The 139,506-nt window shown below is 41.5% G+C and overlaps 7 protein-coding genes, 3 long non-coding RNA genes, 15 other non-coding genes and 1 pseudogene across 27 annotated transcripts; 3 read left to right on the top strand and 23 right to left on the bottom strand.

The window, feature by feature from the left end:
• Window positions 1–6,214: 6,214 nt before the first annotated feature.
• htr1d (5-hydroxytryptamine (serotonin) receptor 1D, G protein-coupled) lies at window positions 6,215–7,342 on the bottom strand. The gene has a single exon (XM_063007878.1). The coding sequence runs from the start codon at window positions 7,340–7,342 to the stop codon at window positions 6,215–6,217; it is 1,128 nt and encodes a 375-aa protein (XP_062863948.1).
• Window positions 7,343–45,874: 38,532 nt separating this feature from the next.
• LOC134325157 (uncharacterized) lies at window positions 45,875–51,244 on the bottom strand. Of its 2 annotated transcripts, XR_010014262.1 has the most exons (14): window positions 51,036–51,244; window positions 50,786–50,837; window positions 50,530–50,585; window positions 50,393–50,442; window positions 50,087–50,131; window positions 49,735–49,786; window positions 49,337–49,381; window positions 48,985–49,036; window positions 48,593–48,637; window positions 48,242–48,293; window positions 47,833–47,872; window positions 47,129–47,173; window positions 46,385–46,433; window positions 45,875–46,206 (listed from the first exon to the last, which is right to left on the bottom strand). It is a non-coding gene; the product is annotated as an uncharacterized LOC134325157 (long non-coding RNA). The 2 variants fall into 2 exon arrangements; XR_010014261.1 differs by lacking the exon at window positions 51,036–51,244 and having other exon boundaries at window positions 50,786–51,001.
• Window positions 46,272–46,346, bottom strand: LOC134325877 (small nucleolar RNA SNORD50). Its single transcript, XR_010014390.1, has one exon. It is a non-coding gene; the product is annotated as a small nucleolar RNA SNORD50 (small nucleolar RNA).
• LOC134325881 (small nucleolar RNA SNORD50) lies at window positions 46,991–47,060 on the bottom strand. Its single transcript, XR_010014394.1, has one exon. It is a non-coding gene; the product is annotated as a small nucleolar RNA SNORD50 (small nucleolar RNA).
• On the bottom strand, window positions 47,599–47,670 carry LOC134325876 (small nucleolar RNA SNORD50). The gene has a single exon (XR_010014389.1). It is a non-coding gene; the product is annotated as a small nucleolar RNA SNORD50 (small nucleolar RNA).
• LOC134325871 (small nucleolar RNA Z195/SNORD33/SNORD32 family) lies at window positions 48,106–48,187 on the bottom strand. Its single transcript, XR_010014385.1, has one exon. It is a non-coding gene; the product is annotated as a small nucleolar RNA Z195/SNORD33/SNORD32 family (small nucleolar RNA).
• On the bottom strand, window positions 48,470–48,541 carry LOC134325875 (small nucleolar RNA SNORD50). The gene has a single exon (XR_010014388.1). It is a non-coding gene; the product is annotated as a small nucleolar RNA SNORD50 (small nucleolar RNA).
• Window positions 48,849–48,930, bottom strand: LOC134325870 (small nucleolar RNA Z195/SNORD33/SNORD32 family). The gene has a single exon (XR_010014384.1). It is a non-coding gene; the product is annotated as a small nucleolar RNA Z195/SNORD33/SNORD32 family (small nucleolar RNA).
• On the bottom strand, window positions 49,214–49,285 carry LOC134325879 (small nucleolar RNA SNORD50). Its single transcript, XR_010014392.1, has one exon. It is a non-coding gene; the product is annotated as a small nucleolar RNA SNORD50 (small nucleolar RNA).
• On the bottom strand, window positions 49,599–49,680 carry LOC134325869 (small nucleolar RNA Z195/SNORD33/SNORD32 family). Its single transcript, XR_010014383.1, has one exon. It is a non-coding gene; the product is annotated as a small nucleolar RNA Z195/SNORD33/SNORD32 family (small nucleolar RNA).
• LOC134325878 (small nucleolar RNA SNORD50) lies at window positions 49,964–50,035 on the bottom strand. The gene has a single exon (XR_010014391.1). It is a non-coding gene; the product is annotated as a small nucleolar RNA SNORD50 (small nucleolar RNA).
• Window positions 50,252–50,334, bottom strand: LOC134325867 (small nucleolar RNA Z195/SNORD33/SNORD32 family). Its single transcript, XR_010014381.1, has one exon. It is a non-coding gene; the product is annotated as a small nucleolar RNA Z195/SNORD33/SNORD32 family (small nucleolar RNA).
• Window positions 50,661–50,743, bottom strand: LOC134325872 (small nucleolar RNA Z195/SNORD33/SNORD32 family). Its single transcript, XR_010014386.1, has one exon. It is a non-coding gene; the product is annotated as a small nucleolar RNA Z195/SNORD33/SNORD32 family (small nucleolar RNA).
• LOC134325880 (small nucleolar RNA SNORD50) lies at window positions 50,913–50,984 on the bottom strand. Its single transcript, XR_010014393.1, has one exon. It is a non-coding gene; the product is annotated as a small nucleolar RNA SNORD50 (small nucleolar RNA).
• Window positions 51,245–52,095: 851 nt separating the features above from the next.
• rpl13a (ribosomal protein L13a) lies at window positions 52,096–56,817 on the bottom strand (the record flags this gene model as incomplete). The annotated part of the gene is made up of 7 exons (XM_063007877.1): window positions 52,096–52,351; window positions 53,571–53,630; window positions 53,893–53,978; window positions 54,180–54,281; window positions 54,903–54,968; window positions 55,175–55,247; window positions 56,734–56,817. Coding segments are annotated over 7 exons (681 nt in total), but the record flags the coding sequence as incomplete, so codon positions are not given.
• Window positions 52,426–52,510, bottom strand: LOC134325868 (small nucleolar RNA Z195/SNORD33/SNORD32 family). Its single transcript, XR_010014382.1, has one exon. It is a non-coding gene; the product is annotated as a small nucleolar RNA Z195/SNORD33/SNORD32 family (small nucleolar RNA).
• Window positions 54,067–54,141, bottom strand: LOC134325873 (small nucleolar RNA SNORD50). The gene has a single exon (XR_010014387.1). It is a non-coding gene; the product is annotated as a small nucleolar RNA SNORD50 (small nucleolar RNA).
• On the bottom strand, window positions 55,043–55,125 carry LOC134325866 (small nucleolar RNA Z195/SNORD33/SNORD32 family). Its single transcript, XR_010014380.1, has one exon. It is a non-coding gene; the product is annotated as a small nucleolar RNA Z195/SNORD33/SNORD32 family (small nucleolar RNA).
• Window positions 56,818–58,487: 1,670 nt separating the features above from the next.
• Window positions 58,488–60,467, bottom strand: LOC134325190 (ATPase inhibitor B, mitochondrial-like). The gene is made up of 3 exons (XM_063007278.1): window positions 60,329–60,467; window positions 58,851–58,963; window positions 58,488–58,736 (listed from the first exon to the last, which is right to left on the bottom strand). The coding sequence occupies exons 1-3, from the start codon at window positions 60,392–60,394 to the stop codon at window positions 58,595–58,597; spliced, it is 321 nt and encodes a 106-aa protein (XP_062863348.1). The 5' UTR covers window positions 60,395–60,467; the 3' UTR covers window positions 58,488–58,594.
• An 831-nt stretch (window positions 60,468–61,298) lies between these two features.
• On the bottom strand, window positions 61,299–69,573 carry zmpste24 (zinc metallopeptidase, STE24 homolog). The gene is made up of 10 exons (XM_063007228.1): window positions 69,391–69,573; window positions 67,706–67,852; window positions 67,302–67,388; window positions 66,777–66,893; window positions 66,242–66,394; window positions 66,007–66,148; window positions 65,043–65,224; window positions 64,132–64,236; window positions 63,865–64,008; window positions 61,299–63,124 (listed from the first exon to the last, which is right to left on the bottom strand). Exons 1-10 carry the CDS (start codon window positions 69,496–69,498, stop codon window positions 62,897–62,899), a joined length of 1,413 nt encoding a protein of 470 aa, XP_062863298.1. The 5' UTR covers window positions 69,499–69,573; the 3' UTR covers window positions 61,299–62,896.
• A 1,468-nt stretch (window positions 69,574–71,041) lies between these two features.
• Window positions 71,042–83,946, top strand: kif11 (kinesin family member 11). Its single transcript, XM_063007363.1, has 23 exons — window positions 71,042–71,107; window positions 72,842–72,971; window positions 73,062–73,194; window positions 73,396–73,493; window positions 73,582–73,660; window positions 73,734–73,919; window positions 74,180–74,304; window positions 74,413–74,503; window positions 75,612–75,854; window positions 75,953–76,048; window positions 76,350–76,438; window positions 76,621–76,708; window positions 77,911–78,099; window positions 78,209–78,416; window positions 78,728–78,900; window positions 79,401–79,526; window positions 79,833–79,991; window positions 80,232–80,371; window positions 80,463–80,742; window positions 82,070–82,292; window positions 82,527–82,690; window positions 82,914–83,024; window positions 83,486–83,946. The coding sequence occupies exons 2-23, from the start codon at window positions 72,901–72,903 to the stop codon at window positions 83,603–83,605; spliced, it is 3,192 nt and encodes a 1,063-aa protein (XP_062863433.1). The 5' UTR covers window positions 71,042–71,107; window positions 72,842–72,900; the 3' UTR covers window positions 83,606–83,946.
• A 1,146-nt stretch (window positions 83,947–85,092) lies between these two features.
• Window positions 85,093–94,981, top strand: slc22a15 (solute carrier family 22 member 15). The gene is made up of 12 exons (XM_063007456.1): window positions 85,093–85,227; window positions 87,977–88,120; window positions 88,913–89,045; window positions 90,055–90,219; window positions 90,493–90,622; window positions 90,891–91,112; window positions 91,658–91,798; window positions 92,628–92,713; window positions 92,953–93,061; window positions 93,208–93,280; window positions 94,247–94,405; window positions 94,499–94,981. The coding sequence occupies exons 1-12, from the start codon at window positions 85,141–85,143 to the stop codon at window positions 94,553–94,555; spliced, it is 1,506 nt and encodes a 501-aa protein (XP_062863526.1). The 5' UTR covers window positions 85,093–85,140; the 3' UTR covers window positions 94,556–94,981.
• On the bottom strand, window positions 85,782–91,928 carry LOC134325309 (uncharacterized). Of its 2 annotated transcripts, none has more exons than XR_010014283.1 (4): window positions 91,691–91,928; window positions 90,503–90,616; window positions 88,919–89,066; window positions 85,782–86,221 (listed from the first exon to the last, which is right to left on the bottom strand). It is a non-coding gene; the product is annotated as an uncharacterized LOC134325309 (long non-coding RNA). The 2 variants fall into 2 exon arrangements; XR_010014284.1 differs by having other exon boundaries at window positions 91,725–91,928.
• A 3,416-nt stretch (window positions 94,982–98,397) lies between the features above and the next one.
• On the top strand, window positions 98,398–104,578 carry LOC134325630 (up-regulator of cell proliferation-like; annotated as a pseudogene).
• Window positions 104,579–109,439: 4,861 nt separating this feature from the next.
• Window positions 109,440–110,705, bottom strand: LOC134325311 (uncharacterized). The gene is made up of 3 exons (XR_010014285.1): window positions 110,615–110,705; window positions 110,339–110,386; window positions 109,440–109,467 (listed from the first exon to the last, which is right to left on the bottom strand). It is a non-coding gene; the product is annotated as an uncharacterized LOC134325311 (long non-coding RNA).
• A 6,013-nt stretch (window positions 110,706–116,718) lies between these two features.
• Window positions 116,719–125,564, bottom strand: LOC134325132 (cytochrome P450 26B1). Its single transcript, XM_063007208.1, has 6 exons — window positions 125,358–125,564; window positions 121,484–121,708; window positions 120,381–120,656; window positions 119,187–119,342; window positions 117,832–118,242; window positions 116,719–117,096 (listed from the first exon to the last, which is right to left on the bottom strand). The coding sequence occupies exons 1-6, from the start codon at window positions 125,562–125,564 to the stop codon at window positions 116,719–116,721; spliced, it is 1,653 nt and encodes a 550-aa protein (XP_062863278.1).
• Between the last annotated feature and the right edge of the window lie 13,942 nt (window positions 125,565–139,506).

Raw genomic sequence — 139,506 nt, 5'->3', positions numbered from 1 at the left:
CTTTAGTACCTAAGCCGGATTCGAACCTAGGGCGGAAAAATATGCGCTTTGCCCACTGCGCTACTCAAACACCGGAGTAATGAACAGGTTGTTATGCTGCTCTGCCTGCGCACACACGCCGTTACTAAGACTAAAAGTATAAACTAATTACAATAATAACCAAACGCTTTCTAATTCCCATGGTAGCAGCAGTTTCCTTCTGTTTCATACACATCGCCCTGTCTCAGTCTAATCAGCAGCATTTCTCTCCCATTGATAAAAATACAGAACAAAGTGCGTCCCGTATCAGTTCAATACGGAACGCGGCGTTTAGTTTCCAAATAAGGAACGATTCCATATTTTACGGGACGGTTGGCAACCCTAGTTATACTGTATAATACTGTTAAAACAATTACTGGTCTTTCTGAACGGGTGGAACAGGATTCTTGGCTCCGTCTTGAATAAATGTTGACTACTCTTCATTCCATTCCTGTTACTCCCAAGTATAAGGGTCTGCGACTTCAATTTGAGGTGCCAACTTCACTTTCAGTTCCTGCTGAACCCTCTGTTCCGGTTCACTGGTGCAACACGCAAGTGGACAAAGAAAAACCAATCTCTGATGGGCACAAGGAATTTTAAAATGTTAAGCCCTTCCAAGCCCTCATCAGAAAAAGCATCTAAGTTCCTGGGTAAGCAACTCAACCCAAAAACAATTTGTGGGAACGGTAACGTGCCTGGTCTTTCTTGATGTCCAGCCGGTCCCCTGGCCTAACCAGCATCATAAACTAAGCCTAACCAGACAGGTTAAAAACCAGCTAGTTAAAACCAGCTTGTTGTGGGCCGCTCAGGTGGCGCAGCAGTAAAAAACACATGCTGGAACCAGAGCTGGGATCTCGAGTACATCGTATTGAATCTCAGCTCTGCCTGCCGGCTAAGGCTGAGCAGCCACATGAACAACAGTCGGCCTGTTGTTCAGATATGGGCGGGACTAAGCCGGATGGGGTCTCTCTCTCATGACTGGTGCAATTACAACCTCTGCTGGCTGATTGATGGCACCTGCACAGAGATGAGAAAAGAGTGCTGTCAGGTTGTGTCTCTCCGTACACAACGCTAAGCTGCACTGCACTCTTTAATGTGTAGGTGATAAGATGCACACGGCTGCTGCCCACGTGTCGGAGGGGGCGTGGGTTAGCGTCATTCTCCTCAATCAGAGCGGGGATCGGCATTGGTAGAGAGGAAGCGTGACGCAATCGGGCAATTGGACGCGCTAAATGGAGAAAATGCATAAATAAAATATAGAAAACAGAATTAATTTTTAATCAGGATTTATCACTTTTACAGAATGAATCCCGACTGAATGTTTAGCCTGTCAGTTTGGTACATTAACAGGTTAATTAAGTGAACCGAGTCGTGTAAGTCCTGTCACAATAACGAATCCCTTGAGGGACTCTACAGCCTCTCAGCTTTCAAAATGAAGATTTAACTGTAATTTCCTTCATTTTTAAATTCTCAGTGAAGAGAGTCGGAGAACGAGACACACTCTCATATCCTTCCAGACTTTTAGGCTTTCATGCCCCGTTCTTGCAATAACGTATAGAACGTAAATCCGTAGCAATTTCCTTTCTGTAGAGCCGAGCTAATATGTTTCATGCGTGTGTCTGTAGATTAGTGGGCTTTTCAAATACGTTTCAAATCCCTACCTACGTATAGGCGTATAGACGGGGCTACGGGGGCGAAGCGTTCCCACTGATCCGGCTCGACGTAGCTGTGGATGAAAGAGCAATTCTTCAATAGCTTGTCTCACCCCAAAGGTATAAAGAAGTAAATGAATGACCATCGCAAGCAAGGAGATTCTGGAGGTCCATCTGACACCAATCGAGAGTTAATATACACTGATCAGCCATAACATTACATCTATTATTTAGGTGGTGGATCATTCTCAGCACTGCAGTGACACTGACATGGTGGTGGTGTGTTAGTGTGTGTTGTGCTGGTATGAGTGGATCAGACACAGCAGCGCTGCTGGAGTTTTTAAATACCGTGTCCACTCACTGTCCACTCTATTAGACACTCCTACCTAGTTGGTCCACCTTATAGATGTAAAGTCAGAGACGATCGCTCATCAGTGGTCACAGGATGCTGCCCACGGGGCGCTGTTGGCTGTATATTTTTGGTTGGTGGACTATTCTCAGCCCAGCAGTGACAGTGAGGTGTTTAAAAACTCCAGCAGCGCTGCTGTGTCTGATCCACTCATACCAGCACAACACACACTAACACACCACCACCATGTAAGTGTCACTGCAGTGCTGAGAATCATCCACCACCTAAATAATACCTGCTCTGTGGGGGTCCTGACCATTGAAGAACAGGGTGAAAGGGGGCTAACAAAGCATGCAGAGAAACAGATGAACCGACACGTGAGCAGTACCTGACTGCATCTTTTCACCTGCACGAGACTAGTTCATATACAGATCAGCTTTGTGTATGGAGAGCCACACCCTGAACAATGCATTATCCCTCAATCAGCCAGCAGAGATCATAATTGCATCAGTTATAAACGTTCATATAGCCGCCCGGCCCAGCCGGATGGCGGAGCTGAGATTCGCCAGTTTTAGTCTTGAGGTTTATTTCTTAATGTCCTTCTCAAACCTCTAGTCTACAGAAATCATTCATCCATATAAACTCGATTGAATAAAGCAGTTGCCACTGATGTGATATGGTTTGATTATTAAAGCGTAGAGTCTCCAGCACTGGAACAACTTTTTTCTGTTGTGTAATCTTTAAATATCAATTCTTATATGCACTTGTTTTGAGTACGGTCACAACCCCGGATCTTATATTAATGCAAATAAGCGGTGGCATTATCCACCGTGAAGGAACCGGAGGGATCCGCCAGCCAGTCGAGGAACAGCTACAGCATTAATATGTCAGTACTCAGAGTCTCTGAATTCTCGAAGCTCCAGACAGACGGCACGGCACAATGAATATAAATATAAATGTACATATTTCATCACATTTTAAAAGTTTCTGTTGGTATAAATACATTTAAGAGCAGCAGAAGAAGAGTCGAAGTTTCTCCCGACACAGTAGATGAAGTTTTACGTCTATATGATTTGAGCTTATATAATACTGTACACACAGCGTCGTTTGAATCACTGAATTATTCATACCTGCGACTACATAACATGAATTTTAATGCAAGAAAAGGAAGTCACGGTCTTGATCGGCCTCCTCCACCAGAGCAAACCTTTACAGCAGCATCAGCATCAGTCCTGGATTTCTTTAGCTCCTCATGTTCATTGTGAACTGAAGGATGCTGGATTCGCAATACTAGCGCAATACTGCACAAAAAATGAGTTTAAAACTATTCTGGCATGTAAAATGTGTTCATGAATAAATGATCACAGCCTCAAGCTGCACAACAGGGGGACAAACACGTCACTCGTGCAAAACCCGCAGCATCTGTTAAGGTTAGGACAGAAAACGGCCTAAACCTAAAGACTTTAGAAGAGTCGTTCATCACTCGCTCATAACGTCAGTTCTTCTAATTCCACGCAGACGGGCGTGGGCAGAGGCGGCGATGCAGTGGGAGAGTTTTTATCACTTAGATGAGCTCTGACATGATAAAAAAGTATAAAAGAAAAAGAGTGGGATGAGACGCCAGCCGGGGTAGTTTTTGACAGTTTAGGGGGCGGGTGACATTAATTGAAGAAGAAAATAAAGAGAGAAAAAAAGGAAAATGCTTCACACCTTCATCTAAGATATAAATAATAAAAATATAATAAAGGAGGCAAGAAAGATAGATAATAAGGCATTAAAGCATAAAAAAACTAATATAAAAGACGGAAATTTAAATAAGTAAGGAAAAGTAAGGAAAAGACAATGAGAGTAAAAAGAATAAGCCAAAAAAAGGGGAGCTTAAATATGAAATGTTAAAAAAAAAAGAAAATGAAAGAAAAATAAAAGATACAGAAAATTAGAAAAACAGAATCAGATGAGAAAATAAAATCTAAAAAATTAAATAAAAAAAATTAAATAAAAAAGTAATAAACAAATAAATTAAAAAATCTGATTAGAATTCTTGATTGTGTTCGAATAATTATATTCTATATTAATATAATAATATATTATAACTATAATATTAAATATAAATATTCTGTATTATAATATTAAATATAAACATTCTATATTATAATATTAAATTTAAATATTCTATATTATAATATTAAATATATATATTCTATATAATAAATATTCTATATTATATTATAATTATAATATTACATCTAAATATTCTATATTATAATATATTATAACTAAGATTAAATATATATGTTCTGTGTTATAATATTATATATAAACATTCTATATTAAAATATTATAATTATTATATATATATATATATACATATATTCTATATTATAATATATTATAATTATAAGATTACATATAAATATTCTATATTATAATATAATAATTAAATATAAATATTACATATAAAAACACAACCTTTTAGCTGCTCAACAAACCTTCTGCCCATCAAAGCGATTCATAATTTAATAAATGCACGATGCACCGTATCGTCTCTATGTCTCCGTTTATTCCCAGTTAGGGTTGGACTGCATCCAAGGGCCAGTAAAGTTCACAACAGCCTCCTCTGTTCTGTCAGGGCGTTCCATGAGGTTTTGGAGTGCACTTTTGGAATTTGTGCTCGTTTAGTTTTAAATATCTGGTTTTAAAAGTCTGGTTGAGGTCAGAACCACTAAAGTTTCTTTGTATAAAACTTCACTTTGTGAAGAGGTCAATAAATACCTGGACGTTGTTATTATTTTATTTATTTAATAGAATCGATATCACACAGCGTTTAGCAGTGGGTGTAGGAGGGGTGCGGACGTGCTTCTGACCACAATGTGTGTAGATGGATTTTTGGAAACTGTAATTCACTGAATCTAAATCGAAGGTATTGGTTAGGTATTGATTATTGATCGATACATCCTGCGATTCCTGAACAGAAATGATCACAACACACGTATAAAGTCAATGCCATGTTTACAGACTCTCCAGCTTCTTATTTTCACAGGCCGTACAGTCAGTACATTTTCCCTCATGAGGGTATTTAAACGTTTGGCTCCGAGGGTAAATGCAGGGCAGGACAGGAAGCAGAAACTATAACTCATGCACACCTACATCTACTGGACTTTAGAGTCAGATCGGCATGGCACAAGGGTTCATTTTTATACACAGACGTTGTGTTGAGTCTGATACACCAAAGTCTTCAATAACAACAGTTCACAAGGTCCATTCAGTGGGGACGTCAGTGTTTTTTGGAAGACCTGCTTGATTCTTTAGAAGAACCGTTTTTAAATGGAGTTGTAACAGTTTTAATATATTTTCTCAGGAGAGTCTTTATGGGAGATCTTGTAGCTGTAGATGAGCTGGCTGATGGTAGAACCAGGTAAACAAAACCAGAATCATATCTGAGGTCGTGTAGATCAGGGTTTTTCAACCTGGCAAAAAATGGGTCGCAGAGAATAATAATAATAATGAAATAAACAGATTTTAACAGGCACGTAAACAGGCTTGGGGAGGCTTTACGTTACACCTTGTAAAAAAACAGATTAAGTATATTTCATTTTGTGTTGCCTGATACTGGCATTGTTCGTGTGGCCTGGTACAAATCATGGGGCGTGACATGGCTAATGACAGAACCCTAGAAGTCCATATTTGCTAGAGCTGAACCAGTTCAAATACTGACAGGCAGGGGACAATTACTGAACTACTGGTCCTGCTAAGCTTCTCACTGGAAATTTTTCCAGATTTTGTCCATTAGATCCAAAATCCTTTAAATGGAGGTCCGTTAAACTGAGGTTCCTCTGTACTTTGGTATCACGCTCCATCATGCTCTCTGGTATCTTCACCTCCAAGTCCTGTTTCCTTCTGTTCATCCAGAATGAGGGTGTTTCTCCTGGATGGATGAGTGGTTTGAATGTATCAAGGCTGTAGTGATGAGCAAGTTGATGTACTGTAGCTTAGTGAAACCAGAACTTTCAGCCAAGAAAAAAAGGTAGCAGCAGCTTCAGGAGGCTTCCAGAATGATCCTGGAATTTTTTTCCTCTTCTTGCATGCTGTCCAGTAGCTTCTCAACATCATTCAGCTCCTGTGCAACCAAGATGCCCCAGCTGGTTAGATAAGCAGCTGAGCAAACAAAAAAAAATCCCAGAAAAAAATTGTGTCATCAGCAGCATCTCTTGAGCTTGACGAGTTTTTGGAAGGCCTGCCTGAATTCGTCGTTGAAGACGGTGTAAATGACCGGGTTTATGAGCGAGTTCAGATACCCGAGCCAGGTGAAGAAATCGAAGAGCGCCGGATGGAACCAGCAGCCTTTACAGATGGCCATGACCAGCGTCCCCACGAAGAACGGCAGCCAGCAGATAATGAACGCTCCGAGGATGATCCCCAGAGTCTTCGTGGCTTTCTTCTCCCTCGCCGCACAGAGCCGCTTCCGTTCGAGCATGCTGTCCGCCAGCTTGACCTTCACGCTGTTCGTAAAGAGCGGCGACCCTCCACCTTCAGCGTGGAGATGCTGAAGATGCCCCTCATGGATGGACGAGGAGTTGAGCGAGCAGAGCGACGACCCGGCCGACGTCTGGATGAGCTGAGCCGTGGTGAAGCGCTTGGCCGAGGGCGTCGGCGGCTTGAAGATGCGGCTGCGCGCGGCCACGTAGATGCGCCCGTACAGGATGACGAGGAGCACGGTGGGGACGTAGAAGGCGCCGAAGGTGGAGTAGAGCGTGTACGAGATCTGATCTGTATTGACCATGCATTCAGTCAACTCCTCGTGCGCCTTGGCTTGCCTCCAGAAGAGCGGCGGGAGGGAGATGGAGATGGAGATGACCCACACGACGGCGATCATCAGGGCCGCCCGCCGCGTCGTCCGCTTCTTGGAGTACTGCAGGGCGTCGGTGATGGCCCAGTAGCGGTCCAGCGCGATGACGCACAGGTGCAGGATGGACGCCGTGCAGAAGGTGATGTCCGACGAGAGCCAGATGTCACAGACCACCTGACCCAGGGTCCAGGTCTTGCTCACCGTGTATAGGATGCTGATGGGCATTACCAGGATGGAAACCAGCAGGTCGGTCAGGGCCAGCGAGCCGATCAGGAAGTTTGCCGGCGTGTGCAGCTTGTGCGTCAGGACGATGGTGGCGATCACAAAGCCGTTGGACAGCACGGTGGCCAGCGTGACCAGGGCCAGTAGGACCGAGAGCGAGATCTGGAGACCCAGGAGCGTCGCGTCGTCCCACGGCCGCGAGTCGGACGCGTTAGGGAGCAAACGCTCTGCGGTTTCGTTCCACTGATCCGTCATGTTGCGGTGATGCCGCTCATAGTGACGTGCAGTGATCAAACCGGCGAGAACGATGCAGTTTGTATGAGGAGCGTGATGAAGACGACAGGGTTATCATATATAATAACATTAAATAATTAAAGTGACACATTTTCTTGCAATAAAAAGTGTTTAAATTATATATAAAAAATTTTTTAAAATTAAAATCTATCACTAAGCTAAATGACAATAAATTCTCTATAAGAAAAAAATAATTCAGATTTTATTTAGACTATTAAAAATAATGGAAAAAATAAGAATCAAATAAAAAATGGGATTTCAAATACATAAAAATTGGACTAAAATATCTCAAAAAAAAAAAAAAAAAAAAAAAAACAATTACAAATATATTCTGTATAACACTTATTTACATAATAAATAATGCTTTTTATTCCAAAAATTTTTTTTTCTGTTGCACTGAAATTCACTGGACGTTTCGGTTCTGGTTCCGTTCAAGTATCTTCCAGGTCGATCCACGTTTACGCTCCACAAATATCAGAAATAAACCCGCCGCTGTTGTTTAGATTAACGGTTAAAAGCTGCTCCAAAGATCCAGCACGGCATCGGGACCGGTTCGCTCTCTGATGCCAGTCTTTAATCCTGATGGAGAGTCCTGGAGCCAGACTGGTTTCGCTCAGAGAGATACTGGAAGCCACATCGCACAGACCTTAACAAAGAGGGAATAAAAATATAGAAATGAGTTCAGTAATACAGAAGGTGCACAGTGTTACCTAGTGTTACGTGAACTTAGTTTTTAGGATGGAGACACATCCGTGCACCCTTAGTGCCACTTCAAAAGCCTATAAATAAAAGGGTCGGTCCAGGAAGGGCATCCGGTGTGAAAACGGTCCTGAATCAAATATGCAGACGAATGTTCCTCTGTGGAAGGAATCGTTCATTCTCAGTACCATTAGAGAGGCTGCAGCTCCCGTAATGACGGATCCGCTCAGTTAAACTGCATGAAAACTCTGATCTGATGAAACTGGCTCCATCATTTTTAGATCTTATCTGAAGCTCAGAGACGTTTGGTTTGAGAGATTGTGGTCGGTTTTGCTCATTTTCTGCTCAGCGTGAGACTTTTTTACTTCTAGTTATTAATTCTTAAGAACTTTCTTTTATTAGTTCTATATTATTAGTTCTATATTTTACCTGGTGGTTTTATTAGCATGCTTTGATCTCAGACAGACAGACAGACAGATACATAGATACATAGATAGACAGACATGAATGACAGAATGACAGAATGTGTGTGATCCACTCATACCAGCACAACACACACTAACACACCAACACCATGTCAGTACTGAGAATGATCCACCACCTAAATAATACCTGCTCTGTGGTGGTCCTGTGGGGGTCCTGACCATTGAAGAACAGGGTGAAAGCAGGTTAAAAAAGTATGTAGAGAAACAGATGGACTACAGTCAGTAATTGTAGAACTACAAAGTGCTTCTATATGGTAAGTGGAGCTGATAAAATGGACAGTGAGTGTAGAAACAAGGAGGTGGTTTTAATGTTATGGCTGATCAGTGTAAGTGATATAAGCGACTGACAGAGACAGTTTGGAACCTGCTGAGCTGTCTGAATGCGCTTTATCCACCCTTTGTTTCGGTACAATTGATTCCAGCGTCCCTCGTGAAAGCTTCTCTCGGCGCCCACTCGCACTAAATTTACACGCCGTTCAGCGCTGCTCCAACTCAGAGGTGGGCAGAGGTACGGTGTGTGCCTGCGCAGACCTTCCAAGATTATATAAATATAAATATATATAAATATATAAATATATATATACAGTATGTACGTGCTCACTCCTTATGATTACATCTAAATAAATCACATTTTTAATTAGTATTAAGGATAATAAATATCTCTTCCTGCTTATAAATCAATTGTTGTGGTTTTTCTCCTGGTAGGCAGTTGTAGCCTTGTAATCAGAAGGTTGCTAGTTCAAGCCCCATCACTGCCAGGTTGCTGCTTAACCCTCAATAGCTCAGAATGTACATTGTCACACTACTGTCTGTTTTACCACCTTTTTATGCTGGTCAGGGTCGTGGTGCCAACTCCACACAGAAAGGAACCTGGCTGGCCAGCCTGGGAATCAAACCCAGGCCCTTCTCGCTGAGAGTTACCAGTGCTACCCACCGAGCCATCGCCCCGTCCTCTTGTCAATTGGATGTGGCAGTAAAGGAAAGCAGAAGCACATTTTTGGATGACACGGTGCCTCAGTGGGTACAGCGAGAAGGGCCTGGGTTCGATTCCCAGGTGGAACGGTCCGGGTCCTTTCTGTGTGGAGTTTGCATGTTCTCCCCGTGTCTGTAAGCAGTAACTGTAAGCAGTGTGTAAAACGCTCACTCACTGTCTTAACCACTTTTCCAATCAGGGTCACGGGGGGTGCTGGAGCCTATCCCAGCCTCTTCATGGGCGCAAGGCACACAGTAACACCCTGGACGGGGCGCCAGTCCATTGCAGGGCAGACACACACACACCCATTCACCTATAGGGCAATTCAGTGTCTCCAATTAACCTGACTGCATGTTTTTGGACTGTGGGAGGAAACCGGAGCTCCCGGAGGAAACCCACACAGACACGGGGAGAACATGCAAACTCCGCACAGAAAGGACCCGGACCGTCGAACCCAGGACCTTCGTGCTGTGAGGCGACAGTGCTACCCACTGAGCCACCGTGCCGCCTGTGTGTAAAACGTGACATTAAAATCCTAATAAATAAATAAATGAAGTAAATTATCAAACGCTCCAGAGCCGCGTCCCCGCCGTCGCCTCCCGCCTGCCGTTTCTATCATCCGGAGGTGGAAAGTTCACCAAACTGTAAATTGTGTTGGTACCAGGTCGCCACACGAGATTCCACACGGCGCTCTCAGACTAATTTAGACTCGTCTGGCAATCAACATCTCAATCTCCGCTCGTCCCGCTGGGATTCCGTGTGGATTAGTTGTGGAGGGTCCTGCGCCGGCCTCTGGAATCCGTCCACGCCGGGCTAATCGAAAGCACGTCTATACGGACATCCCCTCAGGTCATGCTGGACGGCATATTTATACTCTGAAGAAATTATTCTATAATTGGTTCTATTAGTGACGTTGAAGACGTGGACAGAAGAAATAAAGAATTATGAAATACTGGCAGTCGAATGGTGGTAGAAGTTCTAGAGCAAGAAGGTCCTGGATTTGATTTTCAGGTGTCCCAGATTTTTGCATGTTCTCCTCAAGTCCAAGGACATTGTGTGTGTTTGCCCTGTGATGGACTGGCAACCTGTCCGGTGTGTTTACTACCTTTCGCTCAATGAATCAGATCCACCATGACCCTGATCAGGATAAAGTGGTAATAAAACAAACAATGAATCTGTCCTAAAACCTGCTGCCTACCTGATCAGCTGCCTCAGTAGAGAGGATTCTAAAGAGCATTTATTTATCCACCATGTTTGCAGTTTTTGTGAGAAAACTGAATTCTGTGCCGCACTCAATGCTGGGATTGCCTTCAGCACTGAGGAGGCGTCGGACGCTCCCTCGTTATTCAGTCAGATCATCACTCAGAATTAAGGCGCCTCAGTAGGAGCATTTTAAGGGAGCTAAGAATTTTGACACGCCCTCTTCTCGGTGATTTAATAAATGACCGTAAAGTGCATTCATGTACCTTATTAGCTCCAGTATGATGAAGAAGCGTGAAGACGGAGGGTTTTGGACGTGCTGAGCTGATACCAGCCGACAGATCACGTGCTCTGAGCTGCTGACCTTTCTGGAGTGTAAAACCGACCCGGCTTTAGGGCGAACGGCACAGCCGAAAAGTCTCAAATACGGAGAAGCTTATATAAATGCATCAGTCAAACTTATATAACAGAAATATGATGGACGTCCCGGAACTCGGATCAGAACTTTTCTTATTTTTTCCTCAGCAAAGCCAAGAAAAGATTTGAAAGTTTAGAAATTATTAATACAAAAAATGATTTATTTATGTGGGCCGTATGTGTGCACGTATTTAAAGCATTTTTCACGCTTGTCAGGCAGTGGTGGACGAACATTTTAAAGAGTCGGACAGGTCAAAGATCGGGGCATTTATTTTCTTTTTCCTTCTTTTACACTCCCTCGTCCTTTGCTGCTGGAGACCCTGATCACATCTGAGGAGGGTATATTCGTCCGTACTTCATTGGATTGGCTCGTGAGGCCAGTCTTGCGCACGGAGAGTCACTCGCCGAATTCAACGTTGCTCCACTACTACACAGGTGCCTCGGGCTTCTAACCAGGGTTCTTATACAGCATCAAAGACCCCGCCCACTTTTTAAAAAAAAGTACAGTCTTTTTCCACCCGGCGGACTAGTGGCCAATCGTGCCCACTAGAGGTCGCCCAGCTGACTCGGGATTTACAAGTTAGGCTTTCTGACAGAGACGATCAGCCTCTCTGATTTGCTCAAAAGCACAACCCAGACATGACACTACCACCACCATATTTCACACGTCTGTGCTGTTAGCTTCACCTCACTCGTCCTGCTCAGAATTCAGCTAAAAATGATTTTCTGTAATATGAATCTGTAAAATGAAGCTCGTCATGAACCTGTCAGATTTTAACCCTGAAAATCAGGGAACGGATTTTCCATAATAAAAGCTCCTGAGCTGCTGACAGTTCGCTGAAGGTGCAATTTGGTTTTGTAAATTACAGCTCACCTACGGACCGAACCTCTATATCACACTAACTATACGTGACGGGGGCGGTGGGATGCATGGATTTCACCTCCAACTGGCTTTTCGGGACCGGTGCCTGTCAACAGGTGGGTCGTGATCCAAAAGTGGGTACAGACATGGTTTGACAAGTTTAATCCCAACATCAATTATTTAGCCATTTAGTGGACACTTTTACTCAAGCAATTGAGGGTTACGGGCCTCGCTCAAGGCCCAACAGTGGCAACCTGGCAGGGTGCGGCTTGCACCAGTGACCTCTTGATTGCAGGTCCAGCCAAAATATACTGAAAGTATTTGGACACATGACCATAAGCTTGTCGGACTGACCTCTGATTGTAGTTTATCTGTGGGAATTTGTGACCACGCAGCTGTGGTCTGTTGACTGATTTACGACGTTCACCAGAGGGATTTAATGACTGAATAATAAATGATGTATAATGAGTTGAGTCAGTCTATATTATATATTATATATAAAACACGACTAATCCCCGGGTTGCAGCGTGACGTTAATATTAAACGTGTTTCTTTGCTTTGAAGTTTCTCAGAGACTCACAGAGAAAAGAAAAAAGCGCCGGTCATCAACTCCACGTCTCCAGGCTTCAAACACCAACAGAATAATAACAGACGGAGTTATTCTGTGTTCAACCGCCGATCGCCCCGTGTTCACGCCGGTATTGTATTGTCCGGTTAATTGACACCTGAATAATCGAGGTTCCACTGTGAACACCTTGGTCAGGGAAAAGCGGGCGGAGTGTTTGCATTAACAGAGCTGATAGTAAATGAGAGTCGATTAACGATGATAATTTATGCCCGGCTGCGTCCGAGTGTCTCACACGGCTCCTGACCCCCGTCTACACTCACTAACACCATTATTCTGAAAACCTCACACACACACACACACACACACACACACACACAAAATGGACTTAAAAAATCATCACACGTTTTTGATTCTGCTCATTTACTCCGGGGACCTGAGATCTAGTGGAACTTCTCGTGATTGATTAATCGTGACTGGTGAACGTGCCGGGTGCCACACAGCAGCGTGAAGTCCTCTGGTTCCTGCACGTGAGGTGTTCCAGGCATCCTCCGGGTGTTCCAGACGTCTTCAGGGGGTTCCGTTTCCCTTCCACCCCCTAAAACACTCTGAATTGCGTTTGTGCAGTGCTTTGCCTGGCATATTGTCCCGGGTGTATTGGCATCACACGATGCTTCAAAAACTGCTCGATTCTGGTGAGTTAACAAAAACAGGAATCGAAGAATTTAGACATGCCTTCTTCCCAGGAGCGCAGGACGACGTGAAACGTGTCTGTGTAGAGAGATCACGAGGTAAATGTGCTTCAGCCCGACCTCAAAACCGCCACACGTTTAAATATTTAAAAAGCATTTCCTGGTCCATTAGTGCCACTGAATGCCAGGTACGGGTGACCCGTTACTCACGCCATCAGTGCCACGCGGTTGCGTTTTTCACTTGAGGTTAATGGAATCGCCGAGCGCCACGACTGGTCGATTTTTCAATAGATTCATCAGTGACCCGACCGACACCTTCAGCTTCACTGTGAAAATGATGGATTGATTCATTGTCATTCGTTCAGTGTCTGTTTTACCACTGGTCAGGGTCACAGTGGGACTGGTTCATTGGACGAGTGGCGACCTGTCCGGAGTGTTTCCTGCCTGTCAATAACGAGGCAAACACACTTACACACACACACACACACTTCGGGCAACTTCATTTGCATTTACATGTTCAGCATTAAGTGGACACTTTAATCCAGAGCGACTTACACTACTGTGACAGTATACTGTCTAAGCAATTAAAAATTAGGGCTTTGCTCAAGGGCCCAACAGTGCCTGGCAGTGGCTTGAACCAGCAACCTTTCGATTACTACTCCAGTAACCCTAAGGATGTGTTTTAGGAAACCACAGCTCCCAGAAAAAACCCCACACAGTCCCCAGCAATAATAATAATAATAATAATAATCATAATAATAATCATAATCATAATCATAATAATACAGATTTCGATGCCCAGACAGATGCCAGGCTTTTTCTCCCAGCAGATTCAGAATTTCCTTCTGGCTGAACTGGTTTGTCGGGGCGTCAGATAAAGATAAATGGATGTGGTGAACCACCATCCTCAGGGCTAAAATAGTTGGCGTTTAGATGGTAGTAAAATGAAATAACATGGGTGACGCTGTCCACAGTCAAGCAAGCTTAATCACAGACTTGAGCTGCCTCTAAAAGCTTGACTGACGTTGGTAGACAGATCCGCCCGTGTGGTTTAGTGATTCTTCAATTACATCTAAAAGCGTAATGAGTTTTATCCCAGACCTTGGCTGAAAATAAAACACACCCTTGCATGGTTGTGGTCAAACTAGCCCTATGTATATGGGCACAGAGAAGTCACCAGCTCTAGTCAAAGGATTTAAACGTATACATGCTTTTTTACACAAAAAATTGTGTTTTAATCGCTTAGTTCCTGATTCTGATCGAAGAAAGCTGCAGACTATCATGTGCCATTTCTTTTCACCTGCAACGCAGCAGCGGCGAGGAACCAATAGTGTCTGTGTGGGCGCCCGACCGGCAGCACAACTTAGGTTCGAACTCGGAGCTCGTGATGAATTGAACGCATCTTAAAATTGTAATATTTATAGTAAATCTGACCTGTATGACTCCACTGACCACAAACTGCTAAAAAATAATAAGGAGGTTTGGCAAACAGATAAATGAATACAATGCAAGCAATTAAAGGGTTAACGGCCTTGTTTAGGGGCCCAACAGAGGCAACTTGGTGGGAGTGGGGCTTGAACCAACAACCTTATGACTAATTTACCCCACTGAGCTACCACTTGTGGTGAACAGGGTGAATTCTGCTTCTCTTAAACCATTATAAATGTCTCACTGTATTAAAATCCTATTGGTCGTCCTAAATTGAGACTTAATTACTTAATCTCTTTAAAATCGAGAACTCACCACGTACAATCCTTTCTCTAGTCGATCAAATTCCTCCTGCTAATCGTGAGCGAGTTAGAAGCCGGATCAGTGCCGCATTATGCCCTTAAAACAATGAGAAAGATGAAGATTAATATGATGATGATGATGTAAAGAGCTGGAGATTAGAGACTCTGTGAGTCTGTATCGGCTCACGGTTCGACCCGAGCGTAGCAGAGGCATTTCGTTCGAGTCGCTCCGGTCGAGGATTTCAATCTGACTCCTTCATGGTGGGACATTATAGCCAGGACACCGGAGAGAGGCGGTCGACATCAGAAAAGTAAAATCATGAGTCGATGAGGACAAACGAACGGCGGGATTAAATCAGAGGATTGCGAGTGTCGCTGAAAATCTTTGATTAAACCTGAATGGGATTATTAAAGCGCTTTAATTCCTCCGAATAGCAGGCGGAGGCACAGACGGATCGAAAAAGTGATCAAGCAAGAAGTAAATATACAGAACAAACACCAGGGCGTCGACCGTATCTCGGCCTGCGTGATGATTTGTACAGGATTTAAACGACGGCAGAAATAAACATGATGTAATAAACTGAAGGCAGTGAGACCAAAGTAAAGGTAAAAACCACCAGAGCAACTGAGTTCAGGAACGTTTAAAATAAAGAAGCAGGAAAAAATAAAAACGCTTCATAAACGCTGACGTATCAGTAAGTGTAGAAAGACGTTCTGTCCTGTACTGAGGTCAGGATGTAGCAGAATGAAGGCTGGACCATGTGACAGGGGTCAGTCAACACAGAACACTGGCACCCACATGTGCACAGCTGGACCAGCTAAATCCCACCAACATGCTTCTTTTAATTACCCAAGGTTAAAGGGAATGTATCAGGCAACCCAGATATACTGGCCAATACTATATGGACACTTTGGTAAAGCTTGTTGGACATCATTCCGAAACAAAGGTCTGTTAAACAAGGGTCAGACTTGCACCCATATATTTAAGACAAGACAAGACAAGATAAGATGGTGATTGAATAGTGCCAAACAGAACAGTAACCAGTATAACAGTAAAGAAAAAATAATAATATAATAATATAATTTAACTACAATTACAGAAATTCTCTTCTCCCCTGGGAAGGCTTTCCATAAGATTTTGGAGTGTGCCTGTTGGACGTTGTGCCCATTTAGTCAAAAGTGCGTTTGTGAGGTCAGACAATCAACCTTAATCCTTAATTCATCCCAAAGGTGGTCAGTGGGGTTGGAGTCAGGGTTGTGTGTTATCATTTTATACTGTACATTCATTTACTGTTTTAACATTATTTTATCCATTATTTTATCCTGTTCAGGGTCGCTGTGGGTCCAGTTCACTGGGTGAAAGTTAGGAAACACGCTGTTACAATCGACAGTCTATCACAGGCTACACACACCTGACTGCAGGTCTTTGTACTGTGGGAGGAAACCGGAGCACCCGGAGGAAACCCACATAGACACGGGGAGAACATGCAAACTGTACACAGAAAGGACCGGTCCACCTGGGAATCAAACCCAGGACCTTCTAGCTGTGATGAGCTGTGATGAGGCAGTGCTACCCTCCGAGCCATCCTGTGTTATCATTTCAATCTGATTTCTTCACTGTGGCACCTTGAGTTTTATTGTTCATAAAATAAGACCAAGCATCATAAATAATGGAACAGCTGTTCTTAATAAACAGTATAAAATACTGATCTATAACTGTATTACTGCTGACAATTAAAATAACAATTAAAATAACGATCACAAAATACATATCAAGTGTAGAATTTTGTTATGATTCTTATGTTGCTATTAATAAATGCATTATTTTATGCTATATATATATATATAACTTGTGCTTGACTCTATTGCCATGCATTTGATAAATGAAATATTTAATCCTGATCTACAGATGTGTGTGTGTGTGTGTGTGTGTGTGTGTGTGTGTGTGTGTGTGTGTGTGTGTGATTTGTTTTACTCACCATTATTATTATTATAAGAATCATCAGTTCAGGTCAAACAAATACAAAAATAATGAGAATAAAAACGCCAGACTTCCAAAATCAGTCGGTGCGTCCCAGTCCATCCGGAGCTTCTGCACTCAGTAAAACTTGCGACCCAGAGCATTAAACACTAAATGCAATATTATTATATTTATAAAAGAGTTTGGAAGAATAAAAAGTGCGCGTTTCTGTTCTCAGTCCCGGTGCGCGCGCGCTGTGCGGTAACGGATCCGCGCCGTGTCGCGCGCATCCACCGGCGCTCCCGTGCAAGTGCAGAGTAAGTAGTTCAAGGTTTTACCGTTCTCATCCTCCAAACCACCCCCCAACACACACACACACACACACGCACACACTCACACACCCGCAAGTTTTGCATGCGCCTTCATTTCATTTCATGATCATTTTCAGCATTTAGCAGACGCTTTTATCCAAAGCGACTTACACGATGAGCTGAACACAATGAGCAATTGAGGGTTAAGGGCCTTGCTCAGGAACCCAACAGTGGCAACTTGGTGGTGGTGGTGGGGCTTGAACCGGCAACCTTCTGTTTACTAGTCCAGTACCTTAACCACTGAGCTATCATTGCCCTTAACATTCGCACACACACTTAAAGCCTAATTATCCAGCCAATCATGTTGCAGCATAGCAACACCTGTGACCCTTGACGTTAATCCTCTATTGTTCCACAGTGATTGGGATATACTTTACACTTTTATCCAAAGCAACTTACAATTGTAATTGAATACAACAATTAAAGGCCTCACTCAGGGGCCCAACAGAAGCTAGTTGGCTGTGGTGGGGCTTGAACTGGCAACTTTCTGATTAGTAGTCCAGTACCTCAACCACTAGGATGTATAGCATCCATTACAACCAATCATTACAACTCGCCCACATTCCTGGCACACGACTTATTCCTTTGCCATTAGCGATCCAGCCGTGGCCACACCCATATAGTCTGAGGAATCAGGCTTAATGTATTTTTTGGCACCACCTTGAAACTTTGGCTTGTGCGGGTCGTGTTTCGGCCTTCCTGACCTCAGTAATGCCTCCGAACAGTGGACACTGAGGGGTGATCAGTGATCATTACATTTACCTAAACTGATGCTCATCACATGATTGTGAGATGGAAAAAAAACTGCAGGATATGAAATGAAATGCAAGAGCTAAAAATCATCCCACTGGTGTTGGGAGAAGTAAAACAGTGTGAAGGGCAGCGATGCGTCTGATGTGTAATTACACCCCGGGTAGTGAGTTTTATCCTCATAAGTGTGGTGACAACACTGTACAGAATAAACTCTGACATATTACTCAAGCAAAATGATTCTTTGGTTGATCTTCTAGGCTTTTGTTTGTTACTGTGATCAGGGTTGCCAGATATGAGCTACATCAGTCCCACAAGAAGCAGCACATTAGACGAGTTTCAAAATTACGAGTCTCATATTATTACAAATTGTGTAATACATATATATAATCATGATAAGTACCCAACGTCACTGACACATATTGTAATCCAGTACATATAGATCACTTCTTCTTCTTCCTCGGCCTTTTGTCCCGTTCGGTTACGGGGTCGGCTCTCGGCGGATCATGATCCGCATTGATTAGGCACAATTTTTATGCCGGATGCCCTTCCTGTCACAACCCTCCCTATTTTATCCGGGCTTGGGACCGGCACTACAATGCACTGGTTTGTGCATCTAGCGGCCGGGTACATATAGGACAATTCAGTGTTTCCAATTAGCCTGGTGGCATGTTTTTGGACTGTGGGAGGAAACCCACGCGGACATGGGGAGAACATGCAAACTCCACACAGAAAGGACCCGGACCACCCCACCTGGGGATCAAACCCAGGACCTTTTTGCTGTGAGGCGACAGTGCTACCCACTAAGCCACCGTGCTGCCCCCAGTACATACAGATCACATGGGTTACATACAGATTTTTTACATACATACAGTATTTTAGAGTTGTTATATTTTTATATCTTCTATCTTATATATCAATAAAGTAAGACACCTTATATTACTGCTAGTTTCTGTTTAATGTATAGTAACAAGCTGAAATCTTAATACCAAGGAAGTCGATCAGCAGTAATCAGTAATCGTCTGGCAACCGCTCTCAGTACCACTCTGCACTGATTTACACCTGGTTTTGGGAGGTGGAGGAAATTAGACGCCTAATTAGCTGCCGCTTGTTGCCCTAAGCTGAGTAATTTACAGGAAATATGTGATGAAGTGCACTTTAAATCTGCATCCTTCACCCGGGTTCTTATGGTCTGCTCAGTTAGAACATGGTGGGCCTAATGACATTGGTGACAATCTGGTCCTACTGTGGTTTACAAAGTGCTATGTAAAGCATCCACGAGTGTTTATTTAATCGTATTATTTTTCTCTGCGGCCCTTGAGTGAAAAACCCAGATCTAGTGTGTAGAGCTGTGGGCTACCAACCAGAAGGTTGTGGCTTTGAATCCCGGCTTTGAGCATGACCCTTTACACATTCGGCTCCAGGGGTGCCGTACAATATCTGACCCGGTGCTCTGACCCCAGCTTTTAAACAACCTGGGATACACCGAACAAGAGTTTCATCGTACTTTACATGTGTAGATGTATATATGGGCAGTTGTAGCCTCGCGGTTAACGTACAGGACTAGTAAGCAGAAGGTCGCTGGTTCAAACCCCACTACTGAAAGGTTGCCACTGTTGGGTCCTTGAGCAAGGCCCTCAACCCTCAATTGCTTAGACTGTAATGCACTTGAGATAAAAGCGTCTGCTAAATGCCGAAAATCTAAAGGTAAATATGACGGAAGTTCCATCTGCCCTAGATAATTAAGTGCAGAACCTGATTTGGGACACAGCCAAAATCTCATGGCTCATTGTAAGAATCTTGGTTGTTCTGCTGTTATGGCACAGATGAATGTGGGGTGTGTATTAAAATCAATTACGTACCGATTGTGCTTTTTACTAGGTATTATATAAATAAAGCAAACGTAGATATTAAAGAACAGAAGTCAGAATAAAATATCCGTGTTAACACATTCGATCCAATTACAAACCCACCCGAAAGATCAAAGTTCCCAGCATCGACCACCCGAGCGCACCGAATTAATCAATTTTCTCACCCCGTCCTGTCGCTCTGCTCTTTTTTTTTAAACACTAAGCCATTGGCCGAGAGCGAGCTTATTTATCAGGCCTGTATCCCGTTTCTGAACTGTTTCTATTACAATAAAAAGGCGCCTCGTCCCCCTGGGTGCTGAAACCAGAATTTCCCGGGCGTTCGTTTTTTTAATGAGGTTGTGCTTCAGGTCTCGATCTATAAACAACAAGGTCACGGTAAAAAAAATACAGAGCGGTTTATGCATGTGCTGTGCACTCAGGTTCGCCTCGAACGACCACTCAGCGTATTTTATATATTATATTATATTATAGGGAAATTAAAGTAAAAGTTTGTAGAGGTTTGAAGGCTGCAGTTTGCAACACCGATCAGAGAGTCTGGAGCGTTCATGGTTTATCAGAATCAGAACAGTAGGACGTTCTCAGCTGTCAATCAAGCAGCTCGTGAACATGCAGCTTTTGTAAGACTGTAAGTCTGCTACCCTTCCCCTTCCTGGGCGGCACGGTGGGTACTTACCGTCTCCTCACAGCAAGAAGCATGTTTTCCCCGTGTCTGTGTGGGTTTCCTCCGGGAGCTCCGGTTTCCTTTCACAGTACAAAGACATGCATTAAAGATACATTATTGTCAAGATACATGGACATGTCAAGATACATGGACATAATTGTCCATGACTGTTTCTGATATTAAATGCTCGGCCATCTACAGTACATAACATACAGACACGACAGTGAAATTAGCACTGTCAGTTAAATGCGCTGGTGCTGGTGTGTGTGTGTGGGTTTTTCCAAAGAAAAATCTGTTTATTGGGTAGAAGTGGACACATCTGACCTGGTTATTTTTGTTCAGGGGTCCAGGCTGTGCTCTTTACACCAAGTTATGCATCTTTTGATTGGTCACTGATTCAAATGATTTCAATGATGTATTAAAGGTCCTCATTCAATTCTGTGGTATTCTGGGGCATTTACTGACCACCCTGTGTAGTGGCATCCATCCCGACCAATGAGCTGCCACCTGCCTTTGTAGACTTAGTTGCCACAGGTTTACTGCATCCTGGTCAGGATCGTGGTGGGTGTGGTTCCACCAGGAAACACTGGACACCAGTCCATCGTAGGGCTTTGGCCACCCCCTTCCGCCCTCAAGTCTACGTAGACGCCCTATACATGATGCATGCCGTGTATGTGGTTAGGGATGCAGCCCTAAACTGTCTGTTCTACCACTGTCAGGGTGGTAGGTGGACAGGACACCAGTCCATCACAGGGCAAACACACATACACACACAGCGTTAAACCTGACTGCATGCCTTTATATTGTGTGAGGAACATATATTTGACAAGGGGAGAACATGCAAACTCCACACAGGAAGAACCCGGACCGCTCCACCTGGGAATCAAACCCAGGACCTTCCCACAGTGCTACCCACTGAGCTTGCTTTATTTTAAGTACTAAGCGTATTTTAATATACATTTTTCAATGATCAGTCCAGTTCCATCATCTTCATTATAAAGATTAATTCTAACTGGTTTAGAATTTCTTCGGATTGATTGAGTCCGGCGTGACTTTAGGACTCCCTCACCTCATTACCGATCTTAATTGATTTCCTTTGTGTCTATGTAATGGACTCCATGATGTATTAACTGGCCTTTCTGGATATATTTCCCCATAGATTACGCACGGTTGAGGTGTGATGAGTCCATTTCCACGAGCTTCGCCGGGTATTGGCTGTATCGATGGTCTCGGCTGGGTTTAATGTAAAGTTCGTTCTCATTTCACCTCTCTGGAAGAATCTCAGTTACCCTGGACGCCTATAATATAATTAAATACACACTATAATTAATTCATCCTGCCGTGCTGTGCTGTTTGGATACATGGCTCATACTTTCATCCACCGTAACCCATCGTGGATTCATTCATGGCTGCTTTGCTACCTCAGGGTCTGCAAAGATTGCAGTAATTGAGAAGAAAATTGACATTTAGCGCCTGACAGGCCATTCCAGACTATTTATCTTCACGTTTATCAGTGCAGTAGGTAGTGTGGGTGTGGCATACCGTCATTTATCTAAAGCAACAGGGTTCTACACTGTACGTTGGCCTGAAAAATGCAAGATCAATTCCTGGCAGCCCTTGATGCTTATAGTAAGAATACTGGCACATTGTATAGTAAGATGCACAGCATACATATTTTTATCTTAAAATCTAAGGGTAGAGCAGCTTTAACCCTTGTACACCAGCTATTGCCAACTGTTTAGAAGCTGCTGCTGGACACAAATACACCATACATACACAGATACACCATACTGCTTTTATTTTACTACTTATTTGACTTTTATGGCTCTCGAACCGCCACCGATACATGTGGGACTCCTGTGGGACTCCTGTGGGCAGCGTGATTTCACAGCCTCCGCGTTCTAATCTAAACAGAGCTTGAGAAGCTCACCGAGTGCAAAATGAAAATGCACAAGACATGAGTATTTAGCGAAGCCCAAGACGAGCTGTGAAATGTTCAGCGACGTGAAACCAGGGACCGGATTTAGCGGGTTGACTGTCGCCGTCTTTAAAAGATGAAGTAAGTGATTCAGATTTTCTGAACGCAGGGGAACGGGAGCAGGTAACAGGAAGACACGGAACGAGGCGTCGGGTCGCTATTGATGGATCGTGTTAGTGTACAGCGCTTGCTGTGGAGGTGTGGGAGTGCTGCTGCTACATAAGAGCTCTCACGCCGGGTCTCGGGTGGGAGGCACTTACGGCTTCACATATAAGACCGACGTGGAATAATAATGCAAACTTATTTAAATTAAATCCAGGAACCAGCTGCACTGTAGCAGCATACGTTGTCGGTTGAATGCGCTGGTGTTTGGCTTGTTCTTGGCACATCTGCCATGGTTGTTTTTGCTCAGGGGTCCAGGCTGTGCGTTCTTTACACCAAGTTATGCATCTTTTGATTGGTCATTAATGCAAATGATGTGCTGAAGGTCCTCATTTAATTCGGTGGTACTTTTGGGGCATTTATTGACCACCCTGTGATGTGGCATCCATCCGGACCAATGAGCTGCCACTTGAGCTGTGACCATTATGTCCGGCTCACTAAGGAACCTGCTGCACTCTTATGTCTGTGTGGGTTTAAAACCTGTGTGGGCTTTTCTTGGTGCCATTTTTATTCCAGACCCTTGTCGCAGGGAACACTCGCGCCCTTGTTCTTTGTTTACCGCGCTCGAGACGTGTACGTGAAAGCCGCGCTCTCGTTTATTTCTTCTGGATTCACCTGGATAGCATTTCCTTCAGAACCCGATTAGGAATTCATCTCAGGTGGAGCTGGAGCGCCGACGTGAGCGGAATTTCAAGCGGCTCGGGCGCTGCGGCACCGGAGTTCCTCTGAGAACGTCGCTTGGAGTTGATAAGAATGTAGGAATAATGCGTCACAAATCGTTCTCATCAGGCGTCTTTGGAATTAATTACACGGGGTTCTGAGGTCCTGGGTTCGACTCTTGCTTGGTCACATTTTTTGCTTGTTCGATAAAACTGATTAGACTAATAACAAGGGTACTGCTGTCACCTCACAGAAGAAATAGGTCTGGGTTCATTTCCTCGGCCGGGCAAGCAGGGTCCGTTCTGTTTGGAGTTTGCATGTTCTCCCTGTGTCTGTCAGATAAAACAGCCATGCTAAAACCCAAATGCCTGAGAAAGTAAATAGGTCTTCAGGTTGGATTTTAAACCATCAGTTGCAGGGACATCTTAATAAAAAGTGCCAAGCTGTTCCATAGTTTAGGGGGGGGCGAAAGAGAACGCCCGGTCACCTTTGGACCTCGGAGGAGAGGGTCACATGGGGACAGATAAGTTTAGACATATAAGATGAGGCTTCACCGTGGAGAGCCTTAAATAATAGAAAAACATGACAAGAAAGTGAAACTGTGATTTGGGCCAACCGGGCGTCTACACAGACTTGATTGGCTGTGTCTGAGGGAGGACGGGGGTGGCCAAAGCCATAAGACAAATTAGCGCCCAGTGTTTCTCGGTGGAACCACACCCGCCACGATCCTGAGCGTGAGTCTGCTCTGTGATGTACTGGTGACCCGTCCGCCCAGTGCATCAGAAAAACATCAGAACTATAATAACATGATTAAAACACTATAATAACACTAGATTCAGTCTGATTACTAAACCAAGTTCATCTCAAACCCCACACAGCAGTGTGGATGATTTTATAGCCGCTATTAACGTTGAATCAGGAGCTCCTGACTCTAACACACTGTGTGAAGCGATGCGTACGGGCTCTGTCAGCGGTGATTAATCCGAGGGCATCGCGAGCACCCACATCCAGAGTCTGAAGGAGGAAACTGAAGAGGAATTTATTTAACAATTATTTCCCTAATGTGTAGAAGCGAGCTCGGGAATCCTCACGTCAGACCAAATCCAAGCTTCTGCCATTTTTATAAACGCTGGAAGTTAAACAGTCAGGAAAGAAAAACAGGACTCGTATCCTGTGGTCCACCTACAGTCATTAAAGCATCACCGACTGGACTGATTTGAACTAGTGCTGAAACACAGTACATATTTAATCATTTACACTTCATTAATACCTCAACTGCACACTTCCTTACTTAAAGTTTGACTCTCAACTGTCTATTTTATGTCCTTATTCTATGTGTATACACCAATCAGGCATAACATTATGACCACCTTCCTAATCTTGTGTTGGCCCCCCTTTTGCTGTGACACCTTTCTATCAGAACCAGCATGAACTTCTTCAGCGATCTGAGCTACAGTAGCTCGTCTGTTGGATCGGACCACACGTGCATCAATGAGCCTTGGCCGCCCATGACCCTGTCGCCGGTTTACCACTGTTCCTGATAGATACTGACCACTGCAGACCGGGAACACCCCACAAGAGCTGCAGTTTTGGAGATCCTCTGACCCAGTCGTCTAGCCATCGCAATCTGGCCCTCAGATCCTCACGCTCGTCCATTTTTCCTGCTTCTAACATCAACTTTGAGGATAAAATGTTCACTCGCTGCCTAATATATCCCACTCACAACCCTCCTTTGGCACGACCCTCGTGCGAGAAATCCAGTAACGTTTCAAAATTCCTTCTGTATGTTGTGCGAAATACGCAGCCTGGACGTCACTCATCAGTTCATGTGTTAAAAATAGTCAATACAGGAATGTTTACCAGTTGGATGAAGATCTGACCACGTTTGTAGGGTCTGAAGTTCACATAAAGTGCTAACACTAAAACACACACACACACACACACACACACACACACACATACATACACACACACACACACACATACACACCATCAGCATTAATGAGGCTCTTCACTGAACAGAGCTTCTGCTTTTCATTCTGGTATCTGGATCTGAAGGCTGGCAGGAGCCTGTGGGTGAATCTCTGCTTCAGTTCGTGTGTGTGTGTGTGTGTGTGTATGTGTGTGTGTGTGTGTGTGTATGTGTGTGTGTGTGTGTGTTGGGTATTGAAGACCCATGTTTCAGAGCTCTCAGGGATGCTGTTTCATTCCCAGTAGAAACGCTGCCATTGCTGCTGTGCTACATCATTTTCTCATGTTATAAACTATTAATTTAGTCTATTATTTAATATAGTTTAATTAATTTTACTGAACTGAGTTTGTCCTCAATCGCTTAGTTACTTTTCATCAATAATCCTAAAGGTTTAAAGGTTTGGATGTTTTAATTGGAAGAATCACTTCGATCCACTTGCAAATCCTCGAACTCATGAGACTGAAATGAAACCAGTTCCTTCATTAAAGCGTCTGTGGCTTCAAAATCGAATTTCCTTTACGGCCGACAGCATCCACCATAAACCCGCCAGTTTAAAGAGACCAAAGTCTTTTAATGAGCAAGACAGAGACGAGAACAAGATCGGTTCTGGTCAAGACACCAAAAAAACCCAATCGATTTAATAACAAATCAAAACCAAGACATAATGGTCAAAAAACGATTGTTTAAAAAAGCCAAAATTAAGATGTGGCCAAGACTTTCAGTGGTCAGAACCAAGACCAGATGATTTTAATGGTCAAGACAAAGACAGGTCGACACATTTAAAGGCCAGAACGACTTTAAAGCCCAAGACTTGAGAAAATTTTGCAGATATTTTTATCCTAAGGTTGAATGGATGGATGGATGGATGGATGGTTGGATGGCTGGCTGGCTGGATGGATGGATGGATGGCTGGATGGATGGATGGATGGATGGATGGATGGTTGGATGGCTGGCTGGCTGGCTGGCTGGATGGATGGACGGCTGGCTGGATGGATGGATGGTTGGTTGGTTGGTTGGTTGGATGGTTGGATGGTTGGATGGAAGGATGGATGGATGGATGGTTGGTTAGTTGGTTGGTTGGATGGAAGGATGGATGGATGGATGGTTGGTTGGTTGGTTGGTTGGATGGAAGGATGGATGGTTGGTTGGATGGAAGGATGGATGGATGGATGGTTGGTTGGAAGGATGGATGGAAGGTTGGTTGGATGGAAGGATGGATGGATGGTTGGTTGGTTAGTTGGTTGGTTGGATGGAAGGATGGATGGATGGTTGGTTGGATGAAAGGATGGATGGATGGTTGGTTGGTTGGTTGGAAGGATGGATGGAAGGTTGGTTGGATGGAAGGATGGATGGATGGATGGATGGATGGTTGGTTGGTTAGTTGGTTGGTTGGATGGATGGAAGGATGGATGGATGGATGGTTGGTTGGTTGGTTGGATGGTTGGTTGGCTGAATGGTTGGTTGGTTGGATGGAAGGATGGATGGATGGTTGGTTGGTTGGTTGGATGGTTGGATGGAAGGATGGTTGGTTAGTTGGTTGGTTGGATGGAAGGATGGATGGATGGTTGGTTGGTTGGTTGGTTGGATGGATGGATGGTTGGTTGGTTGGATGGAAGGATGGATGGATGGATGGTTGGTTGGTTGGTTGGTTGGATGGATGGTTGGTTGGTTGGTTGGTTGGATGGAAGGATGGATGGATGGTTGGTTGGTTGGATGGTTGGATGGAAGGATGGATGGATGGTTGGTTAGTTGGTTGGTTGGATGGAAGGATGGATGGATGGTTGGTTGGTTGGTTGGTTGGATGGTTGGTTGGCTGGCAGGCAGATGCTTTTATCCAATGCGACTTACAGACTGAATACCGTGCAAGCAACTGAAGGTTAGGAGTTTTGCTCAGGAGACCAACCGTGGCAACCTGGTTGTAGCAGGAATTCAACTGGCAGCCTTCTGATAACTATTTTGATTAGTCCTACCAAACTAGGGGTGTGTGGCTCTGGTTCTGGAGGTCTGGACAGTCTGGTGCTCTCTAGGACCAGAGCTGCCCACCCCAATTCTAGAGCTTGGGGGTTCTAGGTGATAGAAACTTGTGCTGATCAGGGATGTTGGGTTTCTGTCGTTCTGCCTCTCTTGTCCAATCGCTCAGATTTGATGGTGGTGAAGGAGGTGGGGGGTGGACGTCCTGTGAAAGCCCTCATGACTGTGTTACCTGCTTGCTCTCCCTCTTAGTTGTGTTTTACCCCGAGATGGTTCTGACGGAAACCTGTTTACCCACCCGAGGTTGAAGCCTGCAAGTCAAGACTGCCGTGCCAACCACGCTGCTCCTGCTAGATGTGACGGAAACCTGGCGTGTTTACAGCAAACCACACCATGTCAAGAACTGACCATGCTTACATTATTATTTTAATGTTGTGTATGTATGATTTGTATAAGTCTAATTCATTGAAATTACCCTCCAGGCCACCCAAGGAGGACGGGGGTCCCTGCTGAGTCTGGTTCCTCTCAAGGTTCCTTCTTGTATTTTTAAGGGAGCTATTCCTCGCCACTGTCGCCCTCGGCTGCTCAACAGGAGGTTTTTGGTCTGTCGGTCCTGGATTCTGTAAAGTTGGTTTAAGGTGCTGTCTATAGTAAAAAGCGCTATAGAAATAAATAGTTCAGCGTCTTAACCACTGAGCCACGACTGCCCTCCGAACACAGACCAACAAAATACTAACAATGGAAGAGCAGACATCGTTCACAGCTTTGTTTAAGGTCAGTACACATAAAACCATTCAACACTCGTGTCCTGCGGATACAGGATCGTCGTTCAGGAAGAGGCAACTTCTATCAAGATAAATATTTTATCGTATTGATCAAGAGATCAGTAAGAATAATATTTTATTCATTAGATCGAGCCTTTCCTCTAAAGACAAGTGGACCCAAACCACCCAGCCAGATGCCCTCACGACGCCCCGGCACAATCTGCATTCATTTGTTTTCACATAAAACTCATCCTGTCTGAATATCACTCTGTTCTGATGGAACCGAGAACCCTCTCACTTTTACATCGGGGGGTGATGAGGTGAGAGTCAGACGCATCGTCTCGGTCAGAGATGAAAAACATAATGAGATCCGCCGGCCGTCCCGGGCGTAGATTATATCGGCTCCTCACCGCGACTTTCATTTCCATCGGCGGGGATTAATCTCTGGCGGTAATCTGCTCGCGCCTGCATACGGACGTCTCAGGTCATGAGGAGCATCGATTGGAACATAAGTTGGTTTTCATGTCAGTACCAGTAATGCTGGAATCTGGATCTCAATTCCAGTTCTGGTCCTGGATTCTTTGGTCAGATGCACTGTGGTATGACTGGTTTTATGCTATTGAGGACAGAATCAACAACTGGATCAATCAACACCTGGATGAATCAACAACTCGATGGATCAACACCTGGATGGATGGATGGATGAATCAACACCTAGATTGATGGATGGATGAATCAACAACTGAATCAATCAACACCTGGATGGATGGATGGATGAATCAACACCTGGATGGATGGATGGATGAATCAACACCTGGATGGATGGATGGATGAATCAACACCTGGATGGATGGATGGATGGATGGATGAATCAAACCTGGATGGATTAATCAACACCTGGATGGATAGATGAATGGATGAATCAACACCTGGATGGATGGATGGATGGATGGATGAAACAACACTTGGATGGATGGATAAATGGATGGATGAATCAACACCTGGATGGATGGATGGATGAATCAACACCTGGATGGATTAATCAACACCTGGATGGATAGATGAATGGATGAATCAACACCTAGATGGATTAATCAACACCTGGATGAATCAACACCAGGATGGATAGATGAATGGATGAATCAACACCTGGATGGATAGATGAATGGATGAATCAACACCTAGATGGATTAATCAACACCTGGATGAATCAACACCAGGATGGATAGATGAATGGATGAATCAACACCTGGATAGATGGATGGATGAATCAACACCTGGATGGATGGATAAATGGATGGATGAATCAACACCTGGATGGATGGATGGATGGATGAATCAACACCTGGATGGATGGATGGATGAATCAACACCTGGATGGATTAATCAACACCTGGATGGATAGATGAATGGATGAATCAACACCTAGATGGATTAATCAACACCTGGATGAATCAACACCAGGATGGATAGATGAATGGATGAATCAACACCTGGATAGATGGATGGATGAATCAACACCTGGACGGATTAATCAAAACCTGGATGGATAGATGAATGGATGAATCAACACCTGGATGGATTAATCAACACCTGGATGAATCAACACCAGGATGGATAGATGGATGGATGAATCAACACCTGGATGGATGAATCAAAACCTGGATGGATGAATTAACACCTGGATGGATGGATGGATGAATCAACACCTGGATGGATGGATCAGCACCTGGATGGATGGATGGAAAGATGAATCAACACCTGGATGGATGGATGGATGGATGAAACAACACCTGGATGGATTAATCAACACCTGGATGGATGAATCAACACCTGGATGGATGGATGGATGGATGAATCAACACCTGGATGGATGAATCAACACCTGGATGGATGGATGAATCAACACCTGGATGGATGGATGGATGGATGAATCAACACCTGGATGGATTAATCAAAACCTGGATGGATAGATGAATGGATGAATCAACACCTAGATGGATTAATCAACACCTGGATGAATCAACACCAGGATGGATAGATGAATGGATGAATCAACACCTGGATAGATGGATGGATGAATCAACACCTGGACGGATGAATCAAAACCTGGATGGATAGATGAATGGATGAATCAACACCTGGATGGATTAATCAACACCTGGATGAATCAACACCAGGATGGATAGATGGATGGATGAATCAACACCTGGATGGATGAATCAAAACCTGGATGGATGAATTAACACCTGGATGGATGGATGGATGAATCAACACCTGGATGGATGGATCAGCACCTGGATGGATGGATGGAAAGATGAATCAACACCTGGATGGATGGATGGATGGATGGATGAAACAACACCTGGATGGATGAATCAACACCTGGATGGATGAATCAACACCTGGATGGATGGATGGATGGATGAATCAACACCTGGATGGATGAATCAACACCTGGATGGATGGATGAATCAACACCTGGATGGATGGATGGATGGATGGATGAATCAACACCTGGATGGATTAATCAACACCTGGATGGATAGATGAATGGATGAATCAACACCTGGATGGATTAATCAACACCTGGATGAATCAACACCAGGATGGATAGATGAATGGATGAATCAACACCTGGATAGATGGATGGATGAATCAACACCTGGATGGATGAATCAAAACCTGGATGGATGAATTAACACCTGGATGGATGGATGGATGAATCAGCACCTGGATGGATGGATGGAAAGATGAATCAACACCTGGATGGATGGATGGATGGATGAAACAACACCTGGATGGATTAATCAACACCTGGATGGATGGATGGATGGATGAATCAACACCTGGATGGATGGATGGATGGATGGATGAAACAACACCTGGATGGATTAATCAACACCAGGATGGATAGATGAATGGATGAATCAACACCTGGATAGATGGATGGATGAATCAACACCTGGATGGATGGATCAACACCTGGATGGATGGATGGATGGAAAGATGATGAATCAACATCTGGATGGATGGATGGATGGATGAACACCTGGATGGATGTTGTGTGAAATCAATGACATAAAATAAATGATATGCTTCTAATATTGCTGCAATCATTTAGGGAGGGTCACAAACCCGAACCCATTGAGAAACTCCAGTGGTCAGTACAGAGCCCTGACATTAACCTCACTGATCAGTCTTCTCATCCAACATCAGCGCCTAACCTCATAAACACCACACAGACCGGGCACTGCCATACGGCCATAAAACGTTGGTCTCTCAAAAATCTACCTAAGTAACGAGGGAATTCTGAGCAACGTCAAACATCCTCCTTTAATACAAAAAAGGTCGCTTATGAGTCCAGCTCAGATCACATCAGATCTACGGACCGTCGTTCACGTCGCATCATTAGGCCGCTATTCCACCATTATGTCCAGTTTAATGAGCCGCGGTACCAAGTGTGTTCCAGTTTAATGAGCTGCTGAAGCATTGATTTTACATAACGGTGCCCACGTGTGAAGGTGAAGTGTCGAGCGAACTCTCAGAGTTAAAAGACTTGAGGATCTCAGATCAGAAAATAACGTCGTTTCTTACATTTATTTTAACTTCTGTTTCACTGCAGACAGAACGAACACAAGATGCTCCAAACTGTAGATCCTCTACCCATATCTGCTCCACAAAGACTCAGAGTCAAAACAGGTTCCTGTTATACTGTATACATTATCTCCTCCGAGATGTGATTAATGCCCTGACAGTGACCCGAGACGTGGGCTTGTCTACAGACACCGGAAGTGTTCAGGATCTCTGCATTTCCACCATTAATGAGCTTAACGACCGAGACTAATACCACTCATTTATCATTTCCAAAAAATCTCTCGCTGGTGCGAGTGGGTAAGAATGAGCTGACGAGTCACTCCAGCTCCGGCCTGTGTGGAGGATCCTCATGAATTTTACATGAGACTGAAGAAATAAAAAGAAATAAACAGAAGACGAGAAGCAGACGAGACTTCGGGTCGAGAGCTGATGTGTTTACGATCGATGGCTGCATCAGTACCAGAGATACACGGGGAAGCCCGAACAGAGCGGAAGATAATAAAGCGTAAAGGACAGAACACACAGCGGAGAGTCAGTAGGTAAAGTACTGGCTGTTGTTAGAAGGTCAGAGGTTCGAGTCCCACCAACACCGAGCAACATTTGCCCGTAATGGGTCTATGATATCAGCGGCAGGCACCCAGCGTGACCCTGACCAGGATGAAGATTCCAGATGATGAGTGACTCATATTTTTCTCTGTTCTGTTTTAGTTTCATCTTCCAGGAATAAACAGCCGCCGCCGCCGCCGCCGGGACCTTCGGTGTCAGGACAAACCCGACAAACCAAAACAGGAAATTAAAAAAACGAAGATTCTGATACTGCAAACAAGCCAGAAATAAACTGATAAATGTTATTGAAGATGCAGCCAGGGATCAAATATCAGCTTCTGATAGAAATGAAGGAGAAGAGGGAATAGAACACATCCCAATATATAGAATATCATTCACTGTGAAAATGTGCTGCATGTACAACCCCAAATCAGAAAAAGTTGAGACAGCAGAGTCCTCAGAAACCATGAACATAAAACCTGAACGTTTTTCTTTTCTTGTTCTGTATCAGGGTGAATAATCACAGACACACAAACCCGTGAGTGTATTTATAGAAGCTTCTGGAGGAGCTGAAAGTGCAGGTGAAGATGATGTGATGGCATTTCCCGAGCAGATCTGATACAGCTGAAGATAAAGTGTGTGGAGTTTGGTGTCAGCTGGACTGAATGCAGCGGTGAGGCGGGTCGAGACCTCGACGTTACACCAGCTTTCAGTGTGAAGACTTTAAATACCGAGAGATTTTATAGAAGAGAAACGATACAGACCTGGAACCGGTGTGACTGATAATAACCTCTATATTACAGAGAATAATAATAAAGATGGGTGAGAAAAAATAGAGTTTATAAGAAGAAGGGCAGAGTCGTGCACTGACATTTTCTTCTTTAAATTTGTTCTTGTGTATAAAGCCTAACACTTTAAAAAATGCAATTCATAATAAATTCACTGCTAATAAACGTTTATATACACACAGTAGGTAAAAGGGCTTCTTAACTTGTTTTGGTTCCCTTTCCGCTGCTTTCCAATGCAGAATTGTTAAAAAACTGCATAATAATATTAATAATAAAAATAATTATAAATAAATATAATAAGAATAATGATAATAACATTGACAAAAGTATTAATACAATTATAATAATATTAATAAAAAAAATTAACAAAAATATTAACAATAATTAAATAATAATAATAATAATAATACAAATAAATAATTATACTACTAATAATAATAAATAATAATAATATGCATAATAATCATATTAATAATAATAATAGTAAAAATGTTAATAAAAATATTAATAAAAAATAATGAAGAATAATTAATAATAAATATTTAATAATAATATGAATAATAATGATAATAATAATATGAATAATAAGAAGTTTTAATAACATTTGTATATTAATTTAAAAAATAATAATAAAATAATGATACTACTACCACTACTACTAATAATAATAGTATGAATAATAATAATAATAATGATAACTGTAAAAATATTAATAAAATAATGATAAAATATCATTAATAATAATATTAAAATAATAATAATAAATAATAACACGAATAATAATAGTAACAATACTACTGCTACTTCTAATATACAGAGTATTTCAACCCACAAACGTCTGACTGATGGCTCAAAGCTCTACCTACTAGGCTTCCACTGTCCCTATATTACACAAAATGTGAACTAAGCGACTGTATAAGACATCCTTACCTGATAAAACTACGGCACGTTCATTTTTATTTAAAATCTTCATCAGTGAAGGATTTTACCTGCTTTATAAAACGTCTCCTGCTGCAGCGTTTGCAAAACAGCAAATCTGCTCGAGAAGCAGCCTGAGAAACGCTGATATATTTGGTGAACGCAGAAGTTTTAGGGAAGAACTTCCAGATTTATATTTCAGTCTGTGGGAATTTGTGCCTTTTGAGTCATTCAGAGCATACTATGTATTTACACAAACTGGTAAAATGATGGTAAATGTACAAAAATGTGCTACTTTACAGGACAGTTTGTGAGAGAAAAGCCTCAGATTATTCAGTTTGATAAACATGCAGTAACAAAGGCTTTCGGAATAGACTGATGGGGGTTTAGTCCCTTTTTTTCCCCACAGTACCGTGGATCTCTATCTCTTTACCTGTAATTATCTGTCTTCTGTGAGGCGAGTTTCTATTTCTGTGAGACTCTGTCCTGAATAAAACACAACCACGTCTTTTAACTGACTGAATAGAAACGCTGGGAGTATTTTCCCCGACTAAGCACTTTCAAACTTCAGCATCAGCGAAAGTTTAGAAGAGGAAATTAGATCTAAATTACTGGCACTGTGAGAGGGACTGTGTAGTGCTCAGCTGTCCAACAGTGCGTGCAGTGATATCACTTATTAAATGACTTTATTGGAGGACGGGGGGAGGATGGGATTAATCTTACAGACTCGAGAAAACACAAATAGATCCACTTGCTTTATTACTTGCTTTATCCACCTGTGCTTTATTGATTTTCCTTATTACACGAAGGGTCTGGGTTTGATTCCTTGCTCAAGGGCCCAACAGTGGCAAACTTGCAGTGGTGGGGCTTGAACCAGTAACCTTTCAATTACTAGTCCAGAAGTTTAACCGCTAAGCTACAATAATTCTGTCTGTGTATATATGTACAATACACCTGTCTGTGTGTTGATATGCATATACAGTATATGTAGTGTAGATATACAGTATATATACATATAGAGTATATCTGCCTATATACAGTAGGCAGGCAGCATTATACACAAACCTTTAATTCAGATACGGATGTGCATCTGAACACTTCCCAAGAAGGCGATGTTTTTTTTGTGTGACGAACACACTGACCGCTCCGCTGCCCCGCCCTCGACGTGTCCATCCATGAAATGTAACATAAAGAACACAGGAGGCGAGAGGTAGTGATCTGAGACTGCAGCCTGACCTCTAACACCCTGTACGTTACATGTTCTTTATAGCTGCGCTCCCTGTAACTCGCCTCCCTCAGGAGGGTCGTAGATGAGGAGACTAGATGAGAGAGCAGTGGGGCGAGGAAGAGGGCATTTAAAATAAAAACCTCACTGCTACCTCGGAGCTGTGGCTCATCCCTCCGCGAGCTCCCGCCGGCTGTAAAAAAAATCCAATCTGGAGAATTGGGACCCCGTGTAGAGAGTTCGGAGGTCTTGTTTACTTCGCTTTCTTCCGCTCCTCAGGACGGTCGGCGGGCGCTGTTAAAATTCGGGCCGCGCCCTCTTTCTTCTCAGGACAGAACGTGCCGTGAGGGCACGGGGCCACAGACAGCTTCATTTAAAAAGGGGAAGAAAGCGAGAGAGCGGAGTTTTGATGAGCATGTACATGACTCGGCAGCATCATGCCAATCCTAATCAAAATGGAATGGGTTTGAATCTTAAATCGAAATTAATTAAATCTAATGGGGGTTAAGCAGGTACCTGTGGGACTGGTGTACTGATAAATCTCTTATATTTACATTTACAACATTAGCAGACGCTTAAAAATCCAAAGCGACTTACAGTTATGGTAAAGGACCTGCTCAGGGGTCCAACAGTGGCAACTTTCTGATTACCAGTCCATTACTGCAACTGTTTCATGCTACTTTTAGCTCCGTGCACATACAGACGGGACACGAATGGAAAGAAAACCAGCGCCTGTACTAAAGACCGCGTGGGAGAAATGACTGTATAGCCTCGCGGTGCGTAGACACTTCATTACAAAGACGAGCGATGCACATTCGACAGTCGGGTGATGCGAATGCAGCTGATTTATGGAAATGAGAGCGAGACTTCGCTTCATTCGGAACAAGTGTGCAAGTGTGTAAATCAGGAGTAACAGGAAAGGACTGAACGGTACAGTGGAGCTGCTCCGTATAACAGGGCGTCTTTGGAATGAGTCATGAGTTACATGATTACACGGGGAGAACATGCAAACTCCACACAGAAAGGAATCTAATATAACAAGGCCCTTAACCCACAATTGCTTAGACAATATATACAGTTCTGTACTGTCACTTTGCATATAAGCGTCATCTGAATATATATACATACACACACGTATATATACTGTATATATACACACACACACACACGTACGTATATACACACACACACATGTATATATACAGTATATATACACACACACACATATATATACTGTATATATATATATATATATATATACAGTGTATCACAAAAGTGAGTACACCCCTCACATTTCTGCAAATATTTCATTATATCTTTTCATGGGACAACACTATAGACATGAAACTTGGATATAATTTAGAGTAGTCAGTGTACAGCTTGTATAGCAGTGTAGATTTACTGTCTTCTGAAAATAACTCAACACACAGCCATTAATGTCTAAATAGCTGCAACATAAGTGAGTACACCCCACAGTGAACATGTCCAAATTGTGCCCAAATGTGTCGTTGTCCCTCCCTGGTGTCATGTGTCAAGGTCCCAGGTGTAAATGGGGAGCAGGGCTGTTAAATTTGGTGTTTTGGGTACAATTCTCTCATACTGACCACTGGATATTCAACATGGCACCTCATGGCAAAGAACTCTCTGAGGATGTGAGAAATAGAATTGTTGCTCTCCACAAAGATGGCCTGGGCTATAAGAAGATTGCTAACACCCTGAAACTGAGCTACAGCATGGTGGCCAAGGTCATACAGCGGTTTTCCAGGACAGGTTCCACTCGGAACAGGCTTCGCCAGGGTCGACCAAAGAAGTTGAGTCCACGTGTTCGGCGTCATATCCAGAGGTTGGCTTTAAAAAATAGACACATGAGTGCTGCCAGCATTGCTGCAGAGGTTGAAGACGTGGGAGGTCAGCCTGTCAGTGCTCAGACCATACACCGCACACTGCATCAACTCGGTCTGCATGGTCGTCATCCCAGAAGGAAGCTGACGCACAAGAAAGCCCGCAAACAGTTTGCTGAAGACAAGCAGTCCAAGAACATGGATTACTGGAATGCCCTGTGGTCTGACGAGACCAAGATAAACTTGTTTGGCTCAGATGGTGTCCAGCATGTGTGGCGGCGCCCTGGTGAGAAGTACCAAGACAACTGTATCTTGCCTACAGTCAAGCATGGTGGTGGTAGCATCATGGTCTTGGGCTGCATGAGTGTTGCTGGCACTGGGGAGCTGCAGTTCATTGAGGGAAACATGAATTCCAACATGTACTGTGACATTCTGAAACAGAGCATGATCCCCTCCCTTCGAAAACTGGGCCTCATGGCAGTTTTCCAACAGGATAACGACCCCAAACACAACCTCCAAGATGACAACTGACTTGCTGAGGAAGCTGAAGGTAAAGGTGATGGACTAAACCCAATTGAGCACCTGTGGCGCATCCTCAAGTGGAAGGTGGAGGAGTTCAAGGTGTCTAACATCCACCAGCTCCGTGATGTCATCATGGAGGAGTGGAAGAGGATTCCAGTAGCAACCTGTGCAGCTCTGGTGAATTCCATGCCCAGGAGGGTTAAGGCAGTGCTGGATAATAATGGTGGTCACACAAAATATTGACACTTTGGGCACAATTTGGACATGTTCACTGTGGGGTGTACTCACTTATGTTGCAGCCATTTAGACATTAATGGCTGTGTGTTGAGTTATTTTCAGAAGACAGTAAATCTACACTGCTATACAAGTTGTACACTGACTACTCTAACTTATATCCAAGTTTTATTTCTATAGTGTTGTCCCATGAAAAGATATAATAAAATATTTGCAGAAATGTGAGGGGTGTACTCACTTTTGTGATACACTGTATATATATACATATACATACAGTGTATCACAAAAGTGAGTACACCCCTCACATTTCAGTTTTCGAAGGGAGGGGATCATGCTCTGTTTCAGAATGTCACAGTACATGTTGGAATTCATGTTTCCCTCAATGAACTGTAGCTCCCCAGTGCCAGCAACACTCATGCAGCCCAAGACCATGATGCTACCACCACCATGCTTGACTGTAGGCAAGATACAGTTGTCTTGGTACTTCTCACCAGGGCACCGCCACACATGCTGGACACCATCTGAGCCAAACAAGTTTATTTTGGTCTCGTCAGACCACAGGGCATTCCAGTAATCCATGTTCTTGGACTGCTTGTCTTCAGCAAACTGTTTGCGGGCTTTCTTGTGCGTCAGCTTCCTTCTGGGATGACGACCATGCAGACCGAGTTGATGCAGTGTGCGGCGTATGGTCTGAGCACTGACAGGCTGACCTCCCACGTCTTCAACCTCTGCAGCAATGCTGGCAGCACTCATGTGTCTATTTTTTAAAGCCAACCTCTGGATATGATGCCGAACACGTGGACTCAACTTCTTTGGTCGACCCTGGCGAAGCCTGTTCCGAGTGGAACCTGTCCTGGAAAACCGCTGTATGACCTTGGCCACCATGCTGTAGCTCAGTTTCAGGGTGTTAGCAATCTTCTTATAGCCCAGGCCATCTTTGTGGAGAGCAACAATTCTATTTCTCACATCCTCAGAGAGTTCTTTGCCATGAGGTGCCATGTTGAATATCCAGTGGCCAGTATGAGAGAATTGTACCCAAAACACCAAATTTAACAGCCCTGCTCCCCATTTACACCTGGGACCTTGACACATGACACCAGGGAGGGACAACGACACATTTGGGCACAATTTGGACATATTCACTGTGGGGTGTACTCACTTATGTTGCCAGCTATTTAGACATTAATGGCTGTGTGTTGAGTTATTTTCAGAAGACAGTAAATCTACACTGCTATACAAGTTGTACACTGACTACTCTAAGTTATATCCAAGTTTCATGTCTATAGTGTTGTCCCATGAAAAGATATAATGAAATATTTGCAGAAATGTGAGGGGTGTACTCACTTTTGTGATACACTGTACATACACACACATACATATATATATATACCTACATATTTGTGCTTTTTTAAACCTGCCCTACAGTCGTGTTTACTCCGTTTGGCAGAAAATGACAGAAGCGTCTAAGGTCACGGTGCTAATCGTGAGCTAGCGGGGGTGAATTAGCTCAGGGAAAAAAGCTCAATTTAAAGCTTGAAGCCAGTGAGCGATGAAATTAAGTGGACTATTGATTGCTTTCAGTTTCTCAACTGACCGCACCAGATGAGTGCAGACACGGTGGCTAAAACTCAGAGCTCAGCTTTTAAGCATTTAGCAGCGACTCAAACACAAACTCTGACTGTACATTCGAGTCGCAGGCTTGCTCATAAATCTGCTCCACGTAACGTCTCAAGATTTAATTGGCGCTTTGAAAACAAGTCGGCGCTGATAGCAAGCTGGCATTCGTCCATTTGGTCTCGGAACAACAACCGAGAGAAAGTTTCTCCTGCTTTAGCCTGTAAGTCAGCATTAGTTGGTACCACGCTCTGCTGGATCTGATTTAAAATGGCAGTGTAATGACCACTGAGTCAGCGGTCAGGTTGCCAACACTTGGACAGCTGCAGGATCGTGTACAGCATGAACTGGCCAGTACAAACTTCACTCTGTTAACTGTGATTAGTTTCATTTAGATTTCTGTAATTCACACCTTATAAATGTACATTTTTTTGCTATTTTATTTCTGTATTTTCTCAAATTTTCTTCCAATTTAGTCGTAGCCAAGTAGTCTTCTACTGCTGGGGAGAGTATACTGGTCAGACACATGCTCCACTGACCCTTTTTTATCCGCCCGTACTTCAGTGGATTCGCACGTGAGACCAGTCTTGCGCATGGAGAGTCACACACTGATCTCCACGTTCCTCCACTTCTGTACAGGCGCCTCGGGCTACTAACCAGGGTCCTTACACAGCACCGAAGACATTTTCCACCTAGCAGACTAGTGGATTTTGTCCACCATATCTGTACCATGCATTTGTCGTAGAACAATAAGGTCAGATGATAAGAGAAAACAAAGATTGAAGAACAGCGGATCTGCTCCGCATATCAGACTTGGTGCAGTTTTTACGCCGGATGCCCTTACCTTCCTGATCCGGGCTTGGAACCAGCACTGAGGGCGCACTGACAAGTGCATCTTCCAATGCCTGGGCTGTTTCTGCCACCTCCCTTCTGACTTCAGCTCATCGTTTTTACATTACGACGTCCGACCGGTCGATAGCACCGCTGACATTCGAACCCCGGATCCGCAGATCTCAGCAGTAGCGAGCTGGCATACTTTACCGAGCCACTCGAACGCCGTCGCTGATCCTACCATCACATTCCACCTCGCTCTCACACAGTCTTTTTATCTTGGTCTGGTGCTTCTCAGGCTTGGTGTTAAGCCTCAGCAGCTACAAAGACACTGATGGTTTTCCTTCCACAGCCCTGATCTGTAATTAGAGGGACCTTGTGCACCAACAAGGGTCCCCAGTCCTGTAACAAGGGCCAGGGGACTTGAGGTGGGATTTCTGTTCATAGATCCAGGCCTGAACTTCCATACCAGCTGATTAGCCACAGCCAACTAACTTTCTTCTAGTTTATAGAACGCTACAATACACCAGGGTTCTGGGTTTGGAAATCTGGGTTCATACTTTGCTTCCAGGCTGAGAGGAGTTTTCTTTGTTTGTGCTGGTTTCCCTCCAGGTACTTTGATTACCTCTCAAAAACATTCAAAAGGTTGGATTGGCTAATTAAGACTGTCTTTATGTGTAAGTGAAATCTTGCCACGTTTCCTATAGGATATGAATGCACAGTTGCTAATCAAACCAAACAGAAGAGAAGCTTTCAATGGGCGCAAGGCACACAGTAACACCCTGGATGGGGCGCCAGTCCATCGCAGGGCAGACACACACACACACACCTATTCACCTATAGGGCAATTCAGTGTCTTCAATTAACCTGACTGCATGTTTTTGGACTATGGGAGGAAACCGGAGCTCCCAGAGGAAACCCACGCAGACAGAAAGGACCCGTACCACCCCACCTGGGGATCAAACCCAGGACCTTCTTGCTGTGAGACGACAGTGCTACCCACCGAGCCACCGTGCCGCCCCCAAGGTTATTCTATAGAGCGTATTAACTTTTGATTTTTATGATCCCTCTCGCTCTAGCAGCAGACTTTTTAAGAATCCTATGTGACTCCTCTGGGTAGAAGCGGGAGCCGATATTAGATTCTGTCTAGACTCAAAGATTGGTGTTACAGCTCCGGGTTTCTGAGCCCTGTAAGCCCACTGTCCTGCAGTTTTAAAAGTTTTAAGATTCCCCTGCGTCCAACACACCATTTAGCACAAAAACCAGCCTTCCATGAGTTTTTTTGCAGGCTGTAGTTAAAAACAAACCCTGGTTTAAACCAGCTTGCGCTTAAGATGCAGATCATTCGAGCGTGGGTTAGTGCCGACTCCCAGATGCCAGGCTCCTCAGCTGAAGCAGCCAACGAGTTCCCGACTCAAAGTTTCTCACTTGTCTTTTGATAGTTGTTTTTTAACACCGCCTGTGGCGTCCAAAAACAACAAAACAGCCAAAAAAAAGTCGAAACTCACCCCGGGTCCATGGGGAGGCTGGAGAACGAAACAACACCGCCATGAAAAGACGTCCGTTTAGGCGGATCATCCAGCTGTCAGCCGGCGTGCTTCTCAGTTAACAGAGGAAAAGAGAAGTGAGAATGTGGGTGCACAGGTAATAACTGTCAGGTGTGTCTACCAATTAACACTCTGATTGGCTCTTACATCTCCTCCTCTTGTTACCTTTCAAGCCTAACCAAGCAGTATACACTTTAACTATCTGATACAGACTGTTATTTGTTATTTTATTAGCTTATTTACCATAAAATGTGTGAGTATACAATTACTGAATGTAGCTTTTTCACCCCCCCGTCATACCCCAATTATCATTTGACATACGACCCAACTGACTCTGCAACGATGCCTAACACGGTAGCCACATGGTATTGGTGTTGTTCTAGAATAGTACGACAGCTGTAGCATAACAGTTATGGTATTGGACTAGTTATCAGAAGGTTGCCAGTTCAAGACCCACCTCTGCCAGGCTACCACTGTAAGTGCAGCAACTTGATAGCTTATACTTTAAAAGCCCTGACGTTGACCCGATCCAGGACATCTGGGATGAATTAGAATGCCTGCAAGCCACTCTTCCACAACTTCCCGACAGAAATGAATTGCTAACAGATTCCAAAATCTGGTGGAAACCCTTTATAGAAGAGTGGAGACTGTTATAGCTGCAGATGCATTAATGATTTAAATGTGTGATATATCTAACCTAGTGGGTAGAGCTATGGGCTATCAATCGGAAGATTGTCGGTTTGAATCCAGGCTGTGCTGTGCAGCCACTGTTGGACCCTTGAGCAAGGCCCTTAACCCTGTCTGCTTCAGTGGCTGTACAATGACTGACTTGCTCAGGGATCCAACAGTGACCTTAATAACACTGTGCATTAGTCACCACTGAACGTATATAACGCAGCATATCATTCACGATTGAGCTCCTTGTTGCAGTAGGTAAGGAAGCTCCAAACAGAGACGACTGAAGCAGCTCGGTGCTTTTATTTATACAGGTCTAGACTTTGGGTTCCCTACTATAAAAAACATTACAGCCCGTCTATTCTGTCACAACTCCAACCTGAATGATCTTTTCCAAGCTTCCACACAGTTGCTGCCTGTGGCCTGGCTGCCGGTAGAGCCGTAACTGAAGTCCAAGTATTCACTTTATTCTTTCTTCTCTTTGTTTTTTGTTTTTACTAAAGAAACAAGAGGACGACACTGTCCGAAAAATGACAACATACAGTACACATCTTGGAGTGATGGATTTTTTTTTTAAGAAGGTTTATTAGTTTTAACAGTCGAGACTAGACTCTAGATCTAGACGATCTGAAGAAGTTGAAGTGAAATGTTGCTTGTGGTCGCAAGGGAACAAATTATACTCGGCTTGAACACACCAAACCGCACCCTAATTTACTGTATGAATAACTTTCATACTTTATGAAGTATGAATAATTAGTGCACTTTTCTCTATATACTTCAAATTTCTGTAGTTTTTACTAAACAGCCAAGAAATCACTTGTGTTTGCTGTTTAAAACCAAGCATGCAAGCTCAGATAATCCAAAGCTGACTGTGAATTCATCATGCGAGTGCGGAGCGCATTTTTTTCCACTGTAGAAATCAAAGAAATCTGTAAAGCAGGTGAAAGAGCAAACAGTAAGCCTACTTCTACTTCTGAAACGATTCCTTACAGAAACTTACTAAAGCTTGAGACTTAAGCATTTTACTTAAGCATTTTATTTTTTATAAAGCCTGTGGGCGCACCAGTGCTCGATTTTGGCGCTGCTTATACCCAAGTTTAAAGCCGCCACCCACAAGGGGGTGTTCGCGTACACGCCCTAAGAGGCTGCTTAATTTAACGACATGTCCACTCCTGTGAATATATCGTACCAACCAGAACAAAAACAAACAGTATAAAGAGTCAGAGGTGTGAACATCATGTGTAATGAGGCTCTGGAACTTCCACTATAAAATGACATATCATTGTGATGTATTGTTCCTTTGATAGCTGTAAGAAATCCAGATACTGAATAAAGTCCAAACTGTGGTGCTACCAACACCATCCTTCACAGTTTGCATGGTGTATTGGTGACAAACTTCCTTAGAATCCTCGTACAATTACGCCCGAGTTTGTTTTAGACCCAACAAAACAGATTCTACACACACTCGCTACCAAAAGTCATACACACGATTACAAGATCAATTTCCAAACACTTGAGTAGATAGTGTGGAGTTACGCACTGTTAAACACGCAGGCCGCTGAATAAACCGTAGTAAATTTACATCCACTTAATATAAGCACTCAGAAACGTCCTGCCCAACAGTTACCCTCCTGCTCGGCTTCAGGGCACTTTTCAGTTTACTACACGGCTCGGATATAAGAACGGCGTTCAGAGTGCTTGTCGGTGGGATGTGGCTACATCATTAAGGACACGCTTCGTTCACCGCACGATCATGTTACACAGAAACGCAGTGACTTCAGAATAATTACATAAACACGACATTTAATCACACACGACACCTGGCGAGGCGAAGTTACAGGCTGATTTATTAGACCCGCCGGACCTTGTGGATTCGCCCTCGTGGCTGTGGGAGCGTCGCATCAGGTTTAGAATCTCAACTTAAACAGAAAATACCCAGAGAGGTGAGAAGCACAATCAGAAAAGCACCTTCAGCAAACTGTTCCAAATATACTGGCTTTTTACACCAATCAGCCATAACATTAAAACCACCTCCTTGTTTCTACACTCACTGTCCATTTTATCAGCTCCACTTACCATATAGAAGCACTTTGTAGTTCTACAATTACTGACTGTAGTCCACCTGTTTCTCTACATGCTTTGACCCTGTTCTTTAATGGTCAGGACCCCCACAGAGCAGGTATTATTTAGGTGGTGGATCATTCTCAGCACTGCAGTGACACCGACATGGTGGTGGTGTGTTAGTGTGTGTTGTGCTGGTACGAGTGGATCAGACACAGCAGCGCTGCTGGAGTTTTTAAATACCGTGTCCACTCACTGTCCACTATTAGACACTCCTACCTAGTTGGTCCACCTTGTAGATGTAAAGTCAGAGACGATCGCTCATCTATCGATGCTGTTTGAGTCGGTCATCTTCTAGACCTTCATCAGTGGTCACAGGACGCTGGAGGTGGTTTTAATGTTATGGCTGATTGGTGTATACTGGGGGACACATGCCTCCCAATTTTCAGAAAAGCTCAGAACACCCCCCACCCTAAATAAACTGATGTAAATAGCATAAACATATTTCACGCACTAGCTTCACATATTGATCTGTGTTCCCATAAGCCCGGCATATTTAATGATATGTAGGAGGCATAAATGTTTATTTTTTAATCTCTGTATTAAATAACCACCATTAACTTGTTTGCAGGTTCCTTCTGTTGAAGGGTGTACACAATTCACCCCTCTGTATTGTTTCCTCAGCAAAGCATAAAGAATAGTGTAAAGACCGCACTACACTCAGGAGGTAAAATCAGGAACTGCAGATCTACACCAACTACAAAGTAGTTAAAAAATTAACCAATGATGTTCCATTCAGCTACATCAGTCCATGTTTAACACTCATGAGAAAACATGCTCCACTATCCAATGTAGTAGGAGGCAAAAATTAAATATATAAATAAATAAAAATCCAGAACTGAACGTTTATATATTTTTTAAAGAAGCATTCTATTGCAATAGATATGAGTTCCAATCCCAGGTCTGCCAATTTTCTAATTTAGAAGTACTTTATTATAAACAACAGCAAAATGGGTTGGAGCAGTAACAATATGATAATCGATGTACAGCATCCAGGCATGCAACCAAAACACTGGTTTTAAAGGTTCAGAGATCTTTTGATCCAAAGGCATAAAAACATTTAACATTTTTTAACATCATGGTTTACACTTTAGTTTAATTCATGACAGGACAGGTTAATTTACAGGTTCCACAAGTAACTTGCACAGTAAGAAAACCACTTAGAAAAAGCATATACTGCTCAACCTGGAAATTGAACCCAGGACCTTCTCACTGAGGAGACGGTGCTACTCACCAGCATCCATTTACCATAGTAAGGGAAACTTCCATACAGTAATAAGAACAGACACCATTTGCTTTGTATAAATGTTTATTTTTATTAAGAGGATAAAACTGACAAGAACGAAGCTACAGTTGTAGCCTAGTGGTTACTGGACTAGAAATCAGAAGGTTGCTGTTTCAAGCTCCACTACTGCCAGGTTGCCACTGTTGGGTTAACCCTCAGTTGCTCAGACTGTGTAATGTAAGTCACTTTGGATAAAAGTCGAGTAGATTTGCCGACCTCTTCGTTCTCAGCCTGCTTGACCAGTTATCACGACCTTTTACTTACCAGTGTTCATATAACTAAAGATAAAAACACCAGTAGAGCATTTGTTGTAGCTTCTCCAGAGTGGATGGATCCCTCTATAACAAAAACACTTATGAGACCTCGAATACACAAAAAGCAGCGGTGACTTCAAGTAGACGTGAACTCAGCAGTCAGATCCGTAAGTTTGTCTCATCAAACGATTCAGATTCGGGATAAAATGTGTTCATCACGGTTCAATAACGGTACAGATCAAGAGGAATGAATGAATCTCACCTGCCCGGTCATGAAGGTGTTCTTCAGGTGGACGGTTGAAGTAGTTACACTGCAGAGGATTAACACACAGCAAGGAGTCAGCAGGAGTTTAAACACAAAACAGATTTAATACACATCTAAAGAATCTCAGGTTTTAAAGCTAACAGCAGGTATAAAAAAAGAGCATTCAAGCAAATATTATATATTTTGTAATTTCTATTATGAATGTTTTCTATTTCCCTTTGTTATTCGATACCAACGTGACCAGGTCGTTATAAAAAGCATGTCATTACTAGTTATACAATGTATGACCTGTATGTAACCAATAAACTTCGCGCCGGGGCTCTGATATTCATCGTTTCGATTCGGACCATTTGGTAAAGGGGCGCTCGGGTGGCGCAGTGGGATATGGGATCTCCAGGACCGGCCTGGGTACCTGCCCGAGCATACAGTAAGAGAACAGCCTTCGATACAACTACACACTAGGACAATCACTGTTTATCTAGGCTACGGAATTCAGTTGACCCTGATCCCACTGGTTTTGTACACCTTTGCCTATAAATATCTCTTACAGACATTAGCAGTTAGACAAAGTGCCTTTAAGAGGAACTTTATGGATTGGGGTCGAACTCAGCAGTCAGATCCGTGAGTTTGTCTCATCAAGTCAGATTCGGGATAAATGTGCTCATCACAGTTCGACCCTAAATGATTTATAAAGGAATATAGGATGAATCCACATAAAACCATTTACATTTGTTTACTCACATTTACTGTTTAGAGATGGCGTGCCTGCATCTTTATTACATCCACCTGTTACAGAAAATAATGATTTAATTAAGCAAAACAAGCCTTTAGATGATTAAATGAATAGTGCTACACACTGGATAAAACACTAAATTACAATATAATAATCATAATCTGAAACCTGAAATAAATCCAAACACAAAGTGACCATATGATTTATTTTATAGGATTTTAGGTAGTTACGGGGTTACACAAGATTATTCAGTTCAGATTCAACGTCAGTCATGTGGGACATGTGGGAGGAAACCCACGCAAACTCCACACAGAAAGGACCCGGACCGCTCCACCTGGGAGTCGAACCCAGGAACTTTTCGCTGTGAGGCGACAGTGCTACCCACAAGCCACCGGTTTTGGCTCGTCATTTTTAAACCTGAGAAATTGGACAAATGAGTGTGTTCCTCTTTAAGAGGAACTTTATGGATTAGGGGTCGAACTCAGAAGTCAGATCCGTGAGTTTGTCTCATCAAGAGTCAGATTCGGGATAAATGTGTTCATCACAGTTCGACCCTAAATGATTTATAAAGCTACAACATGATGCGTCTACACAAGATCATTTCAGTCTCTTTTGGAGCGTGGGTTCTAATCCCACCTCTGCCAACTTATGGTTTACTGGCTTTTCCTATAAGATTAATAGTGATCTACCCATGTTCATTTTGTATACTTACTATATATATTGTCCAGTGATGGTGTCTCAACCACGTCCACCTGTAACAGAAATTAAAGATTAAATAAAGCCAAACATGCCTTTAAATAAATGAATAGCGTTGCACGTCCAGGCTAAAATACTTTATGTTTAATATATTAATTAATCTGGAACATGCAATAAATCCCAAAGTGACCAATATTATGATTTAGACCCAAATCCATTTATTTACACCCTACCGCTGTATTCAATATGATCAAACCCTGTATGGTGCAGCTCTGATTTATTATAAGTGACCGTCTCAGATGGTAGTGCATGTAAGCTTTTCTCATGGTAGTTAAACTCGACCAAGGTAGGTAAAGAACATCACTGACAGTCTTACTTACAGCAGCAGAATAAACTAGAATAAACATTAAATTAAGAGCACTTACCAAGCAGAATCATTGATGACTGAAGAGAAGGGTCTGCTGTTAAATACAGAACCTGAGAACAAAAGTACTTCATTTCATTCGGTGCTTTAAGTGTACACAGTGAGAAAACACTGAGAATGGAGGCGAAACGGCACAACCTTGTTAAATAAAGGCTGCTAAACATCTAATTTTTAAACATTAGAAATTAGACAAATGCGACTGCTCGGGGAACTTTATGGATTGGGGTCGAACTCAGAAGTCAGATCCGTGAGTTTGTCTCATCAAGAGTCAGATTCGGGATAAATGTGTTCATCACAGTTCGACCCTAAATGATTTATAAAGGAACGACAGGTCATCTATTTGTTTACTTACATTTATTGTCCAGAGACGGCGTCCCTGCATCTCCACCACGTCCACCTGGAACAGAAATTAATGATTTAATTAAGCAGAACAAAGCTTTAGATTACCAAATAAATAACTAAATTATAATATATTAACCAATCTGGAACATGCAATAAATCCAAGTGACCAATATTATGATTTAGACCCGAATCCATTAATTTACACCTTACCGCTGTATCCAAAATGATCAAACCCTGTATGGTGCAGCTCTGATTTACTATAAGAGACCGTCTCAGATGGTAGTGCATGTAAGCTTTTCTCATGGTAGTTAAACTCGACCAAGGTAGGTAAAGAACATCACTGACGGTCTTGCTTAGAGCAGCAGAATAAACTAGAATAAACATTAAATTAAGAGCACTTACCAAGCAGAATCGTCGATGACTGAAGAGAAGCGTCTGCTATTAAATACAGAACCTGAAAACAAAAGTACTTCTTTTAATTCGATGCTTTAAGTGTACACGGTGAGAAAACACTGAGGATGGAGGTGAAACGGCACAACCTTGTTAAATAAAGGCTGCTAAACATCTCATTTTTAAACATTAGAAATTAGACAAATGCGACTGCTCGGGGAACTTTATGGACTGGAGGTCGAACTCAGAAGTCAGATCCGTGAGTTTGTCTCATCAAGAGTCAGATTCAGGATAAATGTGTTCATCACAGTTCGACCCTAAATGATTTATAAAGGAACGACAGGTCATCTATTTGTTTACTTACATTTATTGTCCAGAGACGGCGTCCCTGCATCTCCACCACGTCCACCTGTAACAGAAATTAATGATTTAATTAAGCAGAACAAAGCTTTAGATTACCAAATAAATAACTAAATTATAATATATTAATTAACCAATCTGGAACATGCAATAAATCCAACAGTGACCAATATTATGATTTAGACCCAAATCCATTTATTTACACCTTACCGCTGTATCCAAAATGATCAAACCCTATATGGTGCAGCTCTGATTTATTGTAAGAGACCGTCTCAGATGGTAGTGCATGTAAGCTTTTCTCATGGTAGTTAAACTCGACCAAGGTAGGTAAAGAACATCACTGACGGTCTTACTTACAGCAGCAGAATAAACTAGAATAAACATTAAATTAAGAGCACTTACCAAGCAGAATCGTCGATGACTGAAGAGAAGGGTCTGCTATTAAATACAGAACCTGAGAACAAAAGTACTTCATTTAATTCGGTGCTTTAAGTGTATACAGTGAGAAAACACTGAGAATGGAGTCGAAACGGCACAACCTTGTTAAATAAAGGCTGCTAAACATCTCATTTTTAAACATTAGAAATTAGACAAATGCGACTGCTCGGGGAACTTTATGGACTGGAGGTCGAACTCAGAAGTCAGATCCGTGAGTTTGTCTCATCAAGAGTCAGATTCGGGATAAATGTGCTCATCACAGTTCGACCCTAAATGATTTATAAAGGAACGACAGGTCATCTATTTGTTTACTTACATTTATTGTCCAGAGACGGCGTCCCTGCATCTTTATTACTTCCACCTGGAACAGAAATTAATGATTTAATTAAACAGAACAAACCCAAATCCATTAATTTACACCCTACCGCTGTATTCAAAATGACCAAACCCTATATGGTGTGCAGCTGATTTACTATAAGAGACCGTCTCAGATGGTAGTGCATGTAAGCTTTTCTCATGGTAGTTAAACTCGACCAAGGTAGGTAAATAAACATCACTGACAGTCTTAGTTACAGCCACACCAGCACCTACTAGAATAACCAGAGTAAGTTTCAGTACTTACCAAGCAGAGCTGTAAATGAGGAGAGAAGCGTCTGCTGTCCAATAAAGAACCTGAGAAAAACAAAAGTAATTTTAATTCAGTGCTTAAAGAGTACAGATAAAAGAAAACACTAAGAATGGGGGCAAAAAAAGTACAACCTTGTTGGATAAATGCTGCAGCCTTGCCAAACTGCCGGGTCCATCTGGTCCAGTATCTGCAAATAATTCATTTAGAAAGCAGTTAGTTGGTGTATCATAAGGAAATATGGAAGTTCAACTGATGTAGCATGAGTGTCTCAGATGGTAGTGCATGTAAGCTTTTCTCATGGTAGTTAAACTCGACCAAGGTAGGTAAATAAACATCACAGACAGTGTACGACTACAAGAGATCTTTAAAGTGCAAATCTGTAATTACCGTGGATGCCGAACACCACCGGCCTCTCAACTGCCCGACCAGTCTCGGTGTTCTGAAGACGAGAACAGATTCGTTAAACACGTGTAACGAAGCACAGCAAGTCACTGAACAATCACAGCTCGGCCTGAACTCAGCAGTCAGATCCGTACGTTCGTCTCATCAAGAGTCAGATTCGGGATAAATGTGTTCATCACGGTTCAATTTGTGTGATTAAATACAAATAAAAACCATGAAGTGAATAAATTCTCACCTCGTCCTCGGGAAGCTGTGAAACGATGAGCCGGACAGGCGGGTACTTCACTAGAAACGTGTACAAGGGGGGAAGAAAGCATGATTAATACAACCTGGGAGGTCACGGTATATCAAGTAATCTGATTAATTAACTTAAATGGTGCAATAATGCATGCATACATGACATTTTTCTAATAGTTTGGGTGGATATGGTGCAAATAAAGACCTAACAATGCATAACATGAGTAAAATACAGCACATATGCAATGATAAGATGATAAACCCTAAATGAAATACCGCAGAGACTGGATTGGGCGAACCTGGTTCGTGTAGGCAGCAGCATTGGCCGGCACTGGATGGTCGCTGACTCGGAACCACCAGGCAAGCCTGAAGCCCGATCTTCAGCAGGTGTCCCTAAATCTTTCCTCATCCATAGATGCCAGACCAGTCGAGCTGCCCTACGTTGGGCGCCAAATTGTTATGAAGTTCCTTAGAGATTAGAGAACACCTCTGAGGTACTTCCACTACAACTTGGCGCCCAACGTGGGGCAGCTCGACTGGTCTGGAATCTGTGGATAAGGACAAATTTAGGGTTGCCCGGTGAAGAACGGGCTTCAGCTTTACCCCGTGGTGCCCGAGACGTAATCAGCGATGATCCAGCGCTGCTGCCTACACAAACCAAGGATAGAAAATTTTACATTTAATAAAATTGGTATTAATGAAGTTATGAAGGGTTTTTCAACCACAAATTGGCACCCAATGTGGGTCAGCTCGACTGGTCTGGCATCTGTGGATGAGCGCAGATTTACCCAGTGGTTCTGAGACAAGTAATCACCGACCATCCACAGTTTGAGCCAGCGCTGCTGCCTACACAAAACAAGGTCTGAAAAATTTGACATTTAATATAACTGATATAGTTAATAAAGTTATTTAATCACATTTTTGGGTGGTACTCACATAGCATGAAGCGGTTTGTAGACTCTCCATTCAAGCACCTGCCTGTAAACCAATCTAATGCACTTAAAGCAACATCAAATCCTCACAAAAACATAAGCTTGAATAAAAACACAAACACCAGGTTGTAATTTGTATAAACATTTATTTAATTCAGGCAGATGGAACAGCTCAGACCAGAACACCGTACTGCTTCAGCACGTCGGTGAACTTGGCGATCTTGCTCTCCACGTTCTTCTCGGCCTGCTTGGACAGCTTGTTCTGCACCTTCTTCTTGTTGTAGTGCATCCTGGCCTTCTCTTTGCGCCGCTCCTCCAGCGTGGCGGTGATGGCCTGGTACTTCCAGCCCACCTCGTGAGCCAGGCGACCCAGCAGGGCGAACTGAGGACGGACGAAACACAGGTCAGAATCGAGCGAGCGAGAACGAGGGGCGTTTTAGAGATTTTAGGTGGGCGCTGGTCTCAGATGGTAGTGCATGTGAAGTGTTCTCACGGTCGTTACAACTCGAATACTTCTGTGGAGTAAAGCATCACTGACCAGCAACTTCTAATTCTACTCATTCTAACTTCTCATTCTCATTAAGTAAAGCTTATATATGTATTTATTAGTGTTTTAACACCATGTTGTACACCTGTGTGTCATTTAATGGCAAAATAGGCGTTATATTTCTGTCAATTTTATTTTCTTTACATGTTTTGGCCTGAATCATTTAAGCATGAGCAGCACTAATTAAAGTACTCCCCTAACATAGCAGGACGTAGAAGCAGCATATGTAAAGGTTTGCACATTTAAATCTCAGGCTGATCAGAGGAACAGCTAGGTTTTCTTGATTTCTGCATCCTTCAGTGCACAAATTTAGAACCTAATGAATATAAATCACTGCCCGACACGCTACACCAGCGATCCCCAATCTTTCTGCACCACAGACCGGTTTCACATAAGATATAATTTCACGGACCGGCGGGGGACAGAGGATTTAATAATATTGCTCATAAACGATGTACAATGCTCCCACCTAGGGAAACTGCTTTTGTAGCAATATCTAATTACTTATACTTTGTGCGGCCCGGTAATAAATAGCCCACGGACCGGTACCGGTAAACGGCCCGGTGGTTGGGGACCACTGCCCTACACTGTCTGGATGAACACTATACAGCTGGTAAAAGCTGTGCATGCAGTTTATCATCTTTTCTACTTAGTAAAATCTACAAAATCACCTGTTAATAACGGAGAATATATAAAGTGCAGGAAAGATTTTTATTAACGTTTTGTCTTAAACCTGTGGAACGTAACTAGCTATCGTCTTTTTTTAAAGATATGCAAGACATTGTTATTTTGGAAGCACCTATATGATCATGCCATCCCATTTTAGCTTCTGACTTGGCTGCCCATAGTGTCAGTCCTAACTCAATATGCAGTGCATAGCATAGCGATGTTTCTAAACATTGATCCTGCACTGGTGATATTACAAAATCAACGGCTATTAGCCAAGTGCTTTGGTCATTTTGGATAAAAATGTATTAAAATATAGAATGAAACAATATTCATTTCTTCAGCTCCCTATGTATTAATATATTTTTTAATATTAGAATATATTCACCTTGCGAGTTGGCTTCAGTCGCACAATTTTGAGAGCTGCAGGTACGACCATGCGCTTTCTCTGTAGGACAAATAAAAAACAAATTAAGTGCAAGCGTCCCAAATTAAATAAGCTCAGAATACACAAGTGCGTGTGTGTGTGTGTATACAGGGTGTCTGGACACATAAGAAATATCACTAACTATAACTATGTTTACTAATACACACTAAATGTTATTGATTAATATTCTAATAAAATAAAAAGTTGATAAATGTATTGAAAATATGCATTTTGCTTGTGTGTGTCCAGATTTTAGACACCCCGTATAAAAGCTGGACGTTACCTTGTCATAAGGAGGAGGAATACCATCAAACACTTTCAGCCTGTCCAGAGCAGCCTGACCCCTCTTGGTCTTGTGAGGAAGCATACCTATACATAAAAAAAAGAAAAGAAAAGTACTTCATGTAAATAAATTCACAGCAGCTTGTTTGGACCGATGTTTAACAGCTAAGAGTTGAACTCAGCAGTCAGATCCGTAAGTTTGTCTCATCAAACGATTCAGATTCGGGATAAATTGTGTTCATCACAGTTCAGTGCAAATTAAACAGCAAGTAAATACAAAACACGCACCCCTGACCGTCCTCCAGAAGATCCTGCTGGGAGCTCTGAAGTGGTACGGGCCGCGGGAGGGATTCGTGTTCATCCTCTTGCGCAGGAAAGCCAGGTACTTCACTACAAGCAGGATGAAGACGTTACGTTTGGTTAACAGGTTAAATTGAAACACAGATTATAATCAGATAATAGTGATCAGCATCAAAGCTGAGATCCATTCTTAGGTGGATCACAAGAACAGAACAAATAAATATATATCATACTGTATTGTTGACTTAAACAGGTTCAATCTATTAAAACTATTGCTAGTTGAACCAAGGTCTCATTAAGAACACTGTACATATAGAAAACGTCTTAAATATGGTACCACGCTGGACTTAAGGTTCTACATCCACATAAACTTCAATTTCTTACCATTTTAAATATCCTTGTTGTGGCAATTACAGTGTACATTGAAACTCTGCATATTATACAGGGAGATTCACTCGAAAGATGCCCAAATATTCTGTAATAGCTCTTGCTAGAACGAACAAAGCAATCTGAACGAAACATATGAAGCTTTAAAAAAGCCAGGATGCCCTGAAACGTGTCTGGCAGAAAACAGAGATGCAATCTTTTACACACGTCTGATTGCTAACAGAATATTCGGGGCCTCTTTAGAGTGAATCTCCCTGTACCTTCAAAAAAATAACACTAACCCCTTAATCAGACGACTAGTTCAGTCGTCATGTGTTTACTTACATTTGTTACGGTAGAAGTTGCCGGAGATGCTAATTCCCTCGCATCTCACAACCACTATTTTGTGACCTGTAACAGAGATTAAAAATGTGTAAACACGCAGCCTGGGCCACAAAAATTAGCGTAGTGATTTATTATAAGAGACCGTCTCAGATGGTAGTGCATGTTAGTTTTCTCATAGTCGTTAAACTCGACCAAGGTAGGTAAATGAAACATCACTGACGGTCAGTTAATCAGAGCATCACTTGGATGGATATTAATAATGTGATAATTACCCAGCAGCACCTGCTTGGCCACAATAGCGGCGAGGCGACCAAGGAGATGGCCTCTGCCATCGATTACCAGCACCTGGAAACAGAAACGAGACAGCATTACATCTAAAGGTCTACACCCCACTTCAACAACTGTTTAAGCATCTTGGTTTTAGTCTTGGTCATTAAAACAAAGTGAGATCCATTAAACATACAGCTTCCGTGAATATAATGAGTCTACATCCTATTTTAACCACTGATTGTGATAAACTATACACTTCTATTTGTTTATTATGATTAACATCATGTTTTACACACTTTGGTTCCATTCATGACAGGACAGGTCATTTTGTGTCTACAATTCACCTCACTTGCACATCTTTGGACAGAAAGGACCAGGACCACCACACCTGGGGACCTTCTTACTGTGAGGTGACAGTGCTACCCACCAAGCCACCCTCTGTACACTTATAAATGCATTTTCTATTGACACAGTGTGTTTTAGTCCCTAAAAGCACCAGCAACCCTGGCTTTAATGTCATTTCATACCCAACTACCTCAAAATCGATAAAGTTAAGTAGGTCAGACAAAAAAGGAAGATCTGCCAGGCAACATCTGGCCATGTTATATAGAATGTATTAGTAAACAGACTCAGAACCGGTACTGATGTGCCATGACAAGTGGGTTTCAATCAGACCAGTATTGCTATTCACATACCATAAGATGACAAAATTAAACGAAATTACTCTTTACTACTTTAAAATCTGATGCCATGTTAATGTTACACATTTAATGGTAATAAAATGATAGACAACTAAACATGCTTTAGTAAGATCGTTTTTACTACACTTACACACCTGTACAATTATGTTACAGATTATGGCACATTAAAGTTTACAGAACTAAAATTTAGACCCCTGATTAAACCCAAACTCGAAAAATATAGCTTTCTGCACTTTTAATAACAAGATAATTGTGGCTTTCGTTTTAAAACTGTCTAAAACACGTGTTACTATGACTTTAATACACTGAATATTAGCTAGCATCAGTTATAGTGTACAGCAATAACAAATATTAAAGCACTTTATTAATAATAGATTTTAATAGGCTCGTACTGTTAAATAAAGTAGATTTTATGCATTAGTTTATTCGCACTGGTGTCACAGCATGACCGGCGCTGAGAGCTTCACCACATGGATCACGGCCTGCTCGTAAGAACATCAATCCCCTTTACTACCGCATTAATTTAACTTTATAATTTAAAGCCGTGCAGGTTTATAATTCCCATTTTATGTGTATTTATAAAAAAGAGTGGAACTACAAGAAGGAACCAACGGTTAAGATAAAAACCTACATTCAACCTCACACAACCGCTGCCGACTAGTTAGCATCATGCTAATAACGCTCCTCTACGGATGCGCAAAGTACACCCTTGTTTTATAACATATTTACCCCCAATAACACCACCTCGCTACACTGGAGACGCGCTGGACTTTATTTTAAGCAAATAAACTCCTAACTTGAAGGTAAAACAGCCCGAACTGCACTATTTTAGACATTTTTGACAGCACGCAGTCACGCACCTTATGGAACCGGTCCGCCATGATGTGGGAAAAGAAAGACAGACGGGTTGACCCGCGGTAAAAGGCAGGGGCGTGGGCGGGGATTCAGTACAAACGGAAATGACGATTGGTGTAGCGTAAATAGTTGACGCTAGTAAATTTGACGTGAAGCCTTAAGTGCGCGTGCGCAGAATACGAAGAATTTTCTTGGACGTCACAAAAAATATCGGGACGCTTCATGCGGTAATGTCGTACTGTATATCTGATATTGTTTATTATTTAAATACAGTAAATATTACCAACAGGCAATAAAAGCTATGTCTTTTATTACACTGATCAGCCATAACATTAACCTCCTTGTTTCTACACTCACTGTCCAGTTTATCAGCTCCACTTACCATATAAAAGCACTTTGTAGCTCTACAATTACTGACTGTAGTCCATCTGTTTCTGTTTCTCTACATACTTTTTTAACCTTTCACCCTGTTCTTCAGTGGTCAGGACCCCCACAGGACCACCACAGAGCAGGTATTATTTGGGTAGTGGATGAGTGGATCAGACACAGCAGCGCTGCTGGAGTTTTTAAATACCGTGTCCACTCACTGTCCACTCTATTAGACGCTCCTACCTAGTCGGTCCACCTTGTAGATGTAAAGTCAGAGACGATCGCTCATCTATTGCTGCTGTTTAAGTCGGTCATCTTCTAGACCTTCATCAGTGGTCACAGGACGCTGCCCACGGGGCGCTGTTGGCTGGATAGTTTTTTGGTTGGTGGACTATTCTCAGTCCAGCAGTGACAGTGAGGGGTTTAAAAACTCCAGCAGCGCTGCTGTGTCTTATCCACTCATACCAGCACAACACACACTAACACACCACCACCATGTCAGTGTCACTGCAGTGCTGAGAATCATCCACCACCTAAATAATACCTGCTCTGTGGGGGTCCTGTTTGGGTCCTGACCATTGAAGAACAGGTTAAAACAGTATGTAGAGAAATAGAAATAGATGGACTACAGTCAGTAATTGTGGAACTACAAAGTGCTTCTATATGGTAAGTGGAGCTGATAACATGGACAGTGAGTGTAGAAACAAGGAGGTGGTTTTAATGCTAAGGCTGATTGGTGTATGTATGTGTTTGCACTCTGAAACTTCCTATTGTCATTGATCATTCTGTTACATCCCCATCCAGAAAGTATTCACACCTTTGTACAACAGCTGTCAGCTTTTACTCTCTGCCAACACCCCATTTTTTTAGCTATTTATTCTTGTTAGTCTCAAATAAAGTCAGAAGATTTTGGTACTCTGGCCGTGTGTCTCTGTGTTATTGTCTCTCAGCAAAGAAACCAAGAGAAAATGATTCCATCATCCCCAAGAACCCCTGATATAAGACTTACTGTCTAATAACTAACAAATAATAAATGTTTTTTTGCCCCCAAAATATTAAAAGACATCATGTCAGAGCTTTAAGAGTTAAATAGTTAAGAGTTAAGTTACAGGGTCTTGGGGATCTGGGTTAAACCCATTAATTTACTGTCTGAGCAGTCAGCAGTAGAGTTGAAATTCTTTCACCTTCCAAAAACATGCCAGGAGATGAATCATCTACTCAAAATTGCCTTCAGGTGCTACGAGTGGGTCAGTGTGTTGGCCTGGTGCCTAGTGTACTAAAGTTGAGTAAATTAAAGAAGCAAATGAGCATGTCATTGTGTCTCTACTGCCAGCCAAAACTAATTCCTTATTTTTTTAAGGGAATAAAAAGCATAGACATACCAATATAATACTGTATGTTCATGTTTTATTAAGTTTAAACACCATCTACTATTCAAACTTTGTAAATGCCATCAAGTTCAAAAAAGTATCTCCAAGCTGGAAAGATCTTCAAGACTCAGTCGTGCTTGGTAAGTTGACGGATTTTGCCCTCATGACGGCTGATCTCCTGCTGCAGACGCTCAACTTCTTTCTGGTGGTGTTCAATCTCCTCCTTATGATGCTGTCTCAGAGCGGCCAGCTGTTCCTGCTGTTTCTTTCTGAACATAGAAAAGAGGATAAAACGAGTCAGCATTATAATTATATAATTATGCTAGACTACTTTAACATGTTTGAGGGGAAGATTGGTCAAGATCAGTTTGGTGTACACTCACTTGAAGTACATCTCCTCCTCGGCTACCTGCCTCTTTCCAAACGCCCCTCCGGCCTCCCTGACCGAGCCTCCTCCTCCTCCTCCTTTCCCTGCACCTTTACCAAGCTCGCCAAGCTTTCACAAGGCCAAAAAAATACATTAAAATGTTTGAACATTTTGTGCTTTCAGATTTTCCATTAGTTTAAGTAATGACTCAACATAGAGTGGAACAGCAGGCAGTGTGGGCATCTGAGAACTTGAGTATGTTCTCCCCATGTCTGCATGGTTTTCCAGTACGTGCTTCTGCTTTAAATAGCGTTTTCTTAATGCCATTTCTATTAGACTAATAACGATTACGATGTGAAGAGTTGAAGCAGGTTGTTTCGACAGTGCTACTGTGGCATCACCCACTGTTTGGGGAATCGACTCGTGGCTGTATTGACTCGACTCATGACATTAAAGAGTCAACTCTTTTTGAAAAATTGATTTTTAAACATGGATTTTCATCAGATGATCACATTATTGTCTTATTATTTTATTTACATTTATAGCACATTACTGCTGATTCTAAAAACAGACGAGACAGACAGACAACGTAATCTCGTACTGCAAGGAATCGACTCCAAAAGATGAATTCGACTCTTATATACAGTTAACGAAATCAAATTGAATCCCAGGCCTAGTTTTATAGTTTAGTAGTCACATTTCGGCTTTAGGCATTAGTTTGAGTTTGTCGTTGTTAGTTATATTCCTAGTAAAATGATAAAATATGTATAAATTCGAAGAGATTTATGGAATCGCCTACTGTTTGGAATCGACTCAACTTTGAAGTCGACTCATTTAGCAAAGCATGGACTCGGATAATTGATTCTTCTTTATTTATACGTTAAGGGATTCATTAGTGAGAATAGACCCTTAAGGTAATGTACATTAAATTATAAAATCTTATTACCTCACGCAGGAAGGTAATATGATTTTTAGACAGCGACAACGACATCACTGTTTTGTCTGTAGAGTCGACTCCTGATTCCTGTATCGTGAATACCAAGAATCGACTCATTTTTACGAGTTGACTCTCAGAGGCGACGTAAGGCTCGTAATACACTGTTTCACAAATACATTATAAAAGAACTGCTGTTTTGGTATTTCTTACGTAAAAGGAAACATACGTGTCAAACAGCAACAACTGAATCGCCTCTGTGTTTAAACGATTCTAAATGTTTATACTAAAAAAACGAACGTATGGAGTCAGGGAACCGAGTCTTCATGGAATCGATTCCCTGATTAGTTGTGACCGTCAGTTGTCAAATCACGGCTGGTCAGATTCACGCAGGTTGGTTAACAACAAAAACAGAAGGTTAAAATCCGCCCTAAAATAGAACAAACTCACAGATTAAACACAATAAAAGCGGCTGTCAGATACGTTTTGATAAACATCACTGCCCATGAGGCTGTTTAACTATTAAGAGTATTAGTTGTGCTGAAATCGTATTTATTTACCTGATCGGACGACATTCTGATCTGTGTTGTGTATAAATTCCTCACTGGTTTTAAAATCCTCAGCATTATAAACGACAGTCAAGTTCTCAGTCGTGTTTCTGCGTGTATAAACACATACATACACACCAGGACATACCATCACAAACAAAACACTGGGTGCTGATGGGAGAAACCATCTCCAGTTATAGGAACTTCAGTTACCTGCCAGGTCTTTTGGTCTACAATCAGTGCCTGACCTCACAAACGGTCATTTAAGTCTGAGGACACAAACCATTACTGATACACTGGATGTTTACATGCTTTTAGTCATGTAGTGTTGACCAAATACTGTAATCCCAACAAATCTAGGGCCAGTGATAGCTCAGTGGTTAAGGTACTGGACTAGTAAACAGAAGGTTGCCGGTTCAAGCCTGTTGGGTCCCTGAGCAAGGCCCCTAACCCTCAGTTGCTCATTGTGTAAGTCGCTTTGGATAAAAGCGTCTGCTAAATGCTGAAAATGTAAATCTGAGGACCACTCAATGGCCTGTAGATTGAAAGAGGTAATTTACCATCTACATATAATGTGCGGCCACCAAAACACCCTTAAACTATTCAGTTTATTTCTGCTTCATCTCACAATGCCAGTGACATTTAAAGTGAGTTAAATTACATTTCCAACCTGCATTGTTGGTATTAACAGAGTGCAAATTATAGGCTGTCAACCAAACTTGTTTTTAACCTCTTTTTGGAGGTTCGAGTATTAATTAGGAGGCTCAGACCACCCCCCCACCATCCCCCCACCATCCCCCATAATCTGATCCTTGGGCATAACTTATGTTTCCAGTAATTAAAGCCATCATGTTGAAGATATCAGGACACACACAAGCCGAACAGAGGACAGAAATGAAATAGAGGCCATATAATACCTTCATGCTAATACCTTTACATGAATAATTCAACACTGTAGAATGAATATAGACAGACAGCATAGTGAAATTGCTAGGAAGGGTTTTATTCATGAACCATGGTACAATCATTAACATCACATCACCGAGGTCAAGTGGTAACGCAGGGTGCAGCCGAACCTGAAATGGACCTGACAGAAAATGGGACGATTCATTAAAGTGTGTGCCGAATGACAGCGTGCCATTACTACAAATCAATAATACAAGCGAACAATAAAAGTCATTAGAGGTCTGACGTTCAGATTCAGTTTGATTAGTGATGTGCTGAAACCTTTATCATAGACATTACAAATGAATACATAACGAATGGCGCTGTAGCACTGCAAGCTTTACATCACCAAGGTTTAGAGGTTGCCACACAGAAAACAAGCCCCAAAATCGGCTGATCTAAGCTCAAAAAATGTCATTTATAAGTGGATGAGGCTGCACATATAGTTGCAGGGGTATTTATTCAATTGTGCAGTGGAGAAATGCTCTATGTGACGAGATAATTGATATTATTGTGATATAAAAGACATTTTAATTACAAACCACTTAAAGGTGGTTTTAAAAGATGAAGGATTTGGACATAAAATTAGGATTTAGGAATGAATGGATCTGTAGATGACATGAAACTTGTAAAAGAAACGTTAGGACTGGACGATATAGCAAAAGATTTGAAGACACGTTCACAATACACAGAATCTATTATGATATTTAATTTGCTTGGTTTTGCTGTCGGTCCTGAAATAATGACAATGCAAAACACATGCACAACACAATGCTGTATTAGTTAGTTCCATGTAGCACTTGTAGGTCCTGGAGTAACATCATTTGCTTTACTGTGTACTACACACGCTGTACATGGCTGAAATGACAATAAAACCCCATGTGATCCGTCTAAATGACATAAACCCAGTTTATACTACATTACTTTATGCTTATTGAGTATCAGGACTGTACTGGACTGGAAATAAGGCACACAAGACCTTCAGAATCAATCAGATTTTATTCTGGTTCCTGCAGCCAGGTCAGAAGGTGGGTCGAGCTTCATCTTAGCTAGTCGTGACGTCCACGCTGGCTGAGGAGAGTCGTAGCCTGGCACACTTCTCAGACACACTGCTGTAAAGCGGCGTCCTTTAACCAGACGGGGGCAGATTCATAAACGGAGCTTTAAGTCGTACACAGACTGGACCGTAGATGACGCCCAATCTGACCTCCCCGACCAGGCTGGTGGTGCGTGTCTCAGCAGTGGTGGTACGAGCTCATTTGGATGAAATTTGGACGGAAATCTGGTTCCAATTCGATCAGATTCAGATACGAGACGCATATGAATTTCAATACTGATATATCGCCCAGCCCTAGGACACACACGGCCGTGATGGCAGCTCAGAAACCAACACTGCAAGTACAAAGTCAAGCCTTCGTTCCTCTTCTTACAAGCATCATTAACACCAGCGAATTAAAAGAGGTACAAAAATTCACAAATGAAAACCTCAAAGCAAAAAAATCTGAAACAGAACCAGAGACACGAAGAGAGAGAGAGAGAGAACTTCACCGCTTCTCTTCACAGGTCCAGCAGCGGCCGGCGCAGACCGGGTCGACGAGGGGCGTGTGGTGAACGCGGCGCCCCCTGGTGAAAACGTCAGTCCTGTTTCTTCTGACCCTTGAGAGCCCTCAGCCTCTCCAGCAGTGGCGGGTGCGAGTAGTGCCACATGGAGAAGAGCCAGTCGGCCACAGGGAAGCCCAGATTGTCCTTGTTGAGCTTGATCAGGGCCGAGCAGAGCTCGACGGATCGGCCCATGGCCTGGGCGAAGGCGTCGGCCTGGAACTCGAAGCGGCGGCTCAGCACGGTCAGGCAGAACGACAGCACCTTGGAGGGGGGGAGAAGGAATAGAGGGATGATTCACATTCCTGGTTACCCTAAAAATTCCCTTTTAATGACAGAATAATGATTAAATTCTTGTGCAATACTTGCAAATGTAAATATTTAAAATACTTTATCTTAGTTTTTTCTTCTAGTTTTTTAAGTCTTTTTTACCTAACATAGTTATTTTTTAATTATATTTTATTATGTTACACACACCGAGACCTAAGTAACTGCGTTTCGTTCTAATCATGTACATGGTTTTGAATGACAATAAAGCTTAGTCTGAGTCTGATCTTCTGTGGGTCTGTGTGGAAACCTAGTGAGCTGCCTTACTGCCTGCTGCCTACCGGATCAGCTGCCTCAGTAGAGAGGACGCACGCCCGCTAACGTCTCCCTCTGTGTACCAAAAACGCTTAAACTGTCCCTGACGATCCCGAATTTACAAATAAATTCCACCTTTATACAGATTAAACATCAATTAGAATTTATTTACATTAGAATAGAACTCTGTTGGTTGCTCCGCATTAATTCGTCTGCTATGTTTGTCATTTTTGGTGAGAAAGGTCGTGCCGCACTGAATGCTGGGATTGCCCTCAGCGCAGTCAGATTATCACTCAGAATTAAGGCGCCTCAGTAGGAGCATTTTAAGGGAGCTAAGAATTTAGACACGCCCTCTTCTCAGGAGCGCAGGATGACGTTTATGCGTCTATACATCAAATGCCGGACGTCTGTGGGTATCTTACCTCGTTATAGGGGGAGAAGATGAACTGGAAAATGATCAGCAGACCAATGAGAGTCGGCTGGCTGTCGAGGAAGCCAAAGGCCGTGAAAAGTTCCTTTCGACCAATCAGAACAGCGAAAAGAAAGAAGCACAGGAAGGAGTTCATCTGTGGAGCGAAACAAAACAAGCAGATTCAGAATATATCAGTGTTGTAGGATCATTTCACTCTTTGCTTTGTTCAATATGGAAAGATTCTGGAAAGGGAGTGTGGGGATTTGTGGCAGCTCACCTGGCTGATGACGATGTTCTTCACAGTGTGTCCGAGCTTCCAGTGTCCCAATTCATGACCAAGAACCGCCAGCACCTCCTGGTTACTGCAGCCTTGCTTCTTGTTCTAGAAGGTTTTGAGGGAAAAAGCAGTTCTCAGACAAACACTTTATTTATTTATAATTTTTTTCCCACTTTTTCCCCCCAATTCCCCCCCCCCCCCCCCCCCCCCCCGCCTAATCTAGTCGTGTCCAATTACCCTGATTACCAGATCTCTGTACCTCTATACTGATTCGACCCTTCACCGCTGACTGAGGACGCCTCTCGACTGACATACGCCCCCTCCGGCACGTACAGTCAGTACAGACTGCATCTTTCACCTGCACGAGTCGAGTTCATACACCGACGGGCACTGTGTACGGAGGGCCACGCCCTCATCAGCATTATTCCTCAGCCCTGTGCAGGAGCCATCAGTCAGCCAGCAGGGGCCGCAGTCGCACCAGTTATGAGGACCTATGATCCGACTTTCTTACCCTCTAACCCTGAACAACAGTCAATCGTTGTTCATGCAGCCGCCCAGCCCAGTCGGAAAGGCAGAGCTGAGATTCGATACGATGTATTCGAAACCCCAACTCTGGTGCGCTAGCGTACTTAACCGCTGCGTCTATTTATTTATATTATTTACGCTTTTACTCCCATTTTTCACCCGATTTGGTGTCGTCAATTTGCTTTCCGCTGCTGGAGGATCCCTAGCGGAACCCTTCTTTTCGCTCATGCACTCTATCTGCTAATCAGGGTCCTTACACGGCGTTCAAAGACCCAGCGCACATAGTCCGATCATCCCGCCCTAGCAGACACGGTGACCAATTAGTTTCTATGCCCGCTAGATGGTGGCAAATATTTCGTCCGAGCAGATGAGCAGGCGAGATGAACCTTGGGTTGGAGTTTGCTTTCTTCTGCCGTGTCCTCGCTCTTCTCCTGCTCGTCGGCGGATTCTCCCTCGTTTTTGTTGTTGAGAGGCGAGTAGTCCTCCAGCAGCGTGTCGAACAGCACGATGCGCTTGTTTTTGAAGAAGCCGTAGAAGTAGGCGTTACTGTGGGACGATCTTTTAGAGCCTGGGGAGAATGAGGGACAGAGACGAGCAGCTCAAAGCAAGTTTCCATTTCCATGAGCGTGGTCACGTATGAATATACACGCTCGAGTCACATTGGCTGGGAGAGACTCAATAGAGTCCTGTATGCAGTGCATCCCACAGCTGCTGGAGGGGGTCTGGGGGGATCCATAGAGCCAACACAACCATCAAGGTGCTCCCACAGATGCTCAATCGGGTTCAAGTCAGGGGAATTAGGGGGCCAGGGTAGTACTTGAAAGTCTTGGTCATGCTCTTCCAACAACCAATGTGGGACATTTCTAGTCGTGTAACGTGTAGCTTGGTGGGTATAAAAGGTGTGGAGAAGTCACTCTCTACCGATCTGGGTACGAATCCATCCTTGCAGATCACGCACACCCATACTGGGCTGGACGGGAAACGTCACACAGCTAGAAATGTCCCTCATTGGTTGGAAGAGCATGACCGAGTACCCTGGCCCCCTGATTCTGTGGAAGCCCCCGATGGTCATGTTCGCTCTATGGATCCTCTCCCATTCCCCTCCAGCAGCTGTGGGATGCACTGCAGTCAGCATGGCTCCAGATACCATTGAGAACCTACCAGGACCTTATGAGCCCCTCCCAGCCCGTTTTACGCTGGATATCAGCTGCCGCTCATAATAATGTGACTCGACCGTGTATTTGTTTGGTAAAAAAAGGGTGAAAGTTCTTGATCCTATATATAAGATACTGTTTTATTTAAACAGCTGAGTTTGGGAAGGGTGTGTAGGGGTTACACGGTATTCTTTACCCTCCACGACGTAGATCTTGGTGAGCGGGAAGCTGATGCTTTGCGCCATGCTCTCGATGTCGGTCTTCAGTTCTCCGTCCGGCAGCGGGGTGAACTTATCGAACAGCGGAGCGATGTAGTCGGCGTAGATGGTGACCAGGACCTTCAAAGAGAGAAACGTGAACGATTTAAAGGAATCGCACGTGATTCAGTAGATTCAGAACGGCGCGGAGGCCAAACGCTCGCGGGGACTGACCAGGGAGACGGCCAGCGTGAAGAGCCAGGCGTAGATGAAGAAGTAGTCTCCTCCGATCTTTATGATGTAGAGCAGGAGCGCGGTGACGGGCAGCAGGATGCACTGGGTCACCGCGAACTTCTTCAAAGCGTCCTTCAGAAAGAAACCTAGTGTCTGACGAGGGAAGAAATACAAGATCCATGATTATAAACACTCGCTTCTTATACTGTGAATAAAAGATTGAGTTTTAATGTATGCGCTACAGCAGGTGAGTTCTCTGTGCCCATATAAACCAGGCTAGTTTGACTGCAGCCGTTAGACTGAGTCACAAGCATTTACAGAAAGGGGTCAGAAGGAAACGGACATGGTCACTGGGTAACCAGATGTATTCCCAACTACCCAAACCAGGTCTGATATTAACGTGATGATTTTGGAGCAGGAGTCCGAACTACGAGCTGGATCAACATTCTATCGTACCTTTAATAATAAAAACTTCATGGCACAGGAAAATAGATCAAGGTTACAGTACAGAGAGCACAGCGGACGTCCTTCTGACCTGCTTATTGAAGCCGTGCTTCTCCTCGATGACGAACGTGCTGTACAGACTCCACGGCAGCCCGGTGAAGGCGCTGAACAACGTCCCGAGAATCAGGAACACCAGCGACTGAGAGATCTGCGGTAATAACGAGAACGTGCACAATTCAGATCCAACAGAGACTTTACATGAGCTCACTGTAGAGGTCAAGCATTCAGGCCTGTACTGTTCTCTTGGTGAATTGTCTGTTTAACATTATATGTTTAACATATCATGCGAATCAGGAGTCTAATAGAGGTCGTTATTACAAATACCAGATGCCTTTCCTTTTGTTTTAACTTCAGACACCCTTCCTGACACACCCTCCTACTTATCCGGGCTTGTGACCAGCACTAAGGGTGCACTGATGTAAAACCCCCTCAGGTATTACCATGCACCTCTGTGTTTGTAAACCCATTCTAGGATTTGAACCCACGGTTTGCATGTGTTTCACAGCAGAACATGTCACCCAATTTAGGCTAATAAAACAGTGCATTTCAGACTCACCTCGTACTCCGGACCCAGACCAAAGCGCCCGGTCACGGTCCCTGAGATCTTCCAGAGAAACGGGATTCCTCCAAACAGCAGGATCAGCTGGGAAAACACCATAAAATCAAATACAGGATAACAGCCCCTCTGCTGTAGTGCAAGGGGTGCACGAGGGGTGTAACTATTGCTCACAGTACCATAATATCTACAAGACATTTCCCTAAATCCTGAATTGTATTTATTTCTGTAATAATTCATATAATTACCCATTGCATTACATTTAACATTTAACGTTTATTAGTCCTCAAAGGGATCAATCATTCAGACAAGCATCATTCTCTTGGTGCACACCACACCACAAGTGATCCAATCCTAATGCCACGGTGTTATTTTTCCACTTTGATAACTGTGAACGTACTCACCGTCCCCTCAGTCTCGGAGTAAAGTCCCGACCAGAAGCCAAAGTTGCTCTTGTCCAGCTGGTAGAGCCGCGACTTTTCAAAAGTCTCCGAGTCCATGATCTTTCCCAGCTCGGAAGGCACGTGCGTCGTTGACCTGTATATCCTCCTCTGAGACGGGAAAACAGAAATACCCATAACGTACAACATGATCTAGAGATTTTGGACTTATTATTGTAAAAAATAAAGGTTTAGATAGTCTCACAGGGCCAGGCGATATTTAAGGACTAAAATTAGGCTAAGGGTTAAGGGGGTGACCTGTCAGTGCGCTCTCAGTGCTGGTCCCAAGCCCAGCTAAAAATAAAGAGGGTTGTATTTATTTATTAGGATTTTTTAAAATGCATTTTATCCCCATTTTCCTCCCGATTTAGTGACTCAATTTTGTCTTCCGCTGCTGAGAGATACCAGATTGCATCCGAGGAGAGCACGTCGCTGTACACGACTCCTCCGATACGTGTACACAGCCCTCCTGCATTCTGCACAGATGTCTCTTTCCGCCAATCAGGGTCCTTACACAGCGTATGAAGACCCGCTCACCCACCCACACATAGTCCGGCTCCCACCCTGCAGATACGATGGCCAATAAGTATCTGCTGCAGCAGCCGACTGGCAGCCGACCGGTGGCAACACCGAGCCTCGAACCGAGGAGTTCAGAAATTCGGTGCTGGTGTGCTAGCGGAATATCCCGCTGTGCCACCTGGGCGCCCATTTATTAGGATTTTAACGTCATGTTTTACACTTTGGTTACACTCATGACAGGACAGGTAGTCACTCATTACACAAGATTCACCAGTTCACAGTTTTGGATCTTCACTTCGCCTCACTTTGCACGTCTTTGGACTGTAGGAGGAAACCGGAGCTCCCGGAGGAAACCCACACAGACACGGGGAGAACATGCAAACTCAACACAGAAAGAATCGAACACAGGACCTTCTTGTTGTGAGCCACCTGGCCGCCCACTTTGCTTATGTTATAAACTGATAACGTCTGTGGGCGTGGCTGTGCAGTTCATAACCAATTTTTGCAATGACTTTCTGCAGATGGTAAGACTGTGTCAAGACATTTTCAATTGTGTCCTTCTCGTAACTCTGTTAGTTGCCTCATGCTTTGAAGTAATACATATTCAAGTGCTGAAATGAACAGAACTCATCAGTGTTTGTAACTTTGATTCAGCATCTTTGATTAGGCCTAGTGGTTAAGGTACTGGACTAGTAATCAAAAGGTTGCTGGTTCAAGCCCCACCACTGCCAGGTTGTCACTGTTGGGCCCTTAAGCAAGGCCCTTAACCCTAACTTGCTTGAACTGTATTCAGTCATAACTGTAAGCCGCAAATATAAATGTAACAGGGAGACTTTAGGGCAGGTGTAGCCTAGTGGTTAAGGTACTGGACTGGTAATCAAAAGGTTGCTGGTTCAAGCCCTACCACTGCCAGATCTGTCACTTTTGGGCCCTTAAGCAAGGCCCTTAACCCTAAATTGCTTAGACAGTATACTGTAACTGTAATGTAAGTCGCTTTGGATGAAAAGCTTCTCCTAAATACCAAAAATATAATATAATGATATAAATCTATTTAGTGGATTTAAAGGCGTCTTGTTCGGGTTTATCATACCGTGAATTGCATTCTGGGTCTGCTAACACCCATAACTCACCTGTCTGAAGGCGAGGTAGGCCTCCCATAGATAAACAGCCCATGAAAACACCAACACAGCGTAAAAGATCTGATGTTCAGCCGGTAGATCTAATATTTCTCCCAACATGATTCTCTTCGGCTTTTAACAGTTCAGCTACACACTGCTGTTAGCCACCGAGGCTAATCTGACAGTCAGCACTAAGCTATCTGAAGTGCTAATTACTGCTGAACACACTAACCGTGTACAGCACCGCGAACTCTAAACAGCTTCAGGTTTTTAAATATAGTTCACAATAATATTTTAATACTGAATTTATAATGTAAACGAAATTCGCTGACAATGTTCAGTCATTGTTTCATTCAAGTGCATTATACAGAGCGACCTTAAAATGCGCACGGAGGGAAACACAGCTACTAAGTTAAAGGTTCCTGCTCAATACGCCTTTTTCGGCCACAAAAATCAGAAACGTCATGATATTAAGATTTATTTATTTATTTATTAGGATTTTAACATCATGTTTTACACATTTTGGTTACATTCATGACAGGACAAGTAATTACTGGTTACACAAGATTCAGATATCAAACACAATCATGGACAATTTAGTGTCTCCAGTTCACCTCACTTGCACGTCTTTGGACTGTGGGAGGAAACCGGCATAGACACGGGGAGAACATGCAAACTCCACACAGAAAAGACCCGGACCGCCCCGCCTGGGGATCAAACCCAGGACCTTCTTGCTGTGCTACCCACCGAGCCACTGTGCTACCATTAATTCGTTCATTTTCTTATCCGCTTATCCAATTAGGGTCACAGGGTGCTGGAGCCTATCCCAGCTTTTCAATGGGCGCAAGGCACACAGTAACACCCTGGATGGGACGCAAGTCAATCGCAGGGCAGATACACACACACACATTCACTTATAGGGCAATTCAGTGTCTCCAGTTAACCTGACTGCATGTTTTGGACTGTAGGAGGAAACCGGAGGTCCAGGTGGAAACCCACGCAGACACGGGGAGAACGTGCAAACTCCGCACAGAAAGAACCCAGGACCTTCTTGCTGTGAGGCGACTGTGCTACCCACTAAGCCACCGTGTCGCCCTACTGTGCTACCCTGATATTAGAATACACAATTATTATATTTTACAAATTTGCTCATCAATATTTGTACACTGCACTATTGCACAATTTACACCAGCACACACACACACACACATATATATGTATATGTATGTATATATATATATATATATATATATATATATATATATATATATATATATATATATGTTCTATTCTGTTCTTTAACAATAAACAACAACAATACTAATAATAATAAGAATAAATTATTCTTCTTTGGTTATTGTTGTATAAAGTGCTTAAAAACCCTGTCCCTCCTTAAGGCCCATCTCTGTCCTCCGCGACCTTGACCAAGAAGAACTAGGTAATGTACATGAATTATGATCTCAGTTCCACTACACTCATTCTGACAAACAGCTCAAACAGCACCGCCCCTTTTCATGATCTCCACCAATAAAAACGCAGTTGTAAAAATTCCGCTTTTTGATTGGCTGAAGGCTGCCGAGGCGCAACATTCAAAGTGAGCTAACTGCCGCTGGAGCTTGTGTGTGTGTGTGTGTTCAGTGTGAAAGTGTTTATGCGGAAACTACAGCCAAGAATCATTAAATAATTGTTAAACTGTTTCTCTAGAGTCACCGACGGGACTCGCTGTTATGTGAGTAGATTATATTGTTTATCGGGATGGTTATTATTCGCTCTTTATTGTTACGTTGAGGGTATTTAAACTGCTTAGAAATAGTTAGGCTTTCTATGGCGCTCACAGTGAGGCGTAGCAAATTGCGTACTACGGTACTACATAGTGCACTAAACTAGTACACTACTGTAAGGTAGAGGTGTTGTTTCATGCGTACTATGGAGTACACTAGTGTGCGGTTTGGGACAAAGCCGGTATTTCTGTTACAGGCTTAAAAGAAAGCGATTTTGGTTAAAATTAGCGGCTTATTGTTTAGATAGAGTTGATTATTTATTGGAAGTTAAGTTTAAATCTATAAGTGTATAGTATGTGTGTGTTTTGCTATTTAGATTGACGGTTTTTAAATAAATAAATAAATAAATGCGTTTGTAACAGTGTTCCGTTCCGTTTAATCAACGCAAATCTGTATAAAAATAAGTTAAACTCTGTGTTAATTTTTTCAAAAAAGAGGAAGTTTTTTCATCAATATTTATGTCTGTTCGTTTTTCTAATCTAACTGTAATTAAACCCTTTTTTATTTAACTTCTGGTAACAGTATTCCGCACGTCACCTTGTTTCTTAAATAAAAGCCATTACAGCACCAAATGTCAAATAATTCCTCTTCATATCATATGAACATGTCTAGAAAATGATAGGTCAGTTAAATACATCTAAACAGACTTTCCATCTAAGATATTAGTTCATATTAGCATTTGTAAGATGTAAGACTAGACTTTAGTATTTAATATTAAATAATAATATGTAATTTTCATACACTTCAAGAATCAGAACTGAGTATACAAGTCAAGCAAGTACACTTGCATAATGAACAAGAAATATGGATCTAATTGGACTTTCAGTGGTTCTTTTATACAAGATCATTACACTGTTTTCCTTTTAATCTGATCAAGTTCAGTAAATTTATTTCTAATTAATCATCTATTTTGACTGAAGTGTCACTCATTTTACCCTTTTTATAATAAGATCTAGATAAACGGATAAGCTGATGTACAGAAATTCCACATAAGTGTAAACAAACAAGTTGCTCCAGCACCATGTTATTTGTTTATTTGTTTATTTGTTTATTTAAGTGTAGAGTAAAGCTATCGGGGATGATTAATGATGTGCTCAACTCACCCTGAATACTGTATGCAGTACAGAACAAATTTAACAGATTTAACCAGCTATGGTGTTTATATAGTGATGAAATAAATACTACAGTGATCACAGTGCAGAATTGGTACCTTATTACTGTAGAAGGGGCGGCTCGGTGGGTAGCACTGTCGCCTCACAGCAAGAAGATCCCAGGTTCGATCCCTTAGATGGAGCGGGCTGGGTTCTTTCTGTGTGGAGTTTGACATTAACCTTGTAAACTATAACTGCCGTTTCTGTCATTATTGTAAACAAAGTGTGTAAAACATGACGTTAAAATCCTAATTAATAAATAAATATTACAGTAGATGGGGATCATGACACTGACTTAACTTCAGCTGCAGGAATCCTCGGCCTTATTTGAATGCTTGGAAATAAATTTGAGAAGAATGGGGTATAAAATACAATGCTGTTTCTGATGCATATTTTAATTCTATTTTTCCAAACCAAATACAGATTTTATTGGTAAAATAAAACCGTATGAAACGCTGTGATCTTTTTGTACATTCAGTAGCTGTAGCCTGTCTGACACTAGTCTAATCCTGAGTATTGACGTTTTAACAGTTTCCAATCAGTCAGAGGAAATCGCAGACCTGGATCCAGCCAGAAGACGATCTCTGACCATGTCTAGCCAAATACAAGCTCCCAAAAAGGACGAAAAGGGTCGAAACATCCAAGTGGTTGTTCGATGCCGGTGAGTGTTTGATTTATTTATTTATTTAAGATTTACACAATCCTGCTTCTTGTTACTTGAAATGCTTAAACGTGTGACATGTATTTTTAGGCCTTTTAATGCAGTCGAGCGTAAATCTAATTCACATGGAGTGGTGGAGTGTGACCCCGGCAGGAAAGAGGTGTTGGTGAGAACTGGTGCGGTCAACGATAAAACGGCCCGAAAAACCTACACCTTCGATATGGTGAGTTATTCTTTACACCTGCTTTCAAACTGCTATTTTTTTTTTACCCCCTGCATCAGTTCCAAGAAGATTAAACACAGCAGCCATTGGTGTCAAATTTGTCGTCTTAGAAAAATTCAATTCAAAGATTGTTATACAGAACTACTCGCAATACTTTATTTGTTTAGCTCATTTTTTTAAACGTTCTTCTTCATCTTGCAGGTCTTTGGTCCGTCAGGAAAACAGATCGACTTATACAGGAGTGTTGTATGTCCCATCCTGGATGAAGTCATTATGGGCTATAACTGCACCATTTTTGCGTAAGTGCTTTTAAATTATAACATTTTGAGTTAAACTTCATTCACTCGTTTCAATGCTTGTAAGTTTTTGACTTTTTTTTTTCTTTAGATACGGACAAACTGGCACAGGAAAGACCTTCACAATGGAAGGTGAACGATCTCCCAATGAGGAATTCACCTGGGAGGAGGTAAACACCCCGTCCCTCGTCAAGACAGACTAACATCAGTACAATACACTGATGTGTTGTGGTTTTTTCTCAGGATCCTCTGGCCGGTATCATCCCTCGTACTCTTCACCAGATCTTCGAGAAGCTCACCAGTAACGGCACGGAGTTCTCGGTGAAGGTCTCGCTGCTGGAGATCTATAACGAGGAGCTGTTTGATCTGCTCAGCCCTTCACCTGATGTAACTGAGAGGCTGCAGCTCTTTGATGATCCCAGAAACAAGGTGTGTTTAAACTGTACCGATATAAATTGGGTTGATGCACCCAGTTATGAAAAATTGGAGATACAAAATTGTCCGTGACTGGTTACATTCATGACAGGACAGGTTTTATGACACAAAGTGTGTATGACATGGCATTACAATCCTAATAAATAAATTAATTGATCCTGATTCCTGAGATAGTCATGATGTCCAAACTAAAATGTTAGACGTTAAACCTGAACATAAAATCCTATGTTTTTTTTTGTTTGTTTGTTTTTCAGAGGGGTGTCATTGTTAAGGGACTGGAGGAGATCACAGTGCACAACAAAAACGAGGTGTATCAGATCCTGGAGAGAGGAGCTGCCAAGAGAAAGACTGCATCCACACTGATGAATGCTTATTCCAGGTAATCAAGGACGCTTTCTGGGCTTCGTTATCATATTTTGCTAATTTTTATTCTCTTTTTACCTTTTCTTTTTTGCTAATGACATTTTTGCTGCTTGTTTTCCTCCAGTCGTTCCCACTCTGTGTTCTCTGTAACCATTCACATGAAGGAGATCACTCTGGATGGAGAGGAGCTGGTGAAGATTGGAAAACTGAACCTGGTAAGCAAGTCTCACAGTTAATATATAACTTTGTGATCCTGATTATTCTGAGCTAATTTTATTAGGACCACAATTCATTCAGGCAGGTTCTGTAAACTGTATTGCTTATATTTGTGTTTAACATGGTTCTATTTTGTAGAAATACAGGGTGTGTGTGTGTTTGTGTGTGTTGTGGCTGGTGTGTGTGGTGTGTGTGTGTTGTGGGTGTGTGGTGTTGTGTGGGTGTGTGGTGTTGTGTGTGGTGTTGTGTGTGTGTGTGTGGTGTTGGGTGTGTGTGTGGTGTTGGTGTGTGTGGTGTTGGGTGTGTGTGGTGGTGTGTGGTGTGGGTGTGTGTGGGGTGTTGTTGTGTGTGTTGTTGTGTGGTGTGTTGTGGGTGTGTGGTGTGTGTGTGGGGTGTTGTTGTGGGGTGGGTGTGTTGTGTGGGGTGTGTGGGTTGTGTGGGGTGGGTGGGTTGTGTGTGTGTGGGGTGTGGTGTGGTGGGTGTGTTGTGTGGTGGGTGTTGTTGTGTGTGTGGGGTGGGTGTGTTGTGTGGGGTGGGTGTGTGTGGGGTGTAGGTGTGGGGTGGGTGTGTGTGTGGGGTGTAGGTGTGGGGTGGGTGTGTGTGGGGTGGGTGGGGTGTGTGTGGTGTTGTGTGTGTGTGTGTGTGGGGTGGGTGTGTTGTGTGGTGGGTGTGTGTGGGGTGGGTGTGTTGTGTGGTGGGTGTTGTTGTGTGGTGGGTGTTGTGGGGTGGGTGTGTTGTGGGGTGGGTGTGTTGTGGGTGTGTTGTGTGGTGGGTGTTGTGGTGTGTGTGTGTGTGTGTGTGTGTGTGGGGTGGGTGTGTTGTGTGGGTGGGTGGGTGTGTGTGGGGTGTGGGGTGGGTGTGTGTGGGGTGGGTGTGTTGTGTGGGGTGTGTGGTGGGTGTTGTTGTGTGGTGTGTGTGTGTGGGGTGGTGTGTGTGTGGGGTGGGTGTGTTGTGGGGTGGGTGTGTGTGGGGTGGGTGTGTGTGTGTGGGGTGTGTGTTGTGTGGTGTGTGTTGTTGTGTGTGGGGTGTTGTTGTGTGGTGGGTGTGTTGTGTGGTGGGTGTGTGTGATGATCATTAAACACTCACATCTGTTCCTTTCCTCTGCAGGTGGACCTCGCAGGTAGCGAGAACATCGGCCGCTCCGGAGCCGTGGACAAGCGCGCCCGTGAAGCCGGCAACATCAACCAGTCTCTGCTGACGCTGGGCAGGGTGATCACAGCTCTGGTCGAGCGAGGCCCCCACGTGCCCTACCGCGAGTCCAAACTAACCCGCATACTGCAGGACTCGCTGGGTGGGCGCACCAAGACCTCCATCATCGCTACCGTCTCCCCGGCCTCGATCAACCTGGAGGTGCTTTCCCCCTTTGATGTTTTACTAACAAAACTACTGTATAAAGTGAAGTAAAAGGTGGAGTATTATTTATCCTAAATGTTTATCTTGATATGCAGGAGACTCTCAGTACGCTGGAATATGCTAACAGGGCAAAGAGCATCATGAACAAGCCTGAAGTGAACCAGAAGCTCACCAAGAGAACGCTCATTAAGGTAAACCAAGTTCATAGGTGGTTTTATAATGCGCTGATCTGTCCGGGGTCCTTTCTGTGTTCAGTTTGCATGTTCTCCCAGTGTCTGTGTGGGTTTCCTCCTCCCAGTCCAAAAACATGCAAGTGAGGCCACTTGGAGACACAAAATTGTCCAAACTTGAACTGATGAATCTTGTGTAAGCAGTAACTACCTGTCCTGTCAGAAATTTAACCAAAATCCAAATAAATATCTAAATTATAATGTGCCGATCTAAAAGCATGTGCCCAGTTTTCAGGTTTGCTAAAGCTTGTTGTCCATGCAGGAATACACGGAGGAGATTGAGCGCCTGAAACGCGACTTGGCCGCCACTCGAGAGAAGCACGGTGTCTACCTCTCGTCCGAGAACTACGAGTAAGTGCAGATTCCTGGACATCATTAAACATTATTTGATTACCCCATATAAGGTTGCATTGATTTGATTTACATTATCTGCATTTAGCAGATGCATTTATCCAAAGCGACCTACAGTACTGTGACCCAGTACAGTCCACCCAGATTACTTGTTGATTGTGATTTTTTAAAAATGTGTTTAGGAGCATGAACAGCAGACTGCAGACTCAGGAAGAGCAGATCACAGAGTACACGGACAAGATCGCAGCCGCCGAGGAGGAACTCAACCGGGTGAGTTTCAAACACCCTACTTCTGCTTTTGTGTGCAAAACCACCTCCTTGTTTCTACACTCACTGTCCATTTTATCAGCTCCACTTACCATATAGAAGCACTTTGTAGTTCTACAATTACTGACTGTAGTCCATCTGTTTCTCTGCATGCTTTGTTACCCCCTTTCATGCTGTTCTTCAGTGATCAGGACCCCCACAGCACCACCACAGAGCAGGTATTATTTAGGTGATGGATCATTCCCAGCACTGCAGTGACACCGACATGATGGTCGTGTGTTAGTGTGTGTTGTGCTGGTATGAGTGGATCAGACACAGAAGCGCTGCTGGAGTTTTTAAACACCTTACTGTCACTGCTGGACTGACAAGTCCATCAACCAAATATATCCAGCCAACAGCGCCCCGTGGGCAGCGTCCTGTAACCCACTGATGAAGGTCTAGAAGATGACCGACTCAAACAGCAGCAATAGATGAGTGATCGTCTCTGACTTTACATCTACAAGGTGGACCAACTAGGTAGGAGTGTCTAATAGAGTGGACAGTGAGTGGACACGGTATTTAAAAACTCCAGCAGTGCTGCTGTGTCTGATCCACTCATACCAGCACAACACACACTAACACACCACCACCATGTCGGTGTCACTGCAGTGCTGAGAATGATCCAACAACTAAATAATACCTGCTCTGTGGTGGTCCCGTGGGGGTCCTGACCATTGAAGAACAGGGTGAAGGGGGGCTAACAAACCTTGCAGAGAAACAGATAGACTACAGTCAGTAATTGTAGAACTACAAAGTGCTTCTATATGGTAAGTGGAGCTGATAAAATGGACAGTGAGTGTAGAAACAAGGTGGTTTTAATGTTATGGCTGATTAGTGAACTGTGATTTTTACCCTCTATTTTGAAAGTTAAACCCTTAAAAACTTCTTGTTCGAGTATAAAAGATGACTTGTCTACTCACGTATTCACTTTTTTGGTGTTATAGGTCAGGGTTTTTCAAATCCTAAGGGTCACGAGCCAAAAAAATAGTCATAATTAAACACAAACATCAAACGAACTTATACACTATCGCCCCCTTGCGGAGGCTTATGTTACATCTTGTAAACTGCAGTGAGACCAGATTTTACAGAGTAAAGCATAAAACGTAAAATGCATCGTTATGGACATAATGGGGGTCACTTGCTAAAGTTTGAAAACCCTGTTGTAGGTGATGGAGCTGTTCACAGACAACAAGCAGAGGCTGGAGCAGTGCAGCGAGGATCTACAGGAGAGGAGTCAGCAGCTGGAGGAGGCTCACAAAGACCTGAAGGAGACCAGTCAGAGGCTCACTCAGGAGGAGTTCATAACCACTCAGCTGCAGACCACAGAGACTCAGCTATACGATACTGCAGGACAGGTAACCTTGTTTTCTACATATGTTTTGACATTATGAGGTTTATCATTCAGATCTTGTAACTTTTACCAGTGAGCATCTCGTGGTAGCTGAATTTCTTTGTCGATTGCAGTTGCTGGACACGGCGGAGGCCAGCACAGTCGACGTGGGCGGCCTGCATGCCAAGCTGCAGCGGGTAAAGGCGGTGGAGCAGCACAACTCCACCGTTCAGCAGAGCTTCTCAGAGCGCATGGAGCAGAGCTGCAGCGGAATGCAGACCGCACTGCAGGAGCAAAACCTCAAGCAGTCCTCCATGCTGGATCATTACCACAACGCTGTGGGTGAGTACTGATTTATACCACGGTTCAAATCCCTGGTCATGCTACTGACCAGTCAGACATCTATATACAGACATAATTAGCTATGTCTAAAAGAGGGGCTTTTGGAGTCCACAGGAAGCTGGACCAACTGCTACCCTGACCAGGATAATACAATAAAATAGTGTCATGTTATGACTACACAAAAGCTGGTTGTAGCTATGATATCTTGGTGGTTACGTACTGGTACTGGACTAGTGATTAGGTCACTGGGTCAAACCCCTCCACCACCAGGTTGCTGTGTCGCTGATACGTGTTTCATTCCTTCTGTAAAGGGGAGCTGCTGGGAGGAACCGGACGGGTATTTGAGGAGGCGCTGGGCTCTGTGCTGCGCTCCTACACTTCTATGAAAGGGGCGGTGGGTGAAGGAGTGGACGGCTGTAAGAGCAAGCTGCTGCAGCTGGAAGGTCTCACTCAGGAAGGTAGAGACACAGTGCTGGAAATGCTGGTGAGGATCTAAGATCGTAGCTCTTACTACCGTTGTGTGAAGCGTGTCTGTGGGAGTTCACTCGATTAGATGAACGGGGTGCATTTTAAACAGGAGGTGATTTGGTTTCATACAGAGAAAACCATATTTGTGTAGGAAAATGGAAATTTAACTACAAGCGGCTGGAGACTCTTGCATGGATGGCTCGGGGCAAAAAAAAACATGAGATGGCTAGTCAAATTTAGCTTTTAGATTTTATTTTTTCCCTAATGGACGACTTGCCTTTATTACCTTTCACTGATTTGCTGTCTTCTCAAAGACCTCATGCATACTTCGTCCAATATATTAAAAGAAAACCTCACTCAAGAAAACTAATGCTACAGGCTCTGTAATTAGAATAAAGCAGTATAATGCAGAATAGGTTTTTTTTTTTTTATAATTAATTGGTGTTTTTATAAAAGTGATTGCAGTTGACGCTCTTCCTTATTTTTTATTAAATTGGTCGTTTTCTCTGCCTGCAGGATCAGCATAAACTTCAGCTGGAGGACGTTTTACTCACAAAGGCGATGCCCGCCATCAGATCAGTCATGGCAGTGAATGACAGCCTTAAACAGACACTGCAGAGATACGACGCTCTGGCTGGACAGGTGTGTTCTCAACATTTGCTTCATCATGCATCAGCTGCATCTGACGGCTTGTATTTTATGTTCAATGCAGTATAAGATCACATTTTTGTCCTAAATGCTATTGCCTCTTAAGTAGACGCATCAGTCACTGCACCTGTTTTATTCAGCTGATTCTAAACCATGTTGTCCTTGCATCCTTTTAAGAATCATTGTGCCTCGTTGCATATATTTGAGATACTGTCATCATCTTTAATGAAATCCTACACGTAATGCATACAGTACAATTGTGAAACTTACCATGTGACCTTCCCTCCTCTCTTTGCTCAGTTGGAGGGCTTTAAGGCGGAGATGAGCACATTTTTCACTGGCCATGTGGAGGCTGTGGCGAGCATGCGGGAGACCGCAGTACAGGGCTTCACTTCGCTCCAGGCTGAACACGACAGTCTGAAGAAGCAGATCAACCAGGCCAGCAGCCAACACAAGACGGTTTGTTGTTGTTCTTGTTCTCTCAAATCAGACCTCAAAACGTAAACATGATCTACTCTGACCAGCCTGGGTCACAAACATGTCACAGGATTGGTTACACTATCAAGTCCAAAACCAAAGAATATTCAGATCAGGTTAAAAAAAAAACGACAAACAATATAAAGGAACTGAAACTTAAAAGCCCAGTGATTAATATTTTATATTATTAATACTCTTCCCTGCTCGGTGTGTTTCCTACAGCGTGTGGCTCAGCTCCTTCAGTGTATGCAGGATCAAATGAACCTCCTGGTTCTGGACACTCAGACCGACTTTGAGGGGCTTGAAGAAGCATCGGACTCACAGAAAACACCAATGGAGACGCTGAAGAATACGATACAGATGTAAGGACCTATATCAAACGTTTAGGTGTCATCACAACCAGAGAAACGGTTCATGTCATTTAATGGGTTCATTCTTTTTTTCCCCCCACAGGAAATGCACCGAGGCCGAACAGGAATCCTCATCAGTCAGCGCTCGTCTGGGCTCATGTGTGAACGGTGTGATCGAGGAGATGAACGGAGTGATGGACGATGGACGGACGGCGTTGGAGGATTGTGCTGGGTACTGCAGCCTCTTACAGAGCTCTTTGGATTCGCTGTCCGACTCTGGTCTCCAGTGGTGCCTCACAGCCCGAGATTCCACTGAGAAACGAGCTCAGGAGCAGCTGAGCCTGACTGAGGAGAACAAAGCTGCCATACAGGCCCTTCTGCAGGTAAATATATGCTGGTGTAGAGAGGACAAAAGTGCCTTTGTTCGTTTTGTTTTTTTCCCCCAGCATATACCAGCTTGTTTGGAAGCTGGGGTCAGAGCGCAGGGAGCAGAAAGGGTTAAATGTCTTGCTCAAGGACCCAGCATTGGCTGCATAGCAAAGCCTGGATTTAAACCAACAATCTTCCGATTTATAGCCGAACGCTCTACCCACTAGGCTCCCACTGTCCCACGTGTGATCAAAGTACAATAAGTTTTACTTGACTAGCTTCAACTTAAAAGGCTGCTTTTTAAATTCTAATATTATATTTTATTGAAGATTTAAAAATAAGACAATAAGCAATAATAGAATATCTGACACTTACAGTAAAAAGCAGCAAGTCATTTTGGTTTGCATTATGAGGTTGGTTGAAGAGCTCTACTGATGCCCCAAGTCAACAATTCTTGATGATCTTAAGCTTTCTGAAATCTTTATAGGACATTGCCGCTATAAGAACAGTATGTAAAAGCACTTTGAGTGAAATCTTACCTTATATACTCAAGGAAACCCCCACTATTGCTTAAAATGACTCAAACAAACCATAAAAGATGCCGTATTGGACACTCAAACCTAATGCACTGGTCTGCCAGGGTGGCACGGTGGCTAAGTGAGTAGCACTGTCGCCTCACAGCAAGAAAGTCCTGGTTCCTTTCTGTCCCCGTGTCCGTGTGGGTTTCCTCCGGGTGCTCCGGTTTCCTCCCACAGTCCAAAGACGTGCAAGTGAGGTGAATTGGAGATACTGAATTGTCCATGACGATGTGTTTGATGCACCTTGTGGACTGATGAATCTTGTGTAATGAGTAACTACCGTTCCTGTCATGAATGTAAGGAAAGTGTAAAACATGACGTTAAAATCCTAATAAACAAACAAACTGGTCTGCCAATGATGTGATACACCCCATAACACTAAAACGTATCTAAATTTACTGCCCTGCACTCAATCCTGAAAGATAGAACATCTATATATAGGACAACCCAAAAATATAAAACACTTAATACAACATGTAATATTTATAGCTAAGTGTTGTTTCTAATGTTAACAAGTACATGCCATGAAAAATAACCTAATATGTGCTTAGGTGGCAATAAACATTGACTTACTAACCTGAAGGGCCATTAACAGTGCTACTCAAGACAATAAAACAAATCACCAGATAGGTGTGTTTGTCAAACGAATTGTCCTTGTGTTTGATTTGTGGGTTGGAAATGTGAATCTGTGAAGTACTTGCCATGTAGCAGATGTATGTAATGTAAATGTAATGTAAACTGTCCTTTACTTGTATCTACACAGCGTGTAGAAGAGCGCGGCCAGGCTGCTGTCGATGAATGCCGGTCCCATCTCACTCCAGTGCAGCAGGAGATGGAGACGCTGCTTAGGAAAGTGCAAAGTCAGGTGGGAGAAGATCAGGTCGCCCTCCAGCAGCACAGAGAGGAGCTCTCTACCCTCGCCACCCAGACTCTAGATACGGTCAACAACTTCCTCAGTAATGAACTCCAGCAGGATCTGCCCACTGGTGAGTCACTAGGATGGGAACTTAATTCCCTTGCATGTCAAACTTGCTCAGTAGTATTTGTTTATTGCTTTAAGATTGACGAAGCATCTAAAACTCTGGGATGTCTGAACACACACCGGTTAGACCAGTAACGTGATCAGAGACGGCCTTGTGTTTGCCACTTGGCATCTTAAAGCACAAGACATGCAAAGTGTTTTGCTAATGTGCAACGTGACATTGTGTGTGTTTGTATAGGCACAACGCCAAAGCGCAAAGACTACGTGTACCCCCGTGTACTGAACCCTCTGAGAAGCAGGACAGAGCTGGAGGACGAGTATAGATCTCAACAGGAGCAGCTGATGAACACGCTCAGTCAGTGTGACGACCTCGGCGAGGAAGAGGAGAAACCTGTCGACCAGGTACAACAGACCCTTCCCTTGCCTGTAAATCTTCTGCCGCACAATAGACAAAACGCAGCAACTACCTACTCATTATATTTATTCCATTTATAAACATAGAACCTGCACTTACAAACACTTGAAAGTGAGAATTGAGGTTTTGAAGGGGAGAAGCAGTAATATATTATGGCAAACTGACATCTAAATGTTAAACATTGACATTAATATATTTAATACTTCTCAGGACTCCCTGGAGGACGAGGTTAGTGGCTCGAGTGACAGTAACACAACGCAGCAGTCTATACTGGATGAGAATCTTGTATGCTACGAGGAGGGAAGGGTTCCCTTCTTTAAGGTGAATATGCATCAGCTTTCAGAACTTAATCATAAACGTGGGGGTGTTTCATATTAAAGAAGCAATATCAAAGTTTGAAATTGATCTTACTAATAAAGGTAGAGTTTATATCTTGGGTGATAGCTCCAAAGCATAGAAAATCTATCATCTTCAGTGTGTCCAATTCCATATATATTTTAAAGTTTGTTACCCTGTTAAAAATTACAAACTGGAAAGTCCAATTTGAGCTTTTTTTTTTTTTTAGCGATTTTTTTATTTTATAGAATGACTTTGTACTTATAGGGTTGGTTTCCCAGACAGGGATTAAGGCTAGTCCAGGACTACATTTTGCTTTAAATGGAGAATCTCCATTCAAAATGCTGTGTAGTCTAGGACTAGGCTTAATCCCTGTCTGTGAAACCAACCCTTAGTGTATTAATGTACTACCTAATGTCTAACTGCTGACCTTTATTTGTCTACAGAAAAAGGGGAAAAGAGAAAACCTGAACAACAAATCTCTGAACCGCTCGAAAGTGGCAGAAAACGAAAGCACGGTGACGACTCCTCGATCCAGATTACCTCTCCGAACTCAGAATCAGTGATTTCTGTCTCGATGAGCTCTCACCGTAGTCCAGTTCTTTTAGAATTTTAGTGCTTATTCTTCCGCTCATAATGTGTCCTCATATTTAACTGTCTCTATATTTCTTCTGACACGAATTTAAATTTTTATGTTTGTACGTGCTTTATTCTGTCACTTATTTCAATGTTAAATAATATGTTCAGGATGTTGTACTATCAACGTTTGTTCACACGGTTGAAGTGGGTATTTGTGTTCAGTCTGTCGTCTTGTCATTCAGAAAATGAAGAACTGGTGCTGATTTCATTACTTTTTTTGTTGTTTTAATAAAAAAAAGATCTCTAACCTAATAAAGATTTTAAGATATGCAAGTGTGATTGTATTTGTATACAAGGTCCTATAGTAAAGATCACTAGAATAGAACAACTTTATGTGTCATATATTTTCAGCATTTAGCAGATGCTTTTTGTATCCAAAGTGACTTACAGTACTGTGACAGTATGTTATCTAAGCAGTTGAGGGTTAAGGGCCTTGCTCAAGGGCCCAACAGTGGCAACCTGGCAGTGGTGGGGCTTGAACCAGCAACCTTTTGGTTACTAGTCCAGTACCTTAACCACTAGGCTACAACTGAATATACAACAATATACACATGTAAATGTATTTCTTCGCATATCCCAGCTTTTTTGGAAGGGCCCAACAGTGGCTGCATGGCAGAGCTGGGATTCAAACTCTCAACCTTTCAGTTGATAGCCCGAAGATCTACCCACTAGACCAGTGGTCCCCAACCACCGGGCAATATTGAGCAATATTATTAAATGCTCCCACGCCCACCAGTCCGTGAAATTATATCTTATGTGAAAATGGTCCGTGGTGCAAAAAAGGTTGGGAAACGCTGCACTAGACTACCACGGTCCCAAAATACTGATCAAAATTTCGATTTGAGGTCATTCTTTGGGGAAATTTAGAACTACTATTAAATGAATACCTTGTATTAATTACAAAGACTTTTAATGTAATTGGTAAACAACTACTACTAAACTGACACTACTAAAGAGGAACAGCTGGGTTAGCATAAAGTTTAACGTGTTTCAGGATTTATTTATTTAATATTGGCCATATTTGCTCTGTAAGGTGTGCTTTTTGGTCATGTGTAAGTTTTTTACAATTAATAAAAATAAAGAAAACGTCGAATAAACGCATTAATGTCAAGTTTGTAATCAAACAACCGCGACCTGAGGCGCTTGAAGCGGGATTTTAACTCAACCTGCTCCAACCAATTAAATTCGAGTATTTGGATCACGTGTATTTGCACCACGTCAACGTTCAGTAGGTAAAAGAATGCGTGTTTCAATCGAGTCTTAATTCAGTACGTAAGTGCACTACGTTAACGTACGCATGCGCACTACGGAGTGCACTGCTTACTGAGTCCGCGCAGTTTGGGATACAGCCATCGATTCATCGAGCCAGCGCTGCGTTTCGAGCATCACAGAAGAACCCAGATTTAAAGCTTTAAACCAGATGCGCACTGATGTGAGATGTTAAACCGAGCGGATCTCCTGTATGATGGATCTGGAAGAGGCTTTTCAGGTGGTCGGAGAGTTCGGAAGGCACCAGAAGCGGATGGTGGCGGTGCTAACGCTGCTGCAGGTAACATTAGCAGCTCGGGTGTGATGTGTGTTAGCTGCATGGCTCTGTACCTGTAACTGTGTGATGGAAGTGCAGCGGGTCACTAAAGTCTGTGGTCAGTGGTTTATTTTCCGCTCGGTGTGGTTACAGGGTTCGATTTTAATGACATGTGCTGTAATTTAATATGTAAAACCACAGTCACACCCAGTTACAGATACAAGGTGTGTATCGTTTGCATGTCATGTACTGACTGTGGCTGATTTCTTTACATCAGTATGCAAGAGTTCAAGTTCAAGAGGCTTTATGGTCATTTCAGCTCTATACAAGTGAACCAGGGTGCAGCACAGAACAAAAAGTGCAAGACAATACAATATACACAGCAGATAAACAACAGTATAATAAATACCAAAGACATTTCTAATCTATAAAGTAATTAAAGGAGACAAGACTAGACACAGGTGTAGTGTTGGCCAGTACATGGTAGTGAGTAAATGATAGGTGATATACAGTTAGCAGTGTAGGGTTTAAGTAGTCACTAAGCAGTTGTTTGTCAGAGTCCAGGGAACAAGACTGTATTGGTTGTGTGTGCGAGTGTCAAGTCAACTTTATTTATATAGCGCTTTTTACAATAGACATTGTCTCAACGCAACTTTAAAAAATCCAGGACCAACAGATACAAAAAACCCTGTTGAGCAAGCCGAGGGCGACTGTGGCAAGGAAAAACTCCCTGAAAATTACAGTTAGAAACCCAGAGAGGAACCAGACTCAGCAGGGCCCATCCTTCTTGGGTGGTCTGGAGGAAACTTTAAATAAATACACGATTTATACAAATCATACAAACACAGAATTAAATGAACTAAAAGTTATAACTGGCAGAAAATAAATAAATAATAATAGAGTTGTTCAATAAAGTCTGTAGTGAGTTCTTGTCATTCTTGGTGCAATTACTCCAGACCCGTCACATCCGGCAGGAGCAGCATCGTTTGGCACTGCAGTCTCGACTTCAATCCTTAACCTCGGCGGGTGAACAGGTTTCCATCAGAATGCCCCCGGGGTAAAACAATAGAGAATGTAGTTAATAATGTACAATGCTAGTTGAGTAAAAACAGTTTTACAGAGTGTGTGTATGTGAGTGTGTGTACGTGCATGTAAGCTTGAGTGTGTGTGTATGTTCGGATCGGTGTGGTATGAAAGAGTAAGGTGCAAAAATTGCAATATTGTGCAAAGATGCAGGTAATACAGTCACTAAGTAGTTGTTGTAGTATGTGTTGAAGTTGTCAGAGTCCAGGGAACAAGACTGTTGGGCGAGTGTGTGTATGTGCGTGTAAGTTTGTGTGTGTGTGTGGATGAGTATATATATATATAACATTATGAGCACTGACAGGTGAAGTGAATAACACTGAGTATCTCTTCATCACGGCACCTGTTAGTGGGGGGGATATATTAGGCAGCAGGTGACATTTTATCCTCAAAGTTGATGTTAGAAGCAGGAAAAATGATCAAGCGTGAGGATCTGAGGGCCAGATTGTGATGGCTAGACGACTGGGTCAGAGCATCTCCAAAACTGCAGCTCTTGTGGGGTGTGTCCCGGTCTGCAGTGGTCAGTATCTATCAGGAACAGTGGTAAACCGGCGACAGGGTCATGGGCGGCCAAGGATGAGCTACTGTAGCTCAGATTGCTGAAGAAGTTAATGCTGGTTCTGATAGAAAGGTGTCAGAATACCAGTTCATCACAGTTTGTTGCGTATGGGGCAGCAAAAGAAGGACCAACACAATATTAGGAAAGTGGTCATAATGTTTTGCCTGATTGGTGTGTATGTATATGCTCCACATTCCTTTAAGGTCCAGTTAACCAAACCAGTGATGAGTTTTCCTTTTTCTGACTGGATTTACCTTCACTAACCTGCAGCATCACACACAGTACAGGTGTGATGATACATGAGTACAGCGGTATACCACGATAAAGTAACTGCAAATAAGTGTATCGTTAAAACTGAATACAAGGACATTCGGTCCAAATATTTACAGCATATAGGTGGTCAGGTGGAACAGCTTCAAATGATGCTAGCCCACTATTACTGGCGTCCAGGAGGTCAGGGTTGAGGGTTCAAACTGAAATGTTATTGCAAGGCAACTACTGACAACTACTATTTTGCATTTTACTAATTTTTCTCCCAATTTAGCGTAGTCAATCTGCTCCTGGGGACCCCTAGCGGTGCCCAAGGAGGGGGTGACTCGACTGACCCCTCTGTTATATTCGGTCATTTTTACCCAAGCAGACTGGCGGCCAATTATGCCTGCCGGAGGACGCCCAACCGACCGGTAGCAGAGCCCAGACTCGAACCAAGGAGGCCAGAATCTTGGCGCTGGGGCTTCTTAAAACGAGCCCCCTTGCCCAGCTCAGATTTATTTAAATAAACATAGTCTTGCTAATATTACTCGTTAGTGTAGTATGTGATCGAGGATATATCACACTCAGTCAGAGTCATTTACTTAATGATCAGAAGTGGCTGCAATTAGCATTTACTTTCATTCATCTGTTAATTGATGTAGCGGAAACAACTGTGGTTACAAAGTTGTCTAATTGCAGCACACTTCACTCCACCCCATTGCTAATTACTTTCCCTTAATAACATAGGAATGTCGTCAAGTCCTCAAGGCTGTAAGTCGTTTTATTGTTCCACTTCTGCAAGATTAAGTGAGGAAAGAACATGAGCTAATTTCACAGCTTATTATTATTATTATTCACACTAATCTGTTTACTCCTAAGATCTACATGGCATGCCAGTCCATGCTGATCGTTCTGGTGGGTGCCGTTCCTGAGTACCACGTGGAGCCTGTCACGCAGAGCGGCGGAGGAGATTCGACCCAAGCTGTCACGTTCACGGAGGATCTCAGCTCCATCGTGACTGAGGTATCAACACTTTAGATCAACTTTCTTTCAAGCGACTCACATTTTGTCCATGATTTTTTATACGACCGAGGCAACACAAACGATGCATCTTACTCTCACTGTACAGGATGTAACATAAAGCCTCCACAAGGGGGCGTTCACATTCAAATCTATTTATTTATTATTATTATTGTGTGCCAGGTCTGTACTCAGACTGATCCTTGAGGAGAACCAAGTTTTCATATTGTGTATTTATACACTGACTAGGCATAACATTATGACCACTAACAGGTGAAGTGAATAACACTGAGTATCTCTTCATCACGGCACCTGTTAGTGGGGGGGGGGGGGGGGGTATATTAGGCAGCGAGTGAACATTTTATCCTCAAAGTTGATGTTAGAAGCTGGAAAAATGGACGAGCGTGAGGATCTGAGGGCCAAATTGTGATGGCTAGACGACCGGGTCAGAGGATCTCCAAAACTGCAGCTCTTGTGGGGTGTGTCCCGGTCTGCAGTGGTCAGTATCTATCAGGAACAGTGGTAAACCGGCGACAGGGTCATGGGCGGCCAAGGCTCATTGATGCACGTGTGGTCCGATCCAACAGACGAGCTCCTGTAGCTCAAACTACTGAAGAGGTTAACGCTGGTTCTGATAGAAAGGTGTCAGAATACACAGAGCATCACAGTTTGATGTGTACGGGGCTGCAAAAAGGGGACAAACACAATATTAGGAAGGTGGTCATAATGTTATGCCTGATCTGTGTATGCATGTGCATTTGATTGACCGTGTGTGTTATTATTTGTGTGTTGCAGTGGTACCTGGTGAAGCAGCAGGCCTACAAAGTCAACCTGGCAGGGTCGCTGTTCTTTGCCGGCGTGCTGCTGGGGAACATCCTGTTCGGCCCGCTCTCAGATAAGATCGGCAGGAAACCCATCTTTCTCTCTGGTACCGATAATGTCATGCTTTCTATTGGAAACAGACACTGTTTGTGATGCCTTTTGCAAAACAAGGCTGATATATTACAGATATAACGGCTTTTTGATGCAAGAGACGTTTTGAGAATATACATATATAAGGGTTTTTGTAAAGTGTATTAGAGAATAAAGGTGGTACCACAGAAACAGGTATTTACCATAATAAAGGTTAATATGATGGGGATTTAGCATTATTATCGACTATGGCTGGGTTTTTCACACTTTTACTCTCTCTCTTACGTTCAAAAGATAAAGCCTCCACAAGAGGGCGCTCGCGTACAAGTTTATTTAATATTTATAACTTCTTTCTGCCACTTATTTCGGACTATATCAATGATTCCAAAGCTGGGGTCTAAACCTCCCACAAGGGGGCGCCAAACATCACAGGGAGTGCACAAGGCTTTGCCCTCTCTGAGGTGCTTCGAGTTTGTCGAAATATAATTAATGCATGCTAAATAAAATTTAAATGACACACTCACTGGATAATAACACGTGTATAAAATTATTTTCACCCAAAAAGAGTAGGCACAGCTGTGTGACCTGCACTTTGTTTAATCAGATCAGTCAGCTCACAGCTGATAGAATTATCCCTAGAATTACCTTAATGTCGGTTTTACTGAAGGACAGGATAGAACTCGGACAGAATGTGGTATTTGTGGCGAGAAGCAAGCCAAATGAGACGACTCCATGGAAGGAAGCAGATAAAGTCTCGGAGGGGGTGTGTGCTGATCCGGTTTGCCTTAATCTGATTGTGGGTTGTGCAAACAGCAGTGGATTCACAACCGAGAATTGTAAATGACTACATTTGGGAAATAAAGGGGGTAAATCCAGGAATAAACATTATATATTTTTAAGGCACTATAGCTCGTATATGATTATGAATCGATTTGCCCGATCAGACCCTGTAGTAATAAGTAATAAGCACTAATAAAGGTGTTATTAACGTATCACTTATTATTATTATCTCCACTGTCTCTCAGGTCTATTTTTCGAGCTGCTCTTCGCGTTCGGCAGCGCACTGGCGCCCAGTTACGAGCTCTTCGCTCTGTCGCGGCTGATGGTGGGTCTGATGAACGGCGGTATGGCGCTCGTCTGCTTCATCCTCTCGCAAGAGTACGTGGGCAAGGCCTACTGGGCTCTGACAGGTAGCGCCCCCCCCGAATGTCCACCGTAATTTTACAATGAAATGGCCTGTACAGATCTATACTATAAACTAACTGTAATGATTGGACACTTGGAAATGATCCATAAGTTTCGAATTGTGGGATTGTTTTGTTTTTGTGGGCCCCTTAAAACCGTCACCCACAATCAACCCGTTAACGATCTCCCTGTTACTGTTAAGATAAAATAGCTATTTATGCCATAATGATTGGGTTTGCTTATGTGTGTGTGTGTGTGTGTGTGTGTGTGTGTTTTAGGAACACTGACCAACATGACCTTCGCTGTGGGCATCGCTCTGTTCGCCGTTCTCGGGTACTACATCCGGCCCTGGAGAAACCTGGCAACAGCTGCAAACTGCCCTGGCGTCCTGCTCTTCCTGTTCTGCATGTACATGTAACATCAGTAACATCAGAAATACTTCCACCATGTAGAAATATCTGAAGCAAGGCTGTGCTTATGGATTAAGCAGTTAAAACCAGTATAGATTTATTTATTAGGATTTTAACCTCATGTTTGGTTACATTCATCACAGGACGGCTGATTACTGGTTACACATATTGTAATCTTATTATTAAGATTCGACAGTTTGATAAGAGTAGTCATGTTTAATGTTGGTACGTGTGTGTGTGTGTGTGTGTGTGTGTGTTGCTGACAGCGCGTTGCCCGAGTCTCCGCGCTGGCTGTACTCTCAGGGCCGAACGGCGCAGGCTGAGAGCGTGCTGCAGGATTTTGCCCGAAATAACGGAAAGGGCTGCGTAACCCTGAAGCTGCGTCGTGCACCCGGGACGTCCGGCCGAGCGGGACCCAGCTCGGGACTCCTGCAGCTGGTAACGCACCAGGTTCTGCGCTGCAGGACCGTCGTGCTCATGTACGTCTGGTGAGTAAAGCTACGATCCTATGAGTTTGGACAGCCCTGGTATATCATAGCGAGAAGGTCCTGGGTTTGATTCCCAGGTGGAGCGGAGTGTGCATGTTCTCCCCGTGTCTGTGTGGGTTTCCTCTGGGAGCTCCGGTTTCCTCCCATAGTACAAAGACATGCAAGTGAGGGGAACTGGAGATACAAAATTGTTCATGACTGTGTTTGATATTAAACTTGAACTGATGAATCTCGTGTAATGAGTAACTACCGTTCCTGTCATGGATGAAACCAAAGTGTGTAAACATGATGTTAAAATCCTAATAAGATAAAAATTGCATGTTTAATATTGCACTTGCATTTGTTTTCTTTCTGTATTATATTTAATCTCACTTAAATCAACAAAGCATGACATTTGTTCAGGGGCGCCCAAACATTTGCACAAGACTAATGAAAGGATCTACTTTAGCTCATCACCAAACGATTAAAAGCAAATGTTTTCCCAGCTATTGGTTTACATGTTATGTAAGTATAATGTAGGTGTGTTTGTTTTGTGTGTGTTACAGGTATGCGTGCAGCCTGGTGTATTATGGCCTCACGATGAACGCGAGCGATGATAAAGGCAGTCGCTACCTCACTGTAGCCATGTACGGCCTGGTGGAGCTGCCAGCCTACCCGCTCTGCATGTACTTCATCAACAAGTCCTGGTACACACACACATGAACACATACAATATAAAGCATGGGCTAGATACATGTTAATGATCAAAACAGTTTTTTATATTATTGCAGCCTACACCGATCAGCCATAACATTAAAACCACCTGCTTATTTCTACACTCACTGTCCATTTTATCAGCTCCACTTTGTAGTTCTACAATTACTGACTGTAGTCCATCTGTTTCTCTGCATGCTTTGTTAGCCCCCTTTCATGCTGTTCTTCAATGGTCAGGACCCCCACAGAGCAGGTATTATTTAGGTGGTGGATCATTCTCAGCACTGCAGTGACACTGACATGGTGGTGGTGTGTTAGTGTGTGTTGTGCTGGTATGAGTGGATCAGACACAGCAGCGCTGCTGGAGTTTTTAAACACCTCACTGTCACTGCTGGACTGATAATCGTCCACCAACCAAAAGTATACTCAGCCAACAGCGCCCAGTGGGCAGCGTCCTGTGAGCACTGATGAAGGTCTAGAAGATGACCGACTCAAACAGCAGCAATAGATGAGCGATAGGTAGGAGTGTCTAATAGAGTGGACAGTGAGTGGACACGGTATTTACCACCACCATGTCAGTGTCACTGGAGTGCTGAGAATGATCCACCACCTAAATAATACCTGCTCTGTGGTGGTCCTGACCATTGAAGAACAGCATGAAAGGGGGTAACAAAGTATGTAGAGAAACAGATGGACTACAGTCAGTAATTGTAGAACTACAAAGTGCTTCTATATGGTAAGTGGAGCTGATAAAATGGACAGTGAGTGTAGAAACAAGGAGGTGGTTTTAATGTTATGGCTGATTACTCTCCTGTATTTCAGGTCGGGGAGACGCAAATCTTTAGCCAGTTTTCTGATCCTGGCTGGCCTGTGCTGTCTCCTCTCTATGGCTCTACCTGTTCAGTCTGGTGAGGAAATAATGTCAAGGGTTATAAAATAATTGCAGACAAAACTGTTTTACTACAAAATGCCATTTACTTTTAATTACATTGCCATTTTTAATAATAATAATACATATGCTGCTGCTTTTGTCTTAATATGCCTACTGTTGTTGATAATGTCTTCTCTTGTGTAATATGGAAAGTACCGTGACGCTGCAATTTCCAACAGGAACAATAAAGTGTTTTCTTATCTTATCACCTTGTAGGGACTTTGGTCAGTGGCAGCTCTTTAGCTCTGTTGGGAAAGCTGATGGTCAGTGCTGCGTTCAACATAGTGTACGTGTACTCATCAGAACTCTACCCCACCGTTATCAGGTACACACACACCCATACTGAGTTTCAAATGGTACCCTACCCTCTTATCTTATCTCAACTCTGAACATGCAGTTTGTATCAATCTAATATAAAGTTCCTATGTTAGATTGAGTTTTATCCGGTTTTTATGTGTCCGTATTTTTCAGGAACGCAGGTCTGGGTGTGTGTTCCATGTCCTGTAGGGTTGGAGGCATTTTGGCACCGTTTGTACCCAGTATGGTTAGTAATGTGTTGTTTAAGGATTATTACACCCAACTTCCTTATAACCCTTGTTAAATGAGCTGCTGGTTACTCGGTTAACCTGCTAATTGAGCAATTGAGGCTTGATTGTTGCTAGGTCTTTACGATATTGAATTATTAGTCAAGTAGGTGATGTAAAGTTTCTACAGGAACACCATGTCATGGCTTAGGAAATTAGAGCTTGGAAATGGTTACAGAGCCATTTTTGAAGCTCAAGAACTCCAGTCCTTTAAATGCCTGCTCAGTGATTAAAGTACTAGCCTTGTAATCTGAAGGTTGCCTGTTCAAGCCCCACCACTGTCAAGCTGCCACTGTTGGGCCCTTGATCAAGGCCCTTAACCCTCGATTGTTTGGATTAAATACTGTAACAGTGCTGTATGTCGCTTTGGATAAAAATATGTGCTAATTGCTGCAAATGTAAATGTTTAGAACTTGGAACAGTGGTAAATCTATTTTTCTTCTAATGCCTAGCAACTACCTAACCACATAGTCAGAAGAATACCAGACACATAAGGAACTGCAGATTACAAAAGCATAAAGTAAACACAAACTTAAATGATCCCCAGACATTTTGGGATAATTTTCTATCGACCAACCCTTCAGCATTTCAAATCAAACTGTTGTTTGTCCAAAAAAAAAGGAAAATGTCTGACAAAATGTAAATACATTTAATAGTATGAACATTATACATGTCAAACATGCTTAACTGTGTCAGGACCTGTTACGAGAACAATTAATTTTGTTCTTTATTAGTTTGTCTGTGAGTTGGCCTAGTCAAAGTCCAGTCTAAAACCTAATGAGAGATGATGAAGACCAGCAACAACCAGTTTATACCTAAAAAAACAGTAGTGTGTCAGATTTAAAGCACTTTTTTACATAAACAGAGAAATGTTCACACCACTGTATAAGTAATTATGCATTAATTCTGTCTGTATTATTAATTAGAAAGTGCTGCATGCATCCATGCCGTTTATGGTGTTCTGCCTGATTGGCGTCTCAGCTGGAGCACTCGGGCTCCTTCTCCCAGAAACGCTCAACAAACCGGTGGCTGAGACACTCGAGGAGCTCTCTGCTCCCACATACCAGCGAATCCTCGACTCTCAGGTAACCATCGCTCTCACTGGGCTGGATTCTTCTTATCAGTATTGTGGGATGAAATGAAGCTTTATTACTCTGGATCGCTGTGTGTTTGTGCAGGTTCATCTGCTGGAGGATGAGAACCTTTCGAAACACACAGGATCTGAAAGCGAATGAAGCGGCACATAATGACGCTTGGACTGAAAAAAAAAAACCGATGCCTTTCATTTGTGTGTGTGTGTGTTAGATCAAGCCAAACAATGTGCAGTGCCTTCAGTGATCTCAAAGCCGAGAGGATCAACAGTACAACAATAAATGCGCTTGCTTATCCATTAGATGACGAGGAGACCAAATAATGACTGTATATAATAGTTCTCGTCATCTTACAAACTGCTTAATGTGCTGCTATTTTTTTACTTCTGACCAACAGCTGATACAGACAAATGTTTGGATCTACATCATCGCTCAGTGCAAAAGTGAATTTTATCAATGATTGTGCATCAGTACACACTACAATATTGATGAATGACAGACGTTATCTGTAACATAAAATGTTCTTTTATATTTATAAACATCTCAAATGTCCAGTGTGACAAAGCATAACTGTGTATTATATTTGTCTGCAGCTTTCACTGGCGTTTCCTCAAAACTTGAACCCTTGAGGGAAAATAGAATTATAAATATAGTATATAAACAATAGAAAATATGTAAACAGTAAACAAACCAGTTTTAAGCTGTTTGTGACCGATCAGCCATAACATTAAAACCACCTCCTTGTTTCTACACTCACTGGCCGTTTTATCAGCTCCACTTACCATATAGAAGCACTTTGTAGTTCTACAATTACTGACTGTAGTCCATCTGTTTCTCTACATGCTGTTTTTCAATGGTCAGGACCCCCACAGAGCAGGTATTATTTAGGTGGTGGATCATTCTCAGCACTGCAGTGACACTGACATGGTGGTGGTGTGTTAGTGTGTGTTGTGCTGGTATGAGTGGATCAGACACAGCAGCGCTGCTGGAGTTTTTAAACATCGTGTCCACTCACTGTCCACTCTAATAGACACTCCTACCTAGTTGGTCCACCTTGTAGATGTAAAGTCAGAGACGATCGCTCATCTATTGCTGCTGTTTGGGTTGGTCTTCTAGACCTTCATCAGTGGTCACAAAACGCTGCCCACGGGGCGCTGTTGGCTGGATATTTTTGGTTGGTGGACTATTCTCAGTCCAGCAGTGACAGCGAGGTGTTTAAAAACTCCAGCAGCGCTGCTGTGTCTGATCCACTCATACCAGCACAACACACACTAACACACCACCACCATGTCAGTGTCACTGCAGTGCTGAGAATCATCCACCACCTAAATAATACCTGCTCTGTGCGGGTGCTGTGGGGGTCCTGACCATTGAAGAACAGGGTGAAAGGAGGTAACAAAGCATGCAGAGAAACAGATGGACTACAGTCAGTAATTGTAGCTCTACAAAGTTCTTCTATATGATAAGTGGAGCTGATAAAATGGACCATGAGTGTAGAAACAATGAGGTGGTTTTAATGTTGTGGTTGATCGGTGTATATGGAATAAAAAAGAATAAGTTTGACTTTTCATGCATGCATGTGAGAAAAGACACATCAGCTCCTGGAACAATTATTTAAGAACATTAGAATTTACACTGTAAAAAATCACTAATGTTTTGAAATATGATTTTGAAAATAACTACATACACAATTGAAGGCTTATTAGCTCAGCATTTAAGGTACAGCGGTTGCCGGTTCAAGCTTCAACACCACCAAGTTGCCACTGTTGGATCTCTGAGCAAGGCCCTTAACCCTTAATTGCTTGAACTGTATTCAGACTTAATTGTATGTCGCTTTGGATGAAAGTGTCAGCTAAATGTCACAAAAGTAAATGCACACCAGCAAGTGCACCTGTTTACTGAAGCTTCATTTTGAGAAAGGTCTCTTGTAGATGCTTAATACAAGAAAATGTGTATTACATTGAGAGTTTTTAAAATCGATGAGCGGCTAATATAGAGCTGTAAAAATTTTGAGTTTTAGGTACATTCTTGTGGCCCATGCCTTTGACAACCTCTGCACAAATATTTTTAGATTTCTTAAGAGAAATAAATTAAGCAGAATATTCACAAGTTATGATCCAGGTGCAATAAGTGCTTCATAAATAAAATAAATAACATTAAATTTACTAATCTGCAAACTTGTTTTATACAGTGACTTAGAATATTTACCTGAAAATTCAATTCTGCTCTAAAAGTTTTAATTTGTTTGAACCACACCAGTGTTCAGCCCTAAATCTATTTAATTATAAACATTTACTTTATAAGCACATAACACGCAAATATTTAAATTGGTCCTTAGCGCCTGGTTACTTCATGGGTAAATTTTCTACAATATGTCTTTGTACAGACAAAGATTAAATATTCTCTGTTCAGTGCTTACTTAGTTCTTGTGCTGGAGCAGACACTATATATTTAAAAAAACAAAATGATAAATTCTCACAGACACATTCTGAAATCTTGATGCCTTTCCAAAAGCATAGAGACTGTTATAGCTGGAAAAGGTAAGCCAACATTACAGTAATGGTCATGATTTTGGAATGGGGATTTCCAACAAACTCATGGGAAGGTGTCCACTTTACACTGGTGAATTTCTTACTTTTAGTTTTGTGATATAAAAAACTGTTTGCAGGCAACAGCAACATACAGTAACTGACCAGATAACTGACGTAAAAACTCACCAAACAGCTGTTAATGTACCAATGTTGGCAAAAGCTATTATAAGGATTCACCGTTAATGTACTACAGAATCAGGAAATTAATGATTAGAATAATTGTACAAATACATTCTGCTCAAGAATTTTGTTTTTTTTTGACAGCCATTACTCTTCTGCCTAATCAATATAAGGTATAAAACAGCTCTGACTGATTCAGTTCTGCAGCCCTACAGACTTCAGTTACACTTAATTATGTCAATGTTGTGTTTCTGTTTTTGTTCTTCTCTAAGCATATATTTCTAAGAAACTCAGATTTTTTTTCTTCCCTCCAGTGCTCTCCTACTGGATGTAATGAAAACCTGTGGTGACTGCGCTCACAATGTCTAGAACTCACCAACAGACTTATTCTACCCCAGAATGAACTAAAACATTGAACTCAAATTACATTCTTTATGGTTTTTACTTGTTATTGTTTTTGTTAGAAATTAATTTGAACTTACTGCAAACAATATGAGGTTAGGTTGTAAAATCCCAACTGTGAATTGAATATTGCAGTATGATTGTAGTCATACTGTGTACAACACTGATCAGGGAAGGGCATTAATGTGTCCTTACACAGGAATGTAGTTCTCCCAGATTTCTCCACCCTTATTGTCACAATGATTTTTACTTTCGACTTTGCAGTATAATATAACCATACAGTGTCCAAATGTGAGCATTATATTTTGCTTTAACACAAGTGTAGCCCATCCAGTTTACATGTCTGTTTAAATTTTTTTAAATTTTAATTTAAAGCTGATTTACTGAAGCATGAAAAACAGTAACAGCATCAAGATGTAAACTAATCAAGATGTAAACATCCGAGTGTCATTATCTTTGGTAAGCACAAAGAATTTTTGGTAACTGTTATTCGTTACTTTACAAGTTGATGCAATTGTCTTTATTGAAAAAGTTTAACAGATGTTTTTTTTTTTTTTTACCTGTGTATTATCTGTTTAAGAAACATTCAAATATTAAATTTAAAAAAATTAATTTTTTTACTTTAGTGTGTAGGTTTCTAACAACTAGTTTATAAGATGCAGAATTTAAACACTTCACTTATTTAAAAATTCCAAAACATTTAAGCACATTCAGCATCCACCTCTAAAAATTCCTGGACAAAATGTTTATGGCTTTCAAGTACATATGCAAAAAAGAGCTATTGTGATTTAAGCTATTTAAACCATAATACATGGGCCATTTACATTTTTACACTTTCAATCACAGTTTGGGATGAAGCACTGTTCACCCATCATGGATGGTAATGATGTTACATTTCTATCAGAATAATGCAAGTTTTATTAACTGATCTATTTACACAAGCTGATAATCATTGTGTACACACACATAAATACAATTGGCCATTTTATACAGATGTCTTCTATAGAGTTTTATTTTCCAATTTAAGAAGATGTAAGAAGTTTATGAAACAATTTTGCAATGATAATAATGCACAACCTTCATGACAAATTGACTACAGAGGCTCAAAACACTTTTACTGCACTTTAAGTAATATAATCGAGCAAAAATCATCATTTGATCATTTATTGAAGGAATAAAACAAAAACAGTGTTTGAAATTATTTGAAATAGTGAAATCGTAATAAATTAGGCAGGGTTAGCTCAGTGGTTAATGTACTAGACAAGTATTCAGAAGGCTGCAGGTTCAAGCCCCACCACTGCTAAGTTACCACTGTTGGGCCTCTAAGCAAAGCCCTTAATCTTAATTGCTTGGACAGTATTCAGTCACAATTGTTAGTTGATTTGTACAAAAGGTGATTTGTACACTTCTGGTTTTTGTGAGAACAAATATGTTTTGCCTGCAGCTTGGACCAGCTTTAAATATCAGGGTCTAAACTTCAAACATGTTGTGATAGGGATTTTATTCCACTATGGACTTTTGTCATTCCAATCCACATGACTTGCAGTCATTTCTAATTAAAATAAGCATGAGGGGATGCTGTTGTCTCACTGGCATGTTTGACGAAATGCATTTACACACAAAGTAATGGGATTGGTAAAAATGCCTTTGTTGAGTGAAGCAAAAATGATTAATTTAATTAAATCTTATGAAAACAACAGTTCTTAGTGTCACTAACAGTCATTGGTCAGTGACCACAGTGTCAGACCACAATCACAAACTAAATATTTGACTTACTTCATACTTAGAATGCACATATGCACAGGTCACATGTCAGTTATTGTAGAAGCAGCACCAGAACTGATTAGGATATTAACCTCAGACTTAAACAAACAATTGTTAATGGACAAGTCCCCAATAGTAGACTATAGTCTACATGTACTACAGAATGAAAGTGTTGATTAAGAGCTGGAAATATGTGTTTTGTATTTGAGTTGTTAATGAAAAGGCCCTAAATAAAATTCACTTGAGTGTGGATTGCCATAAAATTGAAATCATACAATGCTATTATTTTTTGACAGTCAGCCATTACTCTTCTGCCTAACCAATATAAGGTATAAAACAGCTCTGACTGGTTTAGTCTGTAGCTCAACAGACTTCAGTTACACCTAATTATGTCAATGTAAATATTTATTTTGTTCTGTTTTGTTTCTTCCCCCAACAGATATTTTTGAGAAACTGTTATAAGCAACAGTGCTGAAGGAAAACGGCCTGTCACAGATAACATTGAAAGTAGGAATACTGTAAAACTTCTATTCAAGTATTTTTATCCATGCATATAATTAGTGATGTATAAATCATAAAAAATACAAGTATTTCACCAGAAATGTACGTCACAATATTTTATACTTTATACACCACTGTGTATACTGTATACAGGGGATGGACAAAATAAAATAAAACCTAAAACATTGGATCTAGAGCAGCTTTATTTATTTAATTCGCAAAAAGCTTTTATATCCGTTTATGCCAATGCAAATATTTGAACCAGGTCTAAAATTATAGGACATTAAATGTGTCACTTGGTTATTTTTTTTTATTCAGTGTGTTCCATTCAGCAACTCAACAGTTATTGTGCATTAAAATGAGCAAAATTGTTCCCTGTAAAGTAAGTGTAAAAAAGTAAGTTTCCTCTTACAAAATCAACATAAATAAGAATTTAACAGGGAATCCTTTTGGATAAATGTAATAAATTGTTTGTGGTGAGGATAAAAGAGGTGAAGATCTTGCTGGGCTGTCTGCTTTCCAGAACTTGATTACAACAATTTAAAGTCTATTTAACAAATTAGCGCTTATTCCTTGTCAGTAAGCTTCTTCTTTGCTGATACTGTTTGTCTGACAAATGCTGGCATGACTTTTGAGACTTTTAGTAATTTAAGCATCTACTGATTGAACTTTTTTAGTTGCCATATTTCACTTTGTAATTCTAGATATCATATTTTAATTGTCAGAGCTCTCAGAGTTAATACATACTATTCATAGATTTTTATTCTAACAGACGTGCATCTGTCATTTAATAACTTTAAAGTGATACTCCTTATCCACATATTTTTTTTTTTAGTATACCAGACTGTATTTTTATTTATTTAAAATCTTTAGGCTACTGACAGTCTTACATTTTGTTTTGCATATTGCTCATAGTGCTAAACTGTGGCTCAAGATCCAATCCAACGCCCCCAGGGCAGCTTGGAGGTAAGTTAGTGTTAAGTTTGTAACGGTAGCATAAAGGGGCATATAGTTGTGTTTTTTTCTATTTGTGTCACATTAGTGTGAAAAAGTTAATACCCATTTCTACAACCCCAAATCAGAAAAAAATTGGGACAGCATGTAAAATGCAAATAATAAACCTAAACCTGAATAAAAATGAACCTGAGATATTTTATGTTTTTTCTGCTCAACTTCATTTCATTTATTAACAAACATCCATTCCTGCATTTCAGGCCTGCAACACATTCCAAAAAAAGGTGGGACAGTAAAGCATTTACCACTTTGTAATGTCGCCGTTCCTTTTCACCACTTAAAAGAGATTTTGGCACCGAAGTGACCAAGTGATTTACTGTTTCAGCTTTTATTTTCTCTCAATCTTCCTGCAAACACGTCTTAAGATGTGCAGCAGTACGGGGTTCAAAATTCTCCACACGTTCTCTATTGGGGACAGGTCAGGACTGCAGGCAGGCCGGTCCAGCACCCGTACCCTCTTTTTCCGCAGCCACACCTTTGTATTGTGTGCAGCAGGTGGTTTTGCATCGTCTTGTTGAAAAAATGCCTAAACATCCCTGGAAAACACCACGTCTTGAAGGCAGCACATGTTGCTCCAAGATCTCAATGTACTTTTCTGCATTAATGCTGCCATCACAAAAGTGTAAATATCCTTTGCCACAGCCCCATACCATGACAGACCCTGGCTTTTGAATAACAGCCTGCATGGTCTTTTTCGTCTTTGATCTGGAGCTGGAATGCCGATTCATCTGAACGCAATACATGTTTCTACTGTGTGATGGTCCATCCTAGATGCCTCCGAGCCCAGAGAAGTCAACGCCGCTTCTGGACATGGTTAACATAAGTCTCTTTCTTTTTTTTTTACGTTTTAAGTGCCATTTGTGCAGTAACTCCATATTGCAGAGCTTGATATAGGTTTGCCAGAGTAATCTGAATGCAGTGCCATCTGAGGCATGGAAGATCACTGAAATTCCTCCTGATTCCTTAAATGGTTTAATGATATTCTGCACTGTAGAAAGAGAAATATGCAAATGCATTCTGATCTTTGAGGTTCATTGTTTTTAAACATTTTAATAATTTTCTCACACATTTGTTGACAAACTGGAGATCATCTGATCATCTTTACTCATCAGAGTCTTTCCAGGTTTATTAATAAATGAACTGAAGTTAAGCAGACAAAACATGAAATATCTTGGGTTCAAACCATGGCTGGCACCGATCCAATATTCTGTATCAGTATAAATTTTAAATATAAAAACAGCAGTTTTGCATAAGTGTGATGTTGTAGGTTATGTATTCTCGCAAACGTTACACAGATTTTATTGCAGCACATTTTTTAAAAGCTTCATATTTTTTCTAATAACACTAATATTAAATTAAAATATTCTTTATTCACAGAGACTCTTTTATTACTTCTAAGAAAACTGGGACTTGAAAAGTACTACCCTAACAAGCTGACTCTAAAATCTTTACTGGAGATCAACAGTGCCAGTGTGGCTGATGAAGAAGTGGACTCACTTAAAGCATTACCATGGGCCTTCCTAAAAAAGCTACTGATGGTGAATTCTAATTCAAGATCTTTACTCTGTGCACCTGATGAAAATGATGAAACAAATGACCTGTTTGCTGATGAGGAAAGCGATAGTGGACCAAACACTCTAGATCTTTACGCTGCCCTCTTTGCTTGTGCAGACAGTTTCCTCCAGCAAGAAATGGTCCTGAAAATGTCAATGTGCCAGTTTGCAGTACCCTTCATATTACCTCAGGGAGCTCATGATCAGTGCACACTTATGTTATGGGCTCTGAGAGGTATCATGAAAGAATGGCGTCCCCATTCAATGTCTGAATCCAAAGGCTTTGTTGAAGACAGCGTTGTTCATGCACAAATTCCCCTGATCTCATTTGTGCGTTTAAGTAACTGCAGCTTGTCCAAGTCCCAAGTTTTAAATCAAGTGCTCAATAAATCTCAGCAGCATCCCGATTTCTTTTCCCACCGAGAAATGATTGGAGGCTCTACTCCCAGAGTGATCGCTAATGGCATGGTTGAAATATGCTGGAATCTGCCATGTGGGAACAGCAGCATTGATGTCTTTCCTGAACCAGTGGCTATTGTGAATTTACGAGGAGATGTTTGTACTTTTGAGACACAATTTTGTTTCCTTACTCGAGTCTCAGCTGCTGTCTTTGTGTTCCTGGACAGTGTTGATCAAAAAGAGCAAAGGCTTATTGCCACTTTACAGGAAATAAAGTCCAAAATGTTTTTTGTGCTAAATACTCATGGAAATATGAGTCAGAATGCAAAGTCATCTATTGAAGCAGCAGTTGATACACTGCAGTTAGACAGAGAACATGTCATTAGAAAAAGTCAAAAAGTCAATCTGGCTAGTTTCTCAAATATGATCCAATCAACCATCAGGAAAGTGGTAAACAAGCATCATAAATCATGTAAAATTGACTCAATGAAAGAGGTTGCTCATGAATTAGGTATTGCCATTGATGAAACTCAAAGCACTGCCTCTGTATCAGCAGAGAGAAAAGCAGAGGAAATCATGAAAACTATTGGAGTTCGACAAATAACAGACTATAAAAACACACAGCTGCCACTACAAGGTGAAAACTGTAGAAGACTGGCTCAGATTCAAAAAGAGCAATGCAGATTAAAAAATGTAGGAGAACAGAGCTTGGAGATGTACAAGGTTGAACTTCAAAAAGAAAAAGACGAGATTTTGAACAAACAAAGCCAGTACACAATGACGAAAGTAATGAATGTCTTCATAAATGCTTTAATGACATTTAACAATACAGAACGAGCCTTCTTTCTCAAATGGTTGGGACTAAAGTTGGACATGCGATCGAGAAAAGACATGTCAAAACTTCGACACAAATACACAGAGTGTGAACAAATGAAAGACAGAGATGCCATTAAGCAATTAGACAAAGAGCTTCTTGATAGCTCTCTTGGCATAGAGCATTACATGAGAGAAATGGGACAAATCTATGAGACAGCATCATTTAATTCAACTAACATATCTGACCAAATTAAAAATCTCCCCAGTGTGGCAGCAAAGTTACTTCTGGATGGTTTTCCTCTTGAATTACTGGATGGAGATGCATCAAATATACCAGAGAAATGGGTGAGGGATGTTCTCAAAGAGCTTCACAGGATGGTTGGGCAGAAAAGCCGTTTGTTGGTTCTGACTGTGTTAGGAGTTCAGAGCACCGGTAAATCAACGCTGCTCAACACAATGTTCGGCGTTCAGTTCGCTGTCAGCAGTGGTCGATGCACCCGCGGCGCCTACATGCTGTTTCTTCCTGTGGGTGAAGACTTCAAGGAGGAGCTACAATGTGACTTTGTCCTTTTAGTTGATACTGAGGGTTTGAAATCACCCGCACTGGCAAAACTGGAGGACAGTTATGAGCATGACAATGAACTGGCCACATTTGTGATTGGTCTTAGTGACGTGACCATCATTAATATAGCAATGGAGAACTCCACAGAGATGAAAGATGTCCTGCAGATAGCAGTTCATGCTTTTTTACGGATGAAGGAAGTCGGAAAGAAAAAAGCTTGTTATTTTGTTCACCAGAATGTTGCTGGTGTATCAGCACATGACAAAAACAAGACAGACAGGAAACAGCTACTGGAGCAATTAAATGAGATGACAGTAATTGCAGCACAAATGGAAAAGCAACCTCATGTGAATAAATTTACTGATGTTTTGGATTACGATGTGGAAAAGAATAACTGGTACATACCAGGCCTATGGCATGGCACACCACCAATGGCACCAGTTAACACAGGCTACAGTGCAGCCGTTTTAGATTTTAAGAAAAACCTCTTGGAGATGCTTAAAGCAAGAAAAAATGAAGAACCCTTTCAAATCCCAGAATTCTTGAAGTTTGTGAGCAGCTTATGGAGAGCGGTGAAGTTTGAGAACTTTATCTTTAGTTTTAGAAACACTCTTGTGGCTCATGCCTATGAAAACCTTTGTAAAGAGTATTCTGAATGGGAGTGGTCCTTCAGAAGACACATCCTCGACTGGCTTTCAAGTGCAACAGTTGAAATATCTAACACTAACACCAATGCAGCATCAGTTCATGAAGTTGTTGACCCACTGCAGGACAATGCAGCAAAAGAGATTGCATCTCAAGTGGAGGTAATTAATAAAAAATTAAAAGACTACTACAGAAGGAAGGATCGACATGTACATTTGGTGGAAAAGTACAAAACAGATTTTGCTAATAGTATCAAATTTCTGGAGAGTGAACTGAAGGATGAAGTGAGAAGAAAATTGGACGCTGCTGTTGAGATGAAAACAAACAAAAAGAAAGTAGAAGAGATTCACAGAAAGCAAGCTGCCGAGATCGAGCAGCAAGTCCTGCAGCTACTGGAAAATAACAAACATCGTAAAGATGAGATGTCTGATGACGATCTCAAAGCTGTTTTTGATAGCATGTGGAAAACAGAGGTCACAAACATCAGTGGTCTACCTGAAAAAGATGTTCCAGCTGATGTCTTTAAGCATTTGCGGGCAGGTTTAGCACATCGCAAGGTCACAGAGGACTTGCAAAAAGTTCGTAATTTAACACAATGTGGGCGAGATGAATTTAAGGTTAAAGATGAACATGTAAAAGCATGGAAAAAAGTAAAACAATTCTTTACCAATCACAGTGCAAAGCAATATCTTAAAGAAATTGCAATTAATGTTATTAATAACTGCACCAAAATAATTGAACAACATGCTCAGTCAAAAAATGATTATCAAGAAACATTTACAAAAGATGTACTTCAGGAAGCTGATAAACAACTAAAAGATGCAGGCTCCAAAATTAGAACCAAATTTGAACTAGATCTTAAATTGCACATTTGCGGCATTGCCTCTCGAAAATTCCTTGAAATGCACAAGAAATTCCTAGACGAGCAAGATCCTTTAAAACATTTAAATAAATTTAAAGTCAAGTATCTATCGGACTTCATTGATCTGTACAGAAAAAATGACCAGTGTCAGAGAAAAGCACAAGACTTCGTTCAGCTTTGTCTCAAACCAGCAGTGATTGACTACATTGATCAGTCCCTCGGAACCGACATTGTTGATGCAGTTTTAGAGAACAATCCCACTAAGTATGGTTCACGAGTGCTGTTTCAGTACACCATTCAGAAAGAGATGCTGGAAAAATTTGACTTTAATGAGTTTGTTGAGTACATTTTGCATTATAAGACTTACGTCAAAAACTGGATATTGACTCACATCTCTGATTGCTTTTCCAAAGACAAAACTTTAGAGAAATTAAAAACAAAGAAACTAAATATCATAAGTGAAACTATCATGACAACAGTGGAATCTTTGAAATATGAAGATGATGGGTCTCCTTTGCCCAACAATGCAGAAGGTACAGCAAAGTTCATCAAGAAGTTTTGCAAAGCTCTCAGCAATGTTCTTTCAATCTCCATGAACACGGTAGAAGGAGTTCTTTTTCAGAACACAAGCTGCTGCAATCCATTTACCAAAAGTCTCATAGAATGTTTAAATGATTTGAAACAGGAACTAAAAGAAGAGATTTCAAGATCATCTGATGTTACTGAGACACTGACAAAAGTGTCTATAAAACCACAAGATGAGCTCTTCAAGAGGGTGTTTGGTTGTGGTAAGAAGTGTCCATTTTGCACAACCCCATGTGAGGCAGGAGGAAAGAAACATTCACAACACCATGCAGCTGTGCACAGATCACAAGGACTCAGCGCATACACAAATCTGAGTACTAACATCCTCTCTGAAGAGATTTGTACATCCAGTGTACATGGCAATGGGGCATTTCAAAATCATGAAACAAATTTCCAACCTCATCCCTGCAAAGACTACCGCACCATCTACCCAGACTGGCATATTGCTCCCGACATGTCTGCTGAGGCGTCTGATTACTGGAAGTTTGTGCTGGTGACATTTAATGACAAATTTGCTGAAAGATACGAAGCACTGCCAGCTGTGTATCCAGATGAATGGAAGAACATCACTAAAGACCAGGCTCTTACTAGTCTAAAGAACACCTTTAACATTACTTAAGACAGACATTTTAATGATTTTTTCTTGTGTTCATTTCATTTTTTTTTCATTTTAGATTTTTTTGGTTTTGATACGTTATGGATTTGTGTTCATATAGTTGATTATGAATGACTTTGTGCCAATATTAAACCTAATAGAACCTGATTATAGTTTGAACATACATTTGTGTATTTAGAAATACACAACAGCATAGATTGTTAATAATGTCAAGATAAGATAATCATAAGTTTGTTGTGAGTGCTATTACTAAACTTTTATTAAGTTGTGAGTGCTATTACTAAACGTTTAGTAAGTTGTGGGTGCTCTTACTAAACAAGTGCTATTACTAAACCTTTATTAATCATAAATGTTTCAGCTCTTAGTATGTAATGTTTTTGAGTCTGACTGTAAAAAAAACCAGAAATATATATTCTTACACTGCCTGTCACAACTGCCTGTGTTTTAGTCATTACTTATGAATGTATATTTACAAAAATTTATAAAGTTTATAAAGAACATGACATTTCTTTGTTCTTTTCATTCCAATGCCTGTAAAACCTTTTACAAAAATTTTTTCACATGCATTTCACATAATGTCATAATTTTTACATTTGTACATTGTGAACAATATGAGATTAGGTTTTAAATTGTAACTGTGAATTAAAAATTGCAGTATGATTGTAATCATACAGTGAACAACTCTGACCAGGGAGGGGCATTAATATGTTCTCCTTTCAGTGTTCTCCACCCTTAGTTTGCAAACCTTGTCTCAATAAGCTTACTTTTGACTTTGGAGTACAGTATAATGTAACCAAGTAGTTTATAAGATGCAACACTTCACTAAAAATTCCAAAACATGTAAGCTCATGCAGCATCCACCTCTAAAAAATCCTGGACAAAATGTAAATCCAAGTAGTAGTAGTGAAGGTACATATGCAAAAAAAAAGATCCATTGTGATTTAGGCTATTTAAACCATAATACATGGGCTATTTTAATTTTTTACACTTTTAATCACAGTTTAAGAAGTAAGCACTATTCACCCATCTTGTGGCCCATGCGTATGACAGTTCAAAGATCTAACACTCAGTCTTTAGAACAAATCTGATACATACCTGGGCAGAGGGCTGAGCTTGTGGTGGATGCAATGTTATAATAATGCATTGTTAAGCATTCTGTTTTATTTAATACACCTAATTTAATACACGGTACCAAGCACGACCACCAGATAGAGCTAAAGTACCACGGAGCAGTTGTTGACGTCCACCTGGCCTTAGAAAGGCACTTTAAAGAAGAATAAAAATACAACATGATACAGCTGGTGGTTAAAACCATAAGTACTCTTTTCTTTTGCACTCATCTCCAGTCTTCAACGTTTCTTCAATAAGTGACACATAATAGATCCAAACACTGGCTTACGCCTGTGTATGATGGTAGGAAGGGTGAGGGTGTTTGGGCTTTAATTCCCAGGAACAACTTTTAATTATTTCCAATTAGTCCTACTTGTAGTCCAATCTCTATACACACTTCAGGTTCCTTTTTAGATTATCACATTTTTACAAACATACATTTAGTAACTAGATGTTTCGCATATTTCAGATGTTGACATTCATGATGAGGTTCCATGCAGATAATAAAAAATTGTTTAGAAAGGTCACACTGTACAACAGAACATTGTACCACCACTCATACAGACTCTATAAACCTTAAACCCATAAACCTCCATAACAGGCACTTTGCAAACACATGGGAGCTTTACCAAGAGCTTTCTTGGTCTTGTAGAGTTTTCATTGACATCCATGATTCCACAGTTTGATACCTTTTTAATAGTCTTTCTCAAATGTATAGATTTTAATTTAGCCTTTTAGACCATGGTTTAAGTACTGGACTAATAATTAAAAGGCTGCAGTTCAATTCCAATTACTGCCAGCTGGAGGGGTACCCAAAACACTATTGTGTTGTTATACATGTTTCAGTTCCATAATACAAAAGCTTTCTTGTGGAAGTGGGAGGTCAATTCTGTTTGGTACTGAAATGCAGTGTGATTTTTAAAACTAAAACTAATAAAAAATAATAAATTATTAAATAAGAATTAAATAATGGTTTCATTTTAAAACCTAAACAGACACACTGGTGTGTAGGCCTACAATCCCAAATCCTATATATCTGAAACAGTTTGAAAATAAGTTATTAAAATTGTAAATCTGCTGAAACTTTAATTTTGTTGTGTTTCATCTGTTTCCACTGTGTCTGTGACTATAGACTTACTGTGAAAAGGTAGGTCTGCTGATGTTCCTCGTTGATAAAGATGCAATTCTGTAAGAAATAACTCTAGCTGTGCTCTGAGCAGAGAATAATCTAAGATTTTCTGTCCACAGTTTCTCTCTAAAGCAAGAATTAATGTGTTCATTATTAATACAGTGCATTACTTCTTCAAAGAAAGTGTAAAAATAAATTTACATTTCCATACAGTACTCAGAGAAAGTAAAGTTACCTTTTACCATGGGGCACGGAGCATGTGTGGGTGTGTGTCTTCATGTTGCCTCAGGTCAATTTCATATTCCGATGCACAGATTTTCATCAGACTGACACAGATTCCTGAGACGTTGAGCACTTTTCAGGTTCAGTGCTAAGCTGACTGGCACACTTTAATTACACGGATCACATTTACCGCGTTTAATTACCCCCCTCGTCCTTGAACGCCCAGACAAAGAACAATCATAATTATCAACTGACAATAAAGTTTCACTAAGCCCTTCAGATGTCAAATGTGGTACAGTGTGGCTTAGAAGATGTTCAGTTCAGCACTGGGTCAAAGTGTTTTTTCCCCAGGCTGACATACTTGCTTTTACGACTACTACTAGCTTTACACAAACACACACTTAGCCTAACCTCACAACATACACACAGGCACTGGGATAATGTCATAGTTCTAGCAATGCACTCGGTTGAAACGTTTTAGTCTCATTTAAGCTCTTTAATCTGAAGAATAAGAACAAAATGAAAGGTTTAATTTGAATGAAACTGTGATATCTCTGTTTTGTAATTAATTTTACTACATAAAATGTACAGCAAATAAAATTGTGTTACGGTGTGTACAGGTAACATTTATGATTTTTGTATTAACGATTATGACATTTTTGTTACAGTTTGGGCTATTAAATAAGCTGGACTCATATACTAAAAATATACATTAAATGTAAAATATACATTATTGTAACTTTGCCTAAATTTCCTTCTGGTTTAAAAATTTATTTAATCTTTCTATCATAAATGTATCAAGTTTTAAATCTAAATGTTTTATGTTTGTTGGGAGTTGAAAAGTACATTTATTTGATTAATAATAATGTGTTGTGATTTGTTATAAACAACAAAGGGGCATATAGGATGTTTTTTTTTTAAATATATTGTTTTTTTGTGTGTTTAGACATATGACAGGTCAGTAGATAAATAAAAATAAAGTAATAAAGAATAAAGTAATAAAAAGAAAATGGAAAAAAAAGAAGTAGGAATTTACCTCAGCGACCGTTGGTCCAGCTCCTGTGCGGAACACCGTTACGTACTTCTGAGGGACAATATAGGATTAATAAACAGCGTTTATTCGATTTAAAAATAACAAAATATTCCCTTTTTAAAGCTATATCTTCTAGATATAAATGATTACCCTTATAAACTAATATATTTTAAATCAATTATACATCTTAATAACGATAAAACTTAATTAATAAACAGTCGACGGTTATTGAAGTGAAGTGTACTTGAAAAGGAAAAGCTAAACTGCGGTCAACATTACCTCAGCCTTGTAAAAATATAAAACATATATTAATTATAACGAATATTTCTTGTTTGACAAGAATTGAGTGTAAATATTTATGAAATGTAATTTTATTTATTTATTTGATTAACGAACTTTCTTAAGTAACACTAGGCTGCGTCCCGATTCGCACACTAGGCACTGAATAGTGTACAAAAACAGCAGAAGCGTCATGGTGTAGTGTACACTATCTAGTAGACTATTGTGCAAAATAGGACGTGGCGCGAGTGTGTCCGTCGCGTGCACGACCGAGAGCTGAAATTCCCGCCACAAACACAAAACCCAAAGCTATAGCCAGATGCCGTGTAGAGCCAGCTCCAAAATTATTGGCACCCTCGGTAAAAGTGCTTAATTAACTTGATCTCAAGCTAAACATATAAAAGAAATCAACCACTTATTCATATTCACTAAGCAAGTATTCCTGGTCAGGATCATGGTGGGTCCACTATGGACACAATTGACATGGTGACAATTCTGTGCAATTCAGTCATTCTCTCAATCACACCTGGAGGTGTGGACATCACCTTGTTTTCAGTGGTGGTGGGAGGAAACTAGACTGCCAGGTGGAAACCTTCATGTACATGGGAAGAACATACAAAACTCCTTAAAGACAAGAACCAAAAAACAACAAATTGAACCCAGGGCCTCGGGAACCATGCTGTTGAGCGTGGCCTACAGATGTGGCCTAGTGGTTAAGTTACTGGACTAGTAAGCCAAAGGTTCCTAGTTCAAGCCCCACCACTGCCAGGCTGACACTGTTGGCCCCCTGGGCCCTTAACCCTCAATTGCTTAGACTGTATACTGTCACAGTACTGTAAGTCGCTTTGGATAAAAGCGTCTGCTAAATGCTGAAAATGTAAAAGTAAAACTTAGTGGTTAGCACTATCCCCAGGTGAGGTGGTCCGGGTCCTTTCTGTGTGGAGTTTGCATGTTCTCCCCGTGTCTGCGTGGGTCTCCTCCGGGAGCTCCAGTTTCCTCCCAGAGTCCAAAGACGTGCAAGTGAGGTGAACTGGAGATACAAAATTGTCCATGACTGTGTTTGACATTGAACTTGTGAACTGATGAATCTTGTGTAATGAGTAACTACCGTTTCTGTCATGAATATAACCAGAGTGTGTAAAACATGACGTTAAAATAATAAAAATAATAATAAATATGTCTGTTAAAACATAGAAGAATTTTAATAAAAACAATGATTGTTAGGAAACAATATCTCTCTAAAAATGTATAATGCGTCACTGCAATGCAATTGGAAGATACTTTTTTCTATTTTTGTGCCAAGCTGGTCATTTTTGTAGCTTAGCTGCAAACTATCTGCTTGTACTTACAAAATAAATCTATGCTGGCTTGACATGTACGTTTCTAGAGCAATTTACAGTCTAGTTAATATAAAACCCAATCAAGAAATAAAAGAACATAATGTTTGTGAGGGTGGAGTGTATGTTTGACTAGCTAAGCTGATATTAAGTACAGTTTGAAACTCATCTTGGAGTCATTCATGTAGTAAGCCGTTTCGCTGTCAATCATGCTTCTTGGGAATTTTACAATTTTCCCTATATCATTTTTTCCCTTTAGAAACCAGGTTTCTCTTAAGGACGTCAATGAAGTCAGGTGTGCATAGCTCACACACCCACACAATTCTTTTTAAATCCCATTTCCACAACATCTCCACCCTGCTGTCAATTCATTTCTTCCTTTTCTTTGTCAAGCCGAGTCTGGAACGTACCTTTAAGGCGTAATTACTATATCATTTTGGAGATTTGATTTGGCACAGTTTTTAAGTCAGGTGCCCTTACTGAGGCAGCCTTCTATCTGGGCTTGGGACCATTGCTAAAAGGTGGATTGATATGTGTCCCCCATGGCTAGGTTCTCATGACTGTAATTGTGAGCTAAGCCCAGGATTCAGACCCATTGAGCTCAGGAAGTGTTGTTACCAGCAGCGTGGTTCTTACCATTCTGCCACATGAGCTCACAAAGTTGTATTGTAAGGAAAAAACTACAGGGGACTGACAGGGTAAGTTTGGCATACATGATATTGAAACCAAAATCACATACCAATAACCTTCACTCGTTTAGGAAGCATTCCCAAAAAGATTTTCAAGTGTGTTTTGGGCCCAGCAGTTCCCACATGTGGAGAAACTTCCACCTGTTACAAGCCAGGACCATAACGTTCCAAAAAACATGAGGAAAACATCTACAAATTAGTATTCAGGAATAAAAACTGGCTACACAAATGTGTTCTCGCATGAACACACACATATGCAGACTGTAACATGGAACAAAGCAGCCAGGTTTTGACAGATGCTTTGTAATGTAATGCTGACTGACCTTTAGAAGACAAAAAATGTGTGAGAACAAAATCTGCAAGTGTCCTCAACTTTGTCTTCATTTGTCAAACCGTACACTGTGTGTGTGTGTGTGTGTGTGTGTGTAGTGAAGCAGGAAGCATTGGTGCTGGGTTGTAATTACAGTGCAGACACCAGCTGCTGTTTCTGCATTCCTACACACACCGATGCTGCCAACAGAGGTCATGACTTACCTTAGACACGCACAAACACACCAGTAAAAACATGCATTTACCATGTTTAATGTTTGACTCAGAAACAGTCAGGAATTTTATTGGAAATGAGGATTGAAATGAAGATGATAATAATAAATGGAAAATTTTTAATTACTAAGTAAGCAGGTATTATGGGTGCCACACAGCGCTAGAATCCTAGGGACTTTTGATGCATTCTTGTTTGTGATTACTGTCTGTTAGAAGTTTGGAATGCTTTTCATGTATGTTGGGGCTTTTGGCTTTTTCTTAGACCTCCCAAAACATGCCGAAGGTGAAATGGCTACTGTAAAAAAAACCTTATTTGTAAGTGATTGAATGAATGAATTAATTAATGAATATGAAGGAATGAATGTGTGCAGTGTCCTGTGATGGATTATTCCCTGGTCTAAACTGTGTTTCTGTCTTGCACATTGTGTTTTCATTTGGCGCCACATTCATTGCCACCCTGATTGGCATTAAATAATTACAGTAGAATAGCAAATCCATTTTTTGAGCATGTTTACGATATATTTTAAATAAAAGCTCACCAACAGTTGCCCCTGTATGTTAGTTGGTGAGTCAACAAATGTCTGAGTGTTAATTGTATTGCATTCATGTTATTTGCCCAATGTTTGGGTGACCCCAGACCTTAGTTAACCCTGACTAGTTTGTAAAAATAAATAAATGAATAGATATTTTTATTAAATACATAAACCCTTGTTAAATTCTGGTATTAAAGGATTACTGTTTCAATTACAGTAGACTCGAATGGCTTCTTCTCATCGACTGACTCAGTAAGAAACAATGCGAGCAATAACAGAGTATTATGTGTTCTCAAACAACACAGTGCTCCAAATTCTTAAAAGCAAGCTGCACTTCTTTTTTGCATGCACTTGAAGTGAACTGCTTTGACCTTTTGGCTTACAGAAAAAACCTTGAGAATGAGAAACCAACATATTTTGACTTGTTGGACTCTTGCCTGGCATCTTGGCATAGCTGGATTCCTGAAACCGCCCTGAGTGCTGAAACATAAACAGAAAAGAAAACTAGGGTGAGCAACACGGAAGCAGCTAGTGACGAGTGGGTACATGCGCGCCTCCATACTGGTAGGTGTGATCTTTCGCTCGAAATTCTGTTACATTATTGCGTTCAGCCAAACCCCGCCAGGCAAAATCCTGAGTGTATAAAGAGGTTTACAACCTTATAACCTTTCTTTGACTATATATCAACCACACCCACACCATCCAGGTTGTTTATCCCTCTAGCAGTCTGTGGTTGTACATGTAGTCTGTTATCTACACAGTGTACTCACCTAGGTTCAGAAGTTCAGGGGAATCTTCTCCTCCCGTTTGACCTTTTCATATTTTTATTCATCCCTCCTGCTTTCTGTACATCTGAAATGTATCTGAATTTACTTCAGGGCCATCACTCAACATTGAATATGTTCCAGTAGGGGGTCTACAAAGGTTTTTTATAGGGTAAAGGGCCATTGATGTAAAAACTGTTTACTGTTTACATACACACAAAATATATACAAGCTAGGTCCAAGAGAAGCTCTGCACATAAAATCTATCTATTTTTAAGTGTGTTAAATGCTTCTGTTGTTCTATGCTGTGGCTGGTATATTTTTCTGGGATTTTATCAGGCTGGCTGCTTCTGGATAGATTCACAACTGTTTCAATTGTTCTTTATTTGGATATTATGGCTCTCACTGTGGTTTGGTGGAGTCCCAGAGCCTTATAACTAGCTTTGGAGAGGCAATCAGAAGGGTGCAAGTCTTTAAGAAAAACAATAATTTAAACTATTTTAATTGCTTCAGTCACAGTAAATTTACAATCTGATGGGCACCAAAGTGGCATCATCTACTTCTCAAAACTGTTGAGTGTCCACATAATATTTCAAAATATACCAGAAAAAAAAACACAACTGAGCCCAAAGCATTTTTATTTTTATAACAATGGGACAAACACTGAATAACCATTTAATGCTTATTAAAGAACTGATATAGCAGATAAAAGAATACTGAGCTACATCACACAGCTATTAACAATACAAATATACAAAAAACTAACTACAATGAACAAAACTCAGTCAGAGTAAAAGTGCTGCTGGTTTCTCCTTCCCTGTATTTAAAATAATCCATTCATGAGGATCATTATTCACAGTTTGCGATACAATAAACACAATTACTTAATGAACACAATAAAGCAGTACCACAATTCGTTTTACTACAGTAAACATCTGGAAGCTAACGATAAAAGATAGTTAGAACTTGTTAACCCTAGTAACTACAGTTTTTTTTATTTTTTTTTATTTTAACATACTTTCCTTTATTATTTAATGAGAAATTAATTATAAATAGGGCTTATAAATTCCTACTTCATTCACAAACAAATACACAAATAAATGTAGTTTATTTTTCGAATAAACACGAGAGTAGAAACGATATGTTGAATAAAAAATGGTTTAGTTTCACTCTAACAAGCGCTTGGTTTACTCAAACAGAACCTAAAGTACCTTGAGACTGTCATGATAAATGACCACATGTAGTGAAAGCTAAAAACATGCTTACCCATGAGCTTAAAATACTGAACCCCAATCCTACTTTCTTATAACACAGTGTAGAGACTAACACTGTCGGACCCAAGACCTTTTTTTAACGTGACCATGAGTTCCATTCAGATCAACATCCCTGATTAATCTTTCAAATGTTGTATGATGTCTCAGTGAGTACTGAATAATGTAACTGTTCTTCTGTTTGTTCTTCCTCCACGAATCAGAACTAAAATTGCCTCGAAAAGTCTTATTAAAGGGCTGGGAGTTCGAATGTTGAACTTTACCATGTTCTCCTTACCAAGATGCTACTGTGAGGGCTCTGAGTGAGAGACAAAATAAATAAAAAATATATAGTACTAAGCTGCGACAATGCAAAAGTGCGAGCGGTCAGCTTTGTAACAGAGGCATCACCTTAATTTTAATCAGTCAGTTAAGTAAAACATGTTTAAGAAGCTTTAAAAATAAAAGGTATCTCTACCATCTATTTATATAGAAATACATACTTGCTTGCTCTGCCTCTTAAAATCAAGTCCATTCATCCCAGTGACAAGTCAGATGAATATCAAGCTTATACCCAGCATTCAGGATTATAAAAAATCAGGCAACATACATAATTGTATGGTTAATGAATATAAGAATTTAGACGTAATGACTATATACAGAAACATGTATAATGAATGGGTCTCCAACACGATGATACTCTCTGAAGAACCATTAAACCTTCAAACCTTCAAATTCAGAGTGTCCAGTTTGAAAATGGCATGTGAAATCCCCAACGACACTGACCCAACGTTCCCTCTTCCATCAGGTCATTATGGTTAATGCTTAAAAATCTGTCTAGACTATTCTGTGACGTCTATTCAGTCTATTGATTCATTATTTAAAAACGTGTTTGAGCCACCCACAGGTTCTGTTTAAATATCAATATTACAATAAATATGTGAATCTTTATAAATGCGATTTGCTTGTTTATGCAGAGTAAACTTCTCTATATATGTGTGGATTCTCTGCGATTTCTGCCTCCGGCGTGATTCCTGTAGCTGAAATTGACACAGAGTCCATTGACCGGGTGAACGATGGGCACCGTTTGCATCCTGGGATACGTCTCGGTGGCCAGCGTCCACTCGGCTGTAGCCAGCAGCTCCACGCTGAGCGTTTTGAGCACGAGCAGGGCGAGCTCACGGCCGATGCACCTCCGGACGCCGCCGCCGAACGGTACGTAGCTGAAGCGGCTGCTCTTGCTCTCGTCCCGCTCGGGCTCGAAGCGGTCGGGGTCGAACAGCTCGGGGTTCGTGTAGACGGGGGAGGTCTCGTGGGTGTCTCGGATGCTGTACATGACACTCCAGCCTTTCGGTATCTGGTAACCCTGTAGATAGATAAGAGGAAGAAAAAACACTATTATAAACACTAAAATAAACTGGATAGGCAACCAACAGGACAAGGTGACTTCAGATCGTTAAACCACCAAACTTTCTGAATTATAGCAAATTATTAGACTTCGACATTGTGGAATTGTAAATTTTATACAAGACACATTTTGGTTATTTGAAGACTGATCATGCTTTAACTCATCATGCAAAAAGACCAATTTTAGAATTACTGAACAAAACTACTGCAATATAAAACTGCTTTAATGTGCACTAATTTAGACAAGGTTCCCCTTGCTATAGTAAACATTTGTTTTAAGCAGATAATGTTAGCTTACTTCGCTAATACTAATACATTTCTGCATTGTGAAGTTCATTACTATCATTATTAGCTAATCAAGACCTGTAAATCAGAAGGATGTAAGTTTTAAGCTCTATGTTAATGTTCAAATCAAACACCAAGTGATCTGAGGTACTTTGGCTGTATCTTGGGTGTTGATGCATGATGTCCAAAACTGCAGATTTGTTATGCATGACAGTCTTGACAGTGTGATATACAAAAAACATCCAGTGAGCAGAAATTCAGCAGGCGAAAGGTCCGACCCAGTATTAGTTGAACGTTCCTAAAAAAAGTAGCCAGTGAGGGAAACTGTCTTTGTATTTAGTCTTGTTAAAACCTAAAGATGTTACGTATTTTAATAATTTATCATTTTTAATACTTTAAAAGCACTTACATTCAGTTCAAACGTCTGCAGCACCGTCCTGTACCCGCCCGACACAGGTGGTAGAAATCTGAGCACCTCCTTGACCACACACTTCAGGTAGCACAGCTGATTAAGCTTCTCCAGACTCAAGTAAGGGACGTGCACCCCTGACCGATGACCCTCCGGCCTGTCTCTGACCTTTTTATCAAGTAGGATTTTGGACGTGGGACACGCTTCCTCTTCACCGTGGGTCGAGGTGATGCCGGCTTCGCTACAGCATGAATGACCGAAGCCGTGCACGTCCGCGAGTAAACCTTCGCTTTCTAGTTCGGCCCTCGCCCGCTCGACGACTTCAGGGTGGCGCAGCAGCTGGAGTATGAGTGACGTGGACGCGCTCGCGGTGGTCGAATGTGCTGCGAAGATCAGTTCCACTGCTGTTTCCTGCGATAACAAGGGTTAGATTTTAGGAGACGGAATCTTTATACCTTAAATTCAGGCCAAACGACCCACTGAAGATCCAAAGTAAGATTTTACATTTTAAGCAGTTAGCAGATGCTTTAATCCAAAGCAACGTACAGTACTGTGACAGTATATTGTCTAAGCAATTGAGGATTAAGGGCCTTGCTCAAGGGCCCAACAGTTGAAACCTGGCAGTGATGGGGCCGGTACCTTAACCACTAGGCTACAAATGCCCTAAAGTCTCTCCTGTTACATTTACATTTGCTGCCATTAGCAGACGCTTGTTATCCAAAGCGATCTACAATTATAACTGAATACAGTTCAAGCAATTGAGGGTTAAGGGCCTTGCTTAGGGGCCCAACAGTGACAACTTGGCGTTGGTGGGGCTTTAACCAGAAACCTTATGATCATACTAAAGATCATACTATATATGTGTTTCTATAATACAGATCTATTATACAGCACTGATGATTGGAGAACATCGGTATTGATGCCATAGCTGTAGAGATCAAGTGATGGATTTATGGACGAGTAACATCTTAAAGGACAACTGGAGGACAACTATATGTGCCTTGGTCAGGTTTTGGTCCACCGTGAGCCACCAGAACAACTTTAATAGACCATCGACAAGCCTTACACACATTCTACAACTCTCAGAAACTCATCCATCCAGAAGAGCTTCCCTCAACAGAGTTGATGTTATGTTATGATCATAGTGGTATAATTTTTCTACCCTTCTAAACATTAAGTGATCACCCTCTTGTACGTAGTGAATGGGGGTAGTGTCATCCTAAAAGAGATCAGCCCCATTAATATAATATCGATTGGGTAATTAGTCAAAATGACAGCAAGCCCTAAGTCCAAACAACCAGTTACCCTAAAGTCTAAACAGGGCTTTATAGAGGGTTTTATATTTTACTTTGTACCTTGAGCTCCTGCATGGTCAGGTTGTAATCATTTTCCTTTGCCGCGCTCAGCATGTAGTCAAACGCGTCACAGTACTCGTCCATGTTCTGCTTCTTTAGTTTCTCCTTGATGATGTTCTCCATCTCGGCGTGTAGAGTGTCGCGCGCTTTTTTGCCCTGATGGAAGAAATAATAAGAAACTCATAATTCAGACGTCTTTAAAACATCTTTAAACCTCAATACAGTTTTTGTTTTGTACTGAGAACCATTAAAGAACATGAGGGATTAATATTAACCATTAAATATGTTCCATCGGGATCAAGTTATAAACAGTACTTCTTGAAGAGTTACACTGGGTCCAGGACCACACCAGTCACCACCATCCATTATTCCATGATCCCGTTGTCCTATTACTCAATCACACTAGAGTGGCTAACACACATTCTGCATGGTTTTGGGAGCTTGGAGTAAACCCAGCACAGACACTAAACCTAGTACCTGCTGCACAACTGTTCCAGCATTTCTGGAGCTTATCACAGTAACACGCCGGACGGGGCGCCAGTCCATTGCAGGGCAGACACACTCATACACATACACCCATTCACCTATAGGGCAATTCAGTGTCTCCAATTAACCTGACTGCATGTTTTTGGACTGTTGTAGGAAACCGGACCTCCCAGAGGAAACCCACACAGACACAGCGAGAACATGCAAACTCCACACAGAAAGGATCCGGACCACCCCGCCTGGGGATCTTGCTGTGAGGCAACAGTGCTACCCACCGTGCCACCGTGCCACCCCCAATATACATTTTAAATGTTTTTAAAACCATCACATGCTTGGAAACAATATGGCGAAGTTATAAATAAATCCAAACTTAATTAATAACACTTCAAAAATAAAGTTAACTTATATAAATATTTTCATTTTTTAGATGCTGCATTTAAGTATATCACACAACTAATACTACAACTAATAAAAAAAGGACTTTATTTTAACTTAATATTGGTGTTAGTACTGATGTAGTAATATGAAATTACTATTAATAGAAATGTGAAGCTCCATTATATTTGTTAAGTACTACTTCAACATGGTATTAACATTATTGTTATTATTATATTGTATAAATTAGTTATTGGCCCTAATAGAACATGAATAAACAGGTTTACGATTGGCCCTCATGCATTTCTTCATGTTCATTATGTGATGTCTGACCTTGCGAAGGCCACTGAGAGGCGCGTCCACCGGCAGGGAGAACAGGTTGTTCATGAGCTGCTCGAAGGTCTTGGAGAGATGAGCGACGTGCCGCTCGTCCAGCTTCAGGCCGAGCAGGACGCGCACAGCGATGCGGAACGTGAGCGACCTGGCCGAGGCGTAAACCTCCACGGGGCCCGACTCGGCACACCACTTACCCACCTCAAGCTTCACCACGTCCTGAAGACGTGTCAGATACGTCTCTAATGCTGCTCGGCTGAACACTTTCGACAGGATCTGAGAAGTGAGAGGAATGAATTAAAAGGGTTTAAAGAGATTTGTCTGTCGAAAAAGGCCATTTTAGTTTGTTTAGATCTGTGAAATTAAAATAAAAATTGCTTTTCTAACATGATACCTCTCTGCCTCCATATAGAGTTTATGTCCAGGCTGTCCTGAAGGTAAAATTCTAAGGTGAAATACTTAATGGACTAGGGCGGCACGGTGGCTAAGTGGGTGGCACTGTCGCCTCACAGCAAGAAGGTCCTGGGTTCGATCCCCAGGTAGGGTCCGGGTCCTTTCTGTGTGGAGTTTGCATGTTCTCTCCATGTCTGTGTGGGTTTCCTCCCACAGTCCAAAGACAAGTGAGTTGAACTGGAGATACTAAATTGTCCATGAGTGTGTTCCATATGACCTTGTGAAATGATGAATCTTGTGTGTAATGAGTAACTACCGTTCCTGTCATGAATGTAACCAAAAGTCTAAAACATGACATTAAAATTCTAATAAACAAACAAACAAAGGCCTTGTGATCATTATTTAGTGCTTCCACCTGGATGCAGGGTCGGAAAATCCTAGACAGGGCACAAAAACAAAAACAGGGCTCTCCAAACCTGCTTGTGACCCATTTTTAGATCACAACCCGTAAATTGAGAGCCACTGATTAAGCGCTCACCAAAAGATGTTCTAGATGTGTGATTTTATTCTGCTGTGAATTGGCTTCTAAAGGGTTTCGGTTGACTATTGATTATTAAAATAGGGTTCACTTGGTATTTTTAATTAATCAGTTTCTGCTGGAGAACCTTTAAGGACAAACTTTATGAATCATTCAGGTTTCTCTTACTCACTTTGCGTTTCTTTTTGTGCAGCTCTCCGACAGAGTTGACGAGCGTGTTGGGTCCCAGGATGATGCGAGTGCTCTGAGGCCACTGCGTGCTCACCAGCGCGTGCTCGCCTAGAAGGATCTTACGAATGTTCTCGGCACCGGTCACGCGGATCACAGGTTTCCCCAGCAGGTGGGTCTTGAAAACGTTGCCATGTTTCTCTCGCCTGGAGATGTGAAAGCTGGAACCCTGTCAAGTGAAAAAAAGTGATTAACTGAGTGATTTTCTAATGTAAATCATATTTAACAGTGATAATAAAATAAATGAGTGCTGGAAGAGTTACTTTATAGTGGATAAACTAATGATTTATTCCCTGTATGCTCTGCTTTTTTATTCAAGAGAGCAATTTGGGACTGAGCCACTTATTTACCTTGGCACAGTATCAGGGTTTGGAACTAAGGTGAAAAAAACTTGTGTAAGCCTTTTTCTTTCTCAGGCCTGCACATGCTGAGTATAATTACCTTTATGTATAAACAGAGACACATCCTGAAGAAGGATTTTAATTACACGAATAAACAAATGCAACCGAAGAAGTCATGGCTGCATTAGAAACCATGTCACAAAGTTAATGGCATTAGAAAGAGTCGCTGTATGCGTTTCTTTATATTTTTGACTTTTGTAATATTTGATTATCCAGCTATAGATAAAGAACAGTTGCAGGAATTATTGAAATGTAAAGGTATTAAATTTGAAATTAGATAAACTGGTGATTGATTTAATCAGTCATTTTGATTTACAACCACTTTGTGTGCTAGATGTGGGACATTTATTGGTGTGAAGTAGCATAATGACATTTAGAATACAAGAGCACATTCCAAACAGTATGTAGCATCTCAATTAGGACCACGTTTAAGTGGACAAGCAAGATGACAAGGACAAAATGGACAAACCTGGATCAGAAGTGGATCAGATTTGTTAAAAAAATAGGCATGTTCACATTTATATTAATGGGAGCTAAACCTCCAGCTGGGCGGCACGGTGGCCTCACAGCAAAAAGGTCCTGGGTCCGATCCCCAGGCGGGGTGGTCCAAGTCCTTTCTGTGTGGAGTTTACATGTTCTCCCTGTGTCTGTGTGGGTTTCCTCTGGGAGCTCCGGTTTCCTCCCACAGTCCAAAAACATGCAGTCAGGTTAAGTGGAGACACTGAACTGGCCTATAGGTGAATGGGTGTATGTGTGTGTGCCCTGCGATGGACCGGTGCCCTGTCCAGGGTGTTACCGTGTGCTTTGCGCACATTAAAAAGCAGGGATAGGCTCCAGCACCCCGTGACCGTGACCCTGATTGAATAAGCGGTTAAGAAAGTAAGTGAGTGAGTAAACCCCCAACTCCAGTGTAAACTGAAAAAAACTATAACTATAATTGGCTAGGTGTGGGTAGGGGTTGGGGTGCTGCCCTTAGAAGAAGCTGTATTACTGCATTATAATAGTTCCCTATCATTTAAGGGTAGGTAACATAAAATATCTTTAATTTCCACCAATGCAAGATACTTTAATAATGAGAGTTGAGGGTTTAATAATTACTCAGAAAGTATTAAGCCAAATTACACGCTCAGATAAAAAGAAAGAAGAAATTATGGCATTTATAAACACTTCAAAATGGTATATATGCTCAAACCTCTCCTTGGTCATTATGCAGTGTTAAAATCATGCCTAAAACACAGGGTGGAATATCCGGCACACTCCTCAAACTACATCACGCAATAAATGTCAATAGGTTTGTGGCCGTGGGATCAAGCCTAGGTTAGCCAATGCACCCATAATTATGTTTGCAGTTTGTAAGGAATAAAGAATACACAGCTTTGTCTAAAACACAACCATAGGCTGCTATGATTACCCTACTGCCCTATAATTTGCCCACTATAAGTATTCTTAAGTACTATGTAGTTCAGAACTCCTTCCAAACTGCAAAGTGAAATATTGGAGCTTTCTTACCGACTATGCTACATAATTCACACAGTAATGAGTGTCCAATTACACTAAAGTGCACCGCCTATTCTACAACTGGCTTTCAAAAAGAATTAAACTATCCTAAACAGTGTGAGGTATAGTGAAACAGATGTGGTTTCACATATACAGTGCTGGCCAAAAGTATTGGCACCCCTGCAATTCTGTCAGATAATACTCAATTTCTTCCAGAAAATGATTGCAATTACAAATGCTTTGATATTAAAATGTTCATTTAATTTGTCTTCAATGGAAAACCACAAAAAGAATTGTCAAAAAGCCAAATTGGATATAATTCCACACCAAACATAAAAAAGGGGGTGGACAAAAGTATTGGCACCCTTTGAAAAATCATGTGATGCTTCTCTAATTTGTGTAATTAACAGCACCTGTTACTTACCTGTGGCACATAACAGGTGGTGGCAATAACTAAATCACACTTGCAGCCAGTTAAAATGGATTAAAGTTGACTCAACCTCTGTCCTGTGTCCTTGTGTGTACCACATTGAGCATGGAGAAAAGAAAGAAGACCAAAGAACTGTCTGAGGACTTGAGAAGCAAAATTGTGAGGAAGCATGGGCAATCTCAAGGCTACAAGTCCATCTCCAAAGACCTGAATGTTCCTGTGTCTACCGTGCGCAGTGTCATCAAGAAGTTTAAAGCCCATGGCACTGTGGCTAACCTCCCTAGATGTGGACGGAAAAGAAAAATTGACGAGAGATTTCAACGAAAGATTGTGCGGATGGTGGATAAAGAACCTCGACTAACATCCAAACAAGTTCAAGCTGCCCTGCAGTCCGAGGGTACAACAGTGTCAACCCGTACTATCCGTCGGCGTCTGAATGAAAAGGGACTCTATGGTAGGATACCCAGGAAGACCCCACTTCTGACCCAGAGACATAAAAAAGCCAGGCTGGAGTTTGCCAAAACTTACCTGAGAAAGCCAAAAACGTTTTGGAAGAATGTTCTCTGGTCAGATGAGACAAAAGTAGAGCTTTTTGGGAAAAGGCATCAACATAGAGTTTACAGGAAAAAAAACGAGGCCTTCAAAGAAAAGAACACGGTCCCTACAGTCAAACATGGCGGAGGTTCCCTGATGTTTTGGGGTTGCTTTGCTGCCTCTGGCACTGGACTGCTTGACCGTGTGCATGGCATTATGAAGTCTGAAGACTACCAACAAATTTTGCAGCATAATGTAGGGCCCAGTGTGAGAAAGCTGGGTCTCCCTCAGAGGTCATGGGTCTTCCAGCAGGACAATGACCCAAAACACACTTTAAAAAGCACTAGAAAATGGTTTGAGAGAAAGCACTGGAGACTTCTAAAGTGGCCAGCAATGAGTCCAGACCTGAATCCCATAGAACACCTGTGGAGAGATCTCAAAATGGCAGTTTGGAGAAGGCACCCTTCAAATCTCAGGGACCTGGAGCAGTTTGCCAAAGAAGAATGGTCTAAAATTCCAGCAGGGCATTGTAAGACACTCATTGATGGTTACCGGAAGCGGTTGTTCGCAGTTATTTTGTCTAAAGGTTGTGCTACCAAGTATTAGGCTGAGGGTGCCAATACTTTTGTCCGGCCCATTTTTGTGTTTTGTGTAAAATGATAATTGATTTGACTTTTTTTTCATTCTCTTTTGTGTTTTTTCATTGCAAGCAAAATAAATGAAGATATTAATACCAAAGCATTTGTGATTGCAATCATTTTCTGGAAGAAATTGAGTATTATCTGACAGAATTGCAGGGGTGCCAATACTTTTGGCCAGCACTGTACATATAGAAAATGAAATTTGGCTATACCTAAAACATCATACCATAAGTTACTGTAATTACAGGTAGCAAGCTACAGCTAAATATGGAAGCCAAATGACATGAAGGTAATCAGCAGTGTTTTCACTCTTACCTGAAAGAGCCAATGGAAGGTCTCTCCTATCAATGGCCATCCCATAGAGCCCTCTGGGAGAGGAAGGCTGCAGGCCTTATCACGTGTCTCGCTCCACCTGAGACCCCACAACCACTTGGAAGCCATGAGCAGCAGAACAACGGGTGCGACAGAGTGGAGGAGTGCCAGGAGCACAGACCCAAGTCCAATTTCGCTCCCAAACATCATCTTCAATGATAAGAGAAAACAATGATGTCTTCCTTGAAAGAAAAGTAAGAAAAGGTGTCCAGGCACCCTTTGAGAAGCTGCTTTTGGTACCTCTAGAATGAAAAAAAAAAAGACAAGTTGATATGTCTGTTGATCTTAATTAAGTTACTATGGCATGTTTTATTGGTTTACAAAAAGAACAAAGTATTTCAGATTGGTACCTTTGTGTAGCTTAAAATCCTTAAATAAGTAGGTCAAAAAGCATCGTTTTCCAATTTCCCAGGGATGTATAGCAGATTAAATTTGTGGTCCCTTTACAAAAACGAAAAATGAACAATTTGTAGTATTTTAGGTTAAGTGTTAATGATAGTGTAATTAATTCAGTTTCCCATAGGTGAACTAATGATTGGGTTTGGGACTTAAAATGACAGTAGTGATTAAACAAGTGTTTAAAAGGGGACAAAATCCCTGAGAATTCATTAAACCTTATTTGAGGTGGATTTGGGCCCTAAAATTAATTTCAATAATAAATGAGAAAGGATTAAAATTAAAAGCATATTTTTAATTTTTAAGGAAGAGAATAAATCATCCACGTTCAAGTTGTGAATTTGGTTTGGATCCATTAAATCCTGGGCAAGTCTTTGTTTTCTTTAAATGTCTTTAATTCTCAAATATATAACAAGAAAATGATTATGCACGGATTTGACTTGTGTTAAAAAGGCGCAGCGCGGAACATGAGGTGAAACTGACAGGTATGCCAAATAGTTTTACAAGTTACATGCGCTGGCATGTCTTTCATTCTATTTTATTCTGAAAAAGAATAGGTAGGCTACTGCGTTTTGGGCGAATTTACCGCAAATTAAACTTTAATCTGAAAATTGACCATTTTTTAATTCTGGTTCGGTACAGACGCGCTTTTTGCGCACGCACGCACAAACCAGCGCACATCAACAATGTATTTTAATTAAACAATAAATAGTCCTCCCTTACCTCCGAGTTCTGCGTAATTGCAAAAAATCCAAAAACTTAAACTTAGTATTTGTCCTTGCAATGGAAAACCAAGTAAATCAGAATCTGGAGTCGCGTCTGTGTGCGCAACAAACCGTCTGTTAGCGGCGCATCCTGCTCCAGGGTCCTTTATAAACATCCACTGACGTAGGAAGTTTTTCCCTAAACAGTGAGGAGGTCATTGATAAATCACTGAACACCGAAATGAGGTATAGAGCCTAAAGAATGAGGAGAGAGAGAGAGAGAGAGAGAGAGAGAGAGGTTTTCATTGGCTGCCAAAATTGTCAATGAGTTACTATGCAAGCTCTCTCTCTCTCTCTCTCTCTCTCTCTCTAATCAAGAACATAATATTGCAAACTCGACAATAAAGAACACAAAGATTTTAAACTATTAAACGGGCTAAATAAGACGCATTCATTAGATAAATAAATGCACCTTCCCTATCCAAAAAAAATCCGAAAAAACAAACATATTCGTTCAAGTGAAAAAAGTGCTCCTCTGCATGTACTTCTTGTCTTGTTTTATGTACTGATAAAATTATTAGACAAAATAGGCAATAATAATTAAACATAATAATAATATAACTTATTATTTTGATAGATTTATAATTATTACAATTATTATTATTATTATTAATATTAGGATGTCGTTTTTTAAAAATATTTAATAAATACATTTAATGTATGTGATTTAAATGAATGCAGCATTTAAATAATGTCTACACATTTATCATTTTGGCAACAATTTTGTTGGCTTACCATTATTTATTTATGTAGAAATCTAGGCTACACATGCATAGATACAAGGGAACACTTTTGTGGTTTGAGACAAAGACTTTCTGCTTTTTAAAAATTCTGCTTTTTGTCTAAATGTTACATTTGAATATTGCATTAAATTGTTGCATTATTATTATTATTAGTAGTAGTAATAATAGTAGTATTAGTAGTGACTATAATATTAGTAGTAATAGTAGTATAGTATTAGAAGCAGTAGTAGTAATAGTATAGAAGTAATATATAGTAATAGTAGTAATAGTAGTAGTAGTAATAGTATAGGAGTAATAGTAGTAGTAGTAATAGTAGTAATAGTAGTAGTAGTAATAGTAGTAGTAGTAATAGTAATAGTAGTATTAGTAATAGTAGTAGTAGTAGTAATAGTAGTAGTAGTAGTAATAGTAGTAATAGTAATAGTAGTATTAGTAATAGTAGTAGTAGTAATAGTAGTAGTAGTAATAGTAATAGTAGTATTAGTAATAGTAGTAGTAGTAGTAGTAATAGTAGTAGTAGTAACCTTATGTTTTGTCGCACCCAAGGAAACTACTCTTCTGTAAAAACGTGTTATTTCACAAAATTTCGTACTGGCTTAATATTTCCTTTAGATGACACGTACGGTGCATGCAAAAAAAACAAATTGTAAACTTGTCAACTTGCAAAAATCTATTTAGACTTGCTGTAGTTTAAGTGACTTTCCCATACTGAGAAACTAAGCAGTGTGCGGAACACTGTGAGCTGAATGTGATACACTGTAACTTAATTGCAGAGCAAATTTAGGTTTAACGACTCACTCAGGTTTATGAGAAATATGTTTAATATTTTAGTGTTTAGCATCAAGTCTAAATAATCTTTAAACAAGTAGATATTAGCTTATATGCTATATGTTTATTTTACCTATTTGAGTTCAGTTTGAATCGTTTTATCTACCTCAATCATAGTCATCTCACGTGTCGTCATTAGATCGCAGTGTTGCCGTCTTCATTATTATTATTTTTAGTTTATCGGGGTTTTTAAAATCTTTATTTTTCAAATTTGTTTGTTTTATTTTTATTTGTTTTGACATTAATGATTCTATCGAACAGCCAGTAACTGAATAACACGCTGTTTGAATGGGTCTCGCGCTCGCTGTGATAGACCGTCTCGCGCTGATTTTGAAATGTAACGGTTATTATTAGCCTATTAGCATCTTAGCCTGCTGTTAGCTTCAAGACTACAACCAGATTTACTAAATAAATAATTCCTACATAATTTTATCGGTAATAATGTGTACATGTTTTAAACACAGAACAATGATATCCATCTTAATATTAACAATATTCCTAATATTCATCCAAATATATTTAGATATTTATATTTATGTAAACATCTGTGACCTGTAAATCATAACAGTGAATTTATTAATGAAGATGTTTTTACTAATACTATTAATATTACTTATATTAAAACACAAAACATGCTAATTCCACAAATAATGTTGATTGAACATATGACATTTTATTTTACTCGACATTTTACAAATCGTAGTTATAAACCATTGTACAAAAATGATTCTTGTAATCAAACTGAAGGGACTTTCCACTTTTTGCATGATTCTCTCTTGCATGTTATGTAGGCTACATCTAGCCCTCAGTTTTCTACCCTACATCTAACCCCATCTTGGATCAGGTGTTAAATGCAGCCTCTGGGCTTGATTGTATTTGGGTTGGTGGTTTAAAAGCACTTGTTTAGGAGAAAGAATAAAGGTCTGCAGTGTAAACAGTAGCTTAACATGATCCTGGATTATAGGGTTTGAGGAATCCATTAGGGTGACCTTTTAACGTCCGTCTTCAATTCTTTTCTCATTTTGTGGATATCACTTCAAATTATAATACAGTAGAATGCTTTAAAACACACAGTATATTATAAATGTTATAGTAAAACATGCAAATGGGTGACAAAAAGAAAAGTTAAAGAAAAAGTGTTGATGCTTTCAGACTCTTTCACTTCTAATATTAAATAATTATTAAATGTGTTATATTACAGAATTGAAGACACTAATAATTGCGTGAGATGGGGAGCTAAGGAAAAATATAGAACAAAGAAAGGGCGAGGGATGGAAAGACAGAAAAAAAAAAGAAGAAGAATAGTTACTCAGGCATTCCCCGTCTGAGGTGTTCGGCAAATCCCCTTATTAATTTTAACAGGCAAGACCTGGGATACCAGAGGAAGCCCAAACTCCAGCTGCAAGTGTGGGCATGCCATACAGCCACAGAGACGGTATTCCTCTTACATACTGTACACACACACACACACACACACACAGGTCTTTATTTTTTGGCAATATTCATATTGCTTCTCATCTTTATAATTTCTCATCAAACCTTTTTTTCTGGCTATTTAATTGTATCTACATGGTGACATCAAAGAAACATCCGCAAATGGTTCAAAAATCACTGTCTACCAAATGACATCATAATTCCAAATTCAGACCACATCATAAAAAGAAAATCAATCAGAGTTGTTTCATCTTAATTAACACTGAAACCTGATAATACCATCAAAGCTCGTACATTTTTGCCATTGGTTTTTCTGTCTAACTTTATAGAGTTCTGTCCGGGCTGTAGGGTAAAACAGCTGCCACAAACCATGATGCTCCCTCTATCATGCTTCACTGATGGAGTGAGGGTATAGTGTTGGTATGCCATGCTTTTATCATCAAATGACGCATTTTGCATTTCTTCACGTCAATATTTGTCTCAAAACATTATTTGCAATCACTTTATTCTATTAGCATTGGAGCAAATCTTGGAAACATTGGCTGTAAGGTTGAATAAACATCAGGCATGGCACCAGTACATCTCAGGACATCACCCAGCCACTTACTTACATTTATCAATGGCCTGTGATGGTTTAGCAATAAGAGTTTTTGTTCTGTTTAGTGCCACCCAATAAATAATATTCCAGCCAAACCTATGCATAACTCTGAAACTCAGGGTTGCAAAGAATAAGAACCATTAATTGGCATTTTGATTAAAATCATGAGTTGATTGATAATAGTGTCTAATATGGGAAAATAATGCTTTTCTACCAATGGAGAATAGGTGTTTTCTGTAGATTATGAATATATAAAAGTTTACTCATGGCTATAATATGGGTATATTAAAGTATATAAAGAGTAATATATCACTGTATCAGTTAGGCCACCAGTAGACCAGTTGAACTCTGGATAAACTCTGTGATATGGAAGGTTTGGGGAAAACCGATGCAACTTGTTTAACACACATAGACACTCACACATTGTGTTGTAAGTGGTCACCCTATCCCTCCCCCCTGACCTGTCACTCACCAGCTCCAGATCTCCTCTCGTAGAAGCAGCGGTGGGGTCAGAGCGAAAGTGTTCACCTGGCCTTACGAACAGAGGGACACCCACATCCATCAGCGGAGCAATACACACTTCCTGTCGGAGGTGGAGACAGGGCTGAAGTATTTCTAAGCCTTCCTGCTGTTTGGGGTTTTCTAAGTGCCTAGCGGAACTAATTTTATTAAAATGTAGACTAACATTAAAGAGCAGTTTGAGGCTTACCCACATGTTGATGTTTAGCTTCAAATGCATTTTTATTTTAACTGTTTTTCACTTTTATTGATGCTTGATTTTAGGTATTATCCCCATATGAAGGGGCTCAACTAGCCTAAACAATTGAAAGGCAGGTTGAGTCTATAGATAATGCTGATATGCCAAATTTTGTCACTATTTATTAGCATTAAGGTGTATATTGAGGCTATTTGAGCTATTGTAACCTTCTTCTCTTCTTCTCTGCCTTCTTCTCTGGCCATTTTTAATCTTTAATAACCAACCAACAGGCAGTAGACTAGAGGTGTGCAGGCCTACAAATTCTATATTGGTTCATCAAGTCATCAGCTTGTCGTCCTGCTTTTGGTTCATATTTAATGGCTAGGAATCAATATCAAAGAATTAATTCTCTGATTCAAGAGTCGAGCATAATGTTTTGAGTCAGTTCCACAGACCAACAATTCAAATGGTTCACCTGACACAAAGCACAACATTAGTACTCTTTTTGGATACATTTTAAAGCATGGAATAGATTATAGAGGAAGTCAGGACTGACCTGACACTTCATCCAATCTCTCATCAAACTAGCCCAGCACTCCAGCACACGTTTCATGGACGTCCTTCTTTGATAGTGCTGCTCCTTCCCGCCCTTAGACACGACCTGTCATCACTGAGAGTGTGTGTGTGTGTGTGGCCGGAGGGTTCACACAGATGAGAGAGGGAGAAAAAGCATTTCAAGAAGAACATACTGACCCCCTTGGGGTATTGTGGACATACTTAGGTGTGTGTGTGTGTGTGTGTGTGTGTATGTGTGCATATGTTTGAATGTATAGGTGTGTGTGAGTGTGTGTGTTGCAGCAAGCTTTAGCAAAGTCCAGCCACCCGTCTCATTTCCTTATCTGTCAGAGGGCCATGTCACCTGGCGGGTATCAGGTTCTTTTCTGGGTGACACCCCGTGACCTTAGACGCCGACCCCTGAGGTCTTTGCTTCCTCTGAGAAAAAAGGGAAAAAATAGTTAAAACAATACAGCGATTCAGCAAATCTACCATATTTACCATGCTTACTTATGTATATATATATACACACACACACACTGATCAGCCATAACATTAAAACCACCTCCTTGTTTCTACAATCACTGTCCATTTTATCAGCTCCACTTACCATATAAGAGCACTTTGTAGTTCCACAATTACTGACTGTAGTCCATCTGTTTCTCTACATACTTTGTTAGCCACTTTTCAAGCTGTTCTTTAATGGTCAGGACCCCCACAGGACCACCGCAGAGCAGATATTATTTGGGTGGTGAATCATTCTCAGCACTGCAGTGACACTGACATGGTGGTGGTGTGTTAGTGTGTGTTGTGCTGGTTGAGTTTTTAAATACCGTGGCCTGAGAACTTTTCCAAGGGCATCCAGAAAAAAAAAATCCCAGAAAAAAACATTTAAAGAACTGCACAGGTCTGGAGACTGAGCTAGGTCCAGTGTTCATGACTCCACAATACAAATGAGACCACAAAAAGGGATAAATGTGTGGGCAACAAGGTGGAACCCACTGATATCCAAGAGAAACACAGATGATCCTGAAGCCCATTGAGAAAATGTATCATGTGGCTTCTTACACTTCAGCCTATAACTATAGCAGACCTGTTTTGTGAGGTTCATGGACGTTTTTATGTTTGACCAACCTTGATGAGAAGAAAACAGTTTCACCCACTGTTCCATGTCTTTCGTTCTGGTGGACAGTCTTGGGAACTGAAGTTGTTTAGAAATGGCTCCAGGTGACATTCCTGACCTGGGAAAAGGTGTGTGTGTGTGTGTGTGTGTGAGCTAACAGAGAGCTTTGTGACAGCGGCGTATTTGTTCTCTCACGCCACAACGGCGACCCGAAGCAGCTCCCTGTTTACTTACACACATCAACAAACTGGAGGTGTGTGAGCGATCCATTAGTGGCGTGTGGAGCGCACCTCGGGCAGTGATTAAGGGGTCAAATGCACCCTGATACAAAAAGCACGACGAGAAAGAGGGACAGGGGAGAGGAAAGAGCAGGACAAAGGCTTTAAGAGACACAAGAGTGCCGTTTCAAAAGGTGTCTCGTCACGAAGCCCCGAATCCGTCTCTGGTCTCAGCCTTAGGGTGAAAGAGCTCTTAAATAGCAGGAAAAAACATTGTCATATTCAATGAAGGGTTTGTGTGTGTGTGTGTGTGTGTGTGTGTGTGTGTGTGTGTGTGTGTGTGTGTGGTAACTACAGTATCTTTAGACTTCATCGTCTGGTATTGCATATTTACATTTACATTGTCGGCATTTGGCAGACGCCTTTACCCAAAGCAACATACAATTGAGACTGTATACATTGCAAGCAATTTAGGGTTGAGGGCCTTGCTCAAGGGCCCAACAGTGGCAAGCTGGCAGACGTGAGGCTTTAACCAGCGACCACATATCGAGTATAAGCTCATTTCATTTTCAATGACCATTCTATCTTGGTTAGGGTTGCGGGCACAAGGCAGGAACACCCTGGACAGACATAGCCAATCATGTCTGCGGCACCAGTTTTTAATACATTTATTTGTGTGTATGTGATCTATAAATACACCTGTTGCGCGCACACACACACACACACACACACAGGTGTGTGGATATTAATCACATGCATTCGGAAGTAAGTCTCTAGCGGTGAGCCCTAAGCTACAGTGGGAGGGAACCATGAATATATAATTTGTAGGACTACACACACACACACACACACACACACACACTCTGTCTGGAATGTGTCTGAGGGTCATAAATTGGAAGTCAATGCAGATTTAATACACTCGAGCTTCGTGCCTATTAATCTTTTCTGTAAAGCTGTCGTGTGTGTGTGTGTGTGTGTGTGTGTGTACAGAATATCCAAGTAACAGCATCGCTCCTACTGTGACATTTGCTGGTGGTAGCATCACAATCTGGTCAGGATTAATAATAATGATGCAAAGTAAAAGTCATTTTAATAAAATAACATAAACTGGGAAGGAATTGCGTCTCACAACAGAAGCAAGAATTGCTACAGTAATACACAACAGCTGTCAATTTTATCAGCTTACCATACAGAAGCACACACAATTCCACAATTACTGACTGTAGTCCATCTGTTTCTCTACATACTTTGTTAGCCCCCTTTCATGCTGTTCTTCAATGGTCAGGACCCCCACAGGACCCCCACAGAGCAGGTATTGTTTAGGTGGTGGATGATTCTTAGCACTGCAGTGACACTGACATGGTGGTGGTGTGTTAGTGTGTGTTGTGCTGGTACGAGTGGATCAGACACAGCAGCGCTGCTGGAGTTTGTAAATATCGTGTCCAGTCACTGTCCACTCTATTAGACACTCCTACCTAGTTGGTCCACCTTGTAGATGTAAAGTCAGAGACGATCGCTCATCTATTGCTGCTGTTTGAGTTGGTCATCTATGAGACCTTCATCAGTGGTCACAGGACGCTGCCCACGGGGCGCTGTTGGCTGGATATAATTGGTTGGTGGACTATTCTCAGTCCAGCAGTGACAGTGAGGTGTTTAAAAACTCCATCAGCGCTGCTGTGTCTGATCCACTCATACCAGCACAACACACACTAACACACCACCACCATGTCAGTGTCACTGCAGTGCTGAGAATCATCCACCACCTAAATAATACCTGCTCTGTGGTGGTCCTGTGGGGGTCCTGACCATTGAAGAACAGGGTGAAAGGGGGCTAACAAAGTATGTAGAGAAACAGATGGACTACAGTCAGTAATTGTAGAACTACAAAGTGCTTCTATATGGTAAGTGGAGCTGATAAAATGGACAGTGAGTGTAGAAACAAGGAGGTGGTTTTAATGTTATGACTGATCGGTGTATTTTGTAATAACAACGTGAAATTGACATTTGGATGCACGTTTATTGTTCAGTTCAATAGATTTCCAAGTTAACCCCTTACATCTGAGCAGGAGTTACAAAAAAAACAACATCCATGAGAGTTCCACAAGGTCCTGTGAGAAAAATCTGAGGTCCTACACAAACAGGACTTACTTATAGCAGAAGATAATTAATAATCGTCAGTGTGAGATTAAACTAATTACCCACAAAAACGATTGGTTTCTACCCATTGTTACCAGGGGTGCTAATCATTCTCAAGCTGTCCGTGAAACCACTGATAAACTTGAAGCCGAGCCCTAGCGATGGATACGATTAGTCACCGCAGTCAGCAAGTCCCAGCATGAGCGTGTAAGAGTAACCGAGCGAAAGCAGCGTGAGTAGGTGAGAAGGAAGTCAATTCTTCAGCAGAGGAAGCCGCCGGAAAACACCCAGGACGTCAATCACTCAGCATCTGGGACAGCCGTTTCCTGCCGAGGATGATGATGAGGTTCGGCTGCGATGAGTGCCGAAATGCACCCTCAACACCGCCGTTCGCTACGTCTGTCTCACGCTATCCAAGCTCAAGAGCTATTCATGCACCGAATCTTATCACTGTAACATTCAGAACATCAGTGCTGAAGTGAAGGTCAAGTCATCATCTTCAGAAATGCCTATCCCTCATCTTCATCCCTGCTAAATCCTGTTCTGGATTACTTGATGACATTTGAGGATCCAGAGTAAAAGAAATTTAGGAATCACTCTTAAATTGAAGATTGAGGATCTTCCAGACTCCTATAGATGCTCTCTGGTGGATTCTCATCTTCAGATAAGGCTATGGGTCAGTAGACTGAGCTTAATTCCATGCTCATCAGTTCATTTTGTGTACGTTTGGGCACGTTTTGCATCGTTGTCTTGCTGGAAGATCCAGTCACGACCCAATTTGAACCTAATTGCTGATTTTTTATTTGAAATCTCTTGGTACTTTGCAAAGTCCTTTATGCCAGGTATCCTAAAAGGGTTTTTATACAGTAGTATATAATTAATATAAAAGTATAATATATATTTTTGTATGGTACAAGTATGGTACAAACCTTTTAAGAATGGCATAAAAACTTTTAACAATTTAAGTGCAGCAGCCACACAAAAGTAACAAAACCCAAGATATTTATTGCCCTAGATTAATATTTATAGTTATATAAACATTTAAATTGATGCTTATGTCAATTTAAGTGCAGTGGCTACACAAATTCGTATATAAAGTAACACAACCAAGATATTTATTGCCCTAGATTGATATTTATAATTATATAAACATTACAATTGATGCTTTATGTCAATTTAAGCAACGCAGCCGCACAAATCTGTATATAAAGTAACATTACCAAGATATTTATTACCCTAAATGAATATTATAATCATATAAACATTAAAATTGCTGCTTTATGTCAATTTAAGTGCAGTGGCTACACAAGTCTGTATATAAAGTAGGATTACCAATATATTTGTTGCCTTAAATGAATATTATAATCATATAAACATGTTAATTGCTGCTTCAAAAATAAGGCTAGTCAAATGAACTCTGGTGTTAATCGAGGCCGTGTTCACTCCTCACGTGTGGATCGCTGAGCGTCGGATCTTTGCGCTCTAATCATTACAAACTGCTTTGAAAAGGCTTCATTCCGTCCTTAGAGAAATATGCATCGGCCTTCAAAAAGCTCTGCTGACTCTGTCAGTCCTTTTAGTGTCCGACTCAAAGACCATGAGAACAAACAGAAAGCCGAGACATTCCTCTCTCACAGAGAAAAGACCCAAGGGGCCGAGGGAGTCCTGCTCTACACCTCCTCATTCGACGCATCTCGGGCATCTCGAATAGAGACGACAGCAGGAGCTGAACGGTCGGCCGGTGTCGCGGGTTCGGTTTTCACGCCGCGTGTCAGCAACGGTCTGTATGATTTATGATGAAACGTGACCGTCGGTGGCTAATTAGCTTAGCGTTATCCGCCGGGGCGAGACTGCACCAGGGGAGGAGGGAGCGCTCTCAGGATGCCATCCATTCTCACAGTTCGAGCTGTCAATCAAAGCCGGTAGGGGGTACAGTGGGGCAGGTTTCTTTATAAATTGGGGGTGGAGTGAAGGAAACAGAACCCTGAGTGGCCCGATTCAGAATGATTGACAGCTTCACCGGGGGACCGGGCAGGGTGCATTCGGTTCAAGTACGGTGTGTGTGTGTGTGTGTGTGCCGCTTAACATGCTGTGATACACACCTGTCAGTCATCCAGATAAACAATACCCAGCAGGGGGGTCTTTCTTACCATCTCTTAAACACCTTGGCCTAGTGTCGGCACTACATGAGGCGTTTAACAGAATGCCTGAATTCTCTCATCTGCCTCCCACCCCCCACACACACTTTCTCACAAGCTCTTAATTACATTTGTTAACAATAAATTCCATAAATTATGATTTATTCTGATTATTATTATTATTATATCGATCTGCACAAGAAGTCAAGGGTGTGGATATTTAGGCTGCTCTGCAAGCTTACAGTAGAGGGTCAGCTGTCATCTGGAGCTTTATGGCTCGATGCAATGTCAAATCTCAGCTGGAGTGTGGTAAAGCACACTACCATTGGACTCAGGAGTACAGGGAAATAATTTTTTTAGATCTGGCAACTTAATCGATTTATCTAGGGGCAGTTGTAGCCTAGTGGTTTAGGTATTGGACTATTAATCAATAGCCAGGTTGCCACTGCTGGGCCCTTGAGCAAGGCCCTTAACCTTCAATTGTTTAGACAATATACTGTCACAGTTATGAAGTCGCTTTGGATAAAAGCATCTGCTAAATGCTGTAAATGTAATAGACTTGTATTGTATTAATTATTAAAAATAAAAAGGCCGCTCAGGTGGCGCAGCGGTAAAAACACGCTGCAACCAGAGCTGGGATCTCGAATACACAACGCTTGGTGGCACAACACTCGTCAATGTGTGGGTGATAAGATGCATACGGCTTGCTGCCCACGTGTCGGAGGGGGCGTGGGTTAGCTTTGATCTCCTCGGTCAGAGCAGGGATCGGCATTGGTGGAGAGGAACCACGATGCAATTGGGCAATTGGACACAATAAAAGGAAGAAAATGCATAAAAAAAAATTGCATTTGTTGTTATTTTACTTCAGACATTCATCATGTTCTCCTGCAGAAGGTGTTCTCATGCAGGCGAAGTGTATGAATAGCTGCTTTCATTTTACTGCACAAAATCCAGACTCGAATGACTTGCCGAAGTCGGCAGGTTCAAACATGGATCGACCATTAACACGTCACACACCGCTGAGAATCTAAAGTTGCCCTCCGAAGCGCTTTCGAATGACCGAGTCCCCACCCGGCTCCGCCCGGAAGAAAAAAAGAAATGGACGGCATGCACTTTCTTTTCTGGTCCGTTGTTGAATCCTGTTGTTTAACCCTGTGCTAGTCAGCAGAACTAACTCATCAATCTTAACCCCTTAATACCCTTACAGCTGCACCCTGCACCCCACAGCCTCTACCCCCCCCCCCCCCCCCCGTCACATGTCAGGCCTTAACAACAGGTATCCCCAAGTCATCAAAATCAGGATTCTTTACATCAAACACCCTCCACCCGCTCTTTCATTAAAGATACTTCCCACAGTAAAAAAAACAACCATTACTAAGAAATCACAACTGTTTATTAAGCCTGTGGGTCTAAATGTACCTGCGTCTTCACCTGCTCCCGTGTCTCCACACTTATAAATATTTCTGGTAATTTTATATCTACTGGTGCAACATTAAATTTTATGTTCATATCTAAAGGTTATAAAACATTAAAAAACATTATATTAAATTTTACACCTGACATTTTTCTCTTTTATAGTTTTTTTCTCATTCTGTTTAACCCTGGGTCACTAATTCCACTGCCCCCCCCCCCCAATTTTCCTCCCAATCTAGTCGTATCCAATTACCCAATTACATTACGCTTCCTGCTGATGTGGATCTCCCTTCGGCAAGTGTGCAGTACCCGACTGCATCATTTCACCTGCACCAGGCAAGTTCATATGCAGATCAGCTTTGTGTATGGAGAGTCACACTCTGATCACATGATCCCTCGACTCTGTGCAGCGCTGTCGATCAGCCAGCAGAGGTTGTAAATGCATCAACAGCCATTTCTTGTTTGTGTAGGCACCCAGCCTGCTGGTAGCAGAGCTGAGATTTGAACCGATAAGTTTAAAATGTCAGCTCTGGCGTGCTAGTGTGTTTTACCACTGCGCCACCTTTTTATCCCAATCCTAACGAAAGGCTGGAAACACCCTGCACAGGTTGCCAGTTCATCACAGGCCAAACACACACACACACACACACTGGGGCTGTTATTGTTATTATTGTTATTACTAATAATATTGTTATTATTATTATTATTGTTGTTATTTTTATTACTGATATTATTATTATTGTAGTTATTACTATTATTATTATTATTATTATTTATATTACTGTTATTATTATTATTATTCATTCATTCATTCATTGTCTGATTTAGCACCTCTTCATCCTAGTTAGGGACGCTGTGAGTATGATTCACTTGCTAAAAGGCTGGAAACATCCCGGACAGGTTGCCAGTCCATCACAGGGCAAACACACACACACACACACACACACACACTCATTATTTAGTTATTTAAAGTGCTTGATCCCTGATAAATGACATTTACATTTTCGGCATTTAGCAGACGCTTTTATTCAAAGCGACTTATAGTATTG

This window comes from Trichomycterus rosablanca, chromosome 13, assembly GCF_030014385.1.
Source record: "Trichomycterus rosablanca isolate fTriRos1 chromosome 13, fTriRos1.hap1, whole genome shotgun sequence".
Taxonomy (NCBI): Eukaryota; Metazoa; Chordata; class Actinopteri; order Siluriformes; family Trichomycteridae; genus Trichomycterus; species Trichomycterus rosablanca.
This window is presented reverse-complemented; position numbering and strand designations above follow the sequence as displayed.

Coding starts and splice junctions, on each gene's coding strand:
- slc22a15 (XM_063007456.1), top strand. CDS start 85,141: ATGATGGATCTGGAAGAGGCTTTTCAGGTGGTCGGAGAGTTCGGAAGG. Junction 90,220..90,492: donor GGCCTACTGGGCTCTGACAG/GTAGCGCCCCCC, acceptor TGTGTGTTTTAG/GAACACTGACCAACATGACC. Junction 92,714..92,952: donor GGCTCTACCTGTTCAGTCTG/GTGAGGAAATAA, acceptor ATCACCTTGTAG/GGACTTTGGTCAGTGGCAGC.
- zmpste24 (XM_063007228.1), bottom strand. CDS start 69,498: ATGTTGGGAGAAATATTAGATCTACCGGCTGAACATCAGATCTTTTAC. Junction 67,389..67,705: donor ACTCCGAGACTGAGGGGACG/GTGAGTACGTTC, acceptor GTGTTTTCCCAG/CTGATCCTGCTGTTTGGAGG. Junction 65,225..66,006: donor CAAGATCTACGTCGTGGAGG/GTAAAGAATACC, acceptor CATTCTCCCCAG/GCTCTAAAAGATCGTCCCAC.
- kif11 (XM_063007363.1), top strand. CDS start 72,901: ATGTCTAGCCAAATACAAGCTCCCAAAAAGGACGAAAAGGGTCGAAAC. Junction 76,709..77,910: donor CCGAGGAGGAACTCAACCGG/GTGAGTTTCAAA, acceptor ACCCTGTTGTAG/GTGATGGAGCTGTTCACAGA. Junction 79,992..80,231: donor CCAGCAGCCAACACAAGACG/GTTTGTTGTTGT, acceptor TGTTTCCTACAG/CGTGTGGCTCAGCTCCTTCA.
- LOC134325132 (XM_063007208.1), bottom strand. CDS start 125,564: ATGATGTTTGGGAGCGAAATTGGACTTGGGTCTGTGCTCCTGGCACTC. Junction 120,657..121,483: donor TGCACAAAAAGAAACGCAAA/GTGAGTAAGAGA, acceptor CTCACTTCTCAG/ATCCTGTCGAAAGTGTTCAG. Junction 118,243..119,186: donor TGACCATGCAGGAGCTCAAG/GTACAAAGTAAA, acceptor TTGTTATCGCAG/GAAACAGCAGTGGAACTGAT.
- htr1d (XM_063007878.1), bottom strand. CDS start 7,342: ATGACGGATCAGTGGAACGAAACCGCAGAGCGTTTGCTCCCTAACGCG.
- LOC134325190 (XM_063007278.1), bottom strand. CDS start 60,394: ATGCTGAGGATTTTAAAACCAGTGAGGAATTTATACACAACACAGATC. Junction 58,964..60,328: donor TCAGAATGTCGTCCGATCAG/GTAAATAAATAC, acceptor GCCTTGTGAAAG/CTTGGCGAGCTTGGTAAAGG. Junction 58,737..58,850: donor GAGGAGGAGATGTACTTCAA/GTGAGTGTACAC, acceptor TTCTATGTTCAG/AAAGAAACAGCAGGAACAGC.